The sequence below is a fragment of the Dipteris shenzhenensis genome, chromosome 16 (assembly GCF_047967505.1).
Source record: "Dipteris shenzhenensis isolate YYH24624 ecotype China chromosome 16, Dip_SZ_1.0, whole genome shotgun sequence".
Lineage (NCBI taxonomy): Eukaryota > Viridiplantae > Streptophyta > Polypodiopsida > Gleicheniales > Dipteridaceae > Dipteris > Dipteris shenzhenensis.
The window spans coordinates 25,278,792-25,422,970 of NC_141611.1; the positions used below are offsets into that span (position 1 = coordinate 25,278,792).

General features: G+C 43.7%; 1 protein-coding gene across 1 annotated transcript; it reads left to right on the plus strand.

Moving 5' to 3' along the window:
- The first annotated feature begins 2,859 nt into the window (after positions 1 to 2,859).
- On the plus strand, positions 2,860 to 117,068 carry RUS3 (root UVB sensitive protein (Protein of unknown function, DUF647)). The gene is made up of 15 exons (XM_087387361.1): positions 2,860 to 3,006; positions 3,104 to 3,164; positions 21,338 to 21,397; positions 21,503 to 21,541; positions 21,637 to 21,699; positions 44,119 to 44,175; positions 52,996 to 53,059; positions 71,771 to 71,854; positions 72,023 to 72,105; positions 72,262 to 72,391; positions 94,965 to 95,057; positions 116,174 to 116,291; positions 116,429 to 116,469; positions 116,559 to 116,752; positions 116,893 to 117,068. Exons 1-15 carry the CDS (start codon positions 2,897 to 2,899, stop codon positions 116,989 to 116,991), a joined length of 1,296 nt encoding a protein of 431 aa, XP_087243487.1. The 5' UTR covers positions 2,860 to 2,896; the 3' UTR covers positions 116,992 to 117,068.
- Positions 117,069 to 144,179: the final 27,111 nt, after the last annotated feature.

The window sequence follows — 144,179 nt, forward strand, 5'->3', positions numbered from 1 at the left end:
GAATCGACAAGTATTTTACTGATTTGGGATACATGAAATCCAATGCAGATCATACTCTCTACTACAAAGTTCAAGGGCAGACATTACTATTGCACTTTTATATGTAGATGATTTGATTGTGACCGGAAGCAAGGATAGCTTCATCAGAAAACTAAAACAAGACTTATCTACAGAGTTTGACGTGAAAGATCTTGGACTTACGCACTATTGTCTTGGAATTGAGTTATGGAGAGATTCAGATAGCACATTCATGAGTTAGCTTAAGTATGTTGACAGTATCCTGAAGAAGTTTCATATGGCAGATTGCAAGATTGCAGCCACTCCCATGGAACAGAGTTTGAAACTTACTAAAGATTCAGAAAAGCCTACAGTCAATGACAGGTACTGCAGGCAGCTCATTGGATCTCTTATATATATCTGACTATCACATGACTAGATATTTAATATGCAGTAAGCTCACTAGCACAGTTTATGCAAATCCAAAACAGTCTCGCTAGAATGCAGCCAAAAGAGTCTTGAGATACATCAGAGGTACAAGACAGTTTGGGATAGAATACAGAGGAAGTCATCCACGGTTGCATGGATACTGTGATAGTGACTATGCTAGAGATCATGAGACTAGGAGATCGACACAGGGATATGTATTTTTCCTTGGTTAAGGTGCTATATCATGGTTGTCAAACAAACAACCAACTGTTTCTTTGTCTTCGACTGAAGCATAATATAGGGCACTCACTACAGGTGCATGTGAGGCTATATGGCTCATAAGACTATTGTCAGAAACATATTACTTTGATGAGTCAAAGCCAACAACAATATACTGTGATAGCCAATCGACTCAAGCATTGGCCAAGAATTCAGTATATCACTCTAGGATAAAGCACATTGATGTCAGAGAGCACTTCATCAGAGAAAGAGTGTTACTTGGTGACATCACACTGCAGCATTGTGATAGTAAAGAGAATGTTGCAGACATCTTTACCAAACCACTCAATAAAGATCTTTTCGAGAAACACCGACTAGCTCTTGGTTTGATGCAGGGAAGGATATTCCCATTAAAGGGGTGTGATGGAATGTAATGCTCAGTTCTTCTTCGATTCCCCATAATCATCATCTAGAGGGAAGGCCTACTTCATGATGTTGATCTTGAGTGAAGGTGCTGAGAGTTCACGCTCAACATCATGTGATCATGTGTGCATAGCACCATCATGTGATCATATGAATGTGCATAGCACTAGCACTATATAAAGGAAAGGGTTAGATCCCCTAACCCTAACCCTAAATGGGTTTGTATATATTCTACATTTTCAACTAAATCTAGTGTACAGTTAGTCATTTGTGGTGTGCTCTCTAGCTGTGCCCTCTCTCCTCATCTCCACTCTTCTCCTCTCACCTCTTCATATTTTGTCAACAAGTGTCCATTGTTGGGGCACCTAAATAAATGGGATGGGCAAGTTGTCATGGGCAAACCTTTTACCCAACACCTCCAGCCCAAAATTGCATAAATCCTCAGTTGACATTTGGTGTGTAATGGGTTGGCACTGGAAGCTTGGCGTTATCTAGAAAGGAAGGTTTGCAACTTGCCTTGGAAACCTGGGGGCTGGTTCTCATTAGTTAGAATGGTTGTCTAGCGAGGGATGCAATTCAGTCTGTAAACAGCTTGACACTGGCCGCCTGATGCCAAAAAACCCGCTCTCTCATTGGTTAGAATGGTTGCCATTTAGGCTAGGAATACACCATCTGCCGGCCATCCTCCAAAAGGTGGTGTGAAGGGCTGTCATCCTAGTTGGCCCAATAGGAGGGATCGGCGCGGACACTCGGCCCATGAAGGCCACCCACACTCCATGGCCAACCACTCCAAGTGCCATACATGATTGGCCCATTCCATCTCCTCTGGCCGGTGTTGCACCAAAGCCCACAATGGTGACATAAGTTACGAGCATGATGATTGTTGTGGCTGGTGTGAATCACCATACTTGGCGGCGATTTCCAATTGTATTTCTTGGTGGGTGGGGGTGATTCTCCAATTCTATTTACGGTAGGCAGCCTAGGGAGATGTTTGGGTTTTCTCACACCCCCTTGAGCCACTTGTCATGAATATAAGCCCTTGATCTGGTTTCATCTTATGCCCTTGATTTCGTTAGATGTAAAATCTAAGTTTTTGACTAAAGCACTAAAAGCATATAGGTGCTTTTCGCAATAAAAAAACTATATAAACGTTTCAAACCTATTTGATTTGAAGAGATGGTCTACTTGATTTGCAAGTTTGGGCTTTGAGCCTTGCGATGACCTTATGCTCTACTCTCACAAGCGTAAAAGCTTGACTTACTACAGTGATCAAACTCCCATTTTCCCAGCACTGGCTAAGTGGAGAGTGAGAATGTTACGAGGGAGAGTGGATTCAGCTTCAATTTCGAGTTAGAAGTTACTTGCTCCACGATGGAAAGACTGCCTGCCACAAATCTAGTTCCTCCTCTATTGGTCTCAAGTTTCAACCCACCCTCAATATGCAAACATCTCGAGGCTTATATGCCACGTAATCTTTTTTTTTTTTCTCTCTTCCTTTGGATCTCAGTGAACTCCTCTATTATGCAAAGTTGTTTTTGAGCTCATTTTGAACACACAAGCTGCAACCCTGCACAATGTCTATTGCAGAGCAGAGCCTTGTGTGGGGGGAGGTCGACTCTTCAATCCTCCAATTGTATTTCTTGGTGAGTAATAGAGGAGGAAATAGAATTGGAGAATCACCCCCGGTCTCAAGGTTCAACGCAAGCAAACATCTTGAGGCTATATGCCACGTAATCTTTTTTTTTCCTTTTTCTCTTCCTTTGGATCTTAATTAACTCCTCTATTCTACAAAGTTGTTTCTGAGCTCATTCTGCTGCTGCCCTGTACAATGTCTAGTGCAGAGCAGAGCCTTGTGTGGGAGGAGCTCGATTGTGCACATTTGCATCCCGTGCGCACTGCTGCTTTGGCTGCCCACGGATCCTCTTTCCATCTGCTCCGGTAGTGCACCTTTTTGCTCTGTCTGTTCGGGAAATTTTGGATTTCGTTGTTGTCCTCAGAACTCACCTCTCACATGTTGAAAGCTCTGACACTGCAGCGAGAAAGGTGGTGGTTCGCTTCGGGCTTGGGCAAACTTGACATCTGCCTTTCTACCCGAGGCAAGTGACGATCCGAAACGTGTTTTAGCATCGGAGTCCACAATTATGCCATTCATCCTTCTCAGTTAGTAAGGAATCCAGGGATATCTCTTGTAGCTCAACATTTCTATAAGAGTACAGAGAAACAAAAGGAACTGGTGATCTACGGTATTCCACGGTGGGACAGTCATCTGTCACCTTTTATAGTTTTAAACATCCCGGAATTAAATTGAGCCGTAGCAAAGTAACACATCAAGAAGGTAGGGAAATGAGAAACTGAACATATGGCTGCATTAGTGTGGGTCATATCAGATACTTATCAGACTAAGTGTTAGCCATTTTCATGGGTTGTGAGATGATGTTTTGTGAAAAGGATTTCATCACTCGGAGCACGTAGCAAAGCTTGGTGTTATTCCTCTGCGGCACAAGATGAGTGAAATCTCAAATCCTTTGGAAGGTAATATTTACCTTTAAGTGCCTCATGTGAGTGAAAGCATCTGCCTCTTGAATTCAAACGACATTTTAGATGGCAACAAGGAAGTACAATCACCTTGGGAGGTAAACCTTCTGTGTGTTACTGGTAGGCAGTAGTTCCTCAAATTAAAAAAACAGAAATGGTCTTCAACGTGTAGCAACAATGAAGTATTACCGATAAGCTTGTTTGCCACTCCAGAGGCAGTAGTTCCTCTCAATCTTGGTCACAAGGCTAGCAATTTGATAGGTGGATCTGAGCTAGCTACGGTGATAGGTGAACCCCCACCCCCATTAGCATGAACCAAGATAGCAATGAGATCTTGAGAGTCTGCCTGCTGGGCCAAGGACATTCAAGAAAAGTATGTGGCTAAGACAGCTCGGATGCCATTATTGAGTAGGACAGCTCGGAGGCCATCATTGTGGAAGACTGTCTGTTTATAGTATACAGTTGGATTATGGATTTGTGATTAGTGTGTTGTGTTAAGATCTGTCCTATTTTGGTGTCTACTTGGCTGTACATACTCTTCCAGATTTGTGTGTATTTTACTCGCATGCACATGTTACTAGTACTATGATCTTTGAGTGTTGGTGATTTTGCCAAGTTAGGGTTAACACTTGAGAATCAGTTGTTCATGCTGACGATGGATGAGTCAACAATCACTCGGTAAAGGTGAAGTTACTCAGAGATCAACTGGTGGCATTGGTTATACGTGTGGGCCGTAATTAGTTGGCCATGCTCATGTTTGAGGCTTGGTCCATTAACATTCCAGGAGGCGGCTTGACGGAAGTTGTCCGATGAAGCTAGTGTTAGTTGCTTGGAGCAAAGGTAAGCTCGAAATAAGTCCAAGATTAAAAAAAAAAACGAGGACGGGACTTTCTTGATAGTGAGAAAAGAAGAAAAACAAGAAGAAGAAGTGCTACTATTGTGATCAGCTTGGCAAAGGGGAGGGTAAAGACAATGGTAATCTCATGGAATAAATTCTTCCGACAATGGGGACTCTTCTGATACTGAGAAAAAGAAAGAGTTTGTTGTAGTCTTTGAAAGACTTGTTAGAAACATGGTGAAGGGAGAGAGAGAGACAGTTAGGGTGTGAGGAAATAATGCTCAAATGAAGACATAATGAAAGGCTCTAATTCATTCATCAAGTGTGACAAGACAAGTGAAGTACAAGCCTTATGTAGGCTACTCACACACACTCTAGCACCTCATGATGACACGTGGCACTCACACAAGACTCACACACATAAACTAGTACTAGATCACCTGGTACTTCACACTAACACATCACATCACATCACCAATCTTTGGCTATGATATCTCCAACACCCCCTTTCAGAGCAAAGAGGTGTGAGACCCAACATGCAAGAGTAGACTGATCCCCCCTCCACCGCAATACTGCAAAGAGCAAGTCCAACTATCCAACACCTCCCGTGTGATAGTGACTTCTTAGTCAGCTTGCGACCGGCAAGGGCAAACCATCACTCGTCATCCCCCCTTACTCTGAACTGGGTGGTCAATACCATCAACCAAAGTAAAAGACAATACATTCATTTTTGGGGGACAATCCAGGGTAGAGTACCTCTTATTGACTCCAAATACCTTCAATTTAGAGGGACGACTCAACACAAACACAACATAGCATAGGGGCCTATGAAGCCCAACCTTGGTCAAATGGATCCTCGTCATCAAGAGAGAGGCCATGAACCTCTGCTGTAGCTGCATGTATCTCCTCTGGGGGCTTTTCAGGTTCAGCTTTGTCTTCAGCCAGAAGATTGGCATGATGCTTCTCTTGTTCTTTTGCTTTCTTCTTGAAGCAATGTGTCCTTTCCTTTTGCAAAACCTGCAAATAATGTTCTTGTTGGTCTTCCATTTGCTTGTGGAAGCAAATGCATGATCAATAGGAGAGGCAAGAGCGGCTTCCTTATTGCGACGATCCTTCTCAATGAGGAGGGTCACCATATCATCAAACGTGGTAGTGGCAAGACGAAGGATCTCAAGAGTCCTGTATGCAGAGGGGGATTTAGTGATGTAGTTAGCGAGCTGCCAAGATTGCTAAGGTGTTCGAGCCTGAGTATGCAAGTAGATAGAAGCAGCAATCTATGGACAATCTTTATGGGAATGCATTCGAGTGTCAGAAGAAGCAAAAATGCTTGGGTGGCATGATAGGAAGGTGACAACAGCCCTATTTCTCAGGTACCTGATTGTATCAGCACTGAGCTGTAGAATGCTTTATGTCTAGCCGTATCGCCTGCCAGATACCAATTTTACAGCCAAGGCAAACATTGTATCAAAAAAATTAGGCATTAAGAAGCATACCAGGCCCCATAATTGCCTCATGTTTTGAAATGTGGAGGTTGGAAATGCGTTCAGAAACATTTCCAAACATTTTAAAAGTTCTTAGATAGTACTACAAGCGATGGTCCTTTGTGCTGGAACAATGGCCATTTTCTCACAAATTAGCTAAATGTAAAAGCATTGAAACATTAAGAAAGGATGTCTCCAAGTAGCTTTTCCTAGGGAGCACCTTTTTAAATCGCTATGAGAGCTTCCCCTACAGCTGCACCTAGAAACGACCACATGAGAAGTTTTGGGCCTTTTTAGAGAGTTATTTCAACTTTAAGTGTACCATTAAAATATGATGATCATTGATTCTAAAGGCTAGACAATTTCTACAATCATGTGCATATATGTATGCATTCCTACAAGAGTTGCATGTGCGATGCGCTTGTGAGTGTGTGTACATGCAGGTATTCACACACGAGCACGTGTGCACTTCTACAAGAGTGCATATGCACATGTGATGTGCATATGAGAGTGGGACGTACATGTGCATGTATGCATGCTTTCCTACACGAGCACATGTATAGATGTGCATGTGTGTGCACATGCACGTGTGTGCCTCTATGCATGTGCATATATGCCTATGCATGCATGTATCCACCTTGTAATATGTGCACATGTGTATAGGCACTCAAGAGTGCCGATCCAGGTTCCGAACTTGCATTTCTTTCCAATTCATGTTCTTGTTGGTCTGTGCACGGCATCACCCTATCGTTTGTAAGATGCAAATGGCCAAGAGTTTCCTAGACATCTCAATGATATTTTCCGTCGCATATATTGGTTTGGGCATGCCGCATCGCCTAAAAAGCATCTTCCATGTCAAGTTTATTTCTACCATAATTGAAAGCAACACTGGCACCTGATTGTATCAGTTCACCATTGTCTCAGAAGGACTCCTTCCTTCACCTCGAGGGGGTCATGAGAGTGCCTCCTTGGGCTTTGATACCATGTTAGAGTACGGGATGCTTGCTGTGTTAACCTCACGCAGTGGAAGGATCACTCAACTTTTTCCAATCTCTCACTTATGTAGTGCAAAGATAATCTGAAATATGAACCCACAGTAAGGTGAAAAGAATAGTTGGGGATGATAGCAAAATAACTTCCATAACATGTGAAAGACCTACCAAATGGGGCCTGCAAACATACACCAGATGCTGGGCAAAGATGAGCCTTGAATGGCTATGCCAGACTGAGAACTGTAGGGTCTGATCTTCATTCCTGCCTTGCCTCAAGGAAAAGGCTTCAGTGAGATGTGGATCAGCCACAAAATGCCTCTATTTATAGGAGGCCGATTGGTTGCAGACAGGAGGCTGGTCCAAACAAATCAATCCTCATTTGTAATAGACTCCCGTTCTGGCCGACCAAATGGCAAACCAGATCTTCCCTGATTTAGGGTGGCGTACCTCTGAAGACCAGGCCTCCTTCCTGCCTGTCATGCCTACGAATAGGCCGGTAGCCCGAACAGATCTGTTCGCCCTTTGTCAGCAGCAGGCCCTCCTAAACAGCCCTGTGATTAGGGCATCAGAACCACTTCTCTCCCTTGATTCCTGCACATTCTCTACCCTAGTCTACTGCCCCTATTTGCTCCTCATAAGGGGGCTCACAGATCGTGCAGTGACTCCCAACACTCTAGAAAAAATGTCGGTAAAGAACTGAATAGCCCTATGGGCTCATAATCCCACTCATTGGAATCATACTAGCTTTCAACATCTGCGTGAGGTGAGCACTGTAAGAATTGTCAGCTGTGGCTACCCTATATCTAGATGGTGTAAAACTCATGGAAAAGACATGGAAATAGATAACTGAAACTGAAGATGACCACGGCATTAGATCTGTTGATCAGAATAGCCAGCTGGCATGCTAAGTTTTGTGCATGAACTCACCGTGTGATCAGTATCAGATGCGCAATAAACAATGATAAATAAATGTGGGGGATGAAAATGAATATGCACAAATGTTTAATTGAGACATAAATGGGTACAGTTACCTGTAAAATCCAGAGCTCCAATGAGCATAACACCACAACCAACATTTTTCTATTTTTGTGTAGAAAAATGCCATGATAAAAAGACTATTCAATTTAGAACTTGAAAATTCATATTAATCGAGGTCCCAAGCAGGCTGAGCATGTCTATCCCAAACACTCGACATGTAGCAACTCCATACCCACATGTCCTTCCTTGCTGTCCCATCATTGCACAAATATCATCCTATGAAGCAAATGGAGGCTGAAAATCTAAATGCATCTGGAATGTCACACTGTCAGATAACATGTGGTGATCATCAAGCATCACATCAAGATAAGTATCTTGTTCATCTAGCAAAGACTGGACTACACAACATGAATTTCAAAATCAATTATTCTGTGATGTTATATTATTATTGTTTATCAGATTTCGCTCATATATAAGACAATATGTGCCCCTAACGAACTTTTAATGAAAATTCCTATTACTTAGTCCTCTTCCAAGTCACACAGGGACACAAGAGGGGACTTTTGGTGTTGATGACATAATCTGACTATCATGAGAGACAAAGTGAAGGCTGATTTCTCCACCACATCTGAACTGACATATTTGGGTTTGGTTCATTACTGTTACAAACAGTGAATATTAGCAGGCAAATGATGACACCTTCATGTCCTAGACTAGATATACTAGAGAATTATTACATAAATCAACGTGCAGGACAGGAAACCAGCGACAGATCCAATTGAAACAGGACTCAAAATAGTATTGGGGAGTCAGCAGACTCAGCTAATGCCACATTCCACAGAAACATCGTGGATGGTGTCATTAATTATGCCCAACAAGGCTCGATGCTTCAATTGCTGCTAGAATGCTTAGGTGGTACATGCATAGCTCAACAACCAGACACTGGAAGGCAGCCAAGAGGGTACTCAGGCACATGTCAATTTAGCATGTAGTATGCTACCAGTTGTGACTTCTACCTATGTGGTTTCTTCAATTTTGATTGGGAAGATGATTAAGATACTCACGTAAGCAAAAATTTGGGAATAAAATTTATATATGGTATTGTTTATTGTGGTGTATTTCATGGTCAGAGAGTTTCAATCCATAGCTGCACTTTCATCCAGTGATGGTGAAAGCAAGACAGCAAACAAATAACAGCAGAACTCATTTGGTTCAGGTGATTGGTGTTTGGATTTGCTCATGCACATGACTTGGCGACTCCACTTTACAGTGACAGTCAAAATTGCAATTGGCATGGCCAAGATTCTGTATGTGTGAAGCATATAAAGGTGTGCTATTATCTTAAACATGAGAGAGTACAGGTGGGTTGCATTGATCTCATTTACCGTGCTGTGGTGGACAGCATAGAAGAAAAGTTTACGAAGTCCTTTCCAAAGAAGAAGCTGCCATCTTCATAAAAGGCTAGGCATGAGAGAGAATGAAAAAAAATATGAGTAATGTGTAATTCAGCTTTTCTTTTACTCTTGCTTTTCTCACTTTCCCCTTTCATGAAACATGTCACACCATCAAACAGTGGTTGAAGTGATTCAAGAGAGTCATTGAACTTCTGCTTTTGCATCCTCCAACCTATTGTGTTCTTTAGTTTTTGTGTTTCTGATCCCAAGTTGCTTTTCTCTGTGTATTTTGCTTCATTCCATACTGTAATTCTGTTGGAAATGAAGGATAGAATCTCTCTAACCTCACAACCTACGTGGAATAGGAACAGCTCCGTTTCACACTCAATGACACCACACATGAAAGACCTCACCCAGAAGATAGAGCATAAACAGTACACAAGAGAGAGAAAACTCTGATAGGATTCCTCCACCAAATAGTGGGTAAGACAAAGCTAAAAGTGAGCACAAAAGACCAGCAAGGGCTGAAAGGCAAAACTGAGAACTCTTATAGGTGATCTCCTGCTCCGCGCTGCCTCTTCAGGCTTTCAGTGGCTGATGGAGAATAAGGGAGTAGGGGGGGCTTTGTGAGAGAGAATGAGAACAAGAGTGAGCAAAGAGTGAGCTGAACGTAGGTCACTCAATAGTGAACTGAATGAAGTGAAGTACAAAGAAGAGATGAGGGGTTTTGTCTAAGTGACAAAGTATCCCATGAGAGGGGTGAAAAGATGCAAGTGAAGAGGAAAGTAACACCAATGGCAGCTCGGGCTTGGTCAAAGTCTCCCTTAAACCCAGAGCAAAGAGAAAAAGCGAGGAGAGAAGACTTGTGTTTTGGTTGCCTTCAATCTCATCAGTGGAAGGATTGTCCACGAAACAAGGATCGTCGGATGGCTGAGATGGTAGTCTCAGAATGCAACGTGAAAATGGAGGGAAGTCCCAGAGCGGAACAGATGCAGATTCAGCTAGCGGGATCTTCTCAAAGGTCAGTACCATGTTTGTTATGTGTGTCTGTTGCTAAGCTAGTAACGAGTGCACCTGATAACATCCTATCTAGGCCCGCAGCAACGGGATATACATCCTTTAATGATACGGAGTTAATTAAGATGAAAGGGCAAGTGGCCAATCATGATGTCATTGTGTTGTTTGACTCGGCGTCAACGCACAATGTGATTAACTCCAAGCTCGTGAAGAGGCTGAAGTTAAAGACTAGCCCATCTGACTATGCGTATACAGTCAGGATGGCAGATGGAAGTTCAACTGAAGTATTGGACCAAAGGGTTATCCAGATGGAGCTTCGTATTCAGGACTATGCTGAGAAGCTTGATTTTGAAATGACTAAGCTTGCTCATGCAGATATAGCCCTGGGTATGGCGTGGCATTTTAGGAAGAATCCAGCCATTGATTGGAAAAAGCATGTATATCAATTCAAGATGAATGATGTGCTTTATGTCTTACGAGGTGAAAAAGATATACCTCAGGGACCGTTGGTTTCCGTGATGGAAATCCCAAAAGCTCAAGAAGAGTTTTTATTCCTTTGTACGGCATCGGTAGAGCCGGTTGTTGATTCTTCGGCTAGCAGTGATGTTGTTCAAAGTGGTGAGACGGCCAAGCTGGCTAATCTAATAGCAGAGGAGTTCTCTGAATGTTTTAGGGATGAGTTACCTTATGGGTTACCTCCAGAGCGGAATGTTCAGCATAAGATTGAACTGATCCTGGGAGCAGAACCTGTAAATAGACCTCCCTATAGAATGAGTTTTACTGAAGAGGCGAAGGTGCGTGGACAATTGGAAGAATACCTCAAGTTGGGGCAGATTCAACCAAGTTTCTCACTCTTTGCTTCGCCAGTGATATTAAAGAAGAAAAAGGATGATACGTTTCGCCTCTGTATAGATTACAGAGCATTGAATAATACCACTGTTAAGCACAGGTATCCGATGGCTCGGATTAATGATTTGCTAGATGCATTACATGGAGCCGTGATTTTCAGCAAGATAGATCTTAAGTGTGGCTACCATCAAATCCGGATTAGAGCTGAGGATGTGCATAAAACCGCTTTCAGAAGCAGGTTTGGTCATTATGAGTTTTTGGTAATGCTCTTTGGACTTACCAATGCTCCGGCTACATTCGTCATGCTTATGAACGATTTACTACGTCCGTATATCGGAAAGTTTGTAGTACATTTTATTGACGATATTCTAGTGTTCAGTAAAAGTATTACTGAGTATCGTGAATACTTAAGAATAGTGTTCAGTACTTTGAGAAAAGCCAGTCTTTATGTAAATAAGAAGAAAACTATACTGTGTATGGTTAGACTTGAATACTTAGGATTCATAATTACTCCAGAGGGGGTAGAAATGGATCCAAAGAAAGTGGTTGCGATACTAACTTGTCCAATCCCTCAGAGTCTGACCGCTTTACGATCATTCTTGGGATTTGTCCAATTTTATCGAAGGCATATCAAAGGATATTCCGAAATAGTATCGCCATTGACTGATTTGACCTCAGATAAAGTACCTTTTATATGGGGACAGAATCAACAAGAAAGTTTAACACCATAAAACAAGCTGTGGTCACAGGATCGGTGTTAAAAAGAGTTGATTCCCAGAAACCATTTTTCCCAGAAACCGATGCAAGTGGCATTGCGGTAGGAGCGGTTCTTCTTCAAGAGGGAAGGCCAGTAGCCTTTGAAAGCAAGAAGCTTTCTCCCTCTCAGCGAAATTGGCCAACTCATGAATTGGAGTTGTATGCTGTTATCCATGCTTTGAAAACATGGAGGCATTATTTGTATGGTTCAGAGTTTTATGTGGATGGGGATCATGATACTCTGAAACATTTTTGTAAACAACCTGACTTGAGGGGCCGCCAAGCTAGGTGGGCAGAGCTCATGCAGGAGTTTAATTTGACGATTCGGTACCGAAGAGGGAAGGATAATAAAGTTGCTGATGCGTTGTCTCGCATTATGCACTATATGAGTTTTACGATATTAGAGAGTGCTCTAATGACCGAGATTAGAGAAACTCAAAAGGTGGACGAGTTTGTCCAGAGCGTATGGCCTAAAGCTCATGTGTTTAGACCCGGGAAAGAAAAGGATGATCTGGCATCCAGAAAAGGCCAAACATATGCAAGATATACCATAAGGGATGGTATGCTGAAAAGAAATGGCAAGGTTGTAGTACCTAGTCAGAATGATCTCAGGCAGAGAGTCATTCGACAGTGCCATGATAGCCCATGTGCGGGACACCCAGGAGTCGAGAAGACATATGATCTCGTGAAGCGAGATTTCTTTTGGCCAAGGATAAAAAAGCATATTCATGAATATGTGACATGGTGTTTTTCGTGTCAGGTAAGCAAGGCCGAGCGGGTGAAGCCACCCGGACTTTTACAACCCTTGGAGATACCATTAAGTAAGTGGGAGAGCATTTCCATGGACTTTATTGTAGGGCTGCCTACGACACAAGGTGGATATGATTCTATCCTTGTGGTGGTTGATCGTCTAACCAAGATGGCTCACTTCATTCCGACTAGAGAGTCTGTTAGTGTCCCGCAAGTGGCGGATTTGTTTATTAGACATATATTTCGTCTGTATGGATTGCCTAGATCCATAGTGTCAGACAGAGATGTCAGATTTACCGGTCATTTTTGGACAGCGGTATTTGAGACACTAAGGAGTGAGTTGGGAATGAGTAGTGGGGATCATTCTGAAACGGATGGTTAGACGGAGAGAGTTAACCAGATTCTAGAGGATATGCTGAGGACATATGTGTCATTGAGGCAACATACGTGGGACAAGTGGTTGCCATTGTTAGAGTTTGCCTATAATGATAGAAAACATTCCTCTACGGAGTTTAGTCCGTTTGAATTGAATTATGGCTATAGACCAGCAAATACAACTACAGTTGGAATACCTCAGAGAGTGCCTAGTGCCGCGAACTTTGTGGTTTAGATGCGGGAGATGCTAGCACTTGCGAGAGCGGCTATGGATAGAGCCAAGGCGTATGCGGATGAAAACCGGTCTATAAGAGAATTTAAGGAAGGAGAAAAAGTTTTTCTCAGAGTTCCTTCGCACTCGAAGTCGTTAACTTCAGGAGAGTGTGCTAAGTTATCACCTCGATACTGTGGGCCGTGGTTAATTCTAAAGAGAATAGGCAAGGTAGCCTATAAATTAGAATTGCCACAGGGTTGCAAGGTGCACCCAGTGTTTCATGTTTCTCGTTTAAAGAAATTTTTGCATGCTGGTGACTCACTAATCGAAGGTGTGGTTTTGTTTCAGGAGATAGAGGATAATGCAAGGCGCAAACCAACAAGAATCCTGGACCGAGGAACAATGCAAGTGCGCAATCGGAAGATACCCACGGTGTTGGTTGCATGGCATGGTCTGCCTCTATCAGAAGCTACCTGAGAATCCGTATACCAGTTGCGGAGAGTGTTCCCAGACTTTATCATCGAGGATGCTGATGTCTGAAGAGGGAAGGAATGTTACGCTCTAGCTGAGGTGGCATGACCTCGGAAGAATCAGTCGACATTTCCCTTAAGGATCTACGTTTGTAATATATTTGTTTGCGCTTCATGTAAATGATCGGGAGGGAATTAATGTCAAGGTCCTAGGTGAGGGCTGATAGCACCAGACTAGGTGGATCTAAGGCTAAGGGCCTAATGCAAGCAATGTGCCTAGGGGCAAAGGAAATTAAAGTATCCCATGAGAGGGGTGAAAAGATGCATTAGGAAAGGCCCTATGATGATGACATGTGGCATCTAGATCCATCTAGGGAGATGGGGCTTGTTGGGAGTTAGTGAGAGAGGGAGAATGGACTTTTCACGTGATTTCTGATTTTCGATTTCTCTGAGAGCTCTCACGCTCTAGCAAGGATTTGGCTTGGAGGATATTTTGTGGTGCTACTCCCGTGATTTGCAGTAGTAAAGAGGATAAGTTTGTGTCAGTGTACAAGGTAGTGATCAATCACCAAAAGGAGATAAGTTTAGGGCACTGCGAAATGCCTCAAACTTCTCACGTGGAAGTGCTTTGGTGAAGATGTCTGCAACATTGTCATGTGTTGACACATAGATCATATTGATCTCCCCTTCTGGGATTATGAAAATGGAGATGAAGCAAGGCCATATACAGTGGCTACAACTGTCACTCCTACAGATGGAGGCAGGGGTAGAGGTCAAAATGCAGCACAAGTAGTTGGAGCTGCTGCTCCAGGGTCTTCCATAGCAGAACAGAAAAGATGGGATTCTAGAGATGCACAAGCTCTATCAGTGATTTCTCTTTCTGTCAAGAGGTTCACTATTCCTCACATTCGGTCATGCAAGACATCAAAGGCAGCTTGGGAGATATTGGAGAGTATGTTTGCAGCAAGAAATGATGCCAGAGTTTCTTTTTTGAAGCGAGAGCTTTCTCATACGCATATGGATGAGGGAGATTCCATGAATACTCACCTCACAAAGCTTCAGGATTTGAGGAAGCAATTACTGAACATTGATGAAGTCATTCCAGATTCAGAGATGATTACCACCACTCTGAATTCTCTTCCTGAGTCCTATCTTGGTTTCCACACCTTGCTGAATTGTCATTGACACTGAATACTTGGTCTTTTGACAGTGGTGCTTCAAAGCACATCACTTCTAAGCAGGTGTACGGAACAGTACTGCCGGCCGTATTGTTGTACGGATGAACATCGTACGGATGACGGCCTTGATGGAGGTACGGATTTGTATGGTTGGCGGAAGGAGGTGCTGCAGTACGGAAGGTGATGCTGCAGGTGTACGGACCTGACAGCTTGTACAAAACGGGACACTCTGCAGTACGGAGTACGGACGAGAGCATGGCTGACGTGCAGTATGGACTTCTCACGGGAGCAATGTATGGGCGTCACTTCAGATCTGTGTAGAACCGTACGGCGGTACGGAATCCGTACAGTCGTACGGACTGTACAGAATGTTGATCCTGAGCTGGAGCGAGCTGAAGTACGGGAGCTGAGAGCAAATGCGGGAGCTAGGAGCAGGTCCGGGAAGGAGAACTGCGCTGATACCAAATGTGAGAGAGATTGAGAACAAAAGTGAGCAAAGAGTGAGCTGAACGTAGGCCACTCAATAGTGGACTGATTGAAGTGAAGTACAAAGAAGAGATGAGGGGTTTTGTCTAAGTGACAAAACCCTATTTAATCACTAACCGTAGTTAGGGATTAGACTGTGGTTAGGGGAAAAAACCTCTAAGAGGGAAAAGTGCCCCTAACCCACTTATTACATTACATTGGCCACTGCCTAGAATATAATAATAATTCTAACAGGCTTTATATAGCCCCTGAACCAAGCCTGCTACCTGTAAAACCGACCAGCAAGGGGGCCGACCCCCTGCCATTTACCTCATTTTGAGCAGCCTGTGGGCAAACCAGCAGGTTGGTTCCTGGCCTGCCTGTTTGCCCTATAAAAGGGCCTCCTTCAGGGTCCTTTGGGATGCTGCCTTGCTGTGCATATGCAGCTCCCACACCGCCATGGGTTCCCCACAAACCCCCTATGATCCAATGCTCCTTTGTCCCCTCCAATAGGTGACAAAGGTGCATATGCAGATCTTCCTCTGGAGGTGCTTCCACACCGCCATGGGTTCCCCACAAACCCTCTATGATCCAATGCTCCTTTGTCCCCTCCAATAGGGGGCTCACAGGTGGGGTCATTGTTCTCTAACACTCCCTGTCAATAACACAACTGTGGGCCGATCCCCATGTGTCGAATGAGGTGTTCCATCTGCTCCTATGAGAGGGCCTTTGTGAATATGTCGAAAAGGTTGTTCGTGGTCGGACAATACATCAGCTCCATGACGTCATTGATGATGAGCTCCCATACGAAGTGGTAATGGTCTTCGATGTGCTTTGTCCGTGCATGAAACACTGGGTTCTTTGTGATGGCTATGCAACCCTGGTTGTCGCACATGACCACTGTCGCCTCCTCTTGAGTCACGTCCATATCCTCAGTATCCACCTGAGCCACAACATCTCACATGATGCAGTACAAGAAGGTTGGTACTCAGCCTCTGTAGAAGAAAGGGCAACTGAGGTTTGTTTCTTGCTTAGCTAGGAAATGGCCCCTGATGCAAGCACAAAACAATACCTTGAAATCGAATGCTTGGTGTCGCTGTCACCTGCCCAATCTAAGTCATAGAATCCGCCTAACTCAATCCTTGTGGTGCATCTAATCCCATATGTTCAAGTACCCTTCAGATACCTCAGGACTCGTAGGCTTGCTTCTAGTGATTCTCCCTGGGTTTCGCAGAAACTGACACAAGAGCCCAACGGCAAAGGAGATGTCCCGCTTGGTCTTGGCTAGATAAAGCAGACTGCTCACCAATGGTTGATATCTGTTGGCATCTACCAGTTTTGAAGAATCATGAATGTTCAACTTCTACCCGACGTCCATCGGTGTTTCGGCCTCCTTGCAGTCCTCCATCTCGAATTGCTTCGACAATACTTCTCCTACGAGTTGAAAATGCTGTCCTTGTTTTGCTTGACCTCGACCCCAAGGATGTAGTGGAGAGATCCCAAGTCTGTCATCTCGAAATCCTTCATGAGCAGCTTCTTGACTTGAGAGATCTTCGTGATGTGGTCACTGGTAAGGATCAGATCATCAACGTATAAATCAGAACAAACCTTTGTCCGCCCTTTGAAAAGAGATGGAGATTTGCGTCCGATGGGCTTTGATTCAAACCGATCTGCAAGAAGTACTCATCGATCCATTGGTACCACACTCTTGGGGCCTGTTTCAGCCCATATAATGCTTTCGTCAATTTGCATACGTTGGAAGCGGACCTTGAAACTTGAAAACCGGGTGGTTGATCCACATATACTTCGTCGTCTAGGGTTTGGTTTAAGAATGCTGACATCACGTCCATTTGAAATATGGTCCAACCGTGATGGGCAGCCAAAGCAATCACCGTTCGAATAGTGACCATCCGGGCTGTGGGGGCAAAGGTCTTGTCGAAGTTAAGTCCCTCTGATTGAGCATAGCCTTTCACAACCAATCTTGCTTTATACTTGTCCAAGCTCCATCACACTTGAACGTAAGCTTGTACAGTGACATGGTATTGATTACCTTCCACTTGTAGGGTTTGTCCACCAAGTCCCACTTGTCATTTTTCAGAATGGCGTCCATCTTTGCCTTCATGGCAGCTTGCCACTCTGGTATATCTTTCGCCTCCTCAAAGGTCCACGGCTTGTTAAGCTGAGCCACCATGGTGAAGTTGGTTGAGGGTGTAGACATATTGCGTTGTGACCGTCGAACTCTAGAACTCGTCTCGAGAATGTCCGTGACCCGAGATTCCTGCAAGGTCTTAGATACCATGTCAATAACTTCCTATCACTAGAAGTTGACTTTGGGGGTCGCTTTGGTGCATCTGGCTCCTTCTCTAGTTCCTAGCAATCTTCAGTCATCTTTACGTCTATAATGGTCAACTTGGGAGCCGGAACTTTGGGAACTTTGATGACCTCTTCTTCTGCCTGAGACGTTGCTCCCTTAAAGATCATGTCCCTACTGATCAATATTTGTTTCTTCACCGGGTCGAAGACTCAATATGCCTTAGATTCTTCATTGTACTTGACAAAGACACACTTCTTGCTCTTGGAATCCATCTTTGACTTGTCGTCTGTATGCACATATACGAATGCATCAGAACAAAAAATCCTCAAATGAGAGTTAGTGGGCTTTCTACCATAGTAAGCTTCATAAGGCATCATATTTGCAACGGCCTTGGTCTTGGTCCTGTTGAGGATGTGAACTGCAATGATGACTGTTTCACCCCAATAAGCTTTCGAGAGATCCCTCCCTTTGATCATGGTCAATCCCATCTCTGCAAGTGTTCTGTGCTTTTGCTTAGCAACCCCATTTTGTTGAAATGTGCGTGCACAAGTAAGCTGATGCTTGATCTCATGCTTCTTGCAGAAAGAATTAAACTCCCCCCTCGATTAGCACAGAATGCTTTGATATCCTTCCCTGTTTCCTTCTCTACGTGGAAATTCCATTATTTAAATTTCTCAAATGCTTGAGACTTCTTGGCCAGGTAGTATATCCAAGTCATGCAACTAAAGGTCATCCACAAATAGAAGAGAATATCTTGAACCTGTATTTATGAGTTTGTTGCCATTGGTCCCCAACTGTCGGAGTGGACCAGTTCCAATGGTCCCTTAGCCCTTGATGCAGTCCCTTGTGGGAAACTCTCCCTGTGCTGCTTGCCCTCCAAGCAAGCTTGGCAAACTTTATTCGTGCCTGTGATTGGTGGAAGTCGTCGGCCTTGCCTTTGGAGTCCTTGGGCTTACTGTGCGTGTCCTTTGCCAGAAGTGCTTTATCGTCGTCCTTGTTGTACGATTTCTCTCGGGCTTCCTCCTACATTGACAAGGGCCCATGCTCTTTGAATGTCAGGGGCTTGGTCCTTTCTCCTGCTAATACGGTGGTGACGAATCCCTTGAAGTTGCGCGGTAGCATCCCAAATGTTAGTAGTGCCAGTCGACTAGACCACCTTCTGACAAACCGATGCCAGTTGATCTCGTACCACTTTGACTTTCGTAAAGTGGTCATGTACCGACTCTCCCTTGTCCATGCTCATATGGAAAAGCTAGTGCTGTAGAGTGAGTATACGAGGAGTGTTATCTGTTTTGTACAAGTCCTTCAGACTGGCCCATGCCTCTACTGGCGTATCTGCCATCTGGATATGAGGAATCACAGAGTCTGCGGTCATCCCTATGATTAAAGCTAGGACTTGGGCATCTCTATCCTCCCATGCTTCAAGTTCATTTCTACCGGCTCAAGAATCCTGTCCTTGTTGTCATGTTTGAAGACTGACGGGTAGTGAGTAAGAAAGAACAGCTCCTTTTTGAAAATGGATGCTTGAATGCATTGCTCCAACAAGCTGGAGAAAGGTCAGACATTGAAGATGCCTATGAGGAGCAACGCCAAATTTTAGCTACATATCATCAACAAACACGAGATGCACAGGCTGCACTTCAACATATCCAAGAAGAAGGTCGCATTCATACTACTGATCAAAATTTTGTGGGCCTAGCTGATCGAAATTCCTCCACGCGAACTATGATGCAGATCTTCCCTTAAAGAGCTTGGCCCCTATTCTCTCAGTCCCCTCTGCACCTTCATCTTCAGCACTGCCCATGAAGAGTTCACTGTAACTCACAGAAACTACATGATGCAAAACAATTCTAATGAGTACATGATCATTGATATAACAATTATTCAAAAAAATGCAAGAAATTGGCATGCACTCGTAAAGATATCTATTCATTCACCGGAAGAGCTTCCAACATTCATGGGTGGTGATGCTACCATGGGCACAGCAATTTCTATCCTTGGTGGTGGCAGCCGTTGTTACTCATGTGTACGAGGGTAAGATGCAAAGTCAACTGCAATGTTGAGCACAAACTTTGCATACAAAATATTTCCAAAGTATGCATACAAAATATTTCCAAAGTATAATGGGATGCATCTGCTATAAGGCTTCTTTGAATGCACCATCAATGTGAATTCTCCTTTATAGCTCTGTTTTTGTAGAGTCTGGTGGGCCAATGTCTATGTGCAACATCACTACTCTCCCAAACTTGGGCTATGTCTTCATTGGTGACAACGGTTTTCACGCGCTCCCACTTCCAACCCTGTGGATCATGGTAGGGACTAGCACTGGCAATTGTGCATGCCTCTTGGCTCCTTGTTGGTTGCTTCCCCTGCTTTCGTTTTGTAAGCTTCCACAAGCTTCTGGGCCACAAGGTGACTCCGGATCTTTACCTTCTAGATGGGGTACTTTGTCCCATCCAGCTTCCGGGACTCTCCAAAGTTAGGGATGGTATAAGAGGGAACATGACTAGAGGAGGAAGTATGAAGAGCAGAGGAATAAGAGGTTTTTGACTTCAACATGTCTGCTGCAAATCACACAGCAAAGAATCTCCATATAGAGCGCGTGGTAGATGCAAACCTGATTCGAATCAGAGTCTCTTTCAAGAAGAACTCCTTCATTCTATGTGAGAGCATCTAGATCTGAGAACCGTGCTCTGATACGATGTTGGAAATGAAGGATTAGAATCTCTCTAACCTCACAACCTATGCAGAATAGGAACAGCTCTGTCTCACACTCAATGATGCAGACCACACATGAAAAACCTCACTCAGAAGATAGAGCATAAACAGCGTACACAAGAGAGAGAAATCTCAGATATGATTCCTCCACCAAATAGTGGGCAAGACAAAGCTCAAATTGAGCACAAAAGACCAGCAAGGGTTGGAAGGCAAACTGAGAACTCTTGTAGGTGATCTCCTGCTCTGTGCTGCCTCTTCAGGCTTTAGTGGCTGATGGAGAATGAGGGAGTAGGGGGGGCCCTGAACCAGGCCTGTAAAACCGACCAGCAAGGGGCCCGACCCCCTGCCCTTTGCCTGGTTTTGAGCAGCCTGTGGGCCGACCAGCAGGTCAGCTCCTGGCCTGCCTTGTTTGCCCTGTAAAAGGGCCTGCTTCAGGGCCCTTTGGGCTGCTGCCTTGCTGTGCATAAGCAGCCCCCAGATCTGCCTCTGAAGGTGCTTCCACACAGCCATAGATCCTCCCCAAATCCCTTATGATCCAATGTCCTGTGGTCCCCTCCAATTGGGGGCTCACAGGTGGGGTCATTGATCTCTAACAGATTCTTCATCGCTTCTTTGAGCACAGAGAGTGTGCACAAGAGTTTAGGAGAGGTAGACATAGAAGCAAGGGATTGTGATCTATTCAAACGATCAAATCGTGCCAATACAATGAAGGATGCATTGGTCCATTATATTTTCATTCACAACAGTGTGGCCAACGTGAAATCATGACTCTTTCATTCATGGCTTTATAAAGTGACCTTATTGATGGTAATTTTGTAGCTATTTTGCGATAACCTCATCAGTTGTCCATGAACTGGTGGGCATAAGGCATTTGCATGACTGAATGGTGTTCTTACTTTTCCCCCTTAATTCTAAGTAATAATAATAATGTCTTTTCTTGGACAGGGCTATCCTGACAGTGTTACATCAGACTACTTGTCATTTCAACTATGGGATACACTGCAGGTCCTCTCATTGTTATGGCAACAAGATATCACGTACTATTCCATTTTTTAAAAGGGTCATTTTTTTGGGGGTCTTTACGTGTGGGCTGTTGTCCTATCTTTGCAGGGGTTATCCACATATATTCGTAGTATGCTGTCAACACAAGTAAGTTGTGAGCATTCCAATGTTCGAATCACAAAGGTATGTTGTACATGTATGACAGAGTGACCAAATGTTTTGCTAATATTTGCTTATTTCAGGCACTGCTAAGTGGTATTGGTGTAGGACAAACAGCAGCCACTGTCATGGGCGCCACATTTCAAGTATGTTGCTATCTTTTAAGTTCTCAGAAAGGTCGCAGTTTAACTTTTATCCTAATTATGAAGGAACAAAGTTCTGCTAAACTTGTTAATCTGAATGTTAAAAGATTCTCCATTTGTTCGAATCGCTTAAGGTTCTATGCTTGTTTTTCCTTGCATGAGGCAGCCCTGCTATATTTTGGGCTATTACTGTTTAGAGCTCTTGTTGAAGACTAGATGTAGGAAAGAGGCTGAACTAGAGGATGTGGAAAGAGGGGGAGGGAGGTGTCTGAGAAAACACCATGCATATTTGATCAACCAGAAGCTAGTAAATCACGAGACTAGTACAAATGCTTGCAAACCGAAGGCACACAGGGTTGAACAAAGGCTAGATGTCTTGCAACTTTAGCTTTTGCCCAAAGAGGCTGAAATATCAAGTCTACAATTGTGCTTCCCGAGCCTTGCTCTCCACAAGGTCAGTGGAGGATGACACAGCATAGGATGGGATGACGGGGGATGGGGAGGAGCTGCCATGTGAGCAGCAATCTGGCTGCCACATGGGCAGATTTTAGGGCAGCTACATGGGCCACCCTTGTCAGCTTTTAGGGCTGATTGTCTGTCCTGTTTTAGGGCTGACAGAAAGGCTGGACTGAGCTCCAGTCATGAGCACATTCAGTGGGGTGATGGGCTTGGTAAGGCCCAGCATAGGGCGCCTGTATAAGGGCCTTTTATAGGCAGCATATGCTACTCTGGTTGGCAGGCGGACATACTGGAGTCTCTCAGGTCCAGTTAGGAAAAGGTGCTGGTTTGTAAGGATTACAGACTGGCCCGGGCAATCAGCCCCTATAAGAGGAGGGCCTGTGGGGTTGTCCAAGCAGTTCAGGCACTTCAGTCTGCCAGAGTTTATCCTTCTTGGAGCTCACAAGGAGGCAGACCTACACTGCAGTATAAGAGCCATATTCAGGTGTAAGGAGTTTGAGCAAGAGACTCAATATCTCTAGCTACTGAAGCATACAGGAAGGCGTGTGGCAGAGAAGAGGAGTCTACCTCAGTAGGTAGCCAGTTTTGGCACCTTACCTCAGTCTGACAGTGCGGCAGGAATATGCAGGCCGATATAGATTGCCATGGAGAGTTCTCTCATCGTCTATGCAACTTGCAGCAAAGTTAGTGAGTATGAATTTGCCTTATAGACTTTGTATATCCCCCATCACTTCCAAGACTCACCTCCAAGGCCTGCTAATTAACCAGGGAGTAGGACCTTTCTTTCAGTGTGCATGTTGGATCAAAAAATTAAGTTGGCATCGATCTGGTTATGGATATCCTTGACTCTAAGCCCTAGTTGAGGGATCCACTACATGTCCTAGCCTAACTCATTGGATGAACATTAAATGACTTATAATGCTTGTTCCAAGACTAAGCAAACTAAAGGCTGCGAAGTATGAAAGCTATCCCAACTAAGCTTGAAGTTATATGTAAGGCTTGGTTATAATTTGACAACTAACATGATTTGTTAAGTGTGGATAGTTGTGATATCAGGCTGAACTGTTAAGTATATTAGTTGTGCACGTAAGTAGTGCTTTACTTCACTTGCCTTATTCAATCAATTAGGAAGCATGAATATATCACAAAGCCTTTTTCTTGATTTTTTGAATAAGTGATTGGGCACAGCTTGGGATCCCCACCAAACTACAGTTGTGGGGGGACATCAATGTGCCATCGGCTACTCCAAAGGACAAGGCATCCTCATTGATAGGCATACTGATGCATGAGGATCTCTTGTTGTTGTGAGTGCTCAAGGCACTTAATGCAATGGCCGTGATCTATGAAGTCTCCCCTCCTTGATTTTATTTTATCTTGCCTAAATTTTCTTTAAATCTTTGTCTTATCTTGCAATACATGTCAATGACACATGATTGGCAAACAATATGTGTGTTAGCCCATTAGTGAAAGCTAGCATGAGCTACCTCAGTAATGGAATGAATAAATTTTGGAGCATTGAATGTGTGTGTTGAAGGCGTAGCCTCCACCCACATGGACACTTACCATGGGATAGGATAAATACAGGGTTTAGGGTATCAGAGCCTAGTTCTTTCTTCATGCCGCTTCAGTACCAAAGTTGAATGCATTCTGTATGGACAATCTCATGGAGATGTAGTACCGTTTAAATATGGTGATGTGGTTTTACCATCCCAATGGGAGATAGACTATGAAGCCGTCAACTCTGAATTAGATCCTAAACAGTTCCCTCTTTTGATTCAAGAATCTGACTCGCATGGGATTACAGTTTTAAAAATAAAGCAAAAATGGCGGCGAAGCACCTTAGTCTAAATCTTCGCCCCGAGCAACCGCCTGGAGAAGATCATGGTTTTGATGCATCACTTCGTTATAGAAAGCATGTTGCAGTAAATGACATGCCACAGAATCGAAGCAATTTTGACAAAGTCATTAGCAGGGCAAGCACCTCCCAGGATATGATGTTGTTCAGGCCCCTAGAATTTGAGGATCAGAATTGGCCAGAAACTATTCCTTTCGAAAGCTTAATCCATGAAGGATCTGATAAAGCTGTGTTTTCTCCATTTGCAGTAGTACAAAAAGAAGCGGCTCAGCCTTTGGCAAACCAACAACTAATCCAAGAGCGCCTAGATCAAATCGCAAGAGACGTGAAAGAGCTCAAAGGTACGTTAGCCAAAGTAGCAGACAAGATCAACGTCTTGGGGCCTCAAAATGTTCAGCCTCTTGCAGTACATACAGTACCTGCAGTAACAGAGCTGCAGATACAAGTGGCAGCTACCAAGCCTCTCCGGCATACAGGTCTTATGTCTTTGCCCACAAAGCTAAGTCCTATTCCTGTTAATTTTAAACCACAGCAGAGGAAGGATTTTTTAATGTTTGATCCTCCCGCAGAGGCATTCACTTCACCCAAGAATTTTTGGGAGAATTCTAAAAGAATATTGCCAACCACAGGTGACCAAGAATGGGTGGTAGAAGTCCCAGAAGCAATTCTGGCCGGTTCAATGCCACAAGGTTTATGCCTACTCCAGGATTGGATAGTGAGTCACCCATCATTGACTATAGTTCCCCTTTGGTATTCCCTTCGCGAGCATTGTGTTTTCAGGATCACTTGAACAAAATGAAAAAGATTTGCAAATGTGAAATCTTCCAGAGTCTTTTGTATCTCTGTCGATTGCCCATTGATATTTACCAGTTTTGTTTGAGATTCTATCCTCGTCAAAATTGCATGTCCCAGATTCAGTGGAAGAGAATAAAGATATTGCCTTTTTGATGGAGTATCAGAAAACAACCCGGCACGATAAACTAACTTTTGTATGTAGCAATTATATTCATCAAGCAAGGATATGTCACATAGCTTTTGTGCCGCAAATTCCTTAGCTGCTTGCTGGGAATCATCAGCCATTGTCGGCAAAAACTGATTTGCGATGGCAGAGATTATAGCATCTGGGGCATTAGGGATATTACCATTCATGCTGGACAATAATTGCTCCTTGATGTTGTCGGGCATCCATTCCGACTAGTTGCCAAGGCTTCCTACAAAACCTCGTGTGGCTTCTATGGTTGCTGCTCTGGGATCCCAATGGTATACTTCTGTTAAGCCTTGCATAAAACCATACAAAACTTTGAGAGTATCTTTAGTCATTTGTGGCATCAGGAAATCCAGATCAATCATATACCCTGGGAAATTCTTAGGATTTAAGGATTGTTGCATAGGAGGGCCACCTCCATTGCGTACTTGAAATTCAGTGCGGACAGCAGGAGATCCTGGTGCTCCTTGGATTGCCGTTCTTTAGCCTTTCCAGGCTCTGCTAGTAGATGCCACATGATCTGAATAATAAGACATCTCTGTATCATGTTCTTCTTTGAATGGCATGCAATCTTGGAGGGAGGAGTCATGGGAGATAATTTCACAAGCTAGCTCAGATGATTCTGTGCATGAAATATCCGAATCAGACACATCAGAATGCTTATCTTGTGCTGACTTACATGAGCTATTCACCAGTGAAGACGAAGACCAGTTTATGTATGCAGCTATGGAGATGCCTGAAGAGACAGAAGAAGAAGAAGAGCAGCCTCCTAGGCATTCTCACCAAAGAGGAAGAGGCAAAGGCAGGGGAAAAATGCCTTCAGTTTCCCATAAAGATAAAGGTAAAGATCCTCTAAAAAATCCTCCATCTATTCATGGTCCTTCATTTTTCCATAGAGGACATCAAGCCCATCCGGCAGCAACACTGGCACCTTCTCATTATGACAAATTGGAAGCACTCCTTGGCTCTACCCATCCCCTAGATATTGAAGCACAAGCAATGTTTGCAAAGCCTCAAGGAGAACAACACAGAGGAGAGCAACCCCAACAGCAAAGAATGGTAAGAGATCTCCCACATGAATCTTCAATAGCAAATCAAATGAATGCATTATCAACAGCATTTAGCTCGCTTTCTAAGCATGTGGAAGAAGTTGAGAAGCAAATGAAAGGAGTAAGTGTGCAGATTACGCAGTTTGAAGGCAGGGTAGAGACAATCCAAAAACCAGAAAAGCCAACTCTAAAGCTTACTTCTAGAGATCTGCTAAAAGATATGATGAAGACTGATCAAGACAATGGGGGAAAAAAGACCATGACGATAAAAATCATGATGCACCCTCCTGGGTATGAACCATCCACTTATTGATGTAGACTACAAAAGGCAAAGGATTCCATAAGTTTTGGTTGATGGAGGCTCAAGTGTCAATATCCTATCAGAGGATATATTCAAAAAATTTTGCTGCAATGAATTGGTTCCAGCACCATTCTAGGTGAGGATAGCTGACCAAAGGAGAATTCAACCTCTTGGAATATTGAGAGGGCAAGAAATTATAATCATGGGACTAACATTCACAGTCACATTTGTAGTGCTCCAAATGGAGGAAAAGGATTCTGCTTACTCAATGCTATTGGGTAGGCCATGGTTAAGAGCTGCCAAGGTCAAGCAAGACTGCGGCTTAGAGAGTATCACTGTCAGGAAAGGGAAAAAGAAAGTCAAGATCAACCTATCCTCCAGAAGGTGTTTTCGAAGAAAAACACAGCCACTGCAAGCAGAGGGAATCAATACGATTCCAGATTTTGATGAAGATGAAGAAGAAAATTTCGTCAGAAGAAACCCCACTATACATCCTATTTTTGAGATTGATGTTATTAATATTATTGATCAATATACAGGTCCAAATCAGTAGATACAACAGTCCGACACAGATCCGACTGTTGTAGAACATAACAAAGTCGGAAACCGGTCGGATCAGGTTTTCACAGAAAAATATACAACAGAGGCTATTGATGCAAGCAAAGATAATGCACTAGGGGATATCACTTCCAAATCAGCAGATGAGGCAATCATGGAAGCAGACATACAATTTGAAGAACATATGCAAAAAAGTGCTAGGGTCAGGCAGGATGACTTGGAGGAGGTGAACTTGGGAAACAGTGACAACCCATAACTAGTTATGGTAAGCACAAATCTCTCTTCACCTTTTAAAATGGCACTCAAAGAATTATTGATGCAGTACAAATATATTTTTGCATGGCACGGGGGTAGATCCTAAATTCTGCCAATATAGAATCAATATGAAAACTGATGCAGTACCAATCATACAAAGCAGATATAGAATGAATCCAAATTATGCCAAGCTAGTCAAAGAGGAGATTGACAAGTTATTAAGAGTTGGTTTCATATATCCCTTGACACATGTCACATGGTTATCTCCTATTGCCATTGTTCCAAAGAAAAATGAAAAACTGAGAATCTGTGTAGACCATAGAAAGTTAAATGCACCAACTATCATTGATCCATTCCCACTACCATTTTGTGATTCATTGCTTGATGCTGTAGCTAGACATGAAATTTACAGTTTTTTGGATGGCTTCAGTGGGTACAACCAATCAAAATGGCTCCAGAAGATGGGGTAAAACTGCTTTTGTCACAGAATGGGGTGTTTGCATCTAATGTGATGACTTTTGGACTAAAGAATGCCCCACCTGTTTTTCAAAAATATATATAGGAGGTATTTGCAGAGTACCTAACATCCTTCATGAAGATATTTTTGGATGATTTATCAGTTTTTGGAAAGATGGTGAAACACTTGAATCACTTAGCATTATGCCTTGCTAGATGCAGATTTGCTGGTCTCAGTTTAAATCCAGCAAAGTGTGCGTTTGCTGTTAGTAGGGGAATTCTACCAGGACATATTATCTTCCAACAAGGTATGGAGATTGATCCTAACAAGGTTTCAGCAATTCAGAATGCAAAAGCCTCAAAAAACATCAAACAACTTAAAAGATTTATAGGCCAAATCAAATGGCATTGCAGATTTCTAAGATACCTTGCAGATATTTGTTATCCTCTCACAAAGCTGACTAGAGATACATAACCATTCATCTGGGAAAATCCGCAATACATAGCTATTCATCTGGGGAAATCCGTAAGAATATGCATTCAGCATTTTGAAATGCTCATGGTGGCACCTATTCTACAACCCCCTGATTAGTCTCTTCCTTTTGAAGTTTGTGGATGCTTTAGATTCAGCAGTTGGTGCAGTCCTAATGCAACATAGAAACCAAAATGGTTCAAACCTGTGTACTATGCAAGCAGGATATTAACCAAACAATGAGAGAAACTATGCAGTCACAGAAAGAGGCACTTGGTATGATTTATGGATTGCATAATTTAAGGCATTATTTACTAGCTAATAAGGTAAATTTTCATGTTGACCACCAGGCTTTGATTTATTTGGTCAATAAACAGCAACTAACAGGAAGGCTTGTAAGATGGATGCTTTTGTTACAAGAGTTTGATTACACTCTGGTACATAGACCAGGAAAACAGTATGCCATAGCAGACTATTTGAGCAGACTACAGTCAAGAGAAGCTCCGACTTCCATTGGGACCTTTTCAAAAGTGGGGATTGGACTTTACTGGACCAATTAAACCTATAGCCAAATTCTCAGGTAATCAATATATTCTTGGTGCTACTGATTATTGCACTAAATGGGTTGAGGCTGTAGCATTGAAGACATGTAAAGCTAGAACAGTTGCACATTTTTTGTATCACAATATTGTAACCAGATTTGGTGTTCGTATTGAGATTGTATCCGACAGAGGAACCCATTTCATAAACAAAACCATCAGAAAAATGACCAAGATGCACATGATGTTGCACAAAAAATCCACAACATATTACCCACAAGCCAATGGATTGGTTGAAAGTTCCAACAAGCTAATGAAAAAGGTTTACAGAAGAACAATTGCTGATCACCCAGAGGATTGGGATCAGCATTTAGACTCAGTGCTTTGGGCACTAAGGACAGCACACAAGGTAGTCACAGGATTGACACCTTTCAGGCTAGTGTATGGTTGTGAAGCAGTAGTGGAAGTCTCAGGGTAGCATTTGACAACAAACTTTCCCTAGAAGACTCCATCAATGCAAGGTGGGAGCAGCTTTTATAATTGGATGAGGATAGATTGGCCAGCTTCCATACAGCTGACATTATCCAGAAAAGGAGGGTAGCATGGATCAATAGAAATATAAAGTTCAAGCTTTTCAAAAAAGGAGACTTGATGTTGATGTTCAACACTAAACTGGGTAAAATGCCAGGTAAATTCAAACTAAGGTATGATGGTCCATTCAAGGTGATTGATACATATGAGCAAGGGACATTTCTCTTGGCAGACGTACATGGCAACTCCTTTGAGAAACCAGTCAATGGTTTTAGACTTAAGCCTTACATTGGTCTTGATCCCACACAGGCTAAGATCAACACAATTTCACTGTAGAACCCTTCTGAGGTACACAGTTATACAGTCTCTGTTTTAACAAATCAGCTAACTAATGGGGTAGCATGCAACATTTTAAAGTAGACTTATATCTTGAAAAGAAGCGGCTATCATAAAGATATATTCGCACCAAAGATTCGAGGGTTCTCCATCTCAATTCACCAACAGGAACCAGACAACAAAGAAGACAACACACCTAGTATCCACAATTGTGAGATAACACTTTTGTCGACAAAGATCGACGAAGAGGCTTTTCAGAAAACATCACAAATACAAAGAAAGTTCCACGCCCTAGCGAGAACGCTTCATAGAGAAATTTAGAAGAGTTTAGTGACAGCTCTGCACTCATAACAAGCAATCACATGGAAAGTGGCTACAATTACATTCCGTGCAGATTTCGCCAAAAACACAGCAACGATGTGTGAGGCTTTTCAGAAAACAGCACAAATACAATGAAAGTTCCACGCCCCAGCGAGAACGCTTCATAGAGAAATTTAGAAGAGTTTAGTGACAGCTCTGCACTCATAACAAGCAGTCACATGGAAAGTGGCTACAATTACATTCCGCGCAAATTCTGCCAAAAACACAGCTATGATGTTGCTGTTGATATGCCAAAAAATGTCAATAGTTTTTTCACTTGTTGCATGTTTGAGGGTAGGCACATAGGTATGCACATAGCTAGTGGGTGATGGTTTTGAGTCAATGGGTACTCTCATCAAAAGGCTTTGTACTGATGTAAATATTCTTTTGAGATTGTAAATGTCTTTGCAGGGGCTCGTGGGATATGATGAAATGCAATGTGGGAGCACCAGGATAATTTAGAGCATGGTTTCCAACATTGTCTATATGGTGACGTGATACCATGTGCTCTGAAATGTTGTCTTGTGTCACATGTTTATAATGTCATGAGTGTTTTTCCTTTTGTCTTGAGTCATGTGAACTTCCCATAAGTCGAGTTGGTTTGATCTAAGGAGATTAGAAGGGGCATGCAAGTGATTGAATGCCTAACTAGAACCATGTGTGCATCAACGTCTAAGGTTTGGAAAATGAGCATTTAATACTTGGTGTATGAATCTGGGGGAAAATCTTTGAGAGTGGTAAAATGTCATTGTTGAGGTGGTTGAATGAAGCTGAGGTGGCTGAATTGATCTGGAAAGGAGGGTGTGCATGTGAACGTGATTACGTGAATCTCTTCTCAAGCTTTCTGGATGGCGAGGTGTTATGTGATGAGGATATTGGCGTTTCTGGATTGCATGCAAGGTGGCTACATGATCTAGAAGAGGGATGCTCTGGCTGACGGGTGGAGTGGATCGATGGGATGCTTGCTGGAAGGATCTACGCTGCACTTGGAGGGCTCCTTGGAGAAAAGGCTGGACAAGCAGATGGAGGGGAAGCTCATAGAGGAAGAGAGGTTGTGCGTAAGCGGAAGATGGAGCACCCTTCGAGTGAAGGATACCTACGTGATGGGGGGGTGGATCTCTGACTGCATGCTTGGCACAAATGGACTCTAGGTGCTCGGTGATGATGAGCTTGGTGGTGCAGGTGGTGCTTACCAAAGTCCTGCAGAGTTTTGGCTGTGTGTTGATAGTGCGGTTGAAGGAGAGGATCTTGGGCGACGGAGTCCGTGAGCTCCACGAAATCGGAGAGCATGGGCTGACTGTTATTCAGGGTACATGTTCGCTTCAAGGCTGACAGCAGAGAGGCTTTGGCTAAGCAGGTGCGCGGTGATGCTGAGGAGACCTTGGCGCTGAAGGTCTCTAAAGATAGCGAGCTGTTTGTAGTTGGCTGAGCAAGACTACCTCACAGGCAGGATGGTCGTCGTTTGCACGTGAGCTGATACGAAGAATGCATGGGCTGGATTAAATCATCTGAAAGACTGTTGGCGACGTGAAGTAAGAGTGTGGAGTACTCTGTGGGCAGGAGAAGAATACGTATGCTGGAAGTGGATTTGTAATGCAGAGATGCATCTTTTTGGCAAGCAAACCGAGCTAAAAATGCAACTATTACCTCATCATATGTGGGATTCCTATGCGCCCCTTGCTCATTTTGGGAGGCTTCCATAAACCTCTGCAGCCACAAACGGGCCTCCCCCATCAAACAGAAGGACAATATTTGCAATAAAACCTCTAGAACATTTCTATCCTTGATCAAAGCTGAAAACTCCATGCCTTCAATGAACCTCTCAGGGTCCTCACTAGGCAAACCATAGAATCTTGGAAAATCTTGAGCCATTTCCAAACTCTTCGGCCTTCTTGATTTGAGTGGACTTCACTCACCAATTCAAAAAGTGCACTCCCCAACAGGATCGCCAAAACAATGATACACAGAAAACGGTATGGACAAAAGAAGCTAAGATAACACACACGCACCAACCTTTGATTCCAGTAAACACAAACAATCACTCAGATAGTTTCTTCTTCTTCACAAAATTCCATGTGATATACATACTCAAGAAGGTTCTCCTCATCAACTAGAGTTACCCTTGCCCATTCCTCTTCTTTCACCCGCAAAAGCAAAGACCACTCGTACCCAAGAACCTCATTGAACAACACTTCAATCTGAAAACCCTCAAAATACACACCGAGTACTTCTCGGCCAAGCTCCAGAGATAAAATCATCATATGCTTTCAGATTTATATAAGAGAAAACAAACTGCAGCTGGAACTCGAGGGATCAACATCAATGTGGGCTCGAGTTCAAGAGCACGTGCACCAGCATCCAGAGGATAGACAAAGCCTATGACAGAGTAGATTGGGGTTTTCTTGAGGGCACTCTCCTATGATTTGGTTTTTCAGATGCATGGATTAGAGGGGTGGCCTCCCTTTACAGATCAGCCCACAGCCAGGTTATGATTAGAGGAGTAAGGGGTGACAGGTTTCAGATTTCGAGGTCAATTCGTCAGGGGTGTCCTTTAGCCCCCTTCCTCTTTCTATTTGTGGCAGAAGCTATGAGTATCTTCCTTAGATCTTAGGCTGATCTTTATGGGCTGAGATTGCCATTGAGACAGGATCAGGAGCTTCTTGACTATGAGTTGGCTGAGGACGCTGCTATTTTTATTGAGGCCTCTTCGCAGTCACTTGATTCTTTGCGGACAGCCTTGGATATCTTTTGTTCAGCTGCAGGGGCACACATTAATTGGCATAAATCCTTTGGCTTTTGGATCAGCGATGAGGACACTCCAGGCTGGTCTTTATGGGCTGAGATTGCCGCTGAGACAGGAGCAGGAGCTTCTTGGCTATGAGTTGGCTGATGACACTGCTATTTTTATTGAGGCCTCTTTGCAGTTACTTGATTCTTTCTGGACAGCCTTGGATATCTTTTGCTCAGCTGCAGGGGCACACATTAACTGGCATAAATCCTTTGGCTTTTGGATCAGCGATGAGGACACTCCAGGATGAGTTGACATTGGCTTTTCCTTGGATTCAAAGGGGTGTTCCTGTGAGGTATTTGGGATGCCAGGTAGGATTGGGCATCTCTCCAACACAACAAATTGCCCCAGTACTGGAGAGTATAAGGAAAAAGCTCATTTTTTGGAGCTCAGTCAAACTCGACCTTGCATCTAGAGTTGTGGTAGTGAACCTGGTTCTTTTGGCCACCGCCTGGTCTGTGTGTTCTTGTTGGTGCCGGTCTAGGGATTGCATCACTTAGCTCGTTAGACCAGTCAGGAATTTTTTATGGAGTGGACTTGATGGCACGGCAGATGTTGCAGCGAGGATGGCCTGGGAGACCATTATTCTCCCTACATGTGAAGGGGGCCTTAATATCATTGACCCGGACTTGCAGTGCAGGGCCTTGCTTTGTAAGGTGGTGGTGAGGGGACTCATGCCTGGGCAGGAACCTTGGAAGGATTTCTTTTTCGGACGCATTCAGGTTTGCACACCTACCTTGGGAGATGATTGGGTGGACAGCCCTCGCTGGATTTTTACTTCAGTCCCTGTCAGATCTCCTGCCTCTCCTCTCATGATTGCCATCCTGAAGCTTGGGGGAGCTTCAGGACCACTCTTCGGAGGGTGCCGCCCTCTACCCTCGAAGAGATTGATAGGCAGTCGATCATTTGGAACGATAGTATACTTGATGAGCATGGCAGACCACTGGGCACCTCCCATTACATGCAGTGGTCTAGATGGGAGAGAGGCCCCGCCTACACAATAGGCACTTGGAAGGCTTTTATCAGGCTACCCGAGGATCAGAGACTACAGTCAGTGAGTCACCTCAGAGGAGTAGCACACAAGATTCAGCAGATAGGTGAGCCATCCTGGTGGAATGGACAGTTGAGATGCCTATTACTTCCACCACTTGGATGGGAGCTTTTTCGAGGACAGCAATTCCTTTACAGGTGATCGCTCTTCGAGGTCTCAAGGAAGATGCACTCGTCTTTGATGTTGGGGATGGATGTATACTCTCTAGATCCACGGATGATATCCTTCTAGAGGTTGCCTTTCAGCCTGTCAGGATTGCTAGTTTTGTGGACCATGGAGCGGGCTTGCAGTGGTACTTAGACCCTGACCCTGTGCTCTTCGCCCTGGGTTCCTGGAGGTTGTGGTTATATGGAGGTGCACCTATCAGGTGCTTGCAGTGCGACCCAGGAGAGTGGGAGTGGATAGATCATGGGCACCGAGAGAGGGGGATTCCCTTCTTCGTTTCACGGTTGGTAATGCTAGGAGATTGCAACTGCGCTTGCAACTGCGCATTAGGGGTTGGATTCCCTCCAGAGCCCCCCACTGGGATAGCTTCTTCATCACCGCAGATTTGCGTATCAATTTCTGGAGGAGGCTCTGGAAATCCCTTAGCACTCTTTTCATTTGGCTTTCTATTCATGGAGGGATTGCAGTGAACCAGTGGAGATCACAATTTGGGGTTAATCCCACTTGCCCTCGTTGTCATTTTGCAGAGGAGTCAGTGTGACATTGCCTTTGGGACTGCAGTTAGGCAAGGATTGTTTGGAAAGGGGTTGCTCGGATACTCAGCATTTTTCATACTTCCCCGAGGGTGAGCCTTCTTCTTGGGCACTCTCGGTCCGCCGGCAGGTGATAGAGCCCTGCTCTCAAGGATGTATCACTTACTTCCTTCAGAGCTTCCCATGCTTAAGTGGATACCTCTTGGGAGATTTTGACTAGCATTTTCTCTTGGCACATTTGGAGAGCCAAATGTACAGAGACATTGGATAGCACGCAGATACACCCATCACAGGTGTTCACGGGTAATTGGATTGACACGGTTCACACGTTGATAGCCACTTGGGCTAGCATGTAGGGTTCTTCACGGGCAGCCTCTTCTAGGAGGATTGTTTTTCTTCGAGTTTGGAGGGGTTCTCCCTTTTTCTTGGAGGTTTCTACCGGATTGAGATGGCACTATCAGCCCCAATCCTTTCTTTTTGGCTCTTGAGCTTTTCATGCATTGCATGGTGTATCCCGTATGGAGCTTGCTCTAATGGTTTTCTTTAATACTTAATAGAAGTCTCTTTTTGCAAGAAAAAAAGATGCAGATGGTCTCTAGAGAGAGATGTGTGTTCTGCATTAGAGGCCAGACCAGAGTGTTGATGCTTATTTGGAAAATTTCACCATTATGTGGAATAGATGGCAGTCAGCCCTTTTGCTAGAGGTCCCATCTCGCATCATCAAGAAGGACAGGTTTATTGTAGGTTTGAAGTCAGATATACGTGTCAAAGTGGATGTAAAAGAGCTTAGCTCTTTTGACGATGCAGTAAGGGTTGCCAAGGAAAAAGAAAGGAAGCAAAAGAAGTTGATACAATGGGATTATGGTACGTGTGCGGTTCCAGTTGTTCCAGAGATACCCATTCAGAATGAAGCTGTGCCACTCAAGGTTGAAGAGAAGAAGGAAAGATCTGTTAAGGATGAGATACATGAGATGGTTGAGATGATGAAGAATCTGAGTTTGCATCTTATGATAGGAAGAGAAAGAGGGCGTGGTGGTGTCCTAGGTGGTAGAGGAATTGGAGGTCCTTCTTCGAATTTTCAAGCTCCTAAGTAAGCTAGACAGGGACAAAGGATTTATGCTCCTTATGTTCAGTGCTTTAACTGTTTAGAATGGGGTCACTATAGTTCACAGTGTGACAAGCCTCCCAGAGTAGGTGGTGATGTATACTCACTTCCTGCAAATCTGAATAACAGGTCAAATGATCATGAAGTTCAGATAAAGGAGGCTAAATCTTCAACCAGTAATGGGACAACAAAGCCTACATATGAAGAGAAATTGAAAGCGAAGCTTGTGAGTGTGCTTAATCTTGAAAGGAAGGCTGTTGATGTCATGCCCTTGGAATTGGAAGAAGATGAAGCTGATGTGTTGCCTCTTGGGAAGAGAGACAAAGAAGAAGATGTGGGCCCAAGTGCGAAGAAAAACAAGCAAGCAAAGGAGATGAAAACTTATAAAAAAAGAAAAGTAAGACAATGAAGACGGAAGTACAAGACATCAGATTATTTTTTGGGGGATGCGTCAATTTTACGAGCAAAAACCTATGAGCAGGTTTATCCCAGCGTGTTTTTCAAGAGATTTAAAAAATTGTATTTCTTTAGGAAACATGGTTTTTACACGTTTATTTTCACTAGAACTAGATAATACAGACTATTTAAAATAAATTTTCTTATTCATAGACATCCCTTTGTATCCCTGTTATTACCTTTAAAAAGTGTTGAAAAATAATTCCTTTAAGAAACATCCCTTATAATCACTGTCAATGTAATAATATTATACATATGTAATTACTTATTACACACATTTATATCATATGGCAATATCTTTCTTGTGTTTTTTTAGCATAAATAACAAGATATTTATGGACATGTTTCTAAAGAAGTTTAAATTACTATAAATAAGTATTAAATTGGGCTTATATATCACTCTCATAAAATACACTTAATATTTAATACTATATATGCAAGATTTTCCAAAATATAACCCCTTAGATGTGCTCAAATTGTTAGAATTATAGATATAATTCAGTAGTGACCAATGTAATTTAATAAGCTAGTTAGGGGCACTTTTTCCTCTTTAAGAGGTTTTTCCCCCTAACCGCAGTTAGTCCACTAACTATGGTTAGTGACTACTAAGGTTTTGTCACTAGGACAAAACCTTATCTCACTCTCTTTCAGTTGTACTCTCACACTCTTCTATTGCAACTAAGCTCTCAAGCTTTCAGCTCTCAGCTCACTCTCTTGCTCTCTCTCTATGTGATGGAAAAAGATGCCAAGGGAGAGTAGAATATGCCAACTATGTGATCAAGGTATGGTTGAAACAGAAGAACACATGGTAATGATATGCCCTCACTATGCACACATTAGGGAAGAGTTCAATCACCTCCTTGAGGGACATAACAAACTGGCTGATTTGCTGCATAAAGGGTCACCTTCAGCTTTAGGAACATTTGTGTATAAGCTCTTCAAGCATAGGAATCCACCTGAATCCTAGAAGGTGGTTTCTCTTTCCACCCTCCCATCTTCGGGAGGAGCTTTCATGTACTTGTGATATTGTATTGCTCAGGTCCCATAGGCCGGTTTTGGTCTTCAGAGGACGATAATATATTCTTCTTCTTCTTCTTCTTCTTCTCTCTCCCCCCAAATCTTACATTTGGTATCAGAGCAAGTTCAAGAGCTCCGTGCTGCCCGCTCCCTTCAGCTCCTGCTGCACATTTGCCTCCATCACTAGCGCCCGCAAGCTTCTGCTCCATCGCCATTGTCGTCCGTACAATCTGAACGGACTGATTTCGTACAGTCCCGCACAGTACTTGCGCCACTCATCCGTACCTGCTTGTACTTGTTCTACCTGCCGTACTTGATGTTACCGTACCTACACATACTTGTCGTACCTACTGCTTCCGTACCTGTCGTACCTGTAGTCTCATCGCCGTACAACTGCCATGTAGGGAACTCCCGTACAACATACAGCTCATGCAGCAAGCCCGTACAGTTCGCCGTACGGTCTTGCTTTTGTACAGTTCGCCATACGTATGCGCGCCGTACACCTGTACTTCGCCGTACATCTCGGATCTGCTCGTCTGTACATCAGTACTTGCTCATCCGCACGCGTGGGAGATCTGTACCTGCTCATCCGTACTCTGTCGTACATCCGCACATGCTCATCCATACTCTATCGTACAGTCACCGTACCAGCAGATCTGGTGGTATTTGTGCAGACATTTGCAATCTTTTGCAGTCATTTGGGTATTTTCGGGTTCATAGTTGCTTGTGAAGCAAACATTGTGGGCAGATTCAGAGGTTTAGCCCAAAAATTTGGGGCTTTCTGTGCTTTTGCCTCTTTCTGGTTGCAATTTCAAGCTCGAAATTTGGGGCTTTCAGTTTTGCAGTACAATTTCTTGCAGAAATTTGGGGATTTTGTGATTACACTGCAATTTCGCAGTGAAATTTGGGGCTTTTACAAACAGAGCGCAATTCTTGCAACATTTGGGGCTTTTGATGAATTTGCCCCTTTCTGGTCGCAATTTCGGGCCTATTTTGGGGCTTTTGTGTTGGGAGAGCAATTTTGGAGATTTCAGTTCATACTGCCTTTCTTGAAGTGTTTTGCAGCACTTTTGGCAGATTCTGGAGAGTTTTTGATGCTTGGACAGATTTCTGACAGTGCAAGTGCAGAAATCTGAGTTGCATTTACAGCCAGTGCTTGGCTGTGTTTTTTGGGAGTTGTGCATTTCATTCCTAGTAAGGGAATTCAGTTTTGTATCTGCTAAAATCTCTTTCTCAGATATGGCCCAGCAAAATCAGAATGATTTCCAGTTCGGTGGTCTTTCACAGGAAGACAAGTTGGATGGTACCAACTACTCCCTCTGGAGTTTTATGGTACGCAATATTCTGATTTCTCGCAATTTATGGGATTATGTGAATGGGGGTGAGATCCGACCAGCAGGTATAGCATCTAATACCCCTCCCCAGCAAGGAGGTGGAAGAGGTCGTGCACAGGGTGCAGCTACAGGACAAGTTGTTGGTGCAGCTATAGCCACTACTCCAGAGCAGAAGAGATGGGATTCACGGGATGCCTTAGCTTTGTCATGCATCTCTCTTTCAGTGAAAAGATTTATCATTCCGCATATCCGGTCGTGTAAGACCTCGAAGGCAGCGTGGGATATATTAGAAAGCATGTATGCAGCCCGGAATGATGCAAGGGTATCTTTCTTGAAAAGAGAGTTAAGTAATACACATATGGAAGAGGGTGACTCCATGTCAGTCCACCTCACAAAGCTACAGGATCTCAGAGAGCAATTATTGAACATTGATGAGATTATTCTTGATTTAGAGATGATTACCACCACTCTGAATTCTCTTCCTGAGTCTTATCTTAGCTTTCATACCTCGCTGAACTTATCATTGAGGGGGGGTGCAAATCCTCTCACTTTTCATGAGTTGATAGGACTTTTGCTTCAGGAAGAGTAGACCAGGAAAAACTTGGCTTCACGTGCAGGTGAACAAGCTATGCTCTTAAAGTTCAAGTAAAAAACAAAGGGACAGGCAAAGACATCAGTAAATCAGCCTTCCAGTGGGTCAGGACAGCCTTCACAAAAGGCTAAAAATGATGCAAGTAAGCCCAAGAAGAAGGGCTTTTGTCATTACTGCAAAAAGCTAGGTCATCACATTGCAGAATGCAGGAAAAGGCTTGCAAAAGAGAAGAAAAACAGCTCTGGTATGGCTGTGTCAGATTCAGTTCCTCATGCATCTGACTGTGGGGATGCTGTAGCCAACTTTGTTGGACAGGATTATGCCTTTTTATCTTGCATTTCAGATTCTAGGCTGGCTGCTCCAGATGCTCGGGATAGTACAGCCACTTGTAATGATGATACATATGCCTTTTTGACTTGCAGTTATGATCCTTCCACAGATGCATCAGCTTTTAGTGTCAATGAAACACTGAATACTTGGTATTTTGACAGCGGTGCCTCCAAGCATATCACTTCTAGGAAGTGTCTCTCTACTTCCTTGCATCCACCTTCTGTTGGTAAGAAAGTCACTTGTGCCAACAACTCGTCATATTCAGTACGTGGTACATGAGAAGTTGAGCTTACCACCATTGATGGCTTAGTTTTCACACTTTCAGATGTCTTATATGTGCCTGGTATTACCAAGAATCTCCTTTCAGTGTCCACTCTTAACAGGGCTGGATTTCAGGTCATCTTTGAGGATGACGAATGCGTTGTCTGGGACAGAGAAAATGATTATGCCTTGAGATTATCTGGATGAATGCCATGCACGATGAGTTGCAGTCCATTAAGAAAAATCAGACTTGGGATGTCGTAGACTTGCCACCAGGTAAACATGCCATTGGTACACGATGGGTTTTCAAGGTGAAATGGAAGCCAGATGGCTTCATTAATAGATACAAGGCAAGGCTGGTTGCCAAAGGCTATGCTTAGAAAAAGGGCATAGATTATGAGGAGACTTTTGCTCCTACATCCCGGATGACCACCATCCAATCTGTTATTGCAATGGTTGCACATTTTGAGTGGAATGTTCATCAGTTGGACATTAAAACAGCCTTCCTAAACGGAGACTTATTGGAAGAGGTTTATGTCAAACAACCTCCAGGCTTTGAAATTACAGCAAGTGCACTTTAGGTATGCAAGCTAAACAAAGCTTTGTATGGGCTGAAACAGGACCCTCGTGCATGGTATGCCAAGATTCATGCCTTTTTGACCAGCAAGGGGCTGCACAATAGTCCTACTGAGAGCACCCTCTACATCAAGAAGGATGGGGGGGAAATTTTAGTCATCATTCTTTATGTCGATGACTTACTGCTCACAGGGTCCAATGAAGATAATATTGCAGATTTCAAAGCTGATTTGCAGACTAACTTTGACATGTCAGATTTGGGGCTGCTTCACTTTTATTTGGGGATCTAGTTCTCTCAAGAGAGACGTGGCACTGTGATGTCTCAGTCCAAGTATGTGCAGAAACTCTTGGACAAACTCACAATGCATGATGTAGGAGAATTAGTTGATGCCACATTTTACAGTCAGGTTGGATGATGCCTCATATATCTCTGCAACACTAGACCTGATATTCAGTTTGCAGTATCTCAGGTGAGCAGGTATATGCAAAGCCCAAAAACTATGCATTGGTAGGCAGTTAAGCAGCATCTTTCATTATTTGCAGGGCACGAAGTCTTTTGGCTTGTTATTTCCCAGGGGGGGTGACTTGCAGATGCATGCCTATAGTGATTCAGATTGGGCCGGTGATTATGACTCTAGGCAGTCCACTAGTGGCAATTGTTTCTTTTTTGGTAAAGCTTGCATTTCATGGCTGAGCAAGAAACAATCTACAGTGGCTACCTCATCTTGTGAAGCTGAGTACAGGGCAGCTTTCACAGCAACAGTTGAATGTGTCTGGCTGCGTCGTCTATTTGCTGATCTTCATCTGTCATTGGAAGGTCCTTCTCCAATTCTCACTGATAGTCAGAGTGCCATTGCAGTGGCAAAGAATCCAGTGCTTCATGCTCGCACGAAGCACATTGAGGTTCACTATCACTACGTCAGAGAGAAGTTGCATGCAGGAGAGATCAGCATGATCTTTGTGTCCACACATGACAATGTTGCAGATATTTTCACCAAAGCACTTCCACGTGAAAAGTTTGAGGCATTTCGCAGTGCCCTGAACTTATATCCGTTTGGTGATTAATCATCCTTGTACATGACATTGGCACTGCAGGGGGGTGTTAGAATTATAGATATAATTCAGCAGTGACCAATGTAATTTAATAAGCTAGTTAGGGGCACTTTTTCCTCTTTAAGAGGTTTTTCTCCCTAACCGCAGTTAGTCCACTAACTACGGTTAGTGACTACTAAGGTTTTGTCACTAGGACAAAACCTTATCTCACTCTCTTTCAGTTGTACACTCACACTCTTCTATTGCAACTAAGCTCTCAAGCTTTCAGCTCTCAGCTCACTCTCTTGCTCTCTCTCTCCCCCCAAATCGTACACAAATAGGGTTTTCCAATCAATTTGAGTGGTTGAATGACTATATTTGGATATTGGATGTGAAAGTTATGTCACTTTTAAAAGTACTGTCCAAGGTAGTATCGCCAGCGAAACTACCTTGTAAGACCTACTTCAAAGGGGTTTCGCTGGCGAAACTACCTTAATGGCTTGCTTCAATGAGCTTTCTTTGGAGAAACCCTTTCATGAAAATAGGTTGAGAGAATTTTTCAATGTCACCCCCTATTAAGTAAAAGTTGTAAGAAGGATCATGAGGGCATTTTCATAGAGAAGTCTACTCTACATGTGGGTTTCTTCAAAAGCCATCCCATTATGTTCTCACCATTTCCAAAGATTCACGTAAAGATTTTTGTATACAATAGGCATTGCTATAATACTTTGCATATTTCTAAGTGAAACTATGTTTTCTTCCGATCCATTTTTGCCATATTTTTGTATAGTTGGAGTTTCCTTTGCTTGGACGCTCGATGACGCCGCAATGAGCTCCGCTTCAACAAAGGTCCGACATGTTTCCGATAGAAGTCGAACAGTCCAACAAAACCGATTGAGATTTTCGCAAAGGTTTTGATCCAGACCAAACTAAATAAATCCGACTACGGTCCGCCCCACACGTGCCGCACGTGTCTTTTTCGACTTTTCGGATTTCAACCACAGTTTGACGCCTTGTTCGCGTATTCAATCCCGCATCTGATCCGCCTACTCCAGTACGACTTTCGTTCGACTCTAGTGTCCGCCCACAGTGTCCAACTCTAGTGTCCGTCCATGGCCGACCATTCAGTCCGACTCTGATCCTCCAAATAAATCGCAACAAAGTTCGACTATGCTCCGCCTATCCGATCTCTTGCCGCCTCAAGTCCGTCGACTCATAGAGGACACTGGATTCGCTGTCATCAGCGCCCGTATGTACACAGAATCCACGGTGCTAAATTCGATAAGGCCGCTAACACAAGCGACGCCCTCACCACGAGAAACAGCATCATCACCAACGCACGCCATACCGACTCCATGATGAAAACACATATAAGCAAGGAGGGATGGGAGGTGGATAATACACACACCCAATCGCTGCTTCAAACTGCCAGTCCGGCACATGCGAGACAACCAGTGAATCTCCACACAAGCCCAGTAAACGACAGCTTCTCCACACAAACTTCCCATCAAATGGCTCCAAAGCCTAGTTTGAGGCTCACAACTTCATTGCCTTCCGAACCACAAGAGCCGTTGCTAGAGCTCTTTCACAGGGCCGCTTTTCTAGACGACGACATGGGTTGTAGCAAGAAGTCCATGACTCCGGCAAGAAAGAGCCCCCGAACAAGCCCAGACGGGGAGAAGGCGATTGCCATTGCAGAGAGTGAAGAGACAGAGTTGGATGACGACCTCCCCTAGCCACTGCTTAAGAGACAGAATGTGACGGCCAGTTTTGCCAACTTCAAGGTCTCTTTGGACCTCAGCAAAAACCAGAAATGGTTGAAGAAGATTGGCTTGCTTCGGTACGCGAGTCTTCCGTGGACATCCTGGAAGGCTCCATAAGATCCTCTCGCACAGTATGAAGCTTTCTAGAAATCCGGAGGTATGTTAAGCAATAATCTCATGGTGACACCGGAGATTATCTTGGAGGTTTTTCAATTGCCTTTGATTAAGGAGGAAGTTGCTTACAAAAAGGATGTAGATAGTGAGATGCACAAGGAATTCGGACCGCGTGAAATGCATAAAAATTAGTTCTTTGTTAGTAATGTGCAAGATACAGGCCGCCGTCAACAGCTGGTGTGGTATCTCGAAAGAATGCTGCTTTTGGTAAAGCCAAACACCGGGAACAATGATTGACCTCAATGCTTCACATACCTTTAAGGTTCACTTAAAGGAGTATTTCCAGTAGAAAAGGGTTCGTGTCCCCGACTTTTTGTGAAAAAGCCTCTTTACCGGAGGTGTCAGGTGTTGAAGGCATAGCCTCCACCCACGTGGACACTTTACCATGGGATAGGATAAATACACCTCTGGTAAGAGGGAGTTACTAGAACAAAGTAGTGAGATCATTTTGTAACTGTAGGGACAGTTGTAACTGTCCCTAACAGCACTCCTTGGTGGCCTGATCCACCACATATTGTTTTGGACTATGACTATTATATTTTGAAACTTATTGTTGTCTCACAACGGTCGGATTGATCTCGTATGGCTATATAAACCTTGTATCAGCTCCTGTTGAAGAGAGTTGTTGAGTTGATGTATTCTCTGCTAAAACATAATATACAAGAAACATACTACCTTTGCAAGATTTCCTCTCTATTCTTTTATACATCTCGTGATAGTTTTGTAGTCGGATTACTTTCTGATTATACTCCGACTGCTAGCACCTTGTTGTCAGGAGTGGAGACGTGTTTGTGTTTTTCACTTGTCTGAAGACAATCTGAACAGTGTGTTTCTAACAAAGTTACTCTATTTGTAAGATTGGAAAGATCCTTGTTTTATGTATAGACAAAATGTTTGGCAAGTGATGCCTTCCACAATCAATCTGTAAAACTTAATGTAACATGCTTTGGACCCAGTAAACTAGCTTACTTCTCAATGGAAGTAGTGTCTCTTTGCATGTTGAAATGATGTTTTGGCATTATTTGAGGTCATATCGTATACTAGCGAATTTGATGGGCTGACATGCGGTCTTTATTTATGAAAATGTAGTGGTTTTTGCGAGATTTCACTGGCATGCTTGGTGGAGTCATCTTTACAATCTATCAAGTAAGTTTTGAAATAGTGCGACACCCATGCAAGTCCTTGTCATGCTTATTACATTGTTGTGCAAGATTATTTCATTGCTTTGTCAATCTTTTTTTGACATTTATGATAGGAATAAGCTTTGTTAGAAATGACCCAACAGAGGGTACGCACAGCGGAAGACTGATAGTATTGCCCAGGAGCTCACAATGTGGTGTGGTGTGTGGAATCACAGACTTCTTAACTTAATGTGCAAACATGTGCAAGCCAGTAAATAGACAATGATCAGAAACAAATATAGAAGCAACTCTTTATATTTCCATCCGTCCACAAAGTAGGACAGGATACAATACCAAAAGGTTCTCCTACTAGATGTCAAGCACTTCTAGATCTCTAAGCCTGCGTGCTCCACCTCGAGCATATGTAGACTCTTTGTCTAGAGTGATCCTCTCCACCTTGCTGTCTGGAAACCAGCCTAGGTGGGAAGCCCTCTGAGTGAGCTAAGTTTGCAGGTCTTCAGCCAAGTTCACCTCCAAGATGAGGCCCAACTGTTGCTGCTGGTGCTGCTCCCTTTTGCTCCTCAAAAGGTGCTCCAGATGATGTATTATGAGGCCAAATGCCTCTCATTTTATAGGGCACAAGGCCTGCCCCAAAAACCGACCAGCAGCCTCAATCTGGCCGACCCAAACAGGCTGACCAGGCTGCTATAAAACTGCCCTAAAAGGGCTCTCATAACTATCCCCTGGCCCACAAAACTAGTGCTTTGGCCCTCACTTCAAGGCAGGGTCCCTGTGTAGGCCTGCCTGGCTGTCCCATATGGGCTATAAATATGCCCTCCCAGGGTCAGTCCCTTGCAGCCCTATTTGCTGCTGCTCCTGCCCCCCTGGGTGCCCATTCTCCAGCCCTAACCAGGGCCTCCTAACAGGCCCAAAACCTGCTCCACATCTGCGCCTGCACATCGCTATAACTGCGCCTCTGCCAGGCCCTTTTTCCAGCACCATACAAAGCCGTACACCTTGTAGATGTCAGCGCCATGTGATCGCCTCTTATTCCGGGCTCCTTGTGCTGGCTATTGCTTTGCCTCTTGCTGTTGCAGATCCATCCTAGCTCCGGGTACCCTCCATCTCTTTGATTCTTGCCCACATGGCAGCCATGCTGCTGCTCATGTGTCAGTCTCTCAAACCCTAGGTTCACCCCCCCCATGCTCTCCTCATATGGGGGCTTATAGATGGGAAGGTGACCTTTCCAACACCCCCTCTCACCGACACATCCAGGCCCAATGCCAACACGTTGATGATGATGCTTCAGTGACTCTCGGGTCGTAGTCTTCTGGAACATTTTGATGTCGAAATCTTTTTTTGGCTTTTCATCTAGTGGCTCCTGCTCCACTAGGTCTGGCTCCGCTTCCGCGCATTATCCTGGTACAGAGCTCCATCTCTGGTAGCACCTCCTGGCACCACCATCTTTAGTCACGTTCCCGCCTTCGAACTCGAGCAATCCAGCCGTCACGATCTTCCAGTTGCCCCCCTCATAATGAGTGAACAACCTGGAGTCTTCTAGGCACCATGCTCTGAGGGTCTGTTTCAACCCGTTCTTCCTTTGGCAAGGTCTGCAACAAATGAATATTTCCAGATAACCTAGACCATGAACTTACGGAGTTCTCAAGCAAGTACTCTTTTGGCTTCAGTACTCTTTGTCCATCACCTTCTAGCAATCTGCGTCTGAGATTTGAAGAAGCACCAATACTTCCCCTTCTGCCTTCGAAGAAGGCCAATTCCTTCAAATATCGCATCACTTGAGACAAATGAAGAGCAGAGTCTCTCCACAGGATGCTATAAAGGCTCAAATGTAGAATATCAAGTACACACCAGACTGTTGTACTGCCTGTGTGTTTGCTCTGAAAGAAAACCTTGTACCTCATCGAGGCATCCACCAAAAGCCTGTGTAATCTTGTACTGTCTCCTTTTGAAGTACAGCATCCATCTGACCATGAGACCCCAAGGCCCTCCATGGAATCCACCCTCGTGTCAGTGTCGACAGCCACACACCTGGAAGCTACCAAGCGCTCCTTGTTGTCTTTCCCCTTCACAAAGGCATCTAACTCCTCGTCATCCCACATCTCTATGTTAGACATCCTCAATGTGATTTCTTGGTCAACATATCTGATCTTGGTAACACTCGGTGATGTCACCAGGAACAACTCTTCGATTATCACGTTTGCTTTGGCCTCTCCCTTTGAATCTGAGTCGGACTCCTTCCTTTTGTTTTTCCGATCTGCCTTTTTCTACAGTTCTTTGCAAAATGTCCTGGCGTATCACAGTAGAAACACTTCTTCTTCTGCTTCCTCTTGAAAGTCTCCTCGTCATCAGAGTCATCTTTCTTGGACTTGCCACCGTTAGGCTTGCCCTTTCCTTTGCCAACGTAATCCTTTGCCAGTAGCGCCTTGTCGTCTTTGTCGTCGTTGTAGAGCTTCTCCCAAGCTTCCTCCTGTAACAGTAATGGACCCAACTCCTCAAACGTTAGAGGTTTGGTCCTCTGTCCTGCTGTCACAGTCGTAACAAAGCTCTTGGAACTCTGAGGTAGCCTCCTCAGTGTCATCAAAGCCAAATGGCATGAGTCTGTCTTCTGACCAACTGCTGCCAATTGATCCCTCACCACCTTGACCTTCGTCAAATCAATGGGGTGGAATGGAATGCGAGGAAGCAGACAACAAGTTGAAGCAAAACAAAGTACTTGCAAATGGATAATGAGAAAGTGCAATCGGCCCAATCTGACATTACAAATGATTTCTGCAAATCTGCCTTCAAATCTGCAATTTTCTGAGTGTTTAACCCAGTAATAAGCATGTCATCCACTTAAATAATTAAAATCAGAAATTCTATTCTCTCTCCAAGACATAAAGAGTGGCCTCTGTAGGGCTGTTCTGAAATCCAAGGCATAGCAAAAAAGAATATATCTTGGCATACCATGCTTCAAACCATAGAGGGCCTTTTTCAGCCTGCATACGTGATTGTCAGAACCTTCAACCTCAAAGCCCGGAGGTTGGGTGACATAGACCTCTTCCAATAAATCCCCATGAAGGAAGGTTGTCTTAATGTCCAGCTGGTGGACCTCCCAATGCCTATGGGATGTGAGAGCAATGGCGCATCGAATGAACGTGATGCATGAGGTGGGAGCGAATGTCATAGGCTGTCAGTAGACAGCAAAAAACGAGTTCCAAGGTGGCTCTTGGATACTCTACGGGACAGCAAGCACGCTGAGCCCTTGGCTGCCCGCACCAGCGGCGGTAAAAAACAACTGAATGCCAATTTGCTTCATGTTGTTTTGATTGCTACAGCTTGCAATGAGGAACCCCTTTGTCATAAGGATGCATTTGATAGCAGAGAATAGATGGTTACCATGAAAGCTGAACATGATTCCATTCATTCAAATGGCACATGGGAGTTGTGTGACTTGCCAGCAGGCAAGCGTGCCATAGGCACTAAGTGGGTCTACAAATTGAAGCGGAAAGATGATGGCAGTGTTGACCGCTACAAAGCCCGCCTTGTTGTGAAAGGCTATACCCAGCAACATGGCATTGACTTGAGAAGCTTGTTCCTGTAACTGCCTGTTCAATAGCACGATCATGATGTGGCTGCAAATCAGGCTGAACATGGGCAACAGGAGGAGGCTGTGAGCTGCTAGAAGCATTTGGAGCCGGACCTTGAAAAGTACCATTTGAATCTGTGAAGGTTAGTATGGCATCAAATACATCAAAGGCTTCCATTGATGGCTGTTTTTTACAGTCCAGCCAAGATAAAGGGGCATGCTCAGCAAATACCACATCTCTACTGACAATTAACTTGCCTTTGCTAGGCTGAAACAACCTGTATCCTTTGCTCTGTGAGCTGTAACCACTGAAAATGCATTTGATGGCCTTATCTTCAACCTTATGCCTTAGCTGCGAGGGTACATGGGCATATACAAGAGATCCAAACACCTGCATGTGAGAAATTACAGGCTTGCGGCCTGTTCATGCCTTCAATGCTCCAGTGGGTGCTCCATTGAGCACATAGCTGGCACACATAATGGCATCCAACCAGAATTCATTTGGCAAAGACTTCCCCTTAAGTATGCACCTTGCTTTGCAAGTCCATTCTATTGTGGAGTGTATGGCACTATGCACTGATGTATAATACCCCGGGCTGCTAAAGATTCAAAGAGTGTTTCCCCACTCTCATTCTCTGCTAAGGCAAGAAAATGCTTGAAGCTAGAGAAGACATCTGACTTCAATATCATGAGATAAATCCAAGTGAACTAGGTGAAGTCATCCACTAAAGTAACCGCATCAGCCCACATACGTCACTATGTACGAGGTGCAACTTCTTGGACACCAAGGGCCCCATCTTTTGGAAATGGGAACTGATGCATTTTCCCCAACAAGCAGCCCTCACAGACATGTTTTTGTAATCACATGCATGGTTGAGAGATCTACCACCATGTCCTTTGAATGCATTTTCACCAAACTATTAAAATTCAGATGCCCAATCTCTCATGTCATAAGTGAGTATCGGCATAGCTTCTATAGCAGCCTGCTTTTAAAAGGTATCAAGGTGATACAGCGTGCTGTCAAATGTCCCACAATATAGTTGTCATACATGTTATCATACATGGCACAACAATGACTGTCAAAAAGAACTCTGAAGCCATTTTGTGGGGATGGCTGAAATAGAAATGAGATTCTTCTTGATACTTGGAACATACAAAACTTTCAAAAGGGTCATTGTATCACCTGACACTAAGCTGCATTGTTTTGCATAAGTGACAATACCACCATGTGGAGCATCACTCCAAGACTTAAATAGAGGTAATGTGCTTAGGCGCACCATTGTCAAAGTCCAGGCTGACTTCGAATCCGAAATAGACCGTGAATAAGCCTATACGATTCTGTTAGAGGGAGAGTTCGTGCCCCAGAAGGCCTATCAGATTGGTTTAAGAGCACTAGGGATGCCTCCTTTCATCGACTCTCTTCGGGCTCTACTTTGACAAGATCACATCCTTTATTGACCGCCTAGGAGGGGAGGGGTCATTCTTAGCTGATTTAATAGTACAGATTTTGCTATATGCGGATGACAAGTCCTCATATCATCTTCAATAGAGGGACTACAAAGACATCTGGAGGCCATAGTGGTGTTTTGTAGAGAGAGACACTTGACAGTTAACCTTGGGAAGACCAAGATTATGATTTCAATACCTCACGCACAGTACTGCATGGACATAGTTTCACTTACCGAGGTGAGCGAGTGGAGATAATGCAGTCTAACATATACTTGGGGGCAGTCTCTAAATTTCACGATGGTCCATGCAGCCAGGGCACGACTCACACGAGGAGTGGGAAGCTTTGGCCCGACTAGAGAGGTAGTGCTTTCAGGCGCACTTTTAGGATCCGCCCATGAAGGGCGGGCTTTTCAACAGCCTAATGAGACTGATTGCCATGTATGCAACACCGTTTTTGGCAAGTGATCTCTCAGCGACGGACTAGAGGAGATTCGAGTGGCTACAAGTGATTATGGAGTCTAGGTTGATTCATACAGGCAGAGTTCGCCATGACATCACTCGAGATTGATGACATCTTTCAGACAGTGATATTCCTCCAAAAAGTTTGGGCCTTTCCCAATTGGAGGCTGTCAAGGTGGCACTAGAGCCATCCAGATGGTTAGGGGGGAGTGGAGTCAGCACAACATGGTATGCACGCGTATCCACATGCTTTGCCAGTCAGGGTATTCAAATGGACCGGATACACCCCTTTCAGTACAGCATGGATGCACTGCCCAAGTTAATCCTACGAGATGAGATTAACTGTATCATACAGGTAGATCTCCTCCAACCCCATACTTTGAGGGAGGGACTAGGAGTTCCCTACCAAGATCCTGTTTATCATGACCACTTCTTGAGAGTATTGGAGGATGGACTGATCATCAGACCCCAATAGAGGAATCTCACATGCATCGAGGATTGCCATTAGGCAGATGCGAGTCTTGTCCTATTAGTTGAGGATTGAGGTAGATAGAGCTGCAAGCACACCCAGAGAGCAATAGATCTGTAAATTATGCATTCTGGGGGAGGTCGAGAAAGAGGAGCAATCCTTGTGTGCTTGCCCAGCCTACTATGAAGGAAGGGCAAGGCTATGGTCCACTCTCACAGTTCATTAACTTCCATGACCACGTTTGCATCAGACTCTATTGGATTGAGATGCGACGAAACAGCTGAGAGACACTATTGAGATAGATAAGGTAGCAACAAGAGGTGACCGCGCCACAAGAGGCTGAGGTAGACCGAGCATAGCGACATGTCACAGATTTCTATTCATTTGAGTCATCTCCAAGACATAGTGGGGTGGAGGGGGAGAAGCTAGCTGACATGAGGGTAGCGTGGATCAGCGGAGAGAGACGACCGAGCCTGAGACGCAAAGACCACACACGACATAGAGAGTGACCAGAGCATGGGCGATCGAGGTCCGGTCTATCTCCTTAGAGGAGACTGCCAGGGATGACGAGGTGTTACTATTGACATAGCCCATCGGATACATAGGTCGAGGAGAGCACGTTCTCCGCCGGAGAGAGAGAGAGCTTGACAGGCATAGATCTGGGACATCTCCATGCCACCGGGTGTTGGATTTTGAGGTGCTCGTGGTTTAAAAGCTGCAAAAGAATGATTGGGTGGACAGCCCTCGCTGGATTTTTACTTCAGCCTCTCTTAGATCTCCTGCCTCTCCTCTCATGACTGCCATCCTCAAAGCTTGGGGGAGCTTCAGGAACACTCTTCGAAGGGTTCCGCCCTCTACCCTCAAAGACATTGATAGGCAGCCGATCATTTGGAATGATAGTCTACTTGATGAGCATGGCAGACCACTGGGCACTTCCCATTACTTGCAGTGGTCTAGATGGGAGAGAGGCCCCGCCTACATAGTAGGCACTTGGAAGGCTTTCATCAGGCTACCTAAGGATCGGAGACTACAGTCCGTGAGTCACCTCAGAGGGGTAGCACACAGGATTCAGCAGAAAGATGCAGCCATCTTGGTGGAATGGACAGTTGAGATGCATGTTACTTCCACTACTTGGATGGGAGCTTTTTCGAGGACAGCAGTTCCTCTACAGGTGATCGCTCTTCGAGGTCTTGGGGAAGATGCACTGGTCTTTGATGTTGGGGATGGAGGTATACTCTCTAGATCCATGGATGATATTCCTCTAGAGGTTGCCTTTTAGCCTATCAGGATTGTTGGTTTTGTGGACCATGGAGTGGGCTTGCAGTGGTACTTAGACCCCGACCCTCTACTCTTGGCCCTAGGATCTTGGATGTTGTGGTTATATGGAGGTGCACCTATCAAGTGCTTGCAGTGGGACCCAGGAGAGTGGGAGTGGATAGATCATGGGCACCGAGAGAGGGGGATTCCCTTCTTTCGTTTCACGGTTGGTAATGCCTGGAGATTTTAGCTGAGCAGTAGGGGTTGGATTCCCTCCAGAGCCCCCCATTGGGACAGCTTCTTCATCACCGCAGATTTGCATAGGAATTTCTGGAGGAGGCTCTGGAAATCCCTCAGAAATAGAAAGATCACTATTTTCTTTTGGCTTTCTATTCATGGAGGGATTGCAATGAACCTGTGGAGATCACAATTTGGGGCTGATTCCACTTGCCCTTGCTGTCATTCTGCAGAGGAGTCAGTGCGACATTGCCTTTGGGACTGCAGTCAGGCGAGGACTATTTGGAAAGGGGTTGCTCAGATACTTAGCATTTTTCATACTTTCCCTTTCTTCATGACTTGGGGCTCGGTCGCATGGTTATCCCTTACTGGGCCCCAGGTGTTTTATGAGGGTGAGCCTTCTCCCTGGGCACTCTCGATTGGCCGGCAGGTGATAGAGTCCTGCTCTCTTCAGGATGTATCACTTACTCCTTTTAGAGCTTCACATGCTTTAGTGGACACCTCTTGGGAGATTTTGGCTAGCATTTCCTCTTGGCACATTTGGAGAGCCAGATGCACAGAGGCCTTGGATGGCACTCAGATACACCCATCACAGGTGTTCACGGGTATTTGGAGTGACACGGTTCACACTTTGATAGCCATGCAGGGCCCTTAACGGGCAGCCTCTTCTAGGAGGACTGTATTTCTTCGAGTTTGGAGGGGTTCTCCCTTTTTCTCGGAGGTTTCTACCGGATTGAGATGGCGCTATCAGCCTCAATCCTTTCTTTTTGGCTCGAGCTTTTCATGCATTGAATGGTGTATCTTGTATGGAGCTTGCTCTAATGGTTTTCTTTAATACTTAATAGAAGTCTCCTTTTGGGGGAAAAAAAAAGCTGCAAAAGTGCAGGCCAAGGTATCGATCCTACCATACATGCATCTGTTGTTGCCAATTGCCAAACTAGGGTTTCTAGACACCCCCTTTATTTTTCCGCTCTTCACCTCTTGTATAGCCACACCCTCTTTATTTTTCCGCTGTTCACCTCTTGTATAGCCATTCGGCTTCAAAATCTGCAAGTAAAGGTGAATAATGGGGTCTGAGATATATGTCGTTTAAAATAACCTGCTGACGTACAAATGTGATTTCTACTATATTAAAGGAGTTTTCTTCAAAGAAATAAGTGATTTGGTAAGCAGCGTGTATCTCTATAAGACCATTTCTTTACAGAAGCTAGTTTCACTGTTTCGCTCATTGATTTGCCAAGGGGTTTATTAGAGCATGATACTACTCCACAAGAAAGTATGTTGGATTGTTGCTTCATCAATCCATTCATGGGAGTCTATATTGCACTGCAGGCATGCAATTTATATGATATGCATTGCACTGACACCAGCCTTGGTTGCAACAGGGTTCAAATTTGGACAGCAGAGCAAAACAATGGCGACTGGCTGCAGATTTTATGAATGATATAGGTATATATATAATATGGAATTTTTAATGGCTGGTTCTCTTCAGATCGAGCAAGCAATATGTTTCATTCTGTATTATTTTGTCCTTAATTGTTTAACTTAAAGGAAGTTTTTCACAGTGCTAACTGTCTATTATTCTCATTAAAAATCAAGAAAACAGAAGATTCAACTTTCTATGTGGCATGTGAGAAGCTATTTGGTATTGTAATCATTACTATAGCCAACAAATATACCTCTGATTTATCATCACCTTTCCTCTTGTTGGCATTAGGAAAATGAGCATGAGCCGTGCAACCAAATATCCTTTGGTGATCTAATTTAGGCATTTAATCCTATAAATGCCTCTTCAGAAGTTTTAGTAGCACGCAGGTTATGAAGGTACGCAGTGTTAGAGACTCTCAACATGTACAATGGCTCTGATACCATATTAGAGAATCCACGCAGGAAGGAAATATGTAATGTGTATGGTGTATGCAATGGAAGAATCTCAACAACAAGAGGAAACTCTGTAATTGAACTTTAGACAATATGTGTGCACAAGAAACAACTCACAAGCCCTTAGATCTAGAATAAAAGATAGCAGTAGAACACCCAATATATCTCAAGATGTATTGCCATCAAGGCATGCGCTAATGTACTGACTGAACCTGCCTGCAAACAACCGCCACAAACAATGAACGGGCTGTGGGTTGGAGTGTACGGAAGATTCGTATGGTGGATTTGTATGGGGCAAATGTACGGACAAGTTGAGGTCGGAATCATACGGCTGTACAAATGGGCTGTGCGGTGGCTTTACAGAGTTATTGTGATGAAGCAAGTCACTCACAATATTGAGGCGGCAGTGGGTCGCAAGGATGAACCGAGCGATAGAAAACAGATCGTGTATAGTACTGAGAATCAGTTGTACCGTGCAGTAGGTGCATCGGTCGCACTCGGACAAATTGTTGCATCAAGAAGCAAAAGCCATTCTTGTCTTACTTCATCGCATATCAGACCGACTCCTATCTTCACCCACCGAACGTTTTTCTTAAGAATATGCTCTGCTGGAGGACCTCCTCTTGAGGCAGGACTAGCTTGTGCTAGTAGAGTAGGGCTATGATACCAAATGTTGGGAATGGAGATAAGAGGAGAACACTAAAACATGGAGATATATTGAGAATGGAAGAGTCACCTTTCAAAGAATGACCAAAATGAGGAATATATCCTGTACAATGGAAGCTACCCTAATACTAATCCTAGGGGAAAAAGCCTCCTAAGTGGAGGGAAAGTGTCTCGAGGGTGTGTTTACACTGCACTACTCATAATCTAACATCAGAAATGGTGACATTGCTGTAAATGATAAGTTTTCTTTTGACTAGATCAAAGAGACTTTATGCCTTCGATTCTTTACGATAGCCTATAAAGACACTTTTGATGAGCCCTTCGTATGAGGTATCCCCCATATGACAGCCAGCTAGGGGAATATCCTTGTGTTTTTAACCAAAAACTCTCAAATGACTGTCTAAAGGCTTTACACTCTAAGAAAGCTTCTTCTGATATAATGTTCTGCAAGATGGCTCTTCGACTTCTATTTATAAGATGGACATGCTTTTGCCCAATAACGATGGGGAATAAGCTGTTTATGTTATGTTGTTTGTAGAACTGGTTGAACTCATCTAACTTAAAATCTCCACACTAGAGGATCTTTATGTACTTTTCAATTTGCTTTTCTAACAAAGCTTTTAACTCTTTAAATGTATTGATAGCCTATAGAAAATAGACTGTGAGTCTTTCTGAAGCCTTTGAATCATGAGTGAAGGTGATGGAGTACAAGACTTTGTCTAATGACTGAGTTGAGGCATAACCCAAATATTTGAATGTATGATCTGAGTATGTTAGTGCTCCTAGACCATGAAGTGGGAAAAGACTCACGGTGTTGCTTTCCCGTGCAACATGATTCACAAATGTTCTTTTGGAAGTAGATTTGCGGAAGGCCTTGAATCATATTTGCTCGCTTGATTGAAACCAAGATTTTGAATTTGAGGTGTGCAAATCTCTTGTGCCATAATGTGCTAAAATAAGCATGTTGGTTCTTATGAGAGGCTATTAAAGCTCTCCGAATAGGCATTGATGATTCTTGTTTTGGCTATGACTTCTGTTTGGATTGTAGAACTCTTGTACTGTGCAATCAAACTTGTTGAAGACTAACTCCATTTCTCTTTGAGTTATGTGGCCAATTGACAATTGGTTTTGTGCCATGGGGGGGGAAAAAAGCATCTCCTATGCTTTGTGCATTGCCTTCATGATTGTGTAGAGGAATGTCGCCAATTCCTACCATCTTGTGACCCACGTTTACATTCTCCTTTGCATTTTCGTTCGGATCCACCAAATACTGTCATCATGTCTCTTTCAGTCATGTGGCCAATTGACAATTGGTTTTGTGCCATGGTGGGAAAAAGGGCATCTCCTATGCTTTGTGCATTGCCTTCACGATTGTGTAGAGGAATGTCGCCAATTCCTACCATCTTGTGACTCATGTTTACATTCTCCTTTGCATTTTTGTTCGGATGTAATTCTGAAAACCGTTCTTTCTGATGTGGTGCTTCGGAATCAAACCACCAAATACTGTCATCATTGCCCAAATGCTTTGGACTTAATGCATTTGAGGGTTGAGATGATGCTAAACTTTGTTTTGGTGCTCAATCTGATGTTCGTGGGATCATTGCAGGCTCCATATCAGCGTTGAGCACGAGGGTCATGAGGAGCATTGCATGCAGTTGCTAAAACATGGTCTCACGAGATAGAACTGTAACAGCCTAGAGCGGAAGAGCAGCCCATGGAGCAGTTGACATCAGATGGAGGCGGCGGTGTAAGTTCAAGATCTAGACATTGTGGAGGAAGTGTCAGATCAGATGCGAAGTGCCCACATGTGACAGGGGCTAAAGTATGTATACATGATAAATCTTATTAAATCAAGATTCAACTTTCAAGTGAATGCCAATTTCAAAATACACAAGAGTGAAGGATCAAGTGTTAAATATATATGAACTAACTTTTTTTTTTCATGAAAGAGACTTCTATTAAGTATGAAAAAAACCCGCGTGAGCAAGCTCGATGTGGAAATACATCATGTTGGACATGAGATAAAAACACCCTAGAAGAGTAAGCAAAATTTCAAAAAGAGCTGGAGAGAAACCAAGGTTGAGGCTGAAAATGCCTCCTCAACCTTGATGTAGTCTCTGAGAAAAAAGGGGAGTCCCTCCATTCCGTAAGAAATATAACCCTCCTGGAAGAGGCTGCCCTAGAGGACCCTTGCATGCTCGTCCAAGGTATGAGAAGGGTGGACCTGAGATCCATCAATGGCCTCTGTGCACGTGGCCCTCCAGATGTTGCCCAAGTCGTAGTATCTCCCAAGCAGAATCCACATTAGCATGCACTGGTCTATATCGAGAGATAGGCACATCCTCCAGAGAGCAAGGCTCAACTAGGTGTCGTGGAATGGAAATGGCCCAGGAAGCATCCTGCCACTCGTAGAAAATATGAGGACCTGATAAAGAGAGCCAAGCAAATGATCCCCACGTTATGAAGAAATGAGAGGGGGAAAAATGCTGAGAATCCTAGCAGCCCCTATCCAAGTGGCTCTCGCATGTCTGCAGTCCCATAAAGGAAGGTGGTTGTTTGGAGCAGTCAAAGAGCCGGTTTCATTGGTTCGATTGCCGGGATACCACACACTCTTTCTCAAGAGGTGGGCCTCAGTAATTTGGTGGAAGGATATCTTTGCTGCACTTTTTGACACATAATATTACAACCATAAACATGGTGAGTACCCATGAACAAGAGAGCTCCACAACTCCTCAAAGGAGAAGGCATGAAAGCCTTAATGATCCAGCTAGTGTACAGCTGCAGGGAGCACAACAAATGCCTTTTGAGCAGGCCACACATGAAGCTACAACTGAGCTCAACGGTGATACTAGTTCTAGCATTGAGTCAGATGATGCTACTATGTTGAATGCACAGCTTGCAAGTGCAGTGACTGCTTTGACTCAGCTGGCTCAAAATTTGGCTCAGATTGTGCAAACAAATGCCAAGAAGAAGAAGAAATCAACAAAGCACAAGCACGGAAAGAGTGAGTACACACATGCATCAGCTTCTCATGGTGGACCGCACACTCATGCATCAGTTTCCCATGAGGGACAGCCATCAAAAATGACTCAGAAACTAACTTCCAAGAGAGAGGGATCACCCAAAAGAGCACTTGAGAAACAGGTACAAAAAGTACAGCCAGTGCAACAGTATGAGCAGCCAGCACAAGGCCTTGGTCTGGGTACTTCTACTCCTCAAAATAATAATGTGCAGTCCATAAATGTGGCTCAACCACCTCAGCCATATTTGAGGCAGCAACCTGAATATTTTGGTACAGATTCTATCTTTGATGCTATGTTGATTTCACCGCCAATTGGGCATAGAAAGCAAGCCATGTATGACAATGTGGGAATGCAGCCAAGCATGCAAGCCACAGCATATGCTCCCATGCCTAATGTTCAGCCAAGCATGGCTCTCCCTAGTGACGGGAATGCTGCAAATATACAGCCATCTTTGGGACAGCCAATATCAAATGTATATAAAGCAGGGTTCTTTCCCGTGTTGATTTTCCGCCACTTGGTTCTATTCCTCGCTCCTCGAGCAGGAGGTCTTCCCCTGTTGAGGGGTTTGTTTCCGCCACTAGGTTAGGTAAGATGTTCCACTCTACATTCTCCCATCGATGAGAATTATTGGTTGGAACATACAGGGCCTAGGTGGCGTCCCACATCGCCACCGTAGACAGCTGGCTTCATCCAAGTGTTACTGGGGGTTCCATTGATATCTTATTTATTCAGGAGCACAAACTGGATTCTAGAGATTGTGCCAAGTCAGGCAAGTTGCTTTCTGGCCATACTTTTTGGTCGCCTGCCTTGGGCACCAGAGGGGGCACTTCTATTTGAGTTTCGTAGTTGGTTCTCCCCTTAGTTGTTGGACACGGAATCATTATTCCCTCTAGAGCTCAGTGGATTGTTCTCTTGATTGGAGGGTGTAAGGTTGGTTTCCTTAACTTGTATGCCTCCAACATTAGAGGGGAACGTGTCTTTATGTGGAAGGATTTGCTCTCCTGGGCCCCCATTGCGGATTCATGGGTGATTGGAGGTGACTTTAACATGGTTGAGTTACCGTCAGACAAAAAAGGGGGTAGAGAAGGAGGACTTCACTCTTTGGAGAGAGCAGCTTGGGATGCCTTCCTTTTTCACTTCTGTGGCAGAGATACTTGGTTGGAGTCTGGACGATGCATTTCTTATTCAGCCAGAGTCCCTCCTGTTCTCTTGGTCGAACAGGAGGCAGCAGATGCCTATTCATGTACGCATTGACAGATTCTATGTAGATGATTGGGCACTAGACATAGGTGGATTAGTATGCATTGTTGCTGGGGTTTTCACTTCAGACGACTTTCCTGTTGTGCTGGCTATCTCAGAGCCTCACTTGAGAGACCGGTCTGCCAACATCAGGATTTTAGATGCCTTGTACACAGAGGAGGACCTTACAGAGGTAGCCCTGCAGATATGGGTTTCTCATGTCCAGGGTGGGCAGCCTTTTCCATCACATATAGCTGCTTCCCTTTCTGGTATTAGCGGCTTCTACCTTTCAGTTGCTTGTACCAGAAGACGAGATATTCAAACACGTGAGATTGGTGTTTGCCAGTATTTGGCAGCTTTGCAGAAGGAAGAGCAGAAACGGCCTTCAGATGCTTGGATTCAGGAGGGCCTTGCTGTAGCAAGGGCTCATCAGCATATATTGCTTGATCAGAGAGCAGAGTATGCTTTTCATGCACGGGAGTCCTTCTGGATTCAGATGGGTGGCAGAGTCAATAAACACTTTTTCTCTACTCTTGGCCCTAGACATAGTAGAGAGAGTGTATCCCAGCTTATTGACTCACATGGGGTTTTACAGACAAATCCTGATGATGTCTTGCATATAGCTTCAAATTTTTATGCCGCCCTTCTTACTGCTGATCCTAAGACACGGGATAGAGAAGATGCTAGACAGGTTATTTGGCAGAGCATCCCTTTGTGGTGAAACCGGATATGCATGTTTTGCTTGATGCACCTTTCACTAACACAAAGTTTAGGACTGCACTTTCAGCCCTTCACAAGGGCAAGTGCCCAGGTTTGGATGGCCTTACACCTTTTTTCATTGCATTTTGGGATATGATTGGAGACTACATTACTTCAGCCCTGCAGAGCATTTGGGACTCTAATGAGATAGCCCGGGTTGCTTACAGAGGGTCTCATTCACTTTATCCCAAAAGGAGGTTGCAGAAATCTAGTGTCCCAGTGGAGGTCTATCACACTTCTGGGGACTTGTTACAAGATTCTGGCCAAGGCAATCAGTCTTCGATTACAGCCCCTTCTCCCAGAAGGAGGTTGCAGAAATCTAGTGTCCCAGTGGAGGTCTATCACACTTCTGGGGACTTGTTACAAGATTCTGGCCAAGGCAATCAGTCTTCGATTACAGCCCCTTCTCCCAGATCTTATTCATGACACTCAGACGGGATTTGTGCATGGCAGAAGCATTTTTGATAACATTTTCTCTTTCTGGGAAGCTTCAAAGTGGGCCATGCAGAGCGGCCAGAATTTAGCCATTCTACTTTTGGATTTTGAGAAAGCTTATGACAGAGTAGATTGGGGGTTTTTGGAGGGCACCCTTCTATGTTTTGGCTTTACTGATGCTTGGATCAGAGGTGTTTCCTCTGTGTACAGATCAGCCCACAGCTAGGTACTTATTGGTGGGGTAAGGGGTGAGAGATTTCAGATTTCCAGATCAGTTCGTTAGGGATGCCCCCTTGCTCCTTTTCTTTTTTTGTTCGTGGCCGAAGCTATGAGTATCTATGTTAGATCTCAAGCTGACATCTTTGGGCTGAGACTTCCCATCAGAAGGGAAGAGGAGCTACTTGATAGTGAGTTGGCAGATGACACAGCAGTTTACTTGGATGCCACTCCACAGACGCTCACTTCTTTCAGGAGAGGATTACCAAAAGGCGAGCGACAAAAAGTGAGCGAGCAATAAAAAACAATAAAAGATTTATAAATCCCCCATTTCAATAGCAAAAAATAATAACTTATTCAAAAGTCCATATGTTTCCTCAATGCTAGAAGGTTAAATATGCATATAACTTTCGGAGCCACTAACACTAATTTCACATCATCCATGAGATAGTTTGTATGTTCAATTTCCAATTCATTGTTTGTATTAAAGACAAACCCTACAGTAACTGCAATCAAGTTCTCTCTTTCCACTAGAGTAATTGAGATCATCAATGCAACCTTCCACATAGGTGGGGTGTTTCCAAGGACTCCTTACATGGATTAGTCTAGATTCCATGCATATGTAAATGCTTAGCTTTTTAAACTCTGTTCACTCTTGGAATGAAACCCATGTTTCTTTGTTACTAGAAAAATATCCTTCCCTAATGATTTATTCTTACCTCCCACTAATCTAACCAATGCAACAAATTAACCACAAATTCATATTTTGGTGCATTAAATTTTACTAGATGGTACACAAAGACATGATAATCATCTAAAGTACGCCTTGCCATTTTATTTGATATGTAACATGACCCTATTTGGACTTGTAAATCAAAAGATACAAGGATGTGAAAATGTCCTCTTTTGGGCCAAAACAGGGAGCACGTTAACGCGCTTCTTGTTTTGGGCCAAAAGAGGACATTTTCACATCCCTGTATTTTTACAAGATGTCAACATATGATTTTTTTAGCCCAAAAGATGAGTTTTTAACATCCCTACATCTTTTTATTGTCAAATATAAATAGCATAATGTTACATATCAAATCAAATGACAAGGCATGATTTAGATCAATATCATGCCTTTTTGCACCATCTAAAAAAATTGTGTGCATCAGAATATGAATTTTGTGAAATTCTGTCCAATTTTTTGCACTAAGTTTAAAGCAAGGTTCATAATGGGACGCGAGAAGACACTGTCTATTTTGGTTAAAAAAAACCAAAATTTAAAATCCTCTACCTTTTAATTGCACTCTGGGGATCACTCTTCATAAACCCATAAAGCATGTGCAAGCAAGCATGTATTAAAAATTACCCCTATTCTTGCAATTTACATTTTGTCATGTAAATGGTTGAACCCATGTATGTGTTTACATTTTAAAATGTCTACATATGTAAATTACATTAAGTTGCTATTTTATAAATCCCCTCATGCACACAAACAACATGTAAGTCCCCCCACTAAAGAATATCCCTCAATGCACAAAAGTGGTATGTTACATGTTTATGAGTGACCCCCCAGGATAATTGCCAAATCCAAATGGGGTCATGTTACAATAGTCCTTAACTTTAGACTACGCAATTTCAAGAAATGTGACACATAACTACTCTTTTGAATACTTTATACTTCAAGCAATTATTTTATAAAAAACTTAGATTCTTTCTTTGCTTGCTTGATTTTCCAATCACTTCAACTAATTGTCGCTCGCTTTTTTGGGCTTTCTCGCTTTTTCTCACTCGCTCTATTGACTGCCTCCTTTCAGGACAGCATTGGATTTATTTTGCTTGCGGCGGGGGTGCAGATAAATTGGCGTAAATCCAATGGCTTTTGGATCAGTGATGAGGACACTCGAGTTTGGGGGCTTGACATAGGATTCACTTGGGTTCAGAGGGGTGTGCCTGTCAGGTATTTAGGCTGCCAGGTCAGCTTGGATATTTATGTCACGCAGCAGTTCCCGTGTTGGAGAGCATCAGGAGGAAGCTCCTTTTTTGGAGCTCAGCCAAGCTGGATCTTGCCTCTAGAGTTGTGGTGGTCAACCAGGTCCTCTTGGCCATGGCCTGGTTTGTTTGTTCATGCTGGTGCCGTTCTAGGGACTGCATCACTCAGCTCAGGATATTATTGATTCAGATTTACAGTGCAGAGCTTTACTATGCAAGATGTTGGTGCGGGGACTTATGCCAGGGGAGGAACCGTGGAAGGCCTTTCTTATTAGCAGCATACAGAGGTGCACACCTTCTTTAGGAGGAGACTGGATGAGTAGTATTAGGTGGATCTTCACCATAGCACACCTTAGATCACCTTCGTCCCTTCTCATGGTTGCCATTCTGAAAGCTTGGGCCAGTTTTAGGAGCACTCTTTGGAGGATTCCTCCTTCCTCTCATGAAAAGATTGATAGGCAACCGATCATGTGGAATGACAGTATTTTAGATGATCATCGTAGACCACTTGGTGCCTCACTTTACATGCAGTGGTCCAGGTGGGAGAGGGGACCTGCATCATCTTTGGGGTCTTGGAAAGCTTTCCGCAGGCTTCCAGAGGAGACCAAATCTCAGTTGACAGGACATCTCAGAGGGAGTGCAAGGAGGATCTTGCAGATTGAGGCAGCCCTTCCAGAGGATTGGGTAGACACAGATGATATGCCACTCACTTGCTCCACTTGGGCAGGTACTTTTACGAGAGGCAATGTTCCGTTGCCATACGGCTCCATATGCTATCTTCAACTAGAGCTTGCAAGTCGTACGAGTGCAATTCACAACCTTCAGCCAGCCCATGAGCGTCGTACCTCCTCCCGAATTGTTCCCTCTTTTCGTTGACCAGCCAGTGATTTCTCTTCTAGAGCCCCCCCAACCATGCATATAGCCCCCGCATGGCCCAAACCCCAAATTCACTGGGAGAACTTTGCACACCCACATCCCATGGCCCTGCCCACTTAGTTTTCTAGGGTCTTGCCCACATGCAAGAAAACACCGGTAGAAGTTCCAATTGAGTGAGGGAGTCTGTGATAACCCCTCGAGCCAAAAAGAGCCAAAACTCAACGGGCAGATCTCTGTCAACCATCCTGGGGTCAGGTCTAGGAGTCAGAAGAGCTGAAAAGGGCTGAGCCGTCCTGACTCTGCTCCTGGAATAGATGAGAGGGAGAGGAAGAATCTGCGACGAGGTGTCTGTCCGCGTGGGTGACTGATACTCTCGCTCGATCTCATCTGCTAGGATCTCCCAATCCTCACGCTTGTCTGGGTATTGAGCAAAATCTGTGACCGCACTCGCAAAAGATCTGGATAAACCAGGAGTGAAAAGCTGCGAGGACGAGGCTGTACTGGGAGGGGTGTCTAAAAGGACGCTCCGCATATCAACAAAGGATGGTACTGTGCGACGGGGCTGTGAAAGGGATCTCGAAGGAACCTCGTACAGGCGCATGAGATCTTGGGACGGGCTCTCGCTCTGACCTGTGTCGTAAAATACCACTCTCTCAATGGACTGCTGGGGAGAGGCATCCATCACAGTATCTGCACTGAGCAGTCTCCTGTTGAATAACTGTCTCCGTAACCAATATCTGAACCTCCGGGGTAGTAGTGTCTAGAGTCATCAAATCCTGAGCTAAAGTCTCCTACACAGTGTGAAGACCTGCCTGTGGATGGTCCTCCGCATCTCGCCTTTCTTGGGTCTCGTGCACATGTGTCTCGACTCCCTGAGCTACCGCCTCCTACACAGTGTCAAGACCTGCCTGCGGATGGTCCTTTGCATCTCCCCTTTCAGGAGTCTCCTACACATGTGTCTCGACTCCTTGAGCTACCGTCTCCTGCACAGTGTCAAGACCTGCCTATGGATGATCCTCTGCATCTCCCCTTTCCGGGGTCTCCTGCACATGTGTCTCAACTCTCTGCCATCTATGAGCTCGTACCTAGGGCTGCTCGTACTGCTGGCTTTCTCTCTGTCTCCGTCTCCTCCGAGCTCTCCGTGAAAGCTGTTCCACTGGAGGCACCTCCAGGTCCTCTGAGTCCACTGGAGGCTCCCCCAGAGGAGTCTCTTCTCGTTCTGCTGAATGAGTCGAAGCAGGCTCAGAGAACGTTGAAGGTTGAACTGTAGGGTCTGGGTCACTCGTAGGATGAGAAGGATCCGGAGTCTCTGATCGAGGCCGACGACTGGGGCAATCCCTAATAAAATGACCTCTCTTCCGACAGAAAAGACACTGATCAGGAAGCCCCTCGTACAAAACCCTCTGCTGCATCTGGACCCCATCTCACGTGGAGTACGAAATCAAAGTAGGCAAAGGTCGAGGAGGGGGGAACTCTGAAGTGAGTCTGACTCTCGTAACACCTGTACCAGCAAGTGACTGAGCATAGGAAAGTCTAGCACCTGATGGGATGACTGTACCTGCCACGCTAGCCATATGCTCCACAGCTCTGCGACAAGAGCTGACCTCATCTGAAAGTCCAGGGAAAAGCATCCAAAAAGAGACCTGACGCGGTCCCGGGAAAGTAGTACTGAAGTGCTTTCGCCAAGGCCACAAATGGATGACTCTCCTTTGAAACTGAATCGGTGAGCTCATAAGTACTCTTTGAGCCTGCTTTGCAGACTGAAGGCCAAAAGAAAAGTACCCTCTGCCAAGCAATCGGAAAACTGTAACTGAGACACCCAATGAGGCCATGCTGGTGTACACCCAATCACGTAACTGTTGGCCTCGACCGGGTAGAAAGCCAATGATGTGCGTCAAACGAAAACCCTCCTCTGCTACCTCAATCATCTGCACAATGTCAGGAGGAAAAGAAACTGTGACTTCGATCTCCTCAGGTTCGGCGATGGGAGTGGCATTAGTGTCCTCCATTGTCTCAGCTTGTGCTGTCCTAAGGGGAGGAGCTACCTCTGCTGAAAATGTGTAGTAGTTTTTGAGCTTGGAGTACTAGGTTTTGAGTTTTTGTAGCATGGCTTGTATGAGTTACTCTTGGATTGTACTTTGTCTCATAGGCCCACGAGGCCTCCAAAGGCAGCAATACATATTTCTTTCTTTCTCTCTTGTCCAATCTCTCCCTCTCCTTTTTCTCTCTTTTCCAGTCGCTCCCTCCTGCTCTACTATGCCTCCCCCCCCCTCTCTCTACTATGACTTCGCCTCTGCCTCCTCCCTGCTGCTCCAACTGCAACCCCTCGTGGGCACCCTGCTCTCCCTGTTTGCAGCCACACCACCTGTCAGGGGCACCCCGCCCTCCTCGGTTGCAGCTGCATCCACATGTCGGGCTGCTGCTGCAGCCCCCCGCATTGCCTACGTGTCGCGCCCCTCCGTCTGGCTTGCTAGGCACTCTCTCCCGCCCGACTTGCTTGGCATGCCCCTCTTGCCCGGCCCGCTTGCACACACCCTGCCCAGCCTACTTGCATGCCCCTCCCGACCAGCCTTCCCTCTTGCTTGACCCTCTTGCACACTTGGTCCGGCCCGCTTGCACAGCTCCCGTCCAGCCTTCTGGGCACACCCCCTCCCTTGGCTCCCTTGGGACTATTGGATACCCCGCCTCCGGACAACCTCCCTTGGCTCCCTTGGGCCTACTGGATACACTTCCTCCCTTGGGCCTACTGGATACCCCACCTCCAGACAACCTCTCCACATTACCTGTCCTACAACCCACCCACCCCCCACCCTCTCTAACTCTCATTGCCCAATACCTCTCTAACAGCCCCCCTTCCCTAGCTGAACTAATTTGAAGAGTTCCAGGGGGGGCTGTCCAATAGGATCTTCACTATGAGCTACTCTTCAGCTTAGAGCCCTCCTTGAAAACACAGGCAATATGTTGGGAAAGATTCGACATGGGAAAAGGGGATAAAGACGAGGACAATGAAAAAGAGAAGCACATGAAAGACGACAAAAGTCACCAGAAGCAATTGACGCTTGAAGATGTAAACAGACGCCTCAGCCGTAGTGTACTTGGAGTGGATAGCATAGTTGTACACAAGACCTCCACCTCAGCAGCACCCACCTCGATTACATCTTCGACATGAGATCAGGTATCGACCTCTTCTCCGGCAAACACAGACTTGCCACCAGATTCATCACTCATGTTGCCACACCACTAGAGGCAACATGCACAGGTCCACTCTACTCTTCTTCTTTCTCTCAGCTCTCCCTCTTAGTTAGCCAGCCCTCCTGCCTTCGATTGGTATCACCTCCTTCCTACCTCAATCATCCTCATATAGCTTACTTAATCACCTTCGACTATCCTGGTTGATCCCTCTACATTCATATCTCATCCCTTTTAGTTTTAGATATCTCGGGGACTGGAGTTTCCACGAGCCAATCTGCCGGATGCTTGGGAGTCTCTCCTCATTGAGGTGCACAATATTCGAGCCCACGAGGTGTAGCTGATCCGATTCTCTTAGGATCAAACTTGTGTCATACAGGAGCAGGCCTGGGTTATATAGGAGCAGGCTGGGCTCATTCAGGGCTCTAGCAAGACATTTTCCAGCTCCAGAAGGTCGTCGCCACCCTACGTACAGCCCTAGGCAGTACACTAGTAGTGGAGCACCAGATTGCTAGCATGCAATCTGTAATTGAGGAGACATCCAAATGGGTGGATGTGGCCAAGCAGGAACCGGCAAAGGCAACCGTCGCAGCCACCCTCATGGAGCAGCACAACGGAGGGCTAGTAAAGCCCTCATCATTAGAGTTCGTGGTATCACTCGCACAACAGCAGCAACATCGATTGATGATGCGATTACATTTGTTTGGGGGGTGAAGAGCATGTGATTGAGAGGGCTTGGCAAGTGGGGAGGACCCCAACTGTGAGCAGCCCCTCATCATACGATTCCGTGATGCTCAGGCTGGACTAATCGCATTGCATCATAGACCGGCCCTCGTCGATCTCCATGGATGAGGATTTGACACCTTTGCAAGTTGAGGAGATGTGTATCTTGATGCAGATGCAGCAGCGGGATCTGGCCCGCAAAGAGGGGAATTGGATGGTGGTACGAGATGGGAGACTCCTCACCGGGCCTCTTAGAGTACCCGCCCCTCTTCCACCTAAGGGGGTGGGGTCTATGAGACTCAGGATACGAAGACCCTGTCCTGCACTATTTGGAACTGTAATGGTACCTTATGGTCACAACCAGGGAACTTCTCGGAGTCATTCACAGGTCGAGACGTAGTCTTTTTTATAGACACATACCAGAGCCCAAAGCGCCCCCTACCAGTTGTTAGTGGGTACACTTGGGAGACTGCTTATAGAGACGAGACGAGGGCTATAGGCAGGGTACAAGGTTCGGGAGGAGTTGCAGTACTTTACAGATCATCCCTTTTCAGAGCGATCTTGGTAGAGAGGAGAGACATTCATTCCAGATTTCATTGGATCCAGATCCGACGTATGGATAGCCAAGATTTGCTCATTGCAGTGTGCTACATCCACCTGAGATGTCCCACTTTGCCCGAGATATCTGCCGGAATGACACCAAGACGATGCCTTATGCAGCCCTATATCCATACATTGTGGATTTATCGAGCTGTGGAGAAGTCTTCTTGTTGGGGACTTCATCACGAGGATGGGGGTATGTTTGATGCCTCTCCTTTCAGAGATGATGCTATCACAGTGACTTAGATGACGCAGGTATGTCACGAGTCTCAGCTGATAGGCGAGTCCCGATCACATCTTATGGGCATGCACTGCTGGATCTGGGGAGGATGCATGACCTTGTTATCTACAATGGTCTCAACAGATAGCCCTCTTTAGGTTGCACCACCTCCAGTGCGGGCATCATCACGCTTGAGGTTCACATAATCGGACAAAGACATCTCAAGTTTGATGGCCTCAGGTAGGGCCTTATATGAACACAAGGAATTTGCCACATCTCATCAAAAGTGGCTTGCTGCTCACCACTAACTCTCTATTGCGTAGTAGGTGCTGCCATCTGATGCACTGGTTGCGTCGGGCTATATGTGCTCACTGCCGGAACGATAGGTGCATGAACCCCTGACTGGGTCTCTCTGCCAAATGCATCTCCCGAAATGATGGCATGCCAAAGGGTTGAGAAGAGGACTGACCTCTCGCCCAGGGTTGTGGGTTGCCATATAAACCAAAACCAGCTCCAGGCATACTCGGTGGTGCGGTGAAAGGAGCACTAGCCGGATGCATACCAAGGGGTCAACCCAAAAGAGATGGCTCGGCCTGCATGGATGCAACAAATTGAGAGCCAAAAGATGGCCTGACATCATGCAAGAAGGTGCTCTACGGCATAGAGAATGCATCATCCTAGTCCAAATAATCCCCATGGTGGGGTACATGCAACGGTCCAGAAGACTGGTGCTCATAGGCATGGCGGGCATCTGCTATAAAACCGCTGTGTGGAGCAGAAAACACATCTCGACTATCTGAGTGGTGGGTGCTTTTCGTCAGATGGGACTAGAATTCAGCGAGTAGCTTACCACAACCATGGCTATGCAGGATACGGCTCTTGCCCAGATGGGACGGCAGCTTGAGCAGCAGATTGGCCAAGCCATGCAAGACAAGGGCAAGCAGCCTGCACCCTAGCACGGGATTGGAGCATAGAAGCAAGGGTATCCAAAAACTGTCTGCGCTTCTTGCGCTTCTCAAGATGCAGGAGAGAGGCTGAGTTGTAGGGATCTCTGTACCACCAGTGGATGCACCCACTGTGGAGGGCAATTGCTCATGCTGAGCAGCCTCGTCACTATCATGCAATGTATCCTAAGGGGCACGCTTGGGTGCCATGGTGGCTGTCCGGGCGATAAAAGCTCGTATGCAGGCAAGGAAATGAAGTGGACTTAGAGAAGGAGACAGCAAAACCTTGCTGTAATGAGCACCTGATATAGTGTGTAGAACCACAAAAAGGCCGATGGAGAGGCTCGGGAGAAAGATCGATGAAGAGGCTTTAAAACGGAGCCCAAAAAGCTTTAAAATGGGGCCAAAATGACTCCAAACAGGGCTGTGAGAGGAGGTTGGAAAATTGTACTTTTTTTAAACTTTAAAAAAAAAAAAGGGAGAGGGGGTCCCTAAGTCACCTAGGATAGTTAGGACTTGGACCTAAGACTCCTAGGACTGCTAAGACACTTAGGACATTGAGTTGGTTGAACCTAACCTAACCTCCACTTGGACTAACCCTAGTTAGCTTAACCCCACTAACCTAACCAACCCAACTAACTAAACCTAACAGACTTACTAACTAAACCTAACCAAACGACTAACCTAGAGTGAGCCTAACCTTAGGAATTAGAGACTAAGGTCTATAGCTTTGGAACGGTGACGGTGCACGACGGACTGTGATGAACGGCGGCCGCTTGGTTCTTCGCAAGCTTTACTCCTGGTTCTAGGTCATGAATGGTTTGATCCTGGTTCTTGGCAAGTTTCGGAGCAGCGGCCTGCTAGCTGACACTAATGTTCGGGCTGCTAACTGAGGACTTTATATCATGGGTATTGAGCGTGGCTGGTTTCTGGTGTCCTTGTACCGCTGATGGGTGAAAATATGAGAAGTCAAAAGCACACAACTAAGCACTCAAAGACCGGACCCACACTTAGGGTAATACAAACACCCACTCAGTTGAGATCACTTCATCACAAAACTCCATATGATAGATACACTTAGGAAGGTCTTCTTCATCAAGAAGCCTCACAAGCATCCACTCTTCATCTACCACATGCAAAAGCAGAGACCAATAATCGCGATGAACCAGGAATAGCACAACCTCTATGTGAAAACCATTTGAAAAAAACACTAAGTACCTCTGGCCTAAGCTCAAGAGATAAAATCATAATTCATTTTTAAACTGCATCAAGGAACGGGAACCATACGTGATCACAGCTACTCCCGTGGCTAGTGGCATTGCCAACCAAGTAACCTGGCTTTTAGATTAGGACCTCACTCCAGCCAGCGTACAACTCCTGCAGCACTCTCAACGCCGTCCCTAAACCTTAAAAAAACAGTGCCTATACCCACCAGCCTTCAGCGCAGCAGCTCGTCAAAAGGCCCACTAGCGCACACAGTTTCGTCCATCCAGAATGGCTCCCTCTCTCTTCAGCTCTGAAACTCCTGCGTATGTACAGCCCACACACCTCACACCCCCCTACTCAGCAACTAAGCTCTCCGCTCATGATCTGTATATCAGTCATAGGCAGTCCTTTCGTCGACACCAGCTTTCACCTCTCCTCAGCCAGCCAAAAGCTTTTTGCTCATCCGCTTCCCCTTCCTTCTCTTTCCTGTGACTGTCCTTTTCATGATGATTATCAAGCTCTCTTCCAGGACTCTCCAGCAGCCGCCATTCCATGTACCTTGCCAGCTCATCGATCCAAAAGCACCATGGTACTCTTCACGCAGCCACCTTGCATGCACATGCCAATCTTTCCAGAAATTCCAGCCACATCACCAATTCCACTTTACCACTCTCCAATTCCTTTCCCCCGAATTGTACACCAAGACAATTAATGCCCAAAACCCCAACCTTAGGCACACTTCTTGCAATCTAAAGTGTGAAACAATATTTACAACTTTCCTCCCATCACTGCCTTAGCCTTTAATAGCAGATTGTCCTGGTCCAAGGCATTCGAAACGGCAGCTGGCGGGTCGAGCAAGCTGGATGTGTGAATGACTTGCTGGCTCTATTGTCCGTTGGCACTGGCGTCAATGAGGCCTGTGAACTACACGGGCTTATTAAGAGACGAAGCTTCCTCTAATTCGTAAGGGAAGGCACTTCGTCAGGTCATGTATTCCATTATCAAGTGGAGCTTCACGAGCATTAGCTTGTTCACAAACACACCCCTGCAGCTGAGCATGACGAGCAGAAATCTGCAAGATACGGTGGATAGCTGTACTCCTTGATTGCAGAAAGGTCTTTGCACCATTCTTCAATCCACTGCAATGGATTTGACATTGTGAAGGAAGAGCTAGGGAGTACAAAGCCCAAGGAACCTCGCTCTGATACCAATGCAATGAAGGAGACAAGGGGGCAGATTGGTAGGGAGAGAGAGGAAGAGGGAGAAGAAGAGAGGTGTGTGGAAAGGGGGAAGAGGGAGAGGAAAAGAGATGTTGGGAGAGAAGGGAGAAGGAAAGAGAGAGATTGTGAGAAACAGTGTAGGCAGCATGTAGGAGGGAGGAGAAGGGAGTAGATAGGATTAGATGCCACATCAAAAAGTGTACAATAGGGGGTGGATGGGGACTTATATAGTCCCTCCACATTTTCCACCTAAAAGGCCTCTAAATTGGCCCATTTTCTCCTTCATTACACATTCCTTCTCCCCCCTCGTCACTCTCACTTCTGTCAATTCTATCCACTTCCCTTAGTCTGCCCCAGCCTCTTTTCTACAGCATGCCCCTCTTCTGAAGACTCTTATAAACTTTCTTTCTTTCTTTCCTTCTTCCTCTACCCATTTCCTCACTTCTCATTCCTTCTCCCCCCTCGTCACTCTCACTTCTGTCAATTCTATCCACTTCCCCTAGTCTGCCCTGGCCCCTTTTCTATAGCTTGGGCAAGCGACATTCCTTTGTCCTTTCCTCATTTATTAACTGTGGGTATGGTCTAAAACAGGCCTAAATCCAAAATACTTTTTGGAGCAAAGCTGGATATGGTTATTAAAAAGAAACTAGACCTCTAATGATTTCCTGCCCTTAGGGAAGATGTTTAATACTATTAAAAGCTGTGTTTATTTTCTTAGACAATGAAAAGATCAGGTGACGAAGTCACCATGAAGAAGAAGGCTTTCTGTAAGCCACCTGTTGAGGTTGTGTATTTTTTGTCCTTGATTTTGGGTATGCTTGTATGCGGAGGAAACATAGTTTCTTTATTAAAAAGTACTAGTCGAGCTTCTTGAAGAAGCAGGTATTGAAGTTGGCTGATGTGTGTACATTTTCCTTGGATGATGTAATTTGGGGCATTAAACACTCTGAGAAAACGCTGACATGGTCAGCTTGTTTTTGTGGCAGGGATGCTGTTGGATCTCATTTCGCCCCTGTTCCCGAAATTGTTTGTCACATTACTCTGTATTGGCAGTGTCGCACGTTCAGTGAGTAAGGATGCAATGATAAATGTTTGCATTTTGTTGTTTTGTTTTGTCATGTCATTAGCAATTCTTGTTCTGACAATTGTAGATACTGGCAAGTAAAGGGCTTGGATTGGCAACATTATTGCTAGGTCTTTATGGTCTACATAATGTCACCAAAATCCATGTTTTGCAGCTGGTGTTGCAAGTGGAGCAACAAGGGCGGCTTTAACTCAACATTTTTCTTTACAGCAAAATGCTGCAGATATTTCTGCAAAGGTACCTAACAAGACCTTGCTTGTGCAAAAACTGGGTTACTTCTGTTGAAAAGAAGGACCAAGTGACAGAATGCAACTTGGATAACGCTGTGAGTTTGTCTGCGAGTTTTTATACCAGATGACTCCAGAGTGATGTTGGGGACTTTTAATGTGGCAGGAGGGTACTCAGGAAACAGCAGCAACATTAATTGGGATGCTTTTGGGCATGGTTCTTGCTAAGTTGACAGGCGGGCATACGGGAACCATTTGGATATGTTTTCTGGCGCTTACTGGATTCCATATGTTTGGTAGGTGTTTCTATTCCAATGGTGCAAGTGACCTCTGCATTACTTGATGTCAACTAACCTTCTTCAAGTATTCACAGCCAAGGAATGGTTTTGGTTTTGAAACATTAACAATAACAGGCTTGAGATGCTTATAAGATTGAAAGTCGATTTCATCATGAAACTTTCTGAAGTGTCTTAAGCCAAGATAGAGTGCTCACATATATGGTTGTTAGGTGGGAAAGTAAAGGTTTTTATTGTAAGGTGGAAAGCAATGACAAAGCAAAAGCTAGAAATTAAGCCAAAGAAAATGCTAAACCATATTGCATGCAGAAGAAAGGTACACCTTTTGTGTGGAGGGTGTTGTAATTTGGGCATAAATAGTCATCTTGGACAGTCACACATGTTGCTTTCCCCGTAGAGAAAGAATTGCCTATTAGAAACTTTGAAAGACAATAGATATCAACTATCCGTGAGTTGCCGACCAAAAGCAAGGCGCTAGCTGCTGTGCCTCCTGCTAGCTCAGTGCCTAGTATCGTGGAAGTATCGTGGAGGGCTATACAATCCAAGTGGATTCCTTAATCCAATGCCAAAGGTACCTGTAGGTCATGCCTTGTAAAAGTGACTTGCCCCACAGTACCCTGCTGTTAAGTAGCTCCCAGGATATAGATGATATTATGCTAGATATTAAGGAGGGTAGCTGTAGGCTGTACCTATTGTTGTACCCCCCCTCCCTCGTGCCCCCCCCCCCCCCCCCCTCTTCCCCAGGGAAAAAAAAAAGGAACTGCAGTGTGCTACCCTGTTGTTTCAGGTGGTGATGCTGGTGACCGTCTCTTACATGCTATCCTTGGGCAAAGCTCAGGGCTCTACTGGGATGGCAGGATGAGTCCTGAATGTCTAGCAAATGACATCCTGCCATCTATCTATCCTAAGCAGGAGAGACCATTCCAGTGGGAAAAACATGTCACCCTTCTGTCAACCATGTTGCCATGCCCTAGATGAAAACCAGTCGCATCATCCGCATTTTGGCCACAATCCTTAAGGAGCACTTCCATATCCTTTGTGCAGCATGATAGTCCACAAGTAGTGGCGATCGTCTCGAAGTCCCCTCCCGCACAGCAATGGCAAAATACTCTAGCCAGTCTCTCACTCTGCTGTGAAGGAATTCAAGGCGAGGCATCCAATTGGGATCATTTGCCAATGCGGGTCGTTTAGGAGAAGAAAAGAACCTGTTGTGTACTCTAAATGCCCAATTTAGGATGGCCGAAACCACACGTGAAGACCCCATTGCACCTCTTTCAGTGGCCTGCCCTCCCGCAACCATAAGCGCCATTGAGGGTGCTCCTCTCTTTACGGTTTGGGGTCAATGATATAGCTACATCCTAGAAGACCAACCACTCTGATCCTTTGCCACTTAGACTAGTTGGGCTGAAATCAAACTAGGTGCGGCGATGCTGGAACGGCTGGGCACGGTATCTTGAGAGAAGCTTTAGAGTGCAGAGGCAAGAGCTTGGACTTCTGAAAATTCACATGAAGACCAGCAGCTAAACTATAAAGAGAGAGAGCATGCATCAAAGAAGAGAGATCCTGCTGCGCATTTTGAGGAGTAAAAAAGGAATCATCAGCATATGCCTAAGCAATCATAATACCACTCCTTGGAATTTCTAATCCATGAAGCATGTCCATGGTAACCAAATGATCCATATATTGCAACATAGGATTGGTGGCAATGGCATAAAGCAAGGCACTAAGTGGACAGCCCTGCCGAACCAAACACCGAAGGGTCCAAGCTTCAGAAGATCCCTAGACAGTATACAAGCCGCCTGATTGTCACTATAAAGCCAATAAATAATATGCTGCAACTTTTGACCAAAACCCAATGCTCGCCTAGTCTGAGCAATAAAATCCCATTGGATTGTGTCAAAAGCCTTGGCAATATCAACCTGCAGTAATAAAACATCTTGCTCAGTATATTTGGCATATTCTATGCTAACATATGCATTAGCAATATTATCTGTAATATGCCGGCGAGGAACAAAACCATACTGAGCAGGATGAAGGCCATTATGCAGATATCCTAATAACAGGCATAAGAGTGATGGGCCTCCAATCAGCCAAGGAGTCACATATTTGCTTTTTAGGAAGCAATTTGACAATGCCCTTTTTCTATGAATGTGGCAAGTGCTGATTTTCCCAAGCAGAATTGATCATGCATAAGAGGGGCAGCTTAAGAATATCCGTGTATGCAAGAAAGAACTCAATAGTGAGACCGTCCCATCTTGGAGATTTCCATCTACCACATGATTTCAGCTCTTGCTGAAATAACCTCTTGAGAAGGAAGATCTGCCATGCCAAACTGTGTGGAGAAATGAGCAACACATGCTGCAGCAAGTTGTGCCCGAGAGGAAGTCCAAATCCCATGAGGCATTAGAGTACGACATATATTTGAAGATTGCCTCTTGGAATGTAAACTTTTAAAAAATTCCTTAGATGAGCAACTTTATCCAGGAAAGCTTTTTGCCTCGCACAGGTTTCCCATTTAGATACTTTCCTGAGATCATTACTTTGCAAGCGAAATCTAGCCTGGCAGATCAAGTCATTTTCTTCCCTGGAGAGAGGCGTGGAATGACTCAGCTCAGTTATTGATTGACAATTTTGTTTTGCTCGAGCCACATTTGCTCTCAAAATTTTCAGGTAATTTTTACCATAATCCCTGATAATAGATTGCATTCTGGCAACAAAAGCAGTCCAGGCATAGTCTAAGTCAATGAGACTTTGACGAGAAAGAGGCTGACCCGATCATAGACCAAATCCTTGTAGGCTCATGGTGCAAGTAATTGTTGTTCACGATAAGCATCCTTCTGTGTGACAGGCGATCATCTGGCATGTCATGGAAAGAAATCCTCAACCACAGAGGGGCATGATCTGAATGCACAAAAGTGTAATCCACCCACATTTTTGTGGTCAAAATGTCACAATGCTGTGGATTGATCCTGTACCAACGATCCAGGCGTGCCCGATACGAGGAAATTGCATTATGCTGAAAAGTGAGGCCTGGCAAAGAAAGCTGAGTTTCTTTCCAAAGACCAACTAGTCGAAGCTAAAGCAAAAGCTGAGACCAATGATCCCGTTCATAGGCCAACATATGTGTCTTACCAAATGTATTATCTCCTGGCTGAGGCGCATTATTAAAATCACCACAAATGAAAGCATAATGATGCCAGGGATAGCTCTGCATATCCTCCCATATGAGACCTCTACCACGAGGCGGGGCAGGTATCAGCAGCTACATGGGAGAGACACTTTGGGTGGGTAGAGACCAACAAAAGCTGCGGAATAGAACTGGTCGAATAGAAACGGAAAGGAGACATCAGCGTCAATTTACAGACGGACACTGAGGGCGTCGTAGGACTGATGAAAATGGAGAAGCTTAAAGCAGTTTGAGCAGGAAGAGATATCGAATCGATCAGCAAACCAAAGAGTGGACGATAAGCAAGGCGTGCAGGAAATATCGTTGGTGTGGGAGACGTAGACTGTTGACAAAGCTCTCCATCGGCATCTCCTTGTATCTCCACACACACACTTTTTTTTTTTTGTGAAACCAGTAACTATATTATTAACTTGAGATCAATGTACATGATATTAGACTCCAAAAGAGAGCCTAATGGAAGAACTCAAAAACAGTCAGAAAACACTTCAAGGCTAGTCGCATCCAAGTCCCTCACAGCATAGCTATCATGTAAAGATTGCTTGAGGGACATTCTGAAGAAAACATATGCCTGAGGAAACTGTTGTCCCATCCTAGAGTGCAATCTTTGTGTCCAAATAGTCCAGAGTACCCAAAAGCGAGTCCAGTGAAAGAAAAGGAGGAATGGAGACATCTGGGATGAGAAGCATCCAAACATCCAGAATAGTTTCCCAAATCTGATAGAGGGAAACCGAAGCCGCAGCAAGTGAGAAACATGAGTGATCAATAACCGAGAGTGCGGACAAGACCATAACAAATGGGGAACTGTCTCACAGTGGTAAGAACAACGGGGGCAGGAAGAGGAAGCAATGTGACGTGCTGCCAATTTCACCCCAATGGAAAAAGCTCCCACTATACATCTCCAAAAGAAAAGCCTCTGTTTCAATGGCAATTTGGCTTTCCAAATTTTCTTGAGTCGTGATTGCCACCAAGATAGAGGCCTATCCAAATTCCAAAGATTGTTGGCATGCTTATCAATCCATGGCGGTGGAAGAAGAAATCTGTAAACCATCGAGGAGGCCAGATTATGCATTGAAAGCGAACAGGTAGCAGGGGATAAGGAAGTCAGATTCCAGTCCAGCAATCTGTCCTGTACAAACACAGTGTACAAACACAGTGGAGGCACAGGAACAAATGGCTGCAACATAGTTGTAAGTATTCTCCAAATGGGCCGATGATGCAAACCCAAGGGGAATGTCCTGCAAGCTTGTGGGAATGAAAGCACATAACCATGTTGATCCACAACATCTCCGATAAATCTTATGCCCAGTTTCATAAGATTATATGCTTTGATAGGCGCGTGTAAAGCAAGAGGCGATTCAAATACCTTGCTCCAATGCATGGGACGTCATGTTTCCACACATAGCTGCTAACATAATAGCCCATGGCTGTTTTTGCTGAAAAAAATCATCAATCATAGTGCTCTTTCTTGCCAGCATATGAAACTGAAGTTTGAGAATATTCAGGCCTCCATGAGTCTTAGGAGAGCAAACAGCCTGCATGGGAAGAAGTCGCAATGCCTTTTTGTGAGATTTGCTTTTCCAAAATATCTCCATAGCCTGGGACATATATGAAGCCAAATGCTTAAAAGACTAGGGAAGAAGAGGCAAATAAAATTGCACGTATGCCATAATGATAGACTGGATTATCCGAAGTCGAACATGTAGAGGCCAAGTGGAAAAATGCCAGTATTCTAGCTTCTTGTTGATCTTTTGAAGCACCCATTTGAGCTGTTGTTGAGGGGTAATATTCCAGCAATGGGATATCGTAGATGCCTCACAAGAGTGTGGGAAGGGAGGATGTGGCCAGGCCAGAGAAGTGCATGCCAATCAACTTCTTTCAATGCTAAAAGATTGGATTTCTGAAAGTTAATATGCAGTCCAGCAGCTATGCCAAAATCATTCAGAGTATGCATCAAGTGAGAGAGATCAGTTTGAGAATTCCTGGGCATGAAATATGAATCATCAGCATATGCCTATGCCAGAAACGGTTGTGCCCCTGGAATTTGCAAGCCATGAAGCTGCCCTGTAGTTGTAAGATGGTCCATATGCAACAATAATGGATGAGTAGCAATGGCATATAGTAGCGAACTAAGAGGGCAACCTTGTCTCACTGAGCGGGTCATAGTCCATGCTCTTGACAACCCACCACCAAGCAAACACTGCGCAGTGGCATGAGAATAGAGCCAGTAAATAATGTGGACTAGCCGAGGGCCAAATCCCAATTTGTGCTTTGGAGGAGCAGCCCTTATCTAAAAGGGGTTTCATGCGAGCTCGGATTTGCCACTTCGAAGATCATTTTGATGAATGATGTGAACCGCATAAGCACAGGAATCTTGTTCAGAGGAGGTAAGTTGCCTATGAGAGCTGATTAAATCCATTTGTTGCTTGTGAGATTGAGCCCATTTCAGCTTAAGCCTGAGGGTTCCCATGTAACTCCGTCCATAATCTTGAATGACAGCCTGCAAACGATGGGCAAGACTGATCCAGGCGAAATCCATGTCCTCCTGAGCATGTGAAAGGAGGGGATGGACAGCCACTCTCACCATGTTTTAAAACTGTTGATGCAGCAAATAAGCACCATTAACATGGAGTAGGCGACGACCCAAAAAAGGCATATCATCTGTCAGACGTGCTAAAGATAATGTCAAGCATACTGGGAAGTGATCAGATAATAATCAACCCATAGTGCACATGTGAATCTAGCATACTGCTGAGCATGCAACAAATACCATCTGTCAAGTCGAGCCCAGTAATGAGTAAAGGCATTGTGATGGTATGTGTAACCCATATCTCTATCCCCTGTTGAGAGCCATAAATCTTCTGCATGCAAGAAAGAAAGCATATCTTCCCAATGTCGAAGCTCAGTGGGGATCATGTGAGAACGATGAGTGGTGTTGTCTTGGGTGGCTGGCGAGTTGTTAAAGTCTCCACACAAAAAGGCATTGGACAGCCAAGGATATTGTTTGAGGGAGGCCCACATTCGAGCTCTTGTTGCAGATGTTTGAGAGGCATAAATAGATGCTATTTCATAAAGCTCAGCCTGACAGATGCATTTGATCACCATCCATCGACCCTGGGGGTCATTGTAAGCAACTGTGGGCTGCATATCATGTTTCACCAGCATGCATACCCCCGAAAAGTTCATTGTACCAGCATAAAAGATGTCATAACCAGCATAATGGCCTTGCTGGCCAGCCAAGAAGTGTTGGTTGTGTTCTTGTAAAGAAATTACATCAGGGTGCATTTTATGTACATAGTGCCAAAAAAGTCTCCACTTATTGACATTGCAAAGACCTTGAACGTTGTATGAAATGCAAGTAATTAAAGTAGACATAGAAAGTATGTACAGCCGAGCCAAAAAGCATAGTGAAGGTGTAAGTTGTCAGGCCTCAGCCATGACATCGACATCCACTTGGCCTCCTGGATCAGTAGCTCTATGATCCTCATCATTATCACATACAGGGATGCCTCTCTTGAGCACATCAACCCACAATTGAGAAGTGAGGCTATCAGCAGGGGTAGAGGCCTAACCAGGGGTGGAAGTAGAGGCATCCCAATGGCGAGATTGTAACGGTCGTGGCTTGAGCGCAAATACCTTTTTGGGATGCTGCCAGGCACCCTGAGGAGCAGCATGAGATTCTGAAATTTTGCCCTTTCCCTTATCCTTTTGCTTGGCTGGAACCTGAACCACATTTTCTTTGGGTGGGGCAGATTTAGATGCCATATCCCCCGACTTACTAGGCATAGCCTTAGGCCCCGGACCATAAGTTGAAGGGGAAATAATTTCTGGAGCGATAGCTGTGGATGGGAGCTGATGCAGGACTGCAGGACACTGTGAAGCTAAGTGGCCAAATTTATGACATGTGAAGCAAGCACCTGTAAATACTCCCCATTTCAAGTCAAAATATATCAATACACACTTTTTTTGGTAAAATCCAGTGTATTTATATTCTCATAAATTTACAAGATGGGAAGTCTCCCACACACTGACATTAGACTCCAAAAGAGAGCCCAATGGAAAAACTCAAAAACAGGTAGAGAACACTTCAAGGCTAGTAGCATCCAAGTGCCTTGCAGCAAAACTGTCATATAAGGATTGCTTGAGGGACATTCGGAAGAAAATATATGCCTGAGGAAACTGTTGACCCATCCTAGAATACAGTCTCTGTGTCCAAATGGTCCTCTCATCTTAGATGTCTCCATTCCTCCTCTTCAAAATATATCAATACACACACACACACCCCCCCCCCCCCCACCCACCCCACACACTTTTTTTTGTGTGGAATCTTTGAGTCATTATATTACAAAAAAAAGCTATCCCAGAAAGGAAGAGCTATACTACATCAAGAGAAAATCTCACTGTAGAACAAATACACACACACACGCACACACACACACACACACATACTTTTTTTTTTGTGAGAAGAAATATTTTATTGCTGTGAAATAATTACATTCGTAGTTACTTCCAAAGTGGAGTAACTACTACTCAACTGAAAATCTCAGTATAAGCTAGATATACATCATGATCAATCAAACAAGTCTGAAAGCAATTATAGAACGATTGCCGCAGAGATCGTTTGAAAAAAACAAAAGATGGAAAAGTAGGATCACCAAAGACTCTATGATTTCTGTCTATCCATAGAGTCCAGAGTGCCCAGTAGCGCACCCAAACAAAAAATAAATCAAAACCCTGTCTAGCTGGAGGAAAACCAAATAACCAGAAGAACATGCCAAAAGTAACAGTAGGAAATCTCGCTCGAAGCCGCTGTTGGATGAGAGCAAGGAAATCACAAGTGTGTGGACAGTGCCAGAAGATGTGAAGCACAGATTCGGTAGAATGTAGACATCTGTGGCAAACAGTCGGAGCAATATGTCTATGTGCGAGGAACTGCCCAGATGGAAAAATGCCAAGTAGGACTCGCCAAAGGAAAAGATGTTGCCGAAGAGGGACTTTATAATGCCAAAGGAGACGCAGCCGCTTTCTCCACCACTTTAGTGGGTGATCCATTTGCCAAACAGAATTTGCTCTATCAGAAATCCAAGGCGGAAGTAATAACACTTTATACAGAGAAGGCACTGTGATATGTGAGAGCTTCAAAGGACGGGCTGAAGAGGAAGAAGAATGTAGAGTCCAATCCTCAAGCCTATTCCGAAGTTCCAACCGAGATACCGGTAAGAATGGTTGAAGCATTTCTGAAATTTGATGCCATAAAGGACGATAATGAGCTCCCAAACCATATTTGCCATCATCCTGAAATACATCCGCCACAGAGGAAATGCCTTTGAAAGATAGAAAGTAAGAATGCCTGGGTTCTTGTATAGCCAAAGGAGGGTGAAATACTTTGGACCAATAAATATTCACAGCCAGAGACAAAAGGACAGCCTCTGATCTTGCCTTGAATAGAGCCAAATAGGAAATCCCACTGTGTAGGCTGCCAATGCCCAAAAGTAGAAGTAATAAAAGAGAGCGGATCATGAAAGCCCAAGGCTGATCCCCTTGCATGAACTGCAACATCATTTTCCCCCTGCGAGCAAGTATATGCATTTGAATATTGAGTATGTTTAGACCTCCGTGCATCTTTGGAGAACAGAGACGATGCATAGAGAGTAATCTGAGACTTTTCTTGCCATTTTTTGAACGCTAGAAAATCTCCATGATAGCAGACATAAAGGAAACCAGATCTGCCTTAGTGAACATGATGAGAGGCAGATAGAATTGTATGTATGCTATCAAAATGGATTGCGTTATTCGCAAACGAACATGTAATGGCAAAGTTGCAAGCTTCCAATATTCAAGTTTTGCCCTTAACTTTGTAAGCACCCAATCAGTTTGTTGAGAACGAGTAAGCCCTCAACCTAGAGGATAGCCAAGATGTCGAATCAGTTGAGAAGTTGGAACAATTTCCCTAGGCCACAAAAGACTGCCAGTCTTTAGCATGCAACGGCAATAATTTTGATTTTTGGAAATTGACACGAAGACCAGTAGCCAAATTATATGTAGAAAGAGCCTGCATAATCATGGACATCGCTCCGAGTATTTTTCGGGCTAAAGAAAGAATCATCAGCATATGCTTGGGCGATCATGCTACGGCTGCGAGGAATTTCCAATTAATGCAACATGCTAGTGTCCAAAAGGTGGTCCATATATTGAAGCATTGGATGAGTGGCTATGGCAAAAAGTAAAGCACTGAGGGACCTTGCCGAACAGAACAACCAAGAGTCCAGGTTGTAGAAATATGCCCTGAAAGTATGCAGGCAGCTTTACTATCTTGATATAACCAATTGATAACTTGTTGCATTTTTGGGCCAAATCCCAAGGCCTGCATAGTTGATGAAATAAAATTCCACTTAAGAGTATCAAAAGCTTTGGCAATATCAACTTGCAATAGCAAAACATCCTGGTGCATATATTTGGCATATTCGATTCCAACATAAGCATTAGCAATGTTATCTGTGATATGCCTACGAGGAACAAAACCATATTGCGTAGGATGCAACCCATCATGTAAATAGCCTTTTAACCGATCAACAATCATTTTGGTAGTAAATTTGTAAATGACCAGCATAAGCGTGATAGGTCTCCAATCAGCCAAAGATTCACAAATTTGCTTTTTTGGAAGGAGTTTAACAAGACCTCGCTTCCATGTGTCTGGCATTTTCTGATTTTGCCAAGCAGAGTTCACCATATGCAGCAATGTATGCTTCAATAGAGGCCAATATTCTAGAAAAAACTCAACTGTAAGACCATCCCATCCTGGAGATTTCCATCTACCACAGGATTTGATTGCATCTGACAATTCCCTCTCAAGTAAAAGGTTCCTCCAATTCCAAAGCTTGAGTAGTGGAAATAATAGGAGAAACATGCTGTAAAAGTAAATTTCTGGCAGACAAAATCTGCTGTGAGGAAGGATCTGTAGAACCAAACTGTTGAGAGAAATGATGTACACAACCAGAAGCAAGCTGTGACCGTGATGTAGTCCACACACACACACACACACACACTTTTTTTTTTGTGGAATCTTTTAGTCATATATTACAAAGAAGCTATCCCAGAAAGGGAGAGCTATAATACATCAAGAGAAAATCTCATTATAGGACAAATATACATCATGATTAAAGACACGAGATTGCAGGCAATCAAAAAGCGATTGCTGCACAGAGTGTCTAAAGAAAGAGAAAATGGAAAAAATAGGATCACCGAAGACCCTATGGTTGCGATCTTTCTAGAGAGTCTAGAGTGCCCAGTACCGAACCCAAACAAAAAGGAAATCAAACTCCTATTTGGGTGGATGTACTCCAAAAAGCCAGAAGAACTTGCCAAAAGCAAGCTGAGAAAACCGAGCTCTCAAAATCTGCCCAAGGAAGTCCAAGAAAGCACAAGAGGAAGGACAATGCCAAAAGAGATGAGGCACAGTCTTTCTCGGAGCCAGACATCTGCGACAAATAGAGGAAGTAATATGTTGTTGTGCCAAGAGCTGTCCATGAGGAAGAACACCCAACAAAGCTCTCCACAAGAAAACCTGCTAATCGAGAGGAATCTTCGAATGCCAAATCTGTCTCAAACGTTTCCGTCACCATTTTAGAGGATGATTAAGATGCCAAAGCTGATTTGCCTTTTGCGAGCTAAATGGTGGAGGAAGTAGAACTTTATAAAGAGTTTGGCATATTCAATTCCAACATAAGCCTTTGCAATATTATTAGTGATATGCCTGCGAGGAACAAAACCATTTTGTGCAGGATGTAAACCATCATGCAAGTATCCTTTAATACGATCAACCACCATTTTGGTGATGATTTTATAAATGATAGGCATAAGAGTAATGGGTCTCCAATCAGCCAATGATTCACAAATCTGCTTTTTGGGAAGAAGCTTTACTAGCCCTTTTGTCCAAGAAACTGGCATAAGTTGCTGTTCTCAGGCATGGTTGATCATACGCAACAAAATAGGCTTGCGCTGATCCCAGTATGCAAGAAAAAATTCCACTCTAAGGCCATTCCATCCCAGAGATTTCCATTTACCACATGATCAAACAGCATAGGTCAGTTCTATTTTAGTGAAAGGGCATTCAAGCTCAAGAGCTTGTGCATGAGAAACAATAGGGAAAACATGCTGCCGTAATTGAGTTCGGGCTGCCAATATTGCCGGAGGAGGATCAGCTTGTCCAAACTGCTTGGAAAAATGATGAACACAAGCTGCAGCAAGTTGAGCTCGAGAGGAGGTCCAATGTCCATCATAAAGCAGAGTACGACAAATATGGGTAGCGTGTAGCTTATGATGTAAGCTCTTAAAAAAGCCCTTCAATGAGAAACCTTTATCCAAGGAAGCTCACTGACGAGCTCGTCTCCCATTTGGCAATTTTTCTATGATCATTACTTTGCAAACAATGTCTAGCTTGGCATAAGGATGTGTTTTCTTCAAGAGACAAAGACCGAAAATGACTGAGTTCAGTCAAAGACTGACAGGTTGATTTTGCCCGAGCAACCATATCTCTCAATGTTTTGAGATAATTTTTGCCATAATCCCGAATAATTGATTGCATACGAGCAACAAATGCATCCTGGAAAACTTTGAGGTGAAAGAGGTTGACATGCGTCATACACCATGGCCTCAAAAAGATCATGATCCAAATAAGTATTGTTAATCATGAGGAGCCTTCTGTGTGGAAGCCAATCATCCGGCATGTCATGCAGAGAAATCCTTAAACATAAAGGTGCATGATCAGAATGCACAAATGCATAATCAACTGACAAGGTAGCAGTAAAAGTATCAGAGTGCTGAGGATCAACTTTGTACCACCTGTCCAGTCTAGCTTTATATGTAGATTGAGCATTGTGTTGGAAAGCAAACCCCGGCAGTAATGGATAAGATGCTGTCCAAAGATCAGCAAAATTGAAATCAAACAATAATTTTGACCAGCTCTGCCTCTGAGAGGCCAACATATGTGTATGGCCAGAAGTATTATCCCCTGGCTGAGGAGCATTGTTGAAGTCACCACAAAGAAAAGCATACTGCCTCCATGGATACCTCTGCATATCTTCCCAAATCTGTCCTCAATGACGGGAGGATTGAGGAGCATAGACAGATGCAAATTCAAAGATATCACCCTGTACAATGCATTGCATAACCATCCATCTACCTTGTGAATCATTGAAGGCCACAGAGGGCTGAAGATCATGCCTGATCAAAATGACCACTCCCGAAAAGGAATGCTGTCCAGCATAGAAAATGTCATAACCACGAAAGTGACCATGCTGTCCAGCATATACATGCTGATTATGTTCCTGCAAAGCTACCACATCTGGCTGTAAGTGATTGAGATACCCCCAGACTGTCTTCCATTTAGAAGCATCACACAAATCCTGTACATTAAGTGTCAAACATAAGAGTTTTGACAGCATATTTACAAATTATGTACAGCAGAGGGAGAACTGAAATCAGGTTGATCCTTTCTCACTAGGCTTTGATCCTGTGGAGGAGGCCAAGCAGGGTGTTTCGCATTTCATCAGGTTTCCCGGTCTTTCACAGGTTTACCATCGCTTACTCCTTGTGATTGGGGAGTACTTTGGTATTGTCACTGAGATCCCCCCCCTCCTTGGCTTGCCCTTGACTGCTGTAGAGGCGATCAAGTCTGATGGGGTTCCTAGAGTTAGGGTCCTTACTCCGGACCCTAATTTATCTGATGATCATATCATGCTCCAGCGTTTGGATGGTTCTTTCTTTCGACAGAGAGTGGGAGATTGCGGGCCAGTGCAGGATCTGTAGGACCTTTGGGCATTTCGCCCAAGAAAGAAAAAGAGGCCTAGTAAGCCTTCTGGTACAACAGCCCCCCCTCGACCTCGACAGGGGGTGGTACAGTTTCAATACCTTCTCCTCAACCTTGATAGGATGGTTGTACAACTCTTGCGTGTTAAACCGCTCCTCCTCGATCGAGTGCTCCTTTAGGACCGCCACCACCCGCACCTGCTGCCCCTCAATGGGTTTCGATTGCGGCCTCCACCCCCTAAAGATCAGGAAGCCACCGTCTGGGACTGCATCTTCATCACAGGAGCTTCGGATATTTCCATTCTGGTTACTATAGATGCTTTTCCTCACCCAATCTAGGACGTTGTTGCTCCAGTTGCATTTCCTCATGACCTTGTGGTAGCCCCTCTTCTTGATGATGTTTCTACTGTTGGAGGGGCCTCCGCAGTTTCGCAGGATCAGGGAGTTTCAGAGAAGCCCCTTTCTTCATCTCCCCTCTTGGATACAGGGAAAGGGGTTATGCACCCTGTTGATCCGCTTTCTTCTACATGGATCCTTCGTATCCCTGTGTCATGATTGATTCACAGGAACTCCTTCTCAGCCCTGGCAGGTGCCTTAGATTTCCCGGAGGAGGACTTTGTGCCTTCTACTTTTGGTGAGGCAGTGATTGGGATTTCTGTTGACAGGGTGTCTTCTTCTTCAGGTGGACGAGTACTTTACCTAGTAGATTTTTCGCCACTTGGCTCGCTCCCTCACTCGTCAAGAAGGAGGTCTTCCCCCATTGAGGGGTTTGTTTTTGCCACTAGGTCGGGTAAGATGTTCCACATGCTATATCCTCTTGTCGATGAGGATTGTCAGTTGGAACATACAGAGCCTTGGTGGCGTCCCTCATCGCCACCGCAAACAGCAGAACCGGAATCAGCTTCATCCAGGTGTTACTGGGGACTCCATTGATGTCTTGTTCATTCAAGAGCACAAATTGGATGCCATAGATTGCGCAAAGTCAGGCAAGTTACTTTCAGGTCATACTTTTTGGTCACCTCCTTTGGGCACTAGGGGAGGTACTTGCATCTAAGTTTCAGATTCCTTCTCCCCCTTGGTTGTTGGATTCTTCCCTCTAGAGCTCAGTCGATTCTTATTTTGATTGGGGTACGTAAGGTTGGATTCCTTAACCTGAGTGGATGATTCACGGTATTGGTGTCTTCATGGCGTAGCTCGTAGAACTGAGTCTGGAGCCTGTCCAGGTACAACGGTGGTAGGAACCGTGATCGAAGATTTTTCACGAATTCCGTCCAGCTGTAGAGAGGTGTCTCCTCGTCTGCATCATTGTGGTCTTTTTTGTTGGAATATGAAGCCAAAGTGAGTCAGAAATGTGTGTTCTACGTGGTCTAGGTGGTGTTTTATAGTCTAGTGAGTCCTAGATGTGCCACGTGTCATATTGGGAGTATTTTGGTTATTGTCTTGCACTTGTACTTTCTTTCCTTTCCATTCTGCCTTGCATTATGCTTTCCATATTTACATTCCGTTCCTAGCTAGCTTCCATGTCTCTTCATATGGTATCAGAGCTAGCTTTCCTCAAGGAATGAGGAGGCCTTGAAGCCCATCTCAGACCTTTGGAGAGGCTAGCTCCTTCCACTCTAGTTCCACTCTCTTCTCCTCTCCTTCCTAGAAGCACTCCCTCTTCTTCATTTGCCTCTCCACCATGAGCTCCTACCCAAGCCTCATCATGGATTGCTCTTTAGCCTCAGCATCAGCGTACAACAGCCCGTATCAGCCCGGACCTATGCCTCTCCATTGACCAGCAAATAGGCCATACAGTCAGCCGTACAGCTGTACGGACTGTACAAACAGGCCTGCTGTCCGTACGTTTTTGCAGTACTGCCCGTACAGCCAGCCTCGAAATGTGCGCCATCTTCTGCAAACAGTCCTTCTGAGATATTCTGCCAGCTCTCCTGCTCACACACCTCGTGCTCACGCTGCCGACGCTGATGCTCACGCACCTCCTGCTGCCACACACCTTTAGTTTCTGGTGCTGCCCACGCACTTCACTTACTGCCCCACAGCTGCTCCTGCTGCTCACACTTTTTCTGCTGCATATCTGCCCCAAAAGCGCGCCACTTTCCTTCACTCCTCTTCAGTAACCTGGTCATGATTGAGCAGCTCCTGTCCAATATTCATGTGAAGCTGCCCTTACCCTTGGTCACTCTCTTCTACTTTGACACTGGTGCATTACCTCAAGCTTGATGTAGACCACTCTCCATCAAAAAGTGATTTCTCTGACCTTGCTTCTCCGATTGGTGCCTGAGGTACTACGCATTGATTGACTCCCGATAGCTCGTGGTACTTGAGGCCTCTACATCGACTTTTTGGTGACTTTCCATCTTCTATTTTGAGAGTCATGCCATTACCGCTCCATGTAGCTATCCCATGGACTTCACCGACACATTTTGGGGCATCCATGCCTAGTGCTTCATCAACATCGTCATTGACTCGAAGGGATGTGCACACATGTGCAGTGGCTACTTGGAGGACATCTCTTACTCCTAAGAGATCTGTTTTTATTATTCCTATAGCTGAATGTATTTTGGGGTCCTCTGCCCTGGGTTGTCCTCTTGAAATAATATGTAACTGAGTGTTTGGTTGTCATTGAGTCTAAAGGTCCTCTGCCTTGGATAGTCCTTCTAAAAAGATGTATTGGTTTTCCTATGTTGGTGTGTGGCTTCCTAACATGTCCTGTTATGAAGCCAAGGGGGGATGTATCGTGGGAGCCATGTATTGGTATTGATAGGTCTATTTGGTGCATTGGTCTCCTAGACCTCTGAGTTGATCATGCATCCATGCATGATGAGCCTCTGAGCCATGCTAGATGAGCTTTCTATGTTATGCTCACTAGGCTCTGAGCCATGCTCACTTGCCTCTGAGATTGTGCGGGATCCATGTCTAGTTCTAGATTGGCGTGCACAGTTTTGATGACCATCATTGTCATGTTTAGTTATTGGTTCCATTCTAGTAGTCTCTCACCTTGCCTTCATGGGGGGGTGTTGGAATATGAAGCCGGAGTCAAAAATGTGTGTTCTAGGTGGTCTAGATGGTGTTTTATAGTCTAGTGAGTCCTAGACGTGCCACGTGTCATATTGGGAGATATCCCATAGACATTGTGACTTTCTGGAGTCTAGTGTCACACTATATACTGTTGTACTTGTCTATTGTCTATTACAACAGTCAACATCAAGCTATCAATACATTGTGAGTATTTTGGTTATTGCCTTGCACTTGTACTTTCTTTCCTTTCCATTCTGCCTTTCATTATGCTTTCCATATTTCCATTCCGTTCCTAGCTAGCTTCCATGTCTCTTCACTTTTGCCACTTGAGCCACTAGGTGACCGCCTTGCCTGTGAGGTGCATGGATGCTAGGATGCACTGCTCGTTGTCCTTCGTAGGCATCACTGAAAAATAACTTTCGAAATGATTGAGCCATGAAGTCAACACTAAGGGTTCCTGCTTACCATCGTTCCGTGTGAAGTTGAGCTTCCCTGGAAAAGAAGGCTTGGCTGGGGGTAAAAGTCTCTCCTTTTCTCCCCCCTCTGGTCGAAGTAGAGAAATGAGAAACTGTTGATCCCATTCTTCCTTCTCTTCTCGAGTAGTACGTTCTTGGAGCTCCTTGGCCTCTTGAGCCTCGTGGTCCTGGAGTTCCTTGGCTTCTCGAGCCTCTCGATCGCGTTCGTCTTTTGCTTCCCGAGCTGCCCTTTCGGCTTCTTGAGCTTCTCAATCGCGTTCTTCTTTTGTTTCCCGAGCTGCCCTTTCGGCTTCTCGAGCTTCCCGATTGCGTTCTTCTTTTTCCTCTCGAGCTTCCCGATCGTGTTCTTCTTTTGCTTCCGCATCTCTTGAAGCTGGGTCATGCGGGTGAAGAGAGCCTCGGACTGTTGTTGCTGCATCTGCATTATAGCCTGCAACATCGCTGTCATGGCAGACATGGAAGTGTCTGTAGGGTTCTGCGGTGGTGGAGGCACTGAACCCTCCCCCCCTGTGTTGGACTGCTCACTGGCGCTCATGGTGTCCTTACTGGATCTTGTCTAGACCATAAACGGTGGGGCTGTCCCTGACTGAACTGATCCCCCTGACTTCTGGAAACGAACTTTCCCCTCCCACTGCAAGGTGTAAAGACCACGGCCCGATGCGCGATGAAGTAAGGGAGGGAGGGGCTAATGGAGTATGGTACTACCACTAGTCTGGGGTAGGGACAAAATACCAAAAAGTCAACACGTTGACTTTTGACCAAAAAGCCAACTCTGTGTTTTTTGACCTGCAATGACGTGGCGTTGACTGCCTGTTGACCGTGTGCTGCTTGCTGATTGTGCCACTTCCCTAGCTCACAAAGCTCTCTTTGTCAACACACACGATGTCTTCATGCACAGGTTTCAGCTTCCTGCTCACGCACGGCCTCCCATCAACAACTGCGAGCCTCTCCAACCTCTCTGATTGTTCCACCTTTATTTCTCTGAGCCCCTACCTACGTAGATTCTTCCAGCATAAAACCGAATCTGCTCCCAGCCGCCTTTTCCACGTAGCTCCAGCTCACAGCCTAGAAGCTCCCCTTCATCCATCACGTAGCCACCTTGCATGTGCAGGATGCCTTCCCAATCAGTCCAGCCACCTCAGCCTTATTTGCCACCTCATCAGTGACATTTTACCACTCTCAAGACATTTCCCCCAAATCACATTAAATGCACATTTTGGACCTTTAGTCACACAATCCCCACACACATTAGCATGCACATTAAAGCTTGCATGCAACCTTGCACACACATGAAAAGCCCTTTGACATGGACACCATAACATATCAAATTCTTGTAACATGCAAGTGCACATTGACTCAGGAAAATATAAATAAACCCTTCATGACTTGACTTTACATGACCCCAAAAACATTTCGCTTGATCACACACTAGACACCCTTGCTATGGAAGTCTAGTACAACCACATTGCATTTCATCATTTCCCATGAAGTCCCTGCAAAACACACTTTATTATCTCAAAAAACTATACATCAGTCCATCATGCTTGTGAAAGAAAAATTCACAAATGCCAAAAGCCCACACCTACCCTAGATGTGTACAACTATGTGCCTACCCATAGCTATTTACAGTGCTTAAAAACTTGATACAAATTTTGTCCTATCAACGTCCTGGATGGATACCATTTCCTTCCATGATTGATGATGAGAAGAAAAAGCTAATTAAGGAGGGTAAATGTTTTGGATGTAAGAAACATAAGCCAGGGCATCCATGGCATAAATGTCCTACTTTATTAGCCAAAATTGCCAAAACAAATTCTGTAAAAGGAAAAGGCAAAGCATCCAAGCAGGAGGGTGAATAGGGCTGAATAGAAGAGTTGGAAAAAGAGATTGAAGATCTATAGTTTCTATAGACTAAGTAGTTCTCCATCGCAAAATCATCTATAGCTAAAGTCTATCTAGTTCAATAACACATTTGGGTGAGAGAATCGTTTTAATACTGACCGGTTTGTTGAGAATATGTGTGGTACTTTTGCATTTTGAATATTAAGCATCAAGAGGAATCGAAACTTGAAGATGGGATCTATATTTTGATTGAGAAGAGATCGTGTACTGCCAAGAGAAGAATATTTGCAGATTATGAAGAGGAGATGCAAATGCAAAAGTAAAAGAGAAAAGTGTACGCAAGAGAAAGAGCCAAGAGAGGATCCAGAAGAGGACTTCTGCCCATTCAAGCAGGAGGGAGTGTCATGACAAGAGAAATCACTAATCCGTGATTAGTAGACATTAAAACATTATTATATACTATATGCCAATGATGTAACATGTATTTGTATTTATGATGGACACCGACCGATTTGTTATGGCTGTGGATCATCTGAGTAGAGATAGGACTAGTCGAGCTGGAGCCACTGCTTCAGACGGCATTGAATTTGGACATGTGATACTTATTCTATTAATAAAAATGTGCACACACGTGTCTAGGTCCTAGGGGCAATAGGAAGGGAAGGTGCATCAAGGTGCATTGAATGGTAGATGCATGGGTCATAGGCTAAGGGTAGGTGTAAATGGGAAGATGGTACTTGAGTGATCTCAAGGGACATTAATGAAAGGGTATCACCCTTTCATTGTGAATCTCACGTAGCATTCTTCATTCACATTGCATTCATTCGCCATCTCACACACACCTTGCATGTAGGTCGAAAATAGAAACAAGTACTCTCATGAGGGTGCTCTTCCTCATTGGAGGGCCAATCGGCATTCAAATTTTGCATGCATTGCACACATTTGCATTCTTGAGAAGGCTGTTGCTTCACATAGATTCTCATGTGTGCTTGTCTTACAATGATATTTCTGACACTGTAATTGCATGTTTCCTATTTGGGGACTGCTCTTTATATGGATTTCACAATAAAAAGTGTATGCAAGTGTAAGTGAGTGAGTTATTGAGAGTGTGTGCGCGCGTGTGCGTGCCTCTTCATGTTCGACTCCGTATTGTACAATCAATTTTGGTGACCTATATTCAGTTCTTCTTGCCTTTGATGATGTTTGATAAGAAATATATTACTTTCATGCCCACTCTTATGGAGACTTTCTAACGCTCGAAGCATGGCCGAATGAGTATCAGATTACTCAACATGGAGCACCTCTGTTCGCCGAAAATAAATGGCGGTATGAATATTTTAAATATTCACATTCATATTTTGGCACATAAGGGGAAGATGATGCTGTAATTTTAGCAGGGTGCTCAGCCTTGGGCTGCTATGATGCATCACCTACTTTCATGGTTGACTACTCATGCTTTTGGGCATTGACATCGGGCTCAATGGGACTTCATTCTAGGCTATACTGATGGTAGAGGCAGAGGTTACCCTTTTGCTTCTAATATGTTTTTAGCCTGGAAATCCGAAAGAATTTCTTTCTCATCTTACATGGCATGGTTGCGACGCCCTTGATGGAAATTCCTTGCATGATGAAAGTCTGCAATTGTCAAAGGTGTTTGAACGTCGCCATGCCTTGTAGGAACCCAGGCACTCTTATTTTGTTTCATCCAAAGGGATTAGGTTGGTTGGTGATGTGCTTCACGATGATTGTACTTTACTATCCTTTCCTTTGGCGGCCAGACAGTATTGGCGATGCATTCTCTAGCACTTTGGCACTATCTTTCTCAGATGCTTCTATTTCTAATGTAGTCTTTGGACACTTTGGTGGTCGTATTCTTGCTTGTCCTTTCTCTTCTCGATTGATTCATGATTGGCAAGTGCTTTGGCTCATTTACATTGGTCTGGTAGACCTCTAGATCCTGGCAACATCCCTTACGATTGCAGAGTCTTCACCAGAATCAGGTCTTCCTACATCCTGTAGCTCACTTACTCCTGGAAAGGCATATTTTCTGCATCGCTTGGAGACCTACAGTGGCATATGTTGTTGATGATCAGGCTCATTTACATTGGTCTGGTAGACCTCTAGATCCTGGCAACATCCCTTACGATTGCAGAGTCTTCACCAGAATCAGGTCTTCCTACATCCTGTAGCTCACTTACTCCTGGAAAGGCATATTTTCTGCATCGCTTGGAGACCTACAGTGGCATATGTTGTTGATGATCAGGGTTACCCCCTTTCCTTTCCATAGGCCAAGAGACAGTATTCTTTGGGGTTGCATCACAAACCTAATTGGTGTATTATTACTACTTTGCTGCAACCGTTTCAGCCTGTCCCTCACCTATTTTCCACTCTTCCCCTACTGGATTGGAGGTTTTATTGCGAGCTTCCAGGTTACTCTTCCTTTTCATTTGCAGATCTCTCTGCCAAGAAGGCCTATCACCTATTGCTTCCACGGCCTAGGATCCAGGACCATGGAAATCGCTTTTGGCATCTCAATAAATCTCTTTCTTGGTGGAAGACTTCTCTTCGCTGCATGTGGAGCATTAAGGTACCTCTCAATTAACGGGTTTTCCTATGGTGCTGTTTGGTTGGGGCTTTCTGTGCTCCATTCGATTGTATGAGCACCATTTGGTGTGTATGGTTCTTTGCTTCGGTCTCTTCAGGATGCATGCATGGTTCTTTGCTTTGGTCTCTTGAGGATGCTCAACTTACGTTGTACTTGTCCACATTTATCGAGAATTTACATACATCAATCTTGCATTTACATACATCAATCTTTAGCTTTATACATGTGTGTGTGTGCGTGTGTGTGTGTGTGTGTGTGTGTGTTGGGGGGGAGGGGGGAGAGGCGCAGGCGAGGGGAGGGGGGACCGCAGGGTGTTATGGCATTGTTTGATAGAGGCTTTACAAATGGGATCTTTATTGGATGTCATGCCCCACTTGTTGTCATCCGCATGAGACTATCTTCTTGCTCATGATTCTCTTGGGCTCTTTTTGGGGGGTGGGGTCACGCAAGGTGTTATGGCACTGTTTGATGGAGGCTTTTGGACCTGTCTTCTTACTCATGATTCTCTTGGGCAGCTATGAATATACATTTGCTTGAATGAAATGCCTTTTTTACACACAAAAAAGTGTGTGAATGTGTGTGTGTGTGTGTGTGTGTGTGTGTATGTGACATGCGTGCTACAATGAAATTTTCTGATCTTGTATTTGCTGATCCCCACTTTGGGGACAGCCTCTTTTTAACATAAAGATACATGGATTTCACCAAAAAAATGTGTCACATGTGTATGTGTAAAGCTCTCTTCGTCAATATTTGCTTTTGCCATATATACACATGTATGATAATACTTTATGGGAGAATCCTTTTCTCAATTGCCATAAATAATTTGATCATTAGGGGCAAAGAATATGGGTATCTAGACAACTTCATAATACAATGTCCATGTAATGCCTTTGATCCTCTACACTACATGATGACATCTTGTAGACGTCATCCTGCAAAGAGTAGTATGCTAGATCATCCAATAAGACATGCATAGGTCTTGCATAGAGGTGGTTACTAGAGAACATATCCTTCCACAGAGAATGCTAAAGTAGACATAAGAGAATCATGATGCATAAAAGATCATTGAAGGAATGGGGTATATGCGAAGATGGTTGTGTTGTTTTCAACAAGATTGGGCTTTAGCTTTTCTTTGTATACTCAATTCTATGATTTTTTGGGGGGGTATATGCTTTATGCTTGCTAAAGGAGGGGTTATATTTTTCCCTTTCTTTATATTGGTAGTCTTTTTCTTGGCTTAAATATGCATGGATCTTCGAAAGGATTTTCACTTTGATAAGATGTGCTCATGAAGAGTAAATGACAGGTGATAATCCATTCCTTTAAGTGCATTAAGTAGGTAATTTTGCATGATTTGACAGGCCCCTGTCAAAAGAAGTTAGTGTACAAAATGCTTTGTAGATCTCGATTGCCATCCTTTATGTTTATAGCCTCTAGTTTTTAAAGGATTGATTATATCCCTCTTAATCTCTGTTTTAGGAAGAGTGTATTGGCAGGTTTTATGAGTCTATTTTGTAGAAATGAAACTGAGTTGCATGCATCAGTTAAGACATTATGTGTTGTGATGATATTCCTCATCATTAGCTTTAGATGTCAATCCTGCATATACCGGTTGACCTTGGTTATTGGTAATTGCAGCAAATTACAAAGCTGTTCGGAGCCTCTGCTTGACAAGCTTGAATAAAGAAAGGACGACCATTGTTTTGCAATCTTTTTTATTGAATGGAAAAGGTTAGTTGTACAGAATATGGTCTTCCATCTCATACCATTGTTAAACATATTTTCCCAAATTTTTTTCAAGTCTACGAACAAGATCTTTATTGGATTGTAGATGCATTTCTCATTTGAGACGTCTGTTTAATCAATGGTGAAACTATTACTGCGCAGGCAGTATGTCCCCCTAGAGAACTATAAATCAAATTTTCTACTAATTAGTCGTGGAGAAAAGAAGAGTGGTGAAATGGAAGTGGGCAAGGGCATAATTAAACTAAGGGATAAAGGGGGGTGGGGAGGAGTTTCAATTAAAGGATAATGGAGGGTAGGGGTCTTTAAAGGAGGCATGTGAGATTGGGGAGGGGGGGAAGGACCACTTTTGAAGGGGGTGGGGGACCACTTATGAAGGGGTAGTAAAGAAGAAAGGATGTCCTAAAAGGGAGGGGGAAGAGGGACCATTTATAATATTATGGTTAGCAATAGGCATGCTATACCACACTATAGCTTAGTGGTAGGGCTCACTTGTAAGAAAGACAAGATTGTGGGTGCGAATCGATTAAGCTATGTTTAAAATAAATGAAGCTTTAATTAATCTATGAACATAGACTAATTAGCCTACTTAGGCCAAAACAAATAGGAATAAAGTAAACAAGCAGTGTTACCTAACATCGAATGAGAATAACGTAAAGATTGCTACAAAGATTGCTGTCCATAGTTCATGGAGACATAATCTTTAGAGAAGTTTATGTGGAAGATGTTTGCTTTCAGCAGGTTCTTTAAATGAGCTGGGTATCTTGGGACAAAATAAGTCGTGTGAAATGGAAAGTCTATGCATGATTTACAAATTATAGCACCTGCATGTGTATGCTTGCCCTTGGCATACACTCAGAGGAAGGCAAGGCATTTGATTGGTCTTGTGCACATTTGCTGCTCCATTGCTCTTAGTTTTTCGCAAGAGCCATTTATGAGTTCCATCCTATCAAAGTTGATTCCAAGAGTGCACCTAAATATGGGTTGATAAACCATGCCTTGCCTAAATGGCCCACCACTTTGATCAACTTCCAGGGAAGTGATTCGAGGTTCCCATCCATCTTTGGGTCTCCCTCTGTCAATGGCTGGAGGAGTTCCCCTAGCCCCTACTTTGAAGAAATCATCTTGACCACTACCTCGCATCATCATAACCCGCAAAGGGACCCTTGTGAGAACTGACCCAACCATGCGTCGTATGTCCAAGTCTGCAGTGTTGCCCTCCACCTCTTTGATGTGCCTCTCTCTCTCATATCCTATGTCTTGCTCGTCGGAGGTGAGAGAGAAAGCCCTCTACATCGCGCCCCTAGGCTAGCTACTCCATGCTCCAAAGGAGCTGGATGGACCACTGTTCCACTGAGTTCAACCTATATTTGTCCGTTGGCGAGCATACATCCATTCTAATCTTGAACATCCGGGTGCCAAATGAGGGACTAACGCCCAAACTCCTCTCGCCAGTGAGGTGGGGTCCGTATCACCACACCGTGAAAAGTCTCTGCATCATTTGGGATCCCTTACCCGTGAGGGGGGTCTCTGAGAAGAGCCAGGTGAGACTGTTGCCACTAACTGCCTATACATGGGGTGTTCTTGAGAAGCCCCCTCTACAAGAGGAGCTTCCAGGGCTCTGCACTTTGGGTGAGGCGGCGAACCACTAACTTATCTAAGAGGGCTCTACTTTGCATCTCCAGATCAATGATGCCTAGGACTCCTCGAGCATGCGGCATGATTACTATCTGCCATGCAACCCCGGCCGTGTTGTTTCTCGTGCCATCTGAACTGGCCCGGAGGAAATTGCGCACTAGGCGCCTGAGTTGCCCCATGCAACCCCTATGAAAACACCAATAGGAGACAATGTACCAGGCCATGGCTGGAAGAAAAGAGCCCTCTTTGCTAAAGAGACCTTGGCAGAGCTCCAGTATAAGAGCTTCTGCCGGATGCTCTCTACAATCGGGGCAATCTACCACTTTGCTGAAATGTCGATCCCTATTTGACATCCCAGGTATCCCATTGAAAAACCAAAGGCAGCAATCTAGTCTTGGACCTCCTAGAGCTCCTCCATCCCTCTGAAGAAGCCGATCAATTGGGTCTAGTTGATCCGGGCCTCGGAGGCCTCAAAATATTTGGCCAAGGCTTCTCTGAGAGCCTCCAAGCTTGTTGTTAATCTCTCCAGGTACAACGCTGTGTCATCTACAAACTCTGAATCCAAAAGCTCCCCCTCGTGTTGATCGAGAGTCTCATCCCAATTAGTCCTGCAGCTTGGGAGCGCAGGAAATTTCCTAGTGCCTTGGCTACGAAGAGGAAGAGGAAGGAGGCAAGGGGGCAGTCTTGTCGAACTAACCGGGAGAGAAATAAGGCCTTGCTCGTGTGACCACCAATGAGCGCCTGGCTAGAGCTCCTTGTATAGAGAGCTAAAATCCCTCGGATCCATTAGTCTGAGAAGCCTAGTCTGCGTATAGTGCCCTCCAAGAAAGACCACTCCAGCCTATCATAAGCCTTTTTGAAGTCCAGGAGGAGGATAGCTACGGGCTTTGACTCCTCCCTGGCCCAACCTATGGTCTCCCCAAAAGTGAGATATTGTCCAGGATGTTGCGCTCTTGGACAAAGTCGGTCTGCGTGTCGTGGATGATATCGAAGAGGTGGGGACATAACCGCAAGCTCAAGACCTTGGCTAAGATCTTGTATGCGGTATCTAGAGGGTGATTGGTCTGACTGGCAAATGTCGGACTTGTCTCCTCCCTTCAGGATCAAGCAAATCCAGCCCCTAGCTCAATGATTGAGGGAGTAAGATGGAGTCATAGATCTCCTAACAAGCTTGCCTCAATGGGGTGACAATAAACTTCCAAAAACTTCGAAAGAAGGCTGAGTTAGACCATCCTCCCTAGGGCGCTTATTGGGAAGGAGGGCCTCAAGGGTCTCCCACAGGTCCTCGTCCATGAACGGTGCCTCTAACTGCCATCTCAAGCTCAGCGGGACCACTATCAAAACCTGATCCCAAACTTCCTTCCAAGCTAAGAGGATCATGGGAGTCTCCTTCTCGGACTGAAACTAATGTCCGTAGAAGTCCGTGGTCATGTCAAGGATATCTTGGGGGTCCGTGTGCATTCGTCCCTGCTCATCCCGTAGCCATTGAAGCTGAGTCCCACGGTCCCAAGGAACTTTGCCTAGTCATCCTGTCTCCCTCTTGAGCCCATCTGTCGCGGGCGGAGTGGTACAAGAACTTTGCTTGCTGGACCTCCGTGGCCTGAAGATCAAGCCTCGTGCCCTCATAACGGTCACTGAGCCACTAGGAACCTCGATTGTGCTCTCTGAGTCTCTCTATGGAAGCTAAGTCCCATCTTGCAGGGCTCTCTTTCGCTTTTGAAGAGCGTGTCTCCTTCTGAGGGCCTAAGAGTGTAGCTTTGTGCTGCTCCTCTAAATCGCCTCAGCCACCTAAGAGGCCCATCCCTCACTAACCCTCCTTTTGGTTGCTGCTAGCTGGTGATAGCATGTTGTGCCTCCTCGTCTTGAAGGTCGTTTGGGATGCGAACCTCCCTTTGGGGGAGTCCTGTGGGACCGATCTAAATGAAGCATAGCTGGGGAGTGGTTCGACATCATGGTACTTGCTAGAATCCCTGTGGAACCCCCTCTATGCAGCACCCAATCCCGACATAGAACTTGTCCAGGTGCTCCAACAAGCCATCATGTCTTCTCTGCGCAAAGGAGAAAAGGAGGCTGCCTAGGATCCTAGTCAACTCCGCCTCTCTTCACGGGTCTCTTTTGCTGACCGCAAAGATGAATTGCTCCTAGGTGCTCCTTTCTGCTCTGCTGGCATCTCTGAGTAAGAAGCTCCTTCATATTTATCTTCTGCAATATCTAAGTTGTTGAAGTTGCCCCCTACAATCTAGGAGTTGACATCTAGGAGGCACTTCGTCAAAAGCCTCCAAAAAGCAGGTCGGTATTGTCTACAGGCGTGTTTGCAGGTTGGTGTGTACACGTTCAGATGCCAATCCTGGACTCACCCATGCAGAGACCTATGTGATAATCTCACCCTAATCATAGATCTGAGGAGCCATCGCTTGGGACGTTGAGATGTAGACACCTCCGCTGCGGCCTACTATGGGAGACCACACCTTTGGGCTCCCCGGAAGCAAATGATGGGGGCGGCTGATGTCTGCTACTGAGAACATGTGCTCCTGAACGGATGTGCACAGTTTTCGAGCAAAAACCTACGAGCAGAAAAGTCCGAGCGATAATTTTTGACACCAATCATGCTTGTATATTTCTCAAAGGAATATACAATTCTTTCTTAATTTCTCATTTATGGAACCATATACTTACTTATTTTTCATTATAACCCTCATTTTAGAGAACATCTATATATGAACAAATAGCAGAGGCCACCATAATGGAATCTTAGGCGCCACCCCATGGCTGCAATTTCTAGCCACAAATTGGGGCTTTTGTGTTGGGAGAGCATTTTTTGGAGTATTCAGTACATACTGCCTTTCTTGGAGTGTTTGGAACACTTTTGGCAGATTTTGGAGAGTGTTTTATGCTTGGACAGATTTCTGACAACTCAAGTACAGAAATCTAAGTTGCATATACAGCCAGTGCTTGGCTGTGTTTTTAGGAGTTGTGCATTTTATTCCCAGTAAGGGAATTCAGCTTTGTATCTGCTTCAATCTCTTTCTCAGATATGGCCCATCAAAATCAGAATGAGTTCCAGTTCGGTGGTCTTTCACAGGAAGACAAATTGGATGGTACCAACTACTCCCTCTGGAGTTTCATGGTACGTAATATTCTGATTTCTCGCAATTTATGGGATTATGTCAATGGGGATGAAATCCGACCAGCAGATATTGCACCTGCTACCCCTCCTCAGCAAGGAGGTGGAAGAGGTCGTGCACAGGGTGCAGCTGCAGGACAAGTTGTTGGTGCAGCTACAGTCAATACTCCAGAGCAGAAAAGATGGGATTCACGGGATGCCTTAGCCTTGTCATGCATCTCTCTTTTAGTGAAAAGATCAATCATTCCGCATATCCGGTCATGTAAGACCTCCAGGGCAGCGTGGGATATTTTGGAAAGCATGTATGCAGCACGGAATGATGCCAGGGTATCTTTTTTAAAAAGAGAGTTGAGCAATACACATATGGAGGAGGGTGACTCCATGTCAGTCCACCTCACTAAGCTACAGGATCTCAGAGAGCAGTTGTTAAACATAGATGAAATTATTCCTGATTCAGAGATGATTACAACCACTCTGAATTCTCTTCCTGAGTCCTATCTCAGCTTTCACACTTCGCTGAATTTATCATTGAGGGGGGGTGCAAATCCTCTCTCTTTTCATGAGTTGATAGGACTTCTGCTTCAGGAAGAGCAGACCAGGAAAAATTTGGCTTCACGTGCAGGTGAACAAGCTATGCTCTCAAAATTTAAATAAAAAACAAAGGGACAGGCAAAGACAACAGCAAATCAGCCTTCCAGTGGGTTAGGACAGCCTTCACAAAAGGCTAAAAGTGATGCAAGCAAGCCCAAAAAGAAGGGTTTTTGTCACTACTGCAAAAAGCCAGGTCATCACATAGCAGAATGCAGGAAAAGGATTGCAAAGGAAAAGAAAAACAGCTCAGGAATGGCTGTTTCAGATTCAGCCCCTTGTGCATCTGACAGTGGGGATGCTGCAGCCAACTTTGTTGGTCAAGATTATGCCTTTTTATCTTGCATTTCTGATTCTAGGTTGGCTGTTCCAGATGCTCGGGATAGTACAGCTTCTTGCAGTGATGATACATATGCATTTTTGACTTGCAGTTTTGACTCTCCTTCAGATGCATCTGCTTTCAGTGTTGATGAAACACTGAACACATGGTATTTTGACAGCGGTGCATCCAAGCACATCACTTCGAGGAAGTGTCTCTTTACTTCCTTGCATCCACCTCCTGTTGGTAAGAAAGTCACTTGTGCCAACAACTCCTCATATTCAGTACGTGGCACAGGAGAAGTTGAGCTCACTGCAATTGATGGCTCAATTTTCAGACTTTCTGATGTCTTATATGTGCCTGGCATAACCAAAAATCTCCTTTCAGTGTCCACTCTTAACAGAGGGGGATTTCAGGTCATCTTTGAGGATGACAAATGTGCTGTCCGGGACAGGGAAGCTAACTATGCCTTAATGTTATCTGGTACTCTGCTGCGTGGGCTTTTTCAGCTTGATATTTTTGAGAAAAGAGCAGCTCATGCTTTGGCAATTTCTACCCCTACAGTTGCCATGCAAAATGCAGAATTATGGCATGCCAGATATGGCCACATGCATTACAACAGCTTAATGACACTTCAGAAATTTTCAATGGTTGATGCATTGCCACCTCTTGAGATACCTCCTCCACATGCCTGTGAAGGGTGCATTTTAGGTAAAATGCATAGATTTCCCTTCAAGAAGGATGGTTCAGTTAAAGCTGTTTGCAAATTGCAGCTTATACACAGTGATGTCTGTGGTCCCATGAGGACTCCGTCATTGGGTGGTCATCTCTACTTTGTCACATTTATTGATGACTACTCCAATTTTACTTGGGTTTATGGGCTGAAAAAGAAATCTGAAGTCTTCACAGTGTTTAAACACTTTTCAGCCATGGTTGAAAATGAAACCGGGCTCAAGATACAGACATTACGCACGGATAGAGGTGGGGAATACCTATCTGCAGAATTTGATGCTTTCCTCAAACAAAAGGGTATTGTGCATCAGCTCACAGTCAGGCTAACCCCTCAGCAAAATGGCAAAGCTGAGAGGAAAAATAGAACCCTCATGGAGATGGACAGATGTATGCTGAAAAGCAAACACATGCCTCATAAATTCTGGTTAGAGGGTTTGATGTGTGCCAATTACATTTTGAACAGGGCTCCCACTAAGGCTTTAAAAACAAAAACTCCTTTTGAGGTCTGGAATGACAGGAAGCCTTCAGTGGATCACTTCCGAGTCTTTGGATGCCTTGCCTATGCACATGTGCCAGTTGAATTTAGGCACAAATTGTCAGATAAAGCCATCAAATGCATATTTGTTGGATACAGTGCAGAAAGCAAGGGGTATCGTCTCTACAATCCTGCTACACGCAAAATCATTGTAAGTAGAGATGTGATATTTTCTGAAAATTCAGCTCACACTCAGGCTGATTTTCAAATGCCTTCATCTTCAGAAGATGTCTTTCAAGGGTTGCTACCCATTGCTTTGGGTTCCCCTGCTGATTTTTCTGATCCAAATCAGAATTTACAGCAACCTTCAAATGCTTCAGTTCCGCCACAGGATGTCATGCCTCCTCCACAGGCAATGGAACAAGCGGTGCAGCAAGAAATTGCAGACATACATGCAGCAAAAACAGTCCCAAACTGGCTGTTACAGACTCTCCGGGAGAGTAAACTTGATGCTCCGTTACCTGGCAGGACTCGCAGTGCAGCAAGGCACATGGAAGGTGCTAATTCAGTGGAATCAGCATATGCAGGTACTCTCCTTGATGAAGAGGAGCCTGCCACATTTGAAGAAGCACAAGGTAATGTGCATTGGATGAATGCCATGCACGATGAGTTGCAGTCCATTGCAAAAAATCAGACTTGGGATGTTGTGGACTTGCCACAGGGTAAACATGCTATTGGCACACGATGGGTATTTAAAGTCAAACGGAAGCCAGATGGCTCCATTGACAGATATAAAGCCAGGCTGGTTGCTAAAGGCTATGCTCAGAAAAAGGGCATAGATTATGAGGAGACTTTTGCTCCTACATCCCGGATGACCACCATCCGATCAGTAATTGCAATGGCTGCACATTTTGAGTGGAATGTTCATCAGTTGGACATCAAAACAACCTTCTTAAATGGGGACTTGCTGGAAGAAGTGTATGTCAAATCACCTCCGGGTTTTGGAATTACAGCAAATGCACTTCAAGTCTGCAAGCTTAATAAAGCTTTATATGGGCTGAAACAGGCCCCTCGTGCATGGTATGCCAAGATACATGCCTTTTTGACCAGCAAGGGGCTGCACAATAGTCCTACTGAGAGCACCCTCTACATCAAGATGGATGGGGGGGAAATCTTAGTCATCCTTCTTTATGTTGATGACTTACTGCTCACAGGGTCCAATGACGAAAAAATTGCAGATTTCAAAACTGATTTGCAGACCCACTTTGATATGTCAGATTTGGGGCTGCTTCACTTTTATTTGGGGATCCAGTTCTCTCATGAGAGACGTGGCACTGTTATGTCTCAGTCCAAGTATGTTCAGAAACTTTTGGACAGATTTAACATGCAAGAGTGTGAGCCCATATCTACTCCTATGGAACCGGGGCTGAAACTCACAATGCATGATGCAGGAGAATCAGTTGATGCCACACTTTACAGTCAAGCTGTTGGATGTCTCATATATCTCTGCAATACTAGGCCTGATATTCAGTTTGCAGTATCTCAGGTGAGCAGGTACATGCACAGCCCCAAAACTCTGCATTGGCAGGCAGTTAAGCGCATCTTCCGTTATTTGCAAGGCACCAAGTCTTTTGGCTTACTATTTCCCAGGGGGGGTGACTTGCAGATGCATGCCTACAGTGATTCAGATTGGGCTGGTGATTATGACACTAGGCAGTCCACTAGTGGCAATTGTTTCTTTTTGGGAAAATCTTGCATTTCATGGCTGAGCAAGAAACAATCTACAGTGGCTACCTCATCATGTGAAGCTGAGTACAGGGCAGCTTTCACAGCAACAGTTGAATGTGTCTGGCTGAGACGTTTATTTGCTGATCTTCATCTGTCTTTGGAGGGTCCTTCTCCAATTCTCACTGATAGTCAGAGTGCCATTGCAGTGGCAAAGAATCCAGTGTTTCATGCTCGCACGAAGCACATTGAGGTTCACTATCACTACGTCAGAGAGAAGTTGCATGCAGGAGAGATCAGTATGATCTTTGTGTCCACACATGACAACGTTGCAGATATTTTCACCAAAGCGCTACCACGTGAGAAGTTTGAGGCATTTCGCATTGCCCTGAACTTATATCCGTTTGGTGATTGATCAGCCTTGTACATGACATTGGCACTGCAGGGGGGTGTTGGAATTATAGATATAATTCAGCAGTGACCAATGTAATATAATAAGTTAGTTAGGGGCACTTTTCCCTCCTTTAGAGGTTTTTCCCCCTAACTACAGTTAGTTCACTAACTATGGTTAGTGACTACTAAGGTTTTGTCACTAGGACAAAACCTTATCCTTCTCACTTTGTGTTGTACTCTTTCACTCTATTCTATTGCAACTACAGCTTCCAAGCTTTCTACTCTCTCACTCCCTCTTGCTCTCACTCTCTCCCTTACCTTCAGGGTCAGGTTAGTCTCCCGTGAGTGCAGCTGGAGGATTAAGACTCTCCTCCCATAGATGACACCTGGATGCACTATAGTCCTTTTGTGAGTCTCATGATTTGAAGGTCAACTTCGGTAAAACCAAGGTTATGATCTTCAATACATCTCGAGTGGTCATGCGCAATGAGCATTTCACATTTGATGGGTCCCTTGTTGAGGTAGTTTCATCATACACTTATCTGGAGGTCGTCTTTTCCGGATCCACCTTCACCATGAGACCCACGATGCAGGCGCGCCTGAGCAGAGGATATGCTTCATTGGTTAGACTAGAGAGACAGTGCTTCCGCTCTCATTTTCAGGATCCATGGATCAAAGGGTTGCTTTTAGACTCCTTGGTCCGCCCTACAGGGATGTATGGCAGCCCTTGCTGGGGGCCAGATTTGTCGGATACAGAGTGGGCCAGATTTGTCGGATACAGAGTGGGCCAAGGTGGAGCGGCTACAGGTTCTCATGTTATCACGGATGATTCGTGGTAAGCCATATGTCCCTCACTAGATCATTCGGGCAAAGTTTGGGTCACCCCCATTACAGCTAGATGCTGCATTTTAGGTCATTACATATGTGTACCGAGTCAGGGAGGATGGGGATTACACATCCGGGCGTAGCAGGATACCATGACTAGCACTGTCCTCTTCTATGGCACTTGTAGTAGGGGGAGATCAGAGGTGTTGGTATGCACGCACAGAGAGATGGTTTGCAGGACTAGGGCTCCACATGGACAGACTACCTCCTTTCTAGTACAGCATGGATGCTCCTTTCTCTCCCCTCCTATCACACGAGGTCAACGAGGTTATCCGTGACAATCTACTACAGCTACACACATTCCGGACTTGGTTGGGCTTGAGTGATCTTCCAGTGAAGCTGGGCTTCTTTAGAGATCACTTCCTACATATCAGAGCGGAGGGTTTCATTGATCCACTAGGATACACACAGATTCACCTACCCCACTCGCTGAGGATATCCCTTGGGCAGTTCCGGGTCTCTTCACACAGACTTTGCATCGAGAGCGGCCGACTAGAGCGATTACCCAAGGTGAGGCGCATATGCACACTGTGTGACATGCAGGAGGTTGAGACAGAGGAACATTTCATCTTCAGGTGTCTTGTTTACTATGAGATTGGAGGGCGTGTCTACTGCCTCTTCAGAGATAGTTATGGGATGTTGGTCCGTGTCCTCTCCTACCCAAACCAGCGATGCTTGGCTGGTTTCATTCATGAGATGCTCAAACACTGTGATAGGATACTCCGAGCACGGAGACATGAGCAGACTTCTCCCTCGATTGATACCTCTTAGAGGTCTATCACGGAGTTCTTTCAGCCAGATCACATAGATCCCCACGAGGCGAGACCTCGACATGACCGTGACCCGGAGCCTGTGGGGGGTCACGGTGGCCTTAGTTAGACGCAGATCTACGACCAGGAGATGTAATAGGACTGCACCCTTAAGGGGGCGACATCGTTCTATTGCTGACCTCATGCCTCCACTTCCACAGCCTCATCCATCCTGATGTCCTGTTGATGACGATGACGATGATGATGGTTATGATGATGCCGACAATGATGCTGAGATTGATATATATAGTCGGGATATGACTATGTTGTACTGAGGACTTAGTATCGCCATTTTGCATTTTTTGCATTTTGCATTGGTGTGGATGCTCGTTTAGTAGCTCCACTACCACAGCTCATTATATCAGTTTTTTCACAGTCTCATAGACCCATCGGTCTTTCGAAGAGTTTAATAAACTTTCTTTCTTTCTTTCTTTCTTGCTTACACTTCTATCTACACCTGATAGAGGTAAGGGGGTTATGGGTTCCACTCCTCCATCCACATGGCTCCTTCGCACTCCTGCCTAAGAGTTGCCCCGCAGGAATTCATTTCAAATTCTGGCAGACTTGGCTGAGTTTGAGGCAGAGGAGTTTGTACCCTCTACGCTCGGGAAGCACCTTTTTCAGACATCCATGGACAGAGTATCTCCCTCAGCAGGTTTGGGTGTGCTATTCCTAGTTGGCTTCCCTTCTCTTGATAGGAGGCACTGTTTTCAGGAGAGGGCTTTCTCTGCTACCAGGTCGGGTAGGATCTTCCATCCAGCCTCTTCCTCTCGTAGATGAGGATTGTTAGTCGGAACGTTCAGGGCCTCAAGGATGTACGTCACCGCCGCCGTAGGGGTGTTACTGGGGGACCCATTGATATTCTTATGATTCAAGAACACAAATTGGATGTCAGGGATTGTGCCAAGTCGGGTAAGCTTCTCTCAAGCCATACTTTTTGATCACCTGTCTTGGGCACCAGGGGAGGTACTTGCATCTCTATTTCTTCTTCTCTACTCCCCTTGGTGATTGGACACGGGATCATAGTCCCTTCTAAAGCGTAGTGGATTATACTTTTGATTGGTGGGCAAAAGGTTGGTCTTTTAAACCTTTAGGCGCCCAATTCTAGAGGGGATCGTGTCCTTCTATGAAAGGAACTGCTTTCTTGGTCACATTGCAGAGGCTTGGATTATAGGGGGCGATTTCAACATGGTTGAAACTAGAGAGAGCAGCTTGGGATGCCTTCCTTTTTTAGTACAGTGACAGGGATGCTTGGCACGATGATGCTTTTCACACTCAACCACATTCTCTCATGTCTTCTTGGTCGAACAGGAGATTGCAGATGCCTATCCATGCACGTAGTGACAGATTTTATGTGGATGATTGGGGGCTCTGGAGAGAGGTGGTACAGTTAGCATTGCAGCTGGGGTGTCGACTTCGGATCATTTTCCAGTGATTCTGATGGTTTTAGATCCTCATGTGAGGGGTCGTTCTGCCAGTGTTAGGATTCCAAATGCCTCTGATACAGAGGAGGGCCTTACAAAGACAGTGTTGAGAACTTAAGTATCTCATATGCATGATAGGCACAGCTTTCTTCGTCAGACTTAGCTGCAGCTATTATCTTTTAGTTCCTTGCATGAGGAGGGGTGAGTTCCTTAGGCGTGAGATAGGTATTCGTCAGCAGTTGGCTGCCCTCTAGAGGGAGGAGCAGAAGAGGCCTACAGATGCTTGGATTCAAGAGCGCCTTGCTACAACAAGGGCCCAGCAGCAGTCACTTCTAGATCAAAGAGGTGAGTATGCCTTTCATGTCAGAGAGTCATTTTGGACTCAGACGGGAGGTAGGGTTAACAAGTAGTTCTTCTCTACTCTTGGCCCCAGACATAGTAAAGAGAGCATCTCACAGCTTGTTGACTCATGCAGAGTTCTTTAAACACATCCGGATGCCGTGCCATCGATTTCTATGCCTCCCTTCTTACAGCAGATCCTTACACTTAGGCCACAGATGATGCTAAGGTGGTTCTTTGGCAGGTTGGTGACTAGGGATGTGACTGTCTCACTTGATGCACCCTTCACCAACATAGAGTTTAGGACTGCTCTTTCTGCCCTTCACAAGCCCTGGTTCATATGGACTTAAGTCTTACCCCCTTATTTTTTATTATTTTTTGGGATCAGATTGGGGATCTCATTACTTCAGCCTTGCAGGCTGTTTGGGACCTTCCCTCCAGGATGTTCCCTTTACTCCTTTCAGAGCTGCTCATGCCTTAGTAGACACATCATGGGAGATTTTGGCTAGCATTGCAGCTTGGCATATTTGGAGAGCCAAGTGTACAGAGGTGATGGAGGGTACCCAGGTTCACCCCTCTCAGACTATGACCAGTATTTGGACCGACACAGTGACACTTTGATGGCCATTTGGGCGAGCATGCAGGGATCCTCCAGAGCAGCCACTACCTGGAGAGTTAACTTTTTTCAGAGTTTGGAGAGGATCTCCTTTCTTCTCTAAGTCTCCCTCAGGGTTGAGGTGGCATTTTCAGCCTCCGCCTTGGATTTTTATTAGCTCCTTTTGAGCTGTTTGCTTTTTCCTCATGCATGTAGGCCATCTTCTGGTGGTTCTAGTGATGCCCTATAGGCCATGGTATGTGCCTTGTAGGCATAAGTTTAGGCACTTAGATTATTTTGTGCCTTTTAGGTCACTTAGGACACTTAGTCCTATGTGACACCTAGGACACTTAGTCCTAGGGTCTAGGTACAAGTATCTTGTACCTTTTCTTTTCATTACAACTGACTCGTCTTCCTACCCTTGGACTCTCATCGCTCCCTTCAACCCCTTTCGTACAGTCCGTACGACTGTACTCAAAGCCTACATACAGGTCCGTACTGCGCTGTACATCTTTCGTACAAGCATATGGAAGGTCTTCTACCTATTCCGTACTTGTCGCGTCGTACTTGCACGTGGGAGCGTACCTACTCCGTACAACTGCCGTACAGTTTTGTACCTCAATTACCGTATAGATCCATACTACAGGGCTCCGTACTGCTCTCCGTACCCGCATTTCGTACAGTCACAGTACTGTTTTGTATTGTGCTTCCGTACAGCCGTACACCGTACAACGTACCATATCCGTACAGCTTGTACCTGTTCCAGGACATTTGGGCTTTGGGATTTGGGCTACAATCTCTTGTTTGTTTGCAATACATTGGGGACAGATTGCAGGACATTGAGTCACTTTTGCAAGACATTGAGTCAAATTTTCATACATTGGGTCACATTTGAAAAAAAACAAAAAAAGAAAATCTCAGCAAAATTTGGGGCTTTTCTGTATTTGCCCTCTTTTTGGCCTATTTGCCCTCATTAAATTTGGGGCTTTTGCCAGATTTGCTGTTTTTGCAGTGAACATTGCCTACCACAGTCACATTTGGGTCAGATCTGCATTTGCCCTTTGATTTGGGTTGGAAATTTGCAGATATTTGCTGTCTTTTTTTGGATAGCCAGCTCTTTGCAGTGATAGCCTTGAGGCTTTTGGGTTTTCAGGTCTTTTTCATGGTATCACATTTGCAATGGCTGGGAACAATCAAGATTTATTTGGCATTCTTCGTGAAGATGATAAGTTGGATGGCACCAACTATCCGATGTGGTCTTATCTCATGAAACATATTCTTGTTGCAAAGCATTTGTGGAATATTGTTTCCGGAGTTGATCTGAGGCCAGCCAATGTTACAGTGGTTGCCTCTACTGCTGGTCCCTCTGCAGGGGATACTCCCCCTGATGCCTCATCTTCTAGCACTCTTGCTGCTGCTCTTCCAACTCAAGAACAGTCAAGATGGGATACAAGAGATGCAAATGCACATTCATGTATTGCCTTATCATGCAAGAGAATCATTATTCCACACATCCAGTCTTGCAAAGCAAGCCTGAACATGACATTTCAGAATGCAGGAAGCGCATTGCTTCGGAGAAAAAGAAAGCAGGATTGACAGTTAATGCCTCACATGCTATTGAATCCCATGAGCCAACAGATGCTTCACATGCACATGCTCTTCACGATGATTGGGCATGGGCTGTCCATTGCTCATTTGATCCCTCCAAAGCTGATGCACTCTTTATTGCTAATGACGCTCAGTCTTGTTATTTTGATAGTGGTGCCTCCAAGCACGTCACATCTTGCAAACAGTTGTTTCATTCTTTAGCAGATGCACCTCGAGGGGGGACTGTCACATGTGCTAATAATGCTTCCTATGCTGTAAAAGGAATTGGAGATGTGTAGCTCACATCCATTTCAAGCCATCCTGTCACTTTGACAAATGTTTTTTTTGTGCCTGGAATTGAAGTCAACTTGATTTCAATTTTAGCAATTGCCACTTCAAGTTTCAGAGTGATTTTTTATGGCTACAGATGCCTAGTTTATGATCTTCGTGATGACAATGCCATAGTTCTCACTGGCACTTTGCAAAAGGGGCTTTATCACCTTGATCATCACTCAGTTGCACTTTCTATTGAAGCATTTGCTATTTCAGATTCACAGCTTGCTGAAACTCATCTTTGGCATGAGAGAATGGGTCATCTCAATTATAGAGCTCTTGTAAAGTTACATTCACAACAGATGGCAAATGATGTACCTCAAACTCACACAGTTTCCAAACATGTGTGTGAGGGTTGTCTTTTGGGAAAGATGCATCAGTTTCCTTTTCAAAAGAATTGTCCAAAACTCTCACAAAGGAAATTGCAGCTAGTGCACAGTGATGTTTGTGGGCCAATGAGGACAAATGCCATTGGGGGGTACAAATATTTCATGACTCTCATTGATGATTTCACAAGATATTGCTGGGTATATCCTTTAAAAGCTAAATCTGAAGTGTTCTCATGCTTTCAGAGGTGGCTGAATATGGTTGAGAATGAATTAGGATGCAAGCTTGTCACCCACAACACAGACAGGGGGGGAGAGTATATGTCAAAGGAGTTTGATGCATTTTTGTCTTCACTGGGCATTGTTCACTCATGTACTACTCCTTACACTCCTCAAAAGGATCCTGTTTCTGAAAGGAAAAACAGGTCCACAATGGAGATGGCCAGATGCATGCTTAAGGCCAAGTCTTTGCCCAATAAATTTTGGCTTGATGCAGTGATGTGTGCCAACTATGTGCTGAATAGATCAGCTACAAGGGCATTGAGGACTGTTACACCTTATGAAGCATGGAAAGGCAGGAAGCCTTCACTTTCACACATGAGAGTTTTTGGGTCTCTTGCATATGCTCATGTACCATCTCAGCTGAGACGTAAGCTTGATGACAAGGCAATCAAATGCATATTTATTGGTTACAGCCAGGAGAGCAGAGAGTATCGGTTATACCAACCAAATTATTGTCAGTAGAGATGTAATCTTTGCTGAACATTCAGCTTCTCCTCTTGTGGACTGCAACAATGACATGTTTGATGCCTTTGACTCTTGGTTACCTTTGCCTTCCTCAAAGGAAGACTTTGACCCGCAACATGAGCCTCCTGCAGGCCCTCCAACAAGCAATGATCAGCCACTACCCCATGCTGGTTTGCAGGTTTCTCTTCCAGTACAAAATGATCCCACTATTCATGATGCAGTGATTGAAGAAAGAGCTGTCAATAGACAGCAAAGGCAAGTTCCCAGATGGCTTCTTGATACATTGAGGGACAGCAAACAAGATCAGCCCTTTGCTGCTCGGACAAGATCAGGGAATAGACAGATGCATGGTCACTTTCTTGAGTTTGCACTCCTCGCTGCAGCTTGCAATGAAGAGGCTTTGTGCCATAGAGATGCTTTTGACAGCAAAGAGTGGATGGATGCAATGAGAGCTGAGTTACAATCCATTGCCAAAAATGACACATCGGAATTAGTAGACCTCCCTCCCGGCAAGCATGCCATTGGTACCCGGTGGGTCTACAAATTAAAAAGGAAATCTGATGGCAGTATAGATCTACACAAAGCCCGTCTTGTTGCAAAAGGGTAAGCAACACAGCATTGACTTTGAGGAGACATTTGCTCCCACATCCAGGATTACTACCATTAGATGTGCAGGATTACTACCATTAGATGTGTCATTGTCATTGCAGCCCATCACCATTGGCAAGTGCACCAACTTGACATCAAGACTACTTTTCTTCATGGGAATCTACAGGAAGAAGTCTATGTCACACAACCTCTTGGCTTTGAGGTTGTTAATTCTGAAAATAAGGTATGCCGGCTTAGAAAAGCCCTTCATGGTTTGAAGCGGGCACCCAGGGCATGGTATGCCAAAATTCATGCACACTTACTATCCCTTGGTTTTCAGAATAGCCCCACAAAACCCACTCTTTATGTCCGTGGGAGTGGATCTAATTTTTTAGTGCTGATTTTATGTGGATGATATGCTCATCACGGGTCCAGATACTCAGCATATTCAAGACTGTGTGCAGCAGATTTTTGAAATGTCAAACATGGGACAGCTCCACTATTATTTGGGCATTTAGTTTGCTCATGTTGAGGGGGTAATCATGATGTCACAGTCCAAGTATATTGGACAACTCCTTGATGGTTTTCAGTTCGAGGATTGCAAGCCAATCTCTACTCCAGTGGACCCTGGCTTCAAATTCTCAGCTCATGATGGGAGCCCACCATGTGATAGCACTCTCTATCAGCAGGCTGTTGGATGCCTTATTTATTTATGTCACACTAGACCTGACTTACAGTATGCAGTATCTCAGCTCAGCAAATTCATGCACATGCCCAGTTCACAGCATTGGCAGGCAGTGAAGAGAGTTTTCAGATATCTCAAAGGCACTCAGAATTCAGCCCTCTTCTATGGTGATCAGGGCTCACTTGCCATGCATGCTTACACGGATAGTGACTGGGCAGGATGTTCTGACACCAGAGTGTCACATACTAGCAATTGTTTTTTGCTTGGCAATTCATGTATCTCTTGGCTCAGCAAGAAGCAACCAACAGTTGCCACATCTAGCTGTGAGGCTGAGTACAGGGCAGCTTTCACCGCTACAGTAGAGTGTGTTTGGCTTCGACAGTTACTTATAGATCTTGGTATTCGCCAGACATCCTCCACTATGGTCTACACTGATAGCCAGAGTGCCTTGGCCATTGCGCGTAACCCAATGTTTCATGCGTGTACCAAGCATATTGAAGCTCACTATCATTATGTTCTGGAGCGGTTGTCAGTAGGAGACATAGAGTTGTCCTATCTTCCTACAGAGGACAACATAGCAGATCTGTTTACAAAGGCACTTTCTCGTCCCAAGTTCGAAGTCTTTCGACAGGCTTTACACTTGGTTCCCTTTGTTACGTGATGTGACATACCTTGTACATTCATATGTGGCTATATCCTTTTGGATGAACATGTGCCACCATGACAAAAAATACCACGTATTTTGAGACGTTTCCAGAATACTTCAGCCCATCCCATGGAGGGGGTTTTGTAGGCCATCTTCTGGTGGTTCTAGTGATGCCCTATAGGCCATGGTATGTGCCTTGTAGGCATAAGTTTAGGCACTTAGATTATTTTGTGCCTTTTAGGTCACTTAGGACACTTAGTTCTATGTGACACCTAGGACACTTAGTCCTAGGGTCTAGGTACAAGTATATTGTACCTTTTCTTTTCATTACAATTCTAGTTGATGTGACGGCTAAGACTCGACTCTTTGCACCTTGCTCTCTCTCTTTTGCCTATCGATCCTACAATGCATAGCATGATGTATTCTTGCATTTGAGCTTGCTCTCGCGGTTTTCAATCATACTTAAGAAGTGATTTTCTCGGAAAAAAAAACAAATGGAGTTGATCCCAAAAAGATCGAGATAACCCACAATCGTCCAACTACAAAGAATGTTCATGACATGCTTTCATTTCTCAGCTTGGTAAACTACTATCACACCAAGGTTTATCAAATCTTTGAGATTGCAGCTCCCATGCGCTACTACATCATTTTAGCGGCTCCTCGACATAAATGCGATTTTTACAACAAAGAGTTTTATTGTCCATGCTTAGTGCACACGGAGACAACTCCATGGTGAGATGGATCACCACTCAGTGAAGCATATTTTTACTTAGCTAGTCATGCATCAACTAGACAACTCCGCTAGCATATTTGTACTCAGCTAGACAACTCCATGGTGAGATGGATCACCACTCAGTGAAGCATATTTTTACTCAGCTAGTCATGAATGCTTGACAGACACTTTGGATGGAGGTTTTGACAAACGTTTTATAGACATTGAGTACATTTTAGGATTACGCAATGTTGCTGGCATGATTGGTGGTTATCCTTAGCATGTTTATGGTAATTATTACTATTTCTGTTGACATCCTGGACACTTTGAAGGCAAGTATGCTTGAAACAAGGACTATGTCACATTAGGTCAAGTTCTGAAAGATCAGCCTTATCATCGTAAGAGGATCTTATTCAAACATAAATGATGTTCTGTGTTATCATGAAACGTAATTGTATACCTCACAACAATAATTTTTGGAAAGTTTTTATGAAAGAGCATCATGAGCTCCATATGCAGCCTAAATGGAAAGTGAAGTGATAAAATTTGTTATATTTTTATTTGTTCTGCCCACAAATAAAAGGATGATTCAACCATCCAAAAGTGTTACAGCCAAAGTTGCATAGCCATTGCAAAGAATCTTGTGCTCCATGCTCTTAGACAAAGCAACGAGAACAGATCATCAGCAAAGACATTTGTCCATCTTGTGTTCCATGCTCTTAGACAAAGCACATTGACATTTTGTATGAGAACAGATAATCAGCAAAGCCATTTGTCTTATTTATCGGTCAATCCATGAGAATGAATGTTTCAGATATCTTCAAGAAGGTCCCTCAGATGTGATTAGGAGATGTTGAATCGCACCCAAGAAATATCCCAAAGATTTGACATTTGAAAGGGCCGCGGGGGGGGGGGTTGGTGGGAATCAATGTTCCACGGTCTAGACATCCAGCTAGAAATTGACGTTCATGTGTACAGCCAAGTAGCCATTAGCACCAGAGTAGGAAGTGGGGGATTGCACACAGCACTGTGCATGGATCAGATGATTGGCCATTTGTGACATGGACAGGCTGGCTGATGTTGTGGCAGCAACCTATGTTGTCCACCTTGCTGAAAACAATCTGGATGTTGATGTGGCAGTCTTATAGTCAGACATGGTAGTTGGCATGCTGATGTGGCATGTCATAGTAGCTAGTCCCTGCTATGCATGATGGAGTTTATGGTTCTCAATCTTATGAGTGACTCTCGTGAGATTGAAACTGCACTATGTTGTGTTTTTAGAGGATGAGTTTGGAAATGTTCCTGGATTCATCTAGGTATATGTTGATGTGGCTGTCAGCAAGTGAAGTAGCATCCATTATATGTGGCCTCTCTTGGATGTTTTTCTGTACCAAAAAGTTTCGACTACTACATCCCACTTCTCATAGGTTGTTCCCTAATTATCCTTAAATGTTTCCTCAACCTTGTGCTTAGGTTTTGTGCACTGCAACAGAAAATATGGGTCGTCTTCCTCATTCTCCCCAAATGCTTCAACAACTGGAAAGTTATCCCCCTCTTTCAGAGAGTCAATGAGGTCATCGAAACTCTCCCCAAACTGTGGCGAGTCGTTTTTCTCTCCATTTTTTGTCACTCCATTTGAACGTAGAGGGAAGCTCCCATGTCTTCACAGTTGCAATGTTATCACAATCGTCATGATCCCCTATGATGCATGCACTACAGAAACAAGAAAGTTTTCTTGTTTTAATCAGTTGGTTTAATTGAACAGATGGTAACCACTTGCAAAAAATTTCAAAGAACAACAAAAATATGAATTTGTATGATTGGATATGTTCTAGTCTTACAAAGGTATATTTTTCTATCACTTTAGCGGACAAGCAAATTCTTTGAATTTTCGTCCGAGTGGTGCTTAGGTGTTCAACTATATCGGAATATCTTACGCGGGTGGAGAAGCCCGAACGGCTGAAAATTTTCAAAGAACAACAAAAGGAATTTATACAATTTGATATATTATAGTCTTACAAAGTTATATCTTTCTATCACCTTAGTAGACATGGAAATCCTTTGAATTTTCATCCAAGTGGTGATTAGTTGTTTAACTATTTTGAAATATCTTATTTGAGTATAGAAGCCCCAATCACTAAAATGTTTCAAAGAACAACAAAATCTGAATTTGTACGATTGGATTCTTACAAAGGTATATATGAGTCTAATAACATCATGTCTATAAAGTTGAAAGGAAAGCTAGCCACTTTGTATAGGACCAACAGAAAGAGGAATCATGAAGTTATAAGGAAAATTTCAGGAACAAGCATTTGTATGCTATGAGTCTTTCTTCTGAGTATGGAATACTGAAGATGTGCATCAATCATCAATTAGTGGCATGAACAAACCATTTGTGAGGATCATGAACATGTCTGTTCAATTTGTTCTGCAGTTCTTACTCCCTCGGATTTATCAGCAAGAGAGAAACTACTGCCACAATTCCTGTCAAGTGATTCAAGTAAAAAAATCACTTTTGGAGCAAGGATATCTGCGATCAAGCTAGACGGAGGGTAAATTTCCTTTCTGAGGCAATTACAGTGCTCAGTTCATGTCATTCGTGCTTTCAAGCAACATTCATTACAGTGGCAGTCTCTTAGCTCGAATTATTTTAACTTGAGGCTTGTCGTGGGCATTGATTGTTGAGTAGGTGGAAGCTTTTCTCTCTGTTGATCCAGCGCTACTCCAAGGGTACACTGTAAACAGTTTATTTTTGAAAGATATTATTGTATATCTGCATGGAATTTCTTAAAGCAATGTTTATCATTATTATGCTGCAGGACACTACATGTTGATCATCCAGGAGGAAAGGATCTATGTAATCCTGCATAGGCATGCAACGAGAGAAGATTTCTTGAAGTCATACATACATGCACTCGTTGCAGCAATGTTTCTTGGAATGTCTGAGGTTGATGACCCAGAACTTCAGAGTAATTCCTGGATGGAAAATACATATCCACAATTCTTATCAGAGGTATGGCAAACTAGCTTGTTGTTTGCATTGAAAGTTCTATCATTGAATTATGTTTTATGAATGGCAACTTCTTATGGATTCCATTCCAACCTATGCTACGAAGCCAATATATAACTAATTTAATGGCATTGTGTAAACAGCTCAAAGGATCCGGATGGAACATTGACCGAGTGCTCGTGCATCCTGAAAGTTGGCGAGCAGTTTGGTATTCTAACAATATGGATGTAAAATCTGATTAAAGCAGAAAATATGTTATACATAATGAAAATATGTTTCTTCTTCAACAGTGCCCCATTAGAAAAGTTGATATCAACCAAACAGATTTCAGTACTCCAAATGAGATGGATAAACAAGCGGGAGAATGTTATAGAGGCACAATTGAGTAATCTTACTAGCGTTTCATATCAGTGAAACACTATTATTGCAATGGGCCCTTATCATAAAAGATCCTCTAATTCCAAGGAAGTTTCCTCTTGTTTTTTGGCACTATACTCACCCACTGCTGTATGGGAATTGAACAATCATCCGATTTTGAAAGTAAAGTCCGCGTGCTCCACTAAGTATATGTAGACTCTCTGTCCAAAGGATCTCTTCCAACACCTTTGTGGCCCCTTTGTCCTTGCATTCAATAAATGTGAGACAACATATGATGATTCTTGTAAACCAATGTGTTGGCAAGAAAGATGATGTGAAGGTCAATGTTGAGGTAGGGGGATCTCTCACATCACCTCATCTCCCTCTTCATATATAGTTTCTCTAGCTCTAATGATGTCAATTCTAACAAATGTTGGTACATTCAGCATTGCATGTAATTTCTGGGTGCTCACAGTTTTCGTGGGATAAAATGCATGAGAGGAGTGGGAAACAATTAAGGGGAGTGCATAATTGATTGCTCACTCTTTCTAAGATGAGAGATTGGGCACATGCATTAAGGGCTTGCTCACGTTCTTAAAGCAAGCTTGAGTTCTATGCTTGTTGTGCATCTCTATTGAGGTTCCCTAAGTTGAGTTGAGGGAGTAGTTTTGGATAATATATAAAGAGTTAGTTTGGGCTAATGGATAAAAAATTAACTATTTATCCTGTTGCAAAGTTCACGTGCTCTCATATCATAGGAAGTCATGTCCCATTTGGATACCACTGTCTACCTTGGTGCACTACTCACATACATCTTTTTTCATCCTCCTCTTATTTGACTATCATAACCTCTTCCCCATCATATTTTCCCACTATCATTGTCACACCCACAATCACAGCCATCTCTTTATACCTTCAAGAAACTTAGCTACTTTCAATAATTATGTATATATGTCACCATCTGTATCCACCACTCCAACTTGTCATTTCTCATTTTGTCATGGTGGTGAAAATTTTGTGTATCAAGGCTTGGGCCTTTGACTTGAGGAATACTATATCATAAAAGAAGTATTCATCCCTCATTTTGTCACCACCATTTCCACTATCTGTGACACAATTTTGAAGAATGCATTTCCTACCATATCTTCATTAGCCAATTTAGTGCCTCCTACAAGGTCCCTACTTCTCAAATCATCCACACCATAGACATCCCTAATCAATATGCACAGCCTCATCAAGCACAGCCAACGGATTGATTGTCTCTTCGTTGTGATCTCAGAGAGTGTCACAGTTTTGGTATGCACCAATGCCATGCCCATGAGTTTGGAGCAAAAGGAGAGGTATGGAGGTGAGGGAGAAGATGGGGATGTGGAGGTGTAAAAGGTAAGAATAGGAAACTGAGAGTGTGAGGGGGAAAATAGGAAAGCAAAATTGTGAGACACTGGTCATGAACAAGGAGTATAGTTGAACTGATCTGATGACCACGGACATCTTTAGTTGCTTCTAAAAGTATATTAGCCTATATCCCCTCATCTAGGATGAATCCATTAAAAAAATGCCCCTTGATCTCTAGCATCTGTCACTTTTGTCCACACCTATGCTTCTTTGTTTGGAAATCCTGCCCAATTCTTAACTAAAGTGAGCAAGCTCAACTCTAAAATTTGGGTTTACTTCACAGACCTGCAAGTGTGAAATTTGTTTCCAATGCTGTTGAGGTAGTTCCAAGTTGTCCTTTAAAGCTAATCTTCTTCTCTTTTTCTTACAGTGGCACCCTTATTATGGCAACTTGGTTATCTACATTAAGATCAATCATCCTCGACAAGGTGGGTGTGGGGATTTGTGTTCTTGGCTAAGGGCTGGGATTGTTAAGGTCAGCTCTATGAATGCAAAAGCAAGGCCATCATACAAGGATAGGGTTTCTTACAATTGAACTACTTCATGGGAAAATGTGCATTCCACTATAGTAGGAATGATTTTTTGAGTAGGTAAAGGTGAGGGATCGAGTATGCTTGTAAAGTTTCTTCTTATTAGGTGTTTGCCTTGTTGAGTAAATATCACAGGCCATACAAGATAGTTCATTCGCAAAGAAATCCTCATTTACATATTGAATAATAGATTACTTTGTTGATTCTATACAAAGCAGGTTCAATGCTTAGCAAGCGTACTATGCAATTGTTAATGCAAGCATGCTTCAAAAAGACTTCTTTTGAAAAATTCAAACATTTGCTCAAGAATGAACATTGTGTCGAATGTGCAGTAGCATTCCCTCCCTGCAAATATTGGGGGAAGTGCTTTATTACTCACACTCTCAATATCATGCAACTATATTCGTGTTGTCATTTAGGATTGAAACACAAGGAAACTAAGCAATTACTGAAGTACAACAATCGAATAAGATGAACAAGATGCATACTAGGATGTTGGCCACCACATACTCTAGTCATTGGCTTGAGCCAGGATGAGTATCTAAGAACATTAGCTCGATTCCCTATGTATTTTCTTTTGACTTTTTGAATTCTAAATGTACATCTTGAAAAAACTTTAAATTTCTTTGCATTAAAGTTTCATCTTGGCAAATGTTTCAAACTTTTATTTTTATTGGGGCATACAAACTTTCAACACCAATCTAAAAGTTTAACTTCTTAACAAAACTAACTTGAGATGGGTAAGCAAAGTTACTTTAGCATAGGACTTCCTATGCTAATGGATAAAAGAAAGAACTCCACACCCATCTAGAGAAGGAGATGGAATCTCCAAAATACAAAATGATCAAGCATGAACAAACCCTAGCTTAGCTTAAGGCTCAAAGATGCCAAGATCAATAAAGAATCTTTCAAGGCTAGGAACATAGTAAAGGTGGCCAAAAAAACTGTAAAGAAACCTTCCCTCATGAAAGATGAACAAGACACAAAGATTAGAAGCCAAGATCATTTCAACACACAAGTGGTAAGAGCAAGAAACTAGTCTTGGAAATGAATCTTGTGGCATTTACTCATTTGTTCAATGATTTCATAGACATAGCCATAGGAAGAAGGCCCCCCCATGCTTTGTTCTTTAGTTAATCAAAATTTTAAGATGGGCTGGTTGAGCACTTAGTGGATGAGGTTATAATCAATAAGATCACTCAAAAGAATTGGGAAGTCTACAAATGGTGATTCTCATGGGTGAGTTGGGATTGCAAATGACATCCTCCTATGGACAATTTCAAAACATCATGCACTTGCATGCCTTGGAACATGGAATTGCTATCATGAACCATATAAATACATTTGAAGATGAGGAATAGATTTGCTGCCTATAAAATCTCCAGAAAGACTCCTCACACCACAATTCATTTTAAGAATAATCTAAAGGTTCCCATAAAACTCTATAATAACGCCTCATTGAAATCGTTATAAGCATGATGGGCATTAGTGACCCAATCTTATAATTGGAAGAAATTCCACATTCTTTTAAAAGGGTGCAAAATTGCTATCTAAGCTAGTCATTATACCCCTCAAGGTGACAAGGTGAGAAATGATAACCTCATTAACCCAAGTTGTCATAGGGAGTTTAACTTTGCCTACAAGGATAACTAGGATGACAAAATGCAGACAAAGGAGATTTATGAAGAGGTTTGGGATCTTGTTTATTGATAGACCTCATAATGTAACACTTCCTCCCATAGTAATGATAGATCTAAATAACCCTCCAAGGTTCACAAGACAAAGGAGGTTATTATAGCCCTCATGTGAGATTGAGGGTCTTACCATGACAAATAGACACCCCGATCCATAGGTTCTTGTCCTTTAAACTTGAAGAATTGTCTAGGTCTAAAGAAGCCAAATCCACAACCTCCCTCATACCCACAATTATTTTGTGTCTTAAATTGACTAGATAGAGAAATGGGACCCAAGGATCCACAAGCAACCCATGAAGAATTTATGAGTCCAAATCTGAAGATATTCAGTATCAAACCTGCCTACATCTTGTGTGTCAAATAGAAGAGATTTTTAAGTACACCTTCTAGCCCCTATGTATGTATATTTTTTGTAACTCCACAAGAAAACCCTATCTATTGAATTCACATGAAATCTTACATATTTCTTAGTGAACTCCCAAGGGATGAATGCAAAAGCTTAGTTGGTTAACACTAAAGCACTAACCTATGCCACACAACTCTAGACAAATTTATCTAGAAATACGTGAACACAAAATTGAGTGTTAAGAATTCTAAACGTCTCCACTTACACTGAAGGGACCTTGCTTATTCTAGTAATGGGGTGGTCAATGCTCCTAGTGATGATACCTTATAAAGATGTAACATAGCGCCTTACTTAACGGAGGGAAGCTTTTTAAATTGGGGTACTTACATGCCATTTTACATACATGATAGGATTTGAATGCATTGGGGGATGTTTTTTGGTGAGCATCTTTTGGTGAGCTTGTCGAAAAATGGCAAGCATACTCTCTCTCTTCTCTCTTTGAATGTATGTTTCCCTCTCTCTAATCGCTCATGTACTCTCTCTTCATCTCCACTCCCCTCTATCTAGTCATCCCCCCCCCTCCCCTCTCTCTCTCTCTCTCTCTCTCTCTCTCTCTCTCTCTCTCTCCCTCTCTGAGTCCCTCTATCCCTCCCTTCCATGCTTCCTTGCTCCCCCACTTCCTCCCTTCCTCCTGCCCCCCCGTCTCTCTCTCCCTCTCTCCCTCCCTCCCTCCCTCCCTCCATGACTCTCTCCCTCGATACACCTATCTCTCTCCACCTCTTTTAATGTCTATTTCCCTCGCTCTCATCTCACATGTACTCGTTCTTGTTCTTAACTCCCTTTTATTTCCTCTTACCCTTTCACACCCTCTCTCTCCACACCCTCTCCCTCTCCCCCCCCCTCTCTCTCTCTCTCATGGTTTAATACCCTCTCTCTTCACATCCTCTCCCTCCCTCCCTCCAGCTCCACACCTCTCTCTCTCTCTCTCTCTCTCTCTTTGAATTTCTAGGAACTTTTCAGGGAAGACAGAGGTGTGTCTGGCTAGGATATAGGGGATTGGGACCCCCCGCAGTTGACGATGTCCCTGGGACATGTGGCAGCCATGCATGCTACCAACATGGTATTAGATTAGGTGTTCCCTATTGCCACAAGATTGTGGTGGATTTTTGAGTGGCCATCGCATGAGCAACACATGGAAATTGTGCAACTATGGCACAAACTGTCGCATTTTGTGCAATAGGAAGGGAGAGGAGATTAGGGGGGGAAGAGAGAGAGAGAGAGAGAGAGAGAGAGAGAGAGAGATGCACACACAAATCTTTTAAATGATCTTGCATCATCATTTCCATACATGCATCTAAAAATTTATAGCTTGAAATAGACTTTGATTTTTTTTTCCAAATCTCATATATGAGCACTCAATGAGAAAGATCTTAAAATTTTGAGTAATTGAACTACCTCAATCCGAGTTATACATCAAAAGTTATGCTCCTTCGAAGTTTTGGCTTTGGAGCAGTTCACTGCACCCCCCCAAAAACAAAAAGGCCACGTGGCATTTGGCCACCGAAGTGCCACATGGTTTCAAAAAGGAAAGTTACTCAAATTTTCAAGATCTTTCTCATTGCATTCTCAGATTTAAGATTTGGTGAAAAATAATAGGTCCTTTTTCCATAAATAACGTCAAGTAGAGGGGGGTCCCAATTCCCCTTCCTCCTAGCCACGCTGCCTCTATCACTCTCCAACAAGGCTGGAAAGATTACGAGAGAGGCTTGACAAGTACTTTTAACTATACCCAAGCACCCCATGCTTATGGGATTATTCTTTCCTTCATCCACATGTCATACAATGTGCACTTGTCATTATTCCTTATCTTATTAGCCGCACATATAGATCCTTATCTTATTAGCCGTACATATATATCCTTATGCCTGTGAAGTGGTTTGTGCCACACAACCCATATTCCACCCCCCCCCCTCCCTCTTATGGTTCAAACACTTGAAACATTATCTTGGCCTTGAAATATAGGACCTTGGCACTATAAACGTGACTCCCCACAAAGGTCAACCCATCATGGGACAAGAATTCTCTTAAGTTTCAATTTCTAGTATATTCCACAATCGTTCATGTTTGAAGTTTGCTTCATTATAAGTTATCTCAAGTTTCAACTTCACGTGAAAAAAATATTTTTCAGTCGTTTATTTTCAAGATATTAACAAGATTCATGCCAATCCTTAAACGTGAAGGTAAGACTTAATATAATCATGTGTTTGGAAGAGAGGGCAAAGATATGGGGAGAGACTAACAGAATACCATAGTGCAATAACACACACACACACACACACACACACACACACACACACACACAGATTGATTACAAGAAAAACTAATTTATTTCGAGGGGAATGAGAGAGAGAGAGAGAGAGAGAGAGAGAGAGAGAGAGAGAGAGAGAGAGAGAGAGAGAGAGGGAGAGAGAGAGAGGATTATCATAGCCTAATAAAAATGACAAGAAAAACTAGTTTAATTCAATGGAAATGTGACACACACACACAAAGAGAGAGAGAGAGAGAGGGAGAGAGAGTCTAGTGCCATGACATTGACTTTAATGTGTGTGTGTGTGTGCGTGTGTGTGTGTGTGTAAGAGAGAGAGAGAGAGAGAGAGAGAGAGAGAGAGAGAGAGAGGTCGCCATTTTTGCACAAGCTTGCCAAAACATGCTCACTAAAAAAATGCACCCGAATGTATTCCCTCTGAGGTGACTTACTACCTAGAGTCCGCAGTTATTTGGAAGTCTTCTGAAGATTCTAAGAACCTATGACATCTCTCCCGTCTAGACCACTACATATAATGAGAAGTACTAAGTAATTTGCCATGACCATCGAGTATACTATTATTCTACATAATAGGCTATTTATCAATCTCTTCCTGAGAGGTAGGGGGAAATTCTTCAAACAGTACTCCTAAAGTTGGTGCAAGCTTTCAGCATAGTAATCATGAAAGGGAAGGAGGGAGACTTGAGATGGGGCTGAGGTGAAGATCCATGTGCTACTATCCCTCCTCCACCTAAGGAAGGAGAAAAAAATCGTATAATTTAAATAAAAAATATATATCCATGGTTCTTGTCTTGGCAAAAGTCGTCTAACTGCCACCTTACATAATATTGCTCTACTCTACAAGTCTAGGTCTATTATGTTGAGGCCTTCGTCCTTCGTGGGGAGAATTAAAGTCTCCCAAGCCACCCTAGATCTGGAGCCTACCAAACCATCTAGTCCAATCCAAATATTCATTTTAGGTCTTTTCAGCTGAGTGATGCAATCCCTACACTAGCACCAATAGGAGAAGACAAATCATGTAGTGGACAACAGTACTTGGTTAACCACCACCACCCTAGAAGTAAGGTCTATATTATTTTTCGATTCTTAAGTGGATATAATTGGGTGTAAATGACTGCCGCTACTATGATAAGCAAAATATTGCTTTTATGAACCACTGGGATGTTCCAAACATCATGGTCTTTAAGTTAAAGAGTTGCTCCCACAACTTTTAACATAGGTTTCAAGAGGTATTGGATGAGTGTATAAATACTTTATATCGTCATTTATGGATGCTTTTAGCATATTTGGGACTGAGCACAATCATTTGGAGCATCTTTGAAAGTGTTTTGCCAAGTGTCAATGCTCGGGATTGAGTTTGCATCCAAAATAGTGTGACTCTGTAATGAAGAGTGGAATAAACTTGTGCCAAATGGTATTTACATCTATGTCTCTTTAGCTGATATGAAGTGCTATGAGCTATCAATTTTGAGATAGAACTGTAGTGATGCATGTCATAAGAAGCACATGGGGCTATGAATTAAAACCCTTACATATATCAACCCTTTGTCTAGCCCATTACACTTATATGTGAGGGAATGTTCCCTAGTAGATGATCCTCATTATATGAGATAGGCATGAAATGCATGTAAAAGAGGCTATATTAGACAATACTTTATAAGAGAAGAGAGACTTTGAGAGTAACGCTTTTGTAAGAGAAGAGAAATGTGAGAGTACTATTATTGAAAGTTCATGTTCTCTAAGTATAAGCTTGCCATACAAATGCCTAATTTTCAAGAGCTTTGTGCTCTAATTAAAGAGTTACATTTCATGGAATCAATTTCCTTATGGATAATTTTCCTTCTAGTTATGTAATGTATTTATTCCAAATTTAACAAATATGCTCCACTTTGTTTCACAAACTTTCTATGTTCATGCAGCCACTCTTCACTATTAGAACCAGAGTTTGTGGTGGTGATTTACGCACAAAAACAAAATGTTCTTGGAGAGATACTTAGGATGATCCATGAATAATGAAATTTAGATTAGGGCTAGGGAAATAACACATTGTTTTTTTGAGAGGGATATGATATCCTTTTGGTCTCCAAACCAAACAATTTTTAATTGCCTCCTTCTTCCTAATGGCATTTTTTGAGCGAGATTGCATGAGTAGCTAGTATGTCACTTTACTATCTTACTCGCCACTACATTGTGTATAGATATTATGTTGAGTTAAAAAAATCATAGCTATAGAAACTTAACAAGTTTCTTGGGAAAAGCTTTTAGATCAAGCTTTATTGAGAGGAGTTAAGAGTTGGAAGCCTCCACTTACTGTGCTTCAACTCTTGGTAGTTGGTTGAGTGTGCTATAATAAGACTCACATTAGGTCTGAGCTACACAAACTAGGTGTCAGAGTCGTGTGAGACACTATATTGCTATGTATTGATAATGGAGTAAAATAGTGAACATGGATCCCCATAAAGTGGGTAGTGTGAGAGGTTATGCTACTATGAATTGGTAATGGAGTGAAATAATGATTTCATAGAGAGCTTGGAAAACCTAGGGGTCCTTAACTAATAAAAAGGAAGCCCTAGGGATCCTTACCAAATCAAAAGGATGTGGATCTACCTCCTAATTTGTTTGAATAGTGACAACATTAAAGAGGTATGTGATTGAGGCTAGCATAACTCTAGAGGAAACCTGAGGGAGCCAACCTATGGATCTATCTCCTCATTGGTGTGAGAAATCACAACACTCAAGGTGGTGTACATGAGGCAAGAATCTCAATAGAGACTGTTACATTAGACCCATATGAAATAGAGTTGAGACACCTAAATACTTGGATTGACTCGTCTTTTTCTTTCAATTGGTCAATATTTTTCTTATAATAGTCCTTGGCATAATGACAAGGATTTGAATAATAATGTTAAATTTTTCTTTCTCTTAACCACTACCCTAATATTACTAGCAACATTTTATATTGGCTTAGCATCAGTTGGCCTAGTGACCTATATTCCGAATCTCATTCCTTTTTCTCTTCCTATGTAAGGAGACTTATAAGTGCATTAGGAGGGGGTAGGGTTTTCATAATGAAAATATCAATCACAAACACTTTTAAATGTCTCAAAAACATTATTGAGGGTAATCTTCATAGCCTCATTATCAAAAATCTTCTCCCTAACCAATGTCAGGTATAGATCTCTTACATCTTTATTTCTAAAAGATGGTTTGTGATAGGGGTCCCTTTTTCGTACTCTCAAACATCTTCTCCCTAACCAGTGTGAGCTATTGATCTCTCAAATATTTATTCCAAAAGATGGTTTGGATAGTAGGGGTCCCTTTTTCTTACCTTAATTATGTATGACATGTATTTAGTGCTAGCTTCTATGGTTTTTGTTTTTTATAATATGATTCTTCTAGAATTCTTGTATTATCTTCACATTTCACAATTATGGGATCATTAAGCATTGTAAATGCCGTTGCGTACCTCTACTAGTCCAATATTTCTTTACCTCTTTATTTTCCTTTTCATTCATAGTGATTTCTCTTTACTAGTCACAGGTTTTCAAAGTGCTCTGTGTTTGCGGATGTTTTGCATTTGGAATCTTTGTCTTTGTCTTCAACAAACTTAATTTCTTATGTTTCCATTAGCTATCCTTCACTACTAACAAGCCTTTGTTCATATTTGAAAAATTTCCCCTTCACCTATTAGTCATGCATGGACCTATAATACACACATATCTCCATTCACACAAGTAACAAGATTAGTATGCCTACTATTGGCCTATCAAAGTAAGTATTCCTTTATGTTATAGAATTTCTTCTATGCTTATATGGTGAAAATAATAGTTTCATGTTGAATTGGTCAAAATAGCTCTATGCAAACTCATAAATTCATGGCTCTATTCCAACAACCTGATAAAATAAATAAGAGTACTCATAATACACATTATTTTCATCGTGAAAACCATTAATCATATCATACTAAAATCAGCTTCAAAGGTTTGGATGGTGGCCCAATAAAACACTTTCAAATAGCACCTACATGCCCCCTCAATGAGAATAGGCCCTACAAACAACTTGAAATGATTCTTTACTATAACCAAAGTCACCCTTAGACTTGTGTTGAAAAAGGTTTTTGATTCATGTCCAAAACACCCTTTAAAAATATCTTTAAATGAGGGGTTATTGTTGACGAGGTTGACTTTGGATCCTATGGCTTAGTTGAAGTAGCTTCACTAACCCCTAGTCTAGTTAATTTAAAATTTACCAAACCTAATCTAACAAGGCCACTAAGTTACCCCAAATTGGTTTGGTTAGTTTGATTTAATCACAAATAATGAGCAATTATGCTTAGATAGCCCTAGGTTGAATGAGCTGGTTTCCTTAACCTAGGGTGGAACCTAGCAAAAAATTACCAATTGGTGAAACGTGATAATTCAACATGGTATACTTTATTATTCCAACATAATTAAAACTTGGCAGGACATCTTTGCATTTTTCACAAGGGGTTCACAACCCTTTGATCTCATTAGGCATGGAAAAGAATTATGGTGAGGCTAATGCATCTCTATCATTAGACTATGTATAGTAGAAATGACTGCAACCAATCAAAACTAATGTAGAATCAAGTAGATAGTCAGCAATAATTAGGTTAATTAGATAAGACATGTAAATCTATCGATAATCCCCTCATAGTTGAGTTTGCTAAACTAGAAAACAAGCAAAGGCCTTCCTTAATTAGTGAGCCCAAATGTATAGGATCTATCACTTGAAATGAAGGGCTTAAATGACCTTTGCAAGCATGCAATTAAGTATACCTACCTTAATAGAGCTAGAAATTGCTTGTATCAAACAATGATCGCATAATTCAAGGGACTTTGACCTCATGCATAATGCTTATGTAATAGCTCCAATGGTCTGCAATTGCAAAGTAAATTACAAACATGTGCAAGCTCCAAATATTAGGGCTCATATAGAGAGAATGGAGTATAAAAGACACACTGTCATCATGACATGTATAACCTTCGGTTTTGCCTATACATTTTCTCATGTAATTCATTAAACCCTTGTACTTGTTTATGTTTTTAATCTTAAAATTGTGACACCCCTTCATAAATCTACATATATAAATAACATTAGTTTCTATTTTATAAATCCCCTCATGCACATAGATGGCATGTAAGTCCCCCATTAAAAAAATACCCCTCAGTGCACTAAAGTGCTATCTTAGATGTTTATGAGTGACCCCCTTGAGTAATTGCCAAACCCAATTTGAACTACTCCATTTCAAGAAATGTGACACATAACTACCCTTTTTAATACCTTCTACCTTAAGTAATTATTTTATAGGACTCTTAGATTCTTTCTTTGCTTGCTTGATTTTCCTACCAGTTTCAACAAATTCTTGCTTGCTTTTTTGGGGCTTGCCTGCTTTTTACCACTCGCTCTATTGACTGCCTCATTTTGTAGGGAGGAGAAAAAGGATGAGTGTGTAACAAGGTAAGATGTATGATGGGAAATTTCCAGTTAGAATTAGTAAAAGGAATGGAGCATAAGATACACAACACCTATAACCATCGGTGTGTCAAAGTCACAAGTTCAATTGTATGTGTGTGTGTGTGTGAAAATATAAATCCTAATATCCAAAGTAAATCAAAACTCAAGTATGGCAAAAGCGATTCCAAAAAGGAGGAACCAAAAAACCAATGTATACAAAAGCTTTACAAGAAGGGGATCGCTTGATACCTACAACCATCAAGAATAGGGGTAATTTTTCACACATGCTTGCTCGCGCATGCTTTATGGGTTTATGAAGAGTGACCACCCAAGCGCAATTAAACGGTAGAGGATGTTAAAGTTTGGCATATTTATTTTCCAAAAGAGATAGTTTCTTCTCACTCTATTATGGGAAACCTTGCTTTAATTTTGCTGCAAAAAATTGGCAAAAAATAAAGTCCATATTCTAATGCACACAATTTTTTTAGATGGTGCAAAAAGGCATGATATTCATCTAAATCATGTCTTGTCATTTGATTTGATATGTTACATTATGACATTTGGATTTGACAATCAAAGACATAGAGATTTCAAAAACTTGTCTTTTGGGCCAAAACATCCAAAATTTGACAACTTGTAAAGATAAAGGGATGTGAAAATGTCATCTTTTGGGCCAAAACTAGGAGCACATTAATGTGCTCCCAATTTTGGCCCAAAAGATGGCATTTGTACATCCCTATATCTTTTGATTTACAAGTCCAAATGCAGGCATGTTGCATATCAAATCAAATGATGGCATGATTTAGATGATTATCATGCCTTTTTGCACCATCTAGTAAAATTTTATGCACCAAAATATGAATTTGAGGTCAATTTGTTGCACTGTTTGGATTAGTGGGATGTAAGAGTGAATCATTACAGAGGGATGTTTTTGCAATAACAAAGAAACATGGGTTTTGTTTTAAGAGTGAATAGAGTTCAAAAAGTTAAGCATTTATATATGCATGGAATGAAGACTTATCCATTCAAGGAGTCCTTGGAAACACCCCACTTGTGTGGAAGGTTGCATTGATGATCTCAATTACTATGGTGGAATGTGGAAAGAGAGAAATTGATTGCATTAGGATTTGTCTTTGATACTAATGATGACATGGCAATGAAACATACCAACTCTCTTATGGGGGATGCACAAATAGTGTCAGTGGGTTTAAAGTTACATATTTAGCCTTCTAGCATTGAGGAAACATATGGAATATCAGAAGCAACTAAAGAAAAGATTTGGTTCTCCATTAACAATTCCTCCCCTTTCACACTCACATTCGTCGACCAAGGGATGTTTTGGCTGCTCACTTTCCGATTGATCAAGGGATTTACCAATGGTACCTTGCAATTGGAAGGCCTCTAGGGTAATGTACTTATCGAGTTGGTTGATGTTAGTAAAGTCAAACCATACCAAATTAGCAAGCTAGAGATGTGAACAATCTTTTCGCATGCTACAAATATCCACTATTTCTTCTTGTCATGAGTGAATTATCCCACAAAATCTAGTGCACACTTGTGAGGATGTTTTGGATTCCTTTCCATATATAACGAATAATAAGCCAACCCATAAATTTGACATCATCCATTTACTACCTGAATGTCTACACCAACCCTATGATCTTGCTCCCTCCATCATACCTCATTGTTTAGTTCTTCCTTCTCTATAGAAGATGGACCCTAAGGCACATCCTAGATGAAGCAAAAAATTGACAAAAGCAAAGATAACATATAGGATATAATCATGTCTGACAAGCTACATTCAACCCTACAACCCATCTAATGGAACAAGGAGAGCATGGAACTCCTAGGATGGAGAAATCTTACGGACTTTACAAAGCAACCACAAAATCTATTTAGAGAAGAATATGCTAATCAACTCTTTGAAAGCTCCAATTTTGAAGACAACACAATCATTGTGTTACTAGGCATGAAAAATCAAATGCAACACTACAATGATAGTAGCTTATATACCAAATGGCAGAGATGGTAGTACCCACCAAGAAAATAGTGCTGAAATATTTAGTGGTTGTGTGAAAGAACTTTGCAAAACTTCTTAGTACCACCCTGACAATTAATAGCTATGGATACAATTGCTACTGGTCTATCAAGAACCCAAAGGGAATGGACATCCATGTATAGGAAGCAAAAACAGTTGTGCCTTAGGTTCACCCATTATAACATTACTCCAAATATTGTTCATGTTATTGAACAATACAAAGAAGTTGTACCTAAGGTTCACCCATTATAACATTGATATGAAAAGTTGTTCATGTCATTGAACAATACAAAGAAGAATGGAGACAGTACTAAAAACACCTTCTATAAGTCAATGCCATCTATCCTTGGCCCGCATCATGTTGATTGTTTTTTATTGAACCCCCTTCTTTTCCTCATTACTAAACTCTCACTGACTCACTTATCTAATTCATAACCCCCTTTTTCCATTGATTTTCACTTATCTATTTATAACCCTCTTTTCCTTCTACAGAGTTCCAAATTCACCCTCTATGATCTCAAAAAATCAAAATTCACTCATGGCTATTCTAATCCTTTTAACACTCATAAGTTTAAATCAAGCTTGCTAGGTTTGTGGCTAAGTGTTACTTTTTATTCTAATCCCAATAACAAGGGAGGGGTGTTTACGGCACCTACCTTCCCAAGTAAGGTTTAAGCGGATTCTCACCATGTTTTTCTTACTGGATGGTGGCAGGTATGCAAACTCCCCTCTTCAATGAAAGTGATGCTTGCTAGGACTTATCAAAGCTCAACTTTTTTGTGGTTTATGCAAAATCATTTTAACAAAATTGCCCACCGGTTGTTAGCTTTTTAATAAATATTAGTAAGGGTTCACTTACTTGTTCAAACTTTTCCTAAGTTTATCTTCCTATTGCATTATCAAGCTTCACTTTTTTGTCATTTCACTATGCAAAGGGCATATGTCCTTTCCCTTGCAACTCTTAACGGTTGCACATAGTACACTTAAGTCATTAAGCCCTTCTTGGCTTCTTGACTTCCTTCTCTAACTTGTTCTTTATTTATTTATTTTCTTTTACATGTTTTTCTAATCATTCACTTGTCCTTTCAGAAATATTAGTGGGGCATCACACTCCAATCCAAGTCTCTCAACAGTCCGTCTCAACTCCCTCTCCTGCCTCCCAAATAGTACAGTTAAGTCATCATGGCCCCTGGCCTTTTGACTCATTTCATTGCTCGCTTGATCAATCCTATTTTAATCCACCTACCTTTTAGATTTTCAACTTTTTAAGAACTCTTCTATCCCAAACAATTCTAAGAATTTCCCACTTCCCTCTCCACATCCCTGATATTGCTATCATTAGAACCTCAACTTGCCATTGATGTTTATAAAATCAATTTGCTTTTGCACTACTAAATTTTAAACATATCATACTTAGGTACATCTCTTCCTATCTATGGTGGAGTCCCCGTACACAGTATGCCTGCCTATCTTATAAACTTTCACCATGATTCTCATCTGACCACTCACTTGGGATCTCTGGTACCATTAATGGATCTCTTCCCCCCTTTGTTGGCTCTTTCCCACAGCTTTCGCAGGAAGAGCAATGTTTTCTCATTATGCAGGGTTCCGAGGCTTTTTGTCACCTACAGATATATGGGGTTTGTTGTTTGTAGTATACGTGTAGCTTAGGACCTCGAGTCATATTCTGGTGAGAGACGTAGGCTTAAGTGTGGTAAGCAAACATAGTGCATACATGTGTAAAAGGAACGTGCATCATCATGGTTGAGGTAATGAAGGCTTTCGCCTTCATTGGGGGTTGTAGGGTTTAGGAGGAGTTTAAGGGTTAGAAGGAGGTTCCAAGGTTTAGAAGGAGGTTCTAGGTTTAGAAGGAGGTTCTAGAGTTTAGAAGGAGGTTCCAAGGTTTAGAAGAAGTTCCAGGGTTAGAAGGAGGATACAAGGTTCAGGGTAGGGTACATGGTGGAGAACTCGTCTCCCTCATAGATCATGGAGGTTAAGGGTTGAGGAACTAAGTATTTAGGGGGAGCATAGGAGTGGAAGAGGAAGAAGGTGTAAGAGCAGGGGGGAAAGAAGAGAGAGGAGGGAGAGGAGGAGGGAGGAGGAGGAGGAGGGAGGAGAAGGAAAGAGGAGGAGGGAGGAGGAGGAGGAGAAGGGAGGAGGAGGAGGGAGGAGGAGAGGGAGAGGATGGGTTGCAAGGTTGGAGGAGAGGGGAGGAGGAGTTGCAAGGTTAGGACATGCTTTTGGAAGTGGAGTTGTAAGGTTAGGACATACTTTCGGATGTGGAGTGCATTTTGTTAGATTTAGGGAGATGCCATACTCCCTGCATTTGATTAGTACTATTTTAAGACATTTGAAGTGGTCTTTTTTGTTTGAATGGATGCACAAATCATCCAAGAATACTTGTAAAAACTTATTCAGAAATGAACTGAAAGCTGTGAACATGACTCGGTCGAATGTGACCGAGGCATTACAAAGGCCAAATGGCATGACTCTATATGCAAAAATATCCCATTGTGTAGCAAATGTTGTTTTTGATTGGTCTTTAGGAGCAATTTGCACTTGGTTATAGCCACTGAAGCCATCCAAGCAGCTCTATATTTCGGAGCCTGCCACCTTTTCCAACACTATTTCTGTTAAGGGTAGGGGATAGTGATCCCTAATTGTGGCGGCATTCACATTCTTTAAGTTTACACATATTCTGAGCTTCTTGTTGTGTTTAGGCACAATGATGTTGGGTCAAACCCAATCAGTGTGCTCTATCTTGTAGATGAATCCGGCATCTAGGAGTTTTTCTAGCTTGTCATAAACCATGGTGCCATACTTAGGATTTGTGTGATAAGTTCCACATACCTTAGGGTGGGCACCTTCCCTTATAGGTATCGTGTGTACTGCCATGTCTGGTGAAATTCCTTTCATCTCTTTGTATTTCATCATGCTAGGCAGTCACGTATTCCATTAGGAGTGCTCTAAGTTTGGTTTCATCTTCCTGTTGAAGCTGTTTCCCAATGAAAACTAGTTTTTCTTCCTCCCCTTTAAGGGCAAGGTTTATTGTTCGTGTTTTCGCCAGTCCCTCATAGATTGGAGTTTCTCCAATGCTATCGGTTTCTTGAACTTCGGATTCTCTTAGTGGTCTTGGCATTGCTATTGGGGCACTATCACTTGTGTAATTCTTGGAGTACTCCGGCACTTCTCGAAGATCGGCCTCTGATGGTGTTGAACTAGCTTGACATGTGCCAAGTGTACTAGGTGGCATAGTTTCATTTACCAATTCGTTAGGCTCTTTTTGACTTTCTTTTTTTGAAGTCTCTTGATCGAGCTTCATCCACACATGTGGCTTATATTTTCGAAACTTCTTACGTTGGGAACTGTGGGGTAACTTTTCCACTAGTAAGGTGTTCCCAAGTAAGGGTTCATTTGCTGCACATACTCCTTCTAGTCCCTTAGGGGACCATTCAAGAGGTGTTGGTTTTCAGGGAGTTGGCTTTGCAAGATACAATTCGACGATCCTTGTTTGGACTCGTTCGAATTCATTGAAGTGTGCGGCCTTGGCTTTTCTGCGATTTTCTCCTTTAGCTTTCTTACGAAATCTTCTACAATTATTCAACTTTGGAGGTTCAATTTTTGGGAGCTCAGCTACCATTAGGGCATGAAGAATGGCTAGGTCATTGTCATAGACTTGATCTTCAATTTCAGCATTCTCAACCTCAGTTTCAAGGTCCCAAGGAAAATCTAAGTCATCATTGGTATGGGTGTCATCTCTCTCACCCATCCGCATAGGGATATCTTCGATGTTGTTCATAGATGGAGGGGGATTTGCGAGTTCAATCCATCCTTTGAAACTCTCCCAGAGATTGGGACGATTCCGTAGGAGGATTCCGATGGGAATTGACACAAGACAACTTAGGATGCTAGAGAGTGCGGCTCCTTCAAGTTGACGTGGCGGTCCATTATGTTGAGTCTGTTGTTGGAGCAGAGGCTCGAGTACAGTATCAATACTTTGTGGGACCAAGTCATGGATTGGGTCTTGAGCCATTTTCTCAGCCTCAAATTGAGCTTATTCCTTTTGTACCCATTGTTGAAGTGCCTGAAAACGAGCCTTCTCCACCTCTACATTTGCTCGGGAGTTGATGTGGATGAGCTCGGCTGCTCATTGCTTGGTGGAGGTGGAGGCACTTGTGCTTTCTTTTTAAGAAGTCATCTAGGTTGGGTTGGAATGTTAGGGTCCTTGGTGGCCTCTTTTGGCTGGCATGTAATTACATTCACAGGTTGTGATATTATGCTTGCTGGCCCCAAACTTTGATGGTCCACCCCAATGATGCTAATTGGCATGTTAGACTTAACCTTTTTTTGTTGTGGGACCTTATTTTTCATGGGACAATCCATACAGGCATGTCCTATGCCACAATCTCTACAGAGTGGTTGGAAAGTAGCAGGGCTACCACGACGAAGGCACTCTATGATTCGGTGATTTTCTCCACACTTGTAGCACTTGATTGGTGCTCGATATGTATTGGGTCGAACTTGATTTGTGTGGACTGGTAGTAGACACTCTGCACCTTCTACATAGTACACTGGGTACTTTACTTCATACTCGAATGGCGAGTCTACTTCCTCGGCTTGCAGTTGATGTATTAGAACTTCCTGAGGAGCTAGATTTGGTGCTCTTGGGTATGGTCGTGGATTTGGATTCCTAAGTAGTTGCGAGACTTATGTCTAGACGGGAACACGATTTAGCCTCGGAGCTGGGGGTGCTTGTGCAAGTGCCGGTTGCCTTTACACTAGCATGGGTGCCAGGTAGTATTGTTGAGGTCGAGGCGGGTTGTTGCGCATGTTGAAGATGCAACTGTTTTCATCATGGCCGCCAACAATGCAAAACCTTGGTGGTGGATTTTCTTGTGCAGTGATCCTGGCTCTTAGGACTGGGCACTCATTTTTTGTATGATTGGCCATGCAGTGTGGACACCAGACATTTTCTCACCATGTGGATTAGTCTGAGTTGGCGGCTGAGACAAGTGAAGCTTTTGTTCCATGGCGTGCATCATGTCTTCTTTCAGCTTCATGGTCATGGCCTCTAGGCGATCTTCATTTGATGTTTCGGCAGTGGACTTGGATTTGCCCTTTTAAAAGCACTTATCTCATGCACTAGATTTGCCATCATCACTGCTAGTGTCAGAGTCTGTCATGCCATCCTCGATGTCAATGGCTGCTACATGAGCAGCATGAGCAGCACTGAATGTTTCATAGCTATGCTAATCTTTTTCATATCCTTTTGGAATTTTTTTCCTTAGTCTCGCAATGAACCAAGCCGTGAGGTACTTTGCATCAGGGCGTGGGTCACATTTGGCGATTAATCTTTTTATCTTACCCGGTACATGCATATATCTTCTTGATGGCCTTGTTCGATCTTGCTTAGTTGGAGAGCAGGATCATCTTGTAGCCTCTCCATTTGAAAGCGCCTTTTGAATTATGTTTGAAGCAGGTCCCATGTGGCTCGCTCTTCCACTAGAAGGTCTAGGTACCATTCAGACGCTTCATTAGTTAAGGCCATGGGAAACCAAGCCACCTTGGTTTCATGGGATTGATCTCCACCTGCTCGGCACGCGGCATCAAAATGCTAGAGGAAATGGGATGGATCTCCCCTACCATTATATTTGGGAAGTTCCAGTTTTCCCAAGGGGCACTGCCTTGATTGTTATTATTTCTGTGATTAAAGAAATTGTTAGCCTCTACATCGAGGTCAATATCCCCATCATCATCTCGCATGACGGCATCCAGCCATGTTGTGGCGTGGAGAAATTAAAGGGATTTCTTGAATTTCAGGGGGGGAATTAGGGTAGAGGATTGTCGGAGGCAGTGCTTACAGCAGAGTTATGTGAATTTGGTGAGCTTGGACTTGGAGGCATTGGCCGAAGCATAGCTACATGCAGAATGGGCGAGAGTTGCAAATGATGTCTTTGTCACAAGTGCGGGTGTTGATGTAGTGTTTGGAGGGTTAGAGTTGTGGGAAGCGTCGTGTTAATAATGTGCCTAAGATTTTCCCACATGTGTAGGGAAATATGCCGGTGTAGATAGATTGTCAATCGAAGGTCACGACATAAAGATATGAGCGAATTCGTGCGAAATGAGGCCCACACGGGGGCATGAATGAGCGAGTGCTAGGGATGTCGAAATGGTGTGCAATGGGCTAGAAAAATGCCCGTAGCGTGGTGTTTTTATGTGTGAAATTTTGGTTCAAACGGGGTCCAGTTTGGGTCCCAAATGAATGAGTTACGAGGGGTTGAAGAAGGGGGAAAATGGATCTTTTTTTTTGGGGGGGGGGGGGTTTGTCCCTTGGTCTTAAGGTTGGTGTGAATGGACTTTAAGTCCAACTGAGGGGTTTGAACCAGGTTAATTCCAGTTAGTCTAACTAACCTATTACATTAACTGTCAAGTTACTATAATTGGACAGTTACTTTAAGTGACCTAATTGAACCTAAACTAACTATGGATCCAACTAACTACAACTAGTTGAACTAACTGGCCTAACAAGTTCCACTTAACCTAACAACAGCTAACCTATCCTAACAATAATTAGGTTAGACTTAACCTAACCTATATCTATGTCTAACTAATAGTTGTTAGTATACTAACCTGATTAGAGTTAATGCAAACCTAACCACTAGCAACACTAACCTAACCTAAGCTACTACTTAACCTAAGTTTGTTTAGGGTTAGTAAGGACTAGTCTTTGTTAGATTTTTTTAAATAATTAATTTAATAATAATTTTTTTTAAAAAAAGGTGGGGGGAAGGGGCGGCATCGGGCAGCATCATCAGAGAGGGGAAGGGAGAGGGGGATCGCCGAAGGAGGGGGGGGGATTTTAGCAGGAGAGGTGCCCTGGAGGGAGGGAGGTGCCTGGGAGGGAGGGAGACGAAGGAGGGAGGGGATGAAAGGCGGTGGCGAGGCAGGTTAGTGGGCAGTGGCGAGGTGGGGCAGGCGCCACCATGTGGCGAGCACCATCGCCAAACTTTGGCGGAGGGAGAAAGAGAGAGAGAGAGACAAAGAGAGAGAGAGAGAGAGAGAGAGAGAGAGAGAGAGAGAGAGAGAGAGAGAGAGAGAGAGAGGCTGCAAGGGCTTAAGCCCTTTGTTTAGTAAGGGCTATAAGCCCTTAGGTTAATTTAGGGAGAGGAGCGGACGGCGAGGGGGGGATTGGAGAGAGAGAGAGGGGGGGGCAAAAAGAGAGAGAGAGAGAGAGGGAGAGAGAGAGAGAGAGAGAGAGAGAGAGAGAGAGAGAGAGAGAGAGAAGGAGAAAAGAGAGAGAGAGAGAGAGAGAGAGAGAGAGAGAGAGAGAGAGGGGGGGGTAGAGAGAGAGGGAGAGAGAGAGAGAGAGAGAAGAGGGAGGGGGTGGGAAGAGAGAGAGAGAGGGGGGGTAGAGAGAGAGGGAGAGAGAGAGAGAGAGAAGAGGGAGAGAGAGAGCAGTGGTGGAGTAGGGAGAATGGAGGGGGAGGGTGGAGATGGAGGGGGGTGGGTGGGTGGAGATGGAGGAGGGGGGTGGGTGGGTGGAGATGGAGGGGGGGGGGGGGGGGGAAGGGGGGTGGTGGTGGAGGGGGAGGGGTGGAGAGGTGGGGGGGGGGGGGTGGAGGGGGGTGGTGGTGGAGAGGGGGGAGGTGGAGAGGGGGGGGGGGGGGGGGAGTGGAGGGTGGTGGTAGAGATGGAAGAGGGGGGGTGGTGGTGGAGATGGAGGAGGGGGGGGGGGGGGAGGGGGGTCGTGGTGGAGGGGGAAAGAAACTTGACGGATGGAAAACTTTGATGGAAGAAGAGATGGTCACCTAAACACTCTGCAAGACTTTCTCAATGTAACGGGATTGTTGAGGACGAATGGATGGTGGGTGGATGGCTAGGTTATCGTTGCGAGATGGGCTCGAAGTAACTCACTGGTGAGGATAGGAGTAGGGTGGTGGTCGATGGAGAGGGAGGAGTGTCTTACGTAGGGCTCGGAATGGGAAGAGGATGGAGGCAAGATGTGAAAGAAAAAGTATGAGAGGGATGGGTGCACTTTTATAGGGAAGGAGGGGGAGCTATGGATTTAGTCAAACACATGTGCAGCTTTGAATTTGTCCACGTTTGAGTAGTCAAATACATGTGCAGCTTTGAATTTGTCCACATTTGAGTAAGGAGGTGGTTTCAATTTTTCTTTTGGGTTATGGCATTTAGAACCTTTAATCATTGATCGCCCATAACTTTTGGTGGTTGTGTCAGAATGTGCTTCCATAAAAAGGAGAAATGTTCAGAATTTATAGCTCTACACTCTAACAACCATCACATGGTCTGATTTATTTCTTAAGGTGCTGTTTTTCCAGAAAACATGCATTTTCCTAAACCGGTAATGAAGAGTTTCAGCTAGGACTTATTTTTATTTTTTTTATTGGAGTTGGGAAAAATTTCTCTCTCCTAGCCCTTGAGTGATTTGAAGTAATAGTCTATTTGTCATGCGCGCATGCTTGCACATATTTATCTTACCTTGAGATGCTAGTCTCCCCGGCAACGGTGCCAAATGTTAGCTCTTCCCCACAGCTTCCACAGGAAGAGTAGGGTTTTCTCAGTATGCATGGTTCTGAGGCTTTCTGTCACCTACAAATATATCGAGGTTGTGTTTGTATTATACGTGTAGCTTAGGACCTTGAGTCATACTCCGGTGAGAGATGTAGGCTTAAGTATGGTAAGCAAACATAGTGCATGCATGTGTAAAAAGAACGTGCATCATCATGGTTGAGGTAATAAAGGCTTTCACCTTCATTGGGGGTTGCAGGGTTTAGGAGGAGTTTAAGGAGTAGAAGGAGGTTCCAAGGTTCAGAAGGAGGTTCTAAGTTTAGAAGAAGGTTCCAGAGTTTAGAAGGAGGTTCCAAGGTTTAGAAGAAGTTCCATAGTTAGAAGGAGGATCCAAGGTTCAGGATAGAGTACATGGTGGAGAACTCGTCTCCCTTGTAGCTCATGGAGGTTAAGGGTTGAGGAACTAAGGGTTTAGGGGGAGCATAGGAGTGGAAGAGGAAGAAGGTGTAAGAGCATGGGGGAAAGAAGAGAGAGGAGGGAGGAGGAGGAGGGAGGAGGAGGGAGGAGGAGGAGGAGAAGGGAGGAGGACGGAGGAGGACGGACGAAGAGGAGGAGGACGGAGGAGGAGGAGGAAGGGAGGGAGGGAGGGAGGAGGAGGACGGAGGAGGAGAGGGAGAGGATGGGTTACAAGGTTGGAGGAGAGGGGAGGAGGAGTTGCAAGGTTAGGACATGCTTTTGGACGTGGAGTGCAAGGAAGCATGGACACTTGAGACAATTGCTTGGAATACCAAAGTAGAACTCAACACAATGGCCTAAAGAGCGTGGGCTTCATTTCACTATGGGGTATTTATACAAGTTGGAGAGCTTCTCTTTTTGCATGTAGGAATTGTAAAACATTCTCTCTCTGCATGTAGAACTTGCATATAGAAGTTGGATGTAGGAGTTGCAAGTTGCATGTAGGAGTTGTATGTGGAACTCGCATGTAGAACTTGCATGTAGGAGTTGCATGTAGAACTCACATGTAGGAGTTGCATGTAGGAGTTGCATATAGAACATGCAAGTTGGATTTCTAAGAGGGATTCCTAGCCTTATGCAAGTACAAGCGGAGCTTTGCCACTACTCTACACACACATTATGTACTACCTAAGTCCATGTTGGCACAGAGACAACACCCTTCTAATTTTTTCCTCCTTTACGTACTTGTTACTAATTTCCCTCCCTTCCTTACTAAGCCTTAAAATTCAACCCCCCCTTTTTTATTTTTAACTTCAAGCCTTCTCCCCTTCATGTTTATTTCTATCTTAATTTTTCCCTTCTATTCTATCTAACCCATTTCTTAAGGTATTTATTTATTTCTTTAAATACATTTCGCTCCCCTTCGACCTATATTTCTACCACCCTTTTAGCCTTCCTTACCTCTTTGTTCATTTGCATTACTTTCTAGTCTTTCTAGTCCTTTTTTATTTTTGAGCAACTTTCCAAACCCTACTTTCATTTAAAACGCTTTATTCTTTAAGTCATACCTCTATTACTTACTTTACTAAGATGTGACCCCTACCTTCTATAATGTGTATAACTATAATCAAATTTTTGAAAAAAAACTTTCTACTCGTTAGTAAATCTCCTTATTTCCTAGTTATTGAATTTCCTTATTAAATCTCTATATACCATAACGTATTATTTTTTAAATAAAAAATATCCTTTAAAAAAATATATTTCTCTTTAAAACCTCTCTAACTTTTCATGTATTTAATCTATTTATTGAAAAAACTTATATACCCTCCCCTATGTTCTTATGATTCACACACACACACACACACACACACACACGCGCGCGCGCGCGCATGCACATACATGTGCATATATACACATAGGTTTGAGCATATAATAGCTCATCAAGGTCAACTAAGAAGGGAAGTCGTGAAAGAAGCATTTACAAGAATTCTCATCACAATACTAAAACATTCAACCCACAAACTAAAGGGGCATTTGAATTTTTACCCCTACTCTTGGTTGGGGTTGACTTCATGGCCCAGGTTAGGGTGTTTGATCTCAGTTTGAGACTCCAAGAATCTGGGCTTACTAAAAACAAAATTTAGGAAGTTCCTCAATGGTTGCCATTCATCCTCTCAGCTAATCCCAAAGCAAGAATTTAAAACCTTATACTTTACTTCTTTTACAATGTCTTCAAGCAACCTAATGGTAAGACCTTGTGAGTGGGTATTCTTTAAGATCAAGTCCCCAAGCTATACATTTGATCTAAGCTTAATTAGGGTACTCCATGTTACGACTCAATTTTATAGCCCAGAATGTATTAGGCTAGGTTGATTAAAATGTATTAAATTAGAAGGTAGGCTAGGCTAAGGTCATATGGATAATGTATTTGATATATTAATTAATATGGAATAAATGGTGCACTGACACATGTAGGTCCTAGGATAGGAATGGGTAGGAATGCATGGGTGCATTAATAAATAGTAGGCATAAAGTATCATAGGCTAAGGGTAGAATGGGGTATGCCCTAAGGGGTTGTGACCTCTCATATGCATGGAATGTGTGCATGAGCCATTATGCATTCATATGTGGTATGTGGATTGCAGGAGCATTCTAGTGGTCAATAGCAAAAGTACACTCACGTGGGCACTCATTCCACCCCATTTGGAGGGCCAATGCTTCTCAATTATACATCATTCTTTCACACATGTTCATGCTCCAACCGGTACGTGACACTCCATCTTTTCACTTAAGAAATCAATTCAAGTTTCGATTAAAAAATAAACGCCTTTTCAAGTACCTGTCTCCTTCGGTTTAGTTATATGCGTGGAATAATTTGTTAAGATTAAGGACCTTTAAATAGGTAGATCATAGGTATAGATGAAGAAATTAATGGAGGAGTTAGGTGAGAGACAGTAGGGGGTATGAAAAAGCATGACTGTATTCTTAAAGCATTAGAGACATTTGACCAAAGCGCCACCAATTCAATACCTCAGAGGACCCTGGAATCCCTAACAAGATTAATTAAAAATACTAAAACTAAATCTTACTTAAGGTGGATGAATAAATCGTCAAAGGGGAAGGGACTTATAAGCCCACGTCATCCTCAAATGGCAACTTGCAAGACTTCACATGGGGGTCCGCAACTTAAGCAAAACTGGAGGGTGTTTTGGAATTTGTGTAGCTTGTAGGAGGGTTCCTATGAATGATTTTTTAGGAGGGACACTTTTTTAGAGGTGTTCGATTTTAATAGCGAGGATGGAAATTATGGAGATAAAAGGTGGCGACTTGGGTCTGAAAGGCTTGCTTTTGTTGCAATGGAGAGCTGGGTTGCATGGTTGTCTGTGGCTTGCGTGTTATGGTGGTATATTGCCTTTGCCTTCAAATCCCTAGAGCGCTACAAAGACGTGAAGAGCTTACTAGCTTGTGAAGAAAAGAGGCAACTGCGCGATCGAGGACGAAGGAAAGGCGATGATGCGGCCAAAGACTGACCAAGGATGTCAAGGATTTTGCTCAACATGAGGATGATTGTAGGTGGTGCTCTTTTTTGTGCTTGACGTTTCCTTGAGGGGAGTCTTCGTTTATGTATTCATGCTTACATTGACAAAAGTGATAATCTAATAGAATATCGTTTTGTGTGAGCTATGCTTTAATGCCTAGCTTGGCCAAGATGATCTCTCTGTAATACGCATGGATCGCGACAGGTAGAGAATGTGTTTATCATGATTGTGTCCTTATTGGGTTTTTGAGTTGCTTGCGTTTCGGCAATTTTGTCTCTCACGTTTTCCTCGATATCTGGAGCGCTCATATTCTTGAGGTATAGGCAATTGGTGCAACAAATCGGAGGAATAACTTTGGTGTACATCGGTTTCTAACGTTCATGGTGGCTTCGTCCTCTTCTTTGCTCCCCGTTGGGCATCTTATTCTTGTACAAGGGGAATAACTCTTCTGTTACGCTGATACCTGTGCGCATTTATGTAGGAACCCCTTGAACTTATGTTTGTGAAGGTGCGATCCTAGTTTCTTTCCCCCCCCCTCCCCCCCCCCCAAAGAAGTCTCTTGTTCTCAACAGTGTTACTTAGTGAAAAGCAAGAGTATGCATATGGCGGTCACAAAACAGTCTTCTCAATATTTGCAACAGATCCAAGCCAGAATCCCACATTTTTGTAGCCTTGTAGAGAATATGCCAGCATTTTGTGACGTTCCCCATGACATGCCCATCTGACTAATTGAACTAGATTTTTTTGAAGTAATTGCCAAGATGAAAGCATGAAAGTAGACGTATACAATTTTCAGTGGGTTTCAACAGCGCTATCTCTATTTCACTACCCTTCTTCAGTTCTTCTCCCTCTGCTTTCTCGGTGGGTTTTCCAGCATGGTCCCTTCCTTTCCTGCTGCGGTTCACTCTACGTGCAACCCTTTAGTACTCTATAGCTCCCTTGTTATAACTCTTAAACCCAGTTCTTCTCCCTCTGCTTACTCGTGGTCCCTTCCTTTCCTACTGCGATTCACTCTGCATTCTTGTGCAACCCTTTAGTACTCTCTAGCTCCCTGTTATAACTCTTAAACCCCCCTTCTAGCCTCAAACGCCTTCTAGCCCACACTTGCAAGTGTACCCTTTTTGCTCTTCTACCTCCTATACTATTTCTAATCCTAGACTACCATACTCTACTCTTTCTAAACTTCACAACTTCTTTATCATACAGTGGGAGGATTTTCCTCTTCTGTATGAATTCTGAACCA

Coding starts and splice junctions, on each gene's coding strand:
- RUS3 (XM_087387361.1), top strand. CDS start 2,897: ATGTCTAGTGCAGAGCAGAGCCTTGTGTGGGAGGAGCTCGATTGTGCA. Junction 72,106..72,261: donor CTGCAGATATTTCTGCAAAG/GTACCTAACAAG, acceptor TTAATGTGGCAG/GAGGGTACTCAGGAAACAGC. Junction 116,292..116,428: donor GCGATCAAGCTAGACGGAGG/GTAAATTTCCTT, acceptor ATTGTTGAGTAG/GTGGAAGCTTTTCTCTCTGT.